The 126942-nt window shown below is 47.2% G+C and overlaps 2 protein-coding genes across 4 annotated transcripts; one reads left to right on the top strand and one right to left on the bottom strand.

The window, feature by feature from the left end:
- Positions 1-12369: 12369 nt before the first annotated feature.
- CDC42 (cell division cycle 42) lies at positions 12370-58453 on the top strand. Of its 3 annotated transcripts, none has more exons than XM_081224784.1 (6): positions 12370-12470; positions 38848-39002; positions 41436-41508; positions 51635-51744; positions 51867-52064; positions 55443-55627. In XM_081224784.1, the coding sequence occupies exons 2-6, from the start codon at positions 38898-38900 to the stop codon at positions 55530-55532; spliced, it is 576 nt and encodes a 191-aa protein (XP_081080910.1). In that variant the 5' UTR covers positions 12370-12470; positions 38848-38897; the 3' UTR covers positions 55533-55627. The 3 variants fall into 3 exon arrangements, with proteins under 3 accessions (XP_081080910.1, XP_081080908.1, XP_081080909.1); XM_081224782.1 differs by lacking the exon at positions 55443-55627 and adding an exon at positions 56933-58453 and having other exon boundaries at positions 12371-12470; XM_081224783.1 differs by lacking the exons at positions 12370-12470; positions 55443-55627 and adding exons at positions 13404-13427; positions 56933-58453.
- A 20963-nt stretch (positions 58454-79416) lies between these two features.
- On the bottom strand, positions 79417-105254 carry WNT4 (Wnt family member 4; the record flags this gene model as incomplete). Its single annotated transcript, XM_081224900.1, has 5 exons — positions 79417-79995; positions 80713-80855; positions 80952-81083; positions 90002-90237; positions 105178-105254. 5 exons carry the CDS (start codon positions 105252-105254, stop codon positions 79528-79530), a joined length of 1056 nt encoding a protein of 351 aa, XP_081081026.1. The 3' UTR covers positions 79417-79527.
- Between the last annotated feature and the right edge of the window lie 21688 nt (positions 105255-126942).

The following is a 126942-nucleotide window of genomic DNA, read 5'->3' as shown; positions in this document are numbered from 1 at the left end:
CTGGACAGAAGGTGCACCTTTTGCAAAGGCATGGGGATGTGAGGGTGTACAGTGTTTGGGGAATAGTGAACATACAGGTAGGTGAACTCACTGTGCCTTTCATTGACTGGGTTAAGCTCTCTAAATTCTAAGAGTAAAATTTAACATTGGCAAAGGAGGAACTCTAAGTGTTATATCTTCAGTACTCCAGTTTGTTCCAGACATTCTGAAGGTATTTCCTTTAGTCTGCAGGCATTAGGAACTCCTGGTGTTAAGGAATTTCCTGACCTGCTTTAGTTTCTCAGCTGCTTCGGTGGCCTAGAATTTAGCATGCAAGTAAAGGACCAGAGTTTACAGGTGGACCAAAAAGTTTTCACTTTGGGGGTTTTATTACAAAACAGCTGAGGTTTCCTGGATTGAGTGCACTTAGCACTGGTTTTTCTCAACCTTGGCACTTTGGGACCAGGTAATTCCCTTCTGTGGGGACTTGTCCTATGGATTATAGGATATTCAGCAGCATCTCTATCCTCTGCTCACTAATTAAAAGTAACACCCCCTAGATGTGACAGCCAAAATGTCTCCAAACGTTGCCAAATGTTCCTTGGGGGCAAGTTTGCCCCTGGTTGAAAACCACTGATTTTAAGGAGGAGAGTTCATCCAGACATGCCACAGATTACTCTCAGGTCCATGGCCTTTTTTTTTTTTTGGCGGTACGCGGGCCTCTCATGGTCGCGGCCTCTCCGGTTGCAGAGCACAGGCTCCGGACGCGCAGGCTCAGCGGCATGTGGGATCCTCCCGGACCGGGGCACAAACTCGTGTCCCCTGCATCGGCAGGCGGACTCTCAACCACTGCGCCACCAGGGAAGCCCCCATGGTCTCTTAAGGTTAATGTTGAATTGAGAAAGCTATTGGGAAAGTTGTATGAATTGGGCTTTATGGTTCCTTTTTTCTTTTTTTTTTTTTGCGGTACGCGGGCCTCTCACTGCTGTGGCCTCTCCCGTTGCGGAGCACAGGCTCCGGACGCGCAGGCTCAGCGGCCATGGCTCACGGGCCTAACCGTTCCGCGGCATGTGGGATCTTCCCAGACCAGGGCTCGAACCCGTGTCCCCTGTGTCGGCAGGCGGACTCTCAACTGCTGCGCCACCAGGGAAGCCCCTTTTTTCTTTTTTAATTAAAAAAAATTCTTATGCAATGTTTAAAGGTTATTTTACACTTACAGTTATTACAAAATATTGGCTATATTCCCCCTGTTGTACAATATGTTTCCTTTATGTGTTTGGGTAATGCCACTTACTCTGGCAAATCTTAAAAAGAGTTTTGGTAGGAAGATTAATACTATGCCTCCAACTTTGAGAATGTTTTATTGGGATGGTTGACTGTGTGCCAGGATCTAGACTAGATGCATTCTTGATTCATTTAATCCTAACTCATGTGAGGTTACCTATTTAGGTAAATACACCTGCTCTACAGATGAGAAAACTGAGAACCAGCAGTTAAGTATTTTGGCTCATAAGTGGTAGAGCTAGAATCTGAGCCTTGGATTTCTGTCCCCTTAGCCTTGGGCTTTTTCCATCATGTCTGCAATCTCCTGTGTGCAAGACGTTTCTTTGGCTTTTCTCATCTTTATGTTACCATTTAAAATAACATTTCTTAGATTCATTTCACACACAAAATATGAAAAAACCAAAAAGGGTCCAAATGGTAACTCCTGTTGACATTTTTTTTTTTTTTGCGGTACGCAGGCCTCTCACTGTTGTGGCCTCTCCCGTTGGGGAGCACAGGCTCCGGACGCGCAGGCCCAGCGGCCAAGGCTCATGGGCCCAGCCGCTCCACGGCATGTGGGATCTTGCTGGACCGGGGCATGAACTCGTGTCCCCTGCATCGGCATGTGGACCCTCAACCACTGCGCCACCAGGGAAGCCCTCCTGTTGACATTTTTTAAGGTTATAAAATACATTTGCGTGTGTATAGAAAAGTCCAATAGTATAGAAGGGTATAAATGGAAAATTTAAAGGATCTCTTCCCATTAAGTTTCTTATGCATCCTTCCAGAAAATATAAATTATGTAAGCAGATATACATGCATGTGCACACAAATATGTATATCCCCTCCCCCCTTTTTGTTTTTGGCCATGCCGTGTAGCATGTGGGGTCTTAGCTCCCCAACCAGGGATCAAACCCACGCCCCCTGCAGTGGAAGTCCAGAGTCTTAACCACTGGCCCGACATCCCCGTATATCCCTTTTTATTTACACAAAATATGTTATGCATGTTTAGTATGTATATTTTTCATGTCCAATAACCCTTAGCTGTCTTTTGCTGTCAACATACAGAGGTTTACCGCCTGCCAATGCAGGGGACACGGGTTTGAGCCCTGGTCCGGGAAGATCCCACATGCCTCAGAGCAACTCAGCCCGTGCGCCACAACTACTGATCCTGCAGCTACTGAGCCCGCGTACCTACAGCTGGTGCTCCGCAACAGGAGAAGCTACCACAATGAGAAGCCCGCGCACTACAACGAAGAGCAGCCCCCACTCACTGCAACCAGAGAAAGCCTGTGCGCAGTAACGAAGACCCACCTCAGCCAAAAATAAAATATTAAAAAAAAAAAAGCAAGGTAGAGGATTCAGGTATGGAGTCAAATCTCCAAAGCATAAGTGAGGTTTAGAGAGGTAAATTACAGAACCAGAACCTCAAACCAGAACTGGCACAATGCCCAGCGCTGTCTCCCAGCAACCCTGTGGTACCAACGCTTTCTCATGGAAGTGAACTTACAGATGCAAATCCTTACCCCAAACCAACCCAGTAAGAGGAGAAGCTTGAGTTCATCTCCATTTCGTCTGGCTCTAGTCCCAGGCCCTTGCCATGAGGTCACACTGCCTGGATACTAAGGAGTAAACCAACTTTAAGTGTTTCAGGAGCCCTGCGGGGATTTGGAGTACAGTCATTCCCTCTCTCTGTCTCCAAGATGATTCCTGTGCCTTCACCCAGCGGAGTAGTTATCACCAATGCCAGTTTCTGAGTCAATCTAGACCCCAGTTCTAAAGGACCTTAAACACTTTAAATTCTGTGAGTGACAGGGCAAGAGGAGGACAATGTAGAGGAGCTAGCGGGAAGCATTTCTAAAATGTCTCGTGTCTAATTTCCCCTTTGTGATTATATTGACTCCAGTTCCACAAGAGAATATTTGCCTCTAGTTATTGAAAAATGCTCCTGCCAGATGGCTACTGGTGAAAACCAGTGTTCTGACCACAAGGTAATATGAGATTCCTAGCAACTGGCTAGAGCCATGGAAAAATATGTCATCTGTTGGGCAGCTACTCCCTGAGCAGTGAGTGGGTGCCAGGCCCTGGCTGCTGGAAAGGAAGCCAACTCGGGGGGTGGGGTGTGGGGGCCATGAGGAGTGCATGAAAACGGTGGTGGCGGCTGGAGAATTCAAGTGTAACTGGCCTTCCTAGGAGCACCATGTGTGGTCAGTTTCCACAGGCAGCTCAGTACAATGCCCCTGACAATGAGTTGACTATTTTGCTAAGCATTTTCCACCCACCACCATGCATTTATTGGCCATTTTCCCTTGGCCCGAAATGCCCCATCTCTACGCCTCCCCTGGTCTTTGCCAGCCTACTCCTATTCATTCTTTGTGATGCAGATAGCCATGGTCACCTTCGTGAAGCCGCCTTTGATTTCTGCCTTGAATCAGCATTTGAATCCCTCTTGTGAGGTCCTATAACACCTTCCCTTTAAGTTTAAGTTCTAAGTCCCTGTTCATTCAGCGAATATGCATTGTGTACCCAATGTGCCATAATATGCATTGTGTACCCAATGTGCCATGCCCTGTTCTAAGTCTCACACTGTAATGCGGTGCCTAGTTTGTGTCCCCAAGCAGATTGTGAACCCCACGTAGAGGGAATCTCTGCTCTTGGCCTCCAACACAGGACCTGCACATGACTGATCTTCTAGGAATAGCTTAATTTTTGTAGGAGACACATGGTTGCTGCCTGACTTAAGGGGTTTCCTTCTAGTGGACACAAATAACTAGAATTCATGGGAAACAAGCATTTCATTGGGGGCGGGGGGAGGGAGATTATTAATTCCTGTTTAAAGCTGCAGATGATGATGAAAATAAGACCCCCCGAAAGAAGAAGGCTTCACTCAGGCTTCACTGGGGTGGCCGGCTTTCTTCTCTGTTCTGTACCTGACATTGCAGTGAGGTGAGGTTAACTGCCTTTGGCTGGCTCTGCTTGAAAGCTCCAGGGCCCCCTTGGTGCCTAGCAACAACCTGACTGCCCAGAATAGTGATTTTGAAGCTGGGTGTGTCTTCTGGGCAGGAAGCCACCACCACCACCAAAGCAGCCAGGGCCTCCCCTTCACTTCCTCTGAGCCAAAACTCCGCCTTCAATTGGGGCCAGTACTTAAGTGTTTTGGAGCCCTGTCTTAGGATCCAGCACAAATGGGATGTTTCTAGCAAAGGTAACTCCAGCACTTATGAGGTGTGTGATCTCAGACAAGTCATGTCACCTCTCTGAGCTCCAGTTCCCACACCTGTCTCGTTTCTGTCTCATTCCCAGCCCAGGTCACCCTAGCACAGTACTGAAAGCACAGAAATATTCAATAAATGTTATTGTATCTGAATCTGCTTGGCTAAGGGAAGATTCAGTGAGTGATTCCTTCTCAGCTGTCCCTTTGATCTTGTTCTTTCCTTCTGAGCCCCTCTCTCAAACAGCTCTGTCTTCTCATTTCTCCACATAAAATCCTGTTTTTTATCTTCCCATTCCTCCCCATCTCTCTCCTCATTGCTTACCTTATCCACAGGCATTAAACCTCATCATTGAAAAAATTCCACATTTCTTAAAAAAAATCCCAAGTGTTTTAGTTTTTAGGCCAATACTACTGATGTAGTAACCTTTAATTTTTAAGGTTTAAATGTAGCATGCATCCTGTAAAGTGCACATCTTAATGGTACAACTCAATGAATTTATCCAAAGTGGGCATACTCCTCTAACCACCTTCCAGATGAAGATACAGAATTTAAACAGCTCCCTAGAAGTCTCCCTCATGCCCTTTCCTAGTCATCAACCCCCCCAAAAAGTAACTGTTATGATTTCTATTGCTCTAGAGTAGTGTTGCCTGTTTCTGAACCGAGTGGAGTAATACAGTATATACCCTTTTGTGTCCGGCTTCTTATGTTCAACATTATGTCTGCACAATTCATCTGTCCCCTGAGCATCCTGCTTTTCCATGCCTGTGAACCTGACATGCCTGTTCTTTCTACCAGGGATCTTTCTGTTCTGTCAGCACACCCCACCCTGGCCTGACCAGTCTGTGCAAGTCGTCTAGACTCAGATTAAACCTCGCTCCTTTGGGAAATCTTTCTTGATCACCTCTGGGTTTGAATCCACCTACCGGCTGTATGACTTTGGCTACGTGTTACTAGCCTCTTCATTCCTCATTTTTTTTTTTTTTTTGCAGTATGCGGGCTTCTCACTGTTGTGGCTTCTCCCGTTGTGGAGCACAGGCTCCGGACACGCAGGCTCAGCGACCATGGCTATGGGCCCAGCCGCTCCGTGGTATGTGGGATCTTCCCGGACCGGGGCACGAACCCGTGTCCCCTGCATCGGCAGGCGGACTCTCAACCACAGCGCCACCAGGGACGCCCCCATTCCTCATTTTTGTTGGAGATCAGGGTTTCTATATTCCAGAGTTCTTGTGAATTCCAAATGAGATAATACATATTAAATACTTAGCACAATACCTGGAACTTAGGAAGTACTTAATAAATATTACATACAACTATTGTGAATATGCTTCTTATTCCCCCAGATCCTTGTACATACCTCATAGTAGCACTTATTTTGATTATTTGTCCCACTACATGATCTTAATTCTTTGAGCAGGGATTGTATCTTCTTCATTCATTGTATTTTTTTTCAACAGTCATTTATGAGTGTGCACTATATTCTAGCACTGAGGGTACAGTGGTGATGGAAGCCTTGAATTTACTTTTTAATGGGAAGAGACAGATAATAAGAAAAATAAAGAGGTGAGATCATTTTGGATAGTGATAAGCTCTAGGAAGGAAGTAAAGCCGTGTGGTGTGAGAGTGCGTTGGAGGTGCCACTGAAGCTGGGTGGGGAGGAGGTCTTCTTGAAGAGGTGATATTTGAGCAAAGACCTGTGGGTGGAAAGGAGCAGGTACGTGCGGAACAGGAGAGAGAACGGCAAGCACAAGGCTCTGGGGTAGGCACAGGAAGCTCAGATGTGTCTGGGCAATAAGAAAGAGGGCAACGTAGCTGGAGCCCAGTGAGTGAGTGAGTGGGTGGTCCAGAGGAGGTCGGAGAGATGGGCAGGAGCCAGGAGAAGCCACTGAAGGGGTTAAGCAGGGGGCTATTGTTCACCTTTGCCTCCAAGGTACCTAGTACATAATAGACACCTACTGACTGTTGAATATTGGTGACAACGTGCCCATGACCAGTTAGTCCACATGAGTGATTCTCAGGTCATTTTCAAGTTAAAACTTCATCATTGTGCCATTGTGCCTCTGGGTTCTTACCAAACCCTACCGGATGGGGAAGAAGTTGCTCAGTTGTTTCTAGATTTTTCTCTTCCCTATCTCATCTCATCCACCCTTCTTCAGTGACCCAGATTATCTCCACCAGAGATGTGTAACAGAGATGAAGGGAAGGAGGCAAGCCTGGGCGGTTAGAGAAAAGGCAAGTAGGAAACAGGTTCGGTCAGTTCCTCTCCTTTCTCTGACTCCAAGAAGGGTCCAGGTCCCTGGACAAGCATAATGATGTGGCACAAAGTGGAGGAGGAAGGCTGAGCGGCAGGAGGGGCTGCAGAAAGGGCAGGAGGTGAGGTTGAAGCCCTTGGAGTAGGCTGCAGCTGCAGCAGCTCTAGCCCCCTAAGGTGTGGCAGGCCAAAGCAGGAGTATATCTGGAGTCCTAGCAGCAAAATTGGAGCTGCTGGCAAGGCCTGGGCCGTGACCAGTCAGAGGAGGGAAAGACCAGCCAGTAAATCAGAATGGAAGGGAAGGCTTGCGTCTGAGTGATAGAAATTTACACAACAACATCAGCCTTCTAGTAACACCAGTGAGACTTTATTTTTGTTTTATTTAATTATTTCTAACCTTAATTTTTATGAAATGTTACACATGAGAAAAAAGCTGGTAAAACACATGTACAGTACAATGAATGCTTATAAAGCAAACATCCATGTAATCATCACCCAGGTCATGAAATAGAACACTGTCAACACCACCCCCCCAACCCTGCACTCCCCCATCCATTCCAGGTTACAACCTCCTTTACAGGCAGCCAGTAGCCGGATTTTTACAATAATCACTTCCTTGATTTTCTTGATAATTTTATTGCCTATGAATCGCACAGAAAGTTTTTTTTAAATAAATTTATTTATTTATTTGTTTATTTAAATATTTTTGGCTGCATTGGGTCTTTGTTGCTGCATGCGGGCTTTCTCTAGTTGTGGTGAATGGGGGCTACTCTTCGTCGCAGTGGATGTGCTTCTCATCGTGGTGGCTTCTCTTGTTGTGGAGCACAGGTTTGAGGCGCACGGGCTTCAGTAGTTGTGGAACACGGGCTCACTAGTTGTGGCTCGCGGGCTCACTGGTTGTGGCACACGGGCTCTAGAGCGCAGGCTCAGTGGTGGTGGCACACGCGGCATGGGGGATCTTCCCGGACTGGGGCTTCAACCCCTGTTCCCTGCATTGGCAGGCGGATTCTTAACCACTGCACCACCAAGGAAGTCCCCACATAGAAAGTCTTAAATTAGGATTTTCTCGTGTAAATCCTAAGACTGAAGGCCACAAAGGAGAGCCTCTTTAATATGGAGCCTCCTGTAGTAATCTTGGCAGGCTCTGCGGAGAAGGTAGAGGATTTGCGTTCTTTGGCATTTGGCAGAGAATGCAGTGTTGAGGCTTCTCTCATTCAGCCGCTGTTTAAGTGCTCACTACATTTAAGGCACCTGAAGAGCAGTCTTTTTTTTTTTTTTTTTGCCATACGTGGGCTTCTCACTGTTGTGGCCTCTCCCGTTGCGGAGCACAGGCTCCGGACGCGCAGGCTCAGCGGCCATGGCTTACGGGCCCAGCCGCTCCGCGGCATGTGGGATCTTCCCGGACCGGGGCACGAACCCGTGTCCCCTGCATCGGCAGGCGGACTCCCAACCACTGCACCACCAGGGAAGCCCGAAGAGCAGTCTTAGGGGTATGAAGATGCACCCCAAATTGAGCCTGCCGCTGGGAGCTTACAGTCAGGAAGAGAAAGCATGGGTAAACATCACAGAAGAGGGTGAGGCCCAAAGAAATCCTCAGATAAGTGCTATGGGAGTTTAGAAGAGGCAGAGATCACTTTTGGTGGCAAGAAGCAGAGCGGGCTTTGTGGAAGAGGAGGATGACTCTCATTCATTCATTATTTATCAAACATTTTTGAGGGCTGGCAGAGTGCCAGGAAATTAGGTAAAAGGAAACAACAATGAATAAGATAAGGCCCCTGCCTGCTCATGGCCTAATGGTTTAGTTAGCACAGATACAGACGATTCCAATATGTATGCTTTAAATACCAAGTGTAATGGGAATAATTGGTTCCTGGGGTTGTCAGCGAAGCTTTCAGAGCCGAGATCTAGGCTAGTCCTTGAAAAAAAGGAGTTTGGCAAACAGAGAAGGGAACCACTGAATCTGCAGAGTCACAGAGGTGGGAAGGGACACAAGGACAGTGTTGGCAAAAGGTACAGTTCGCGGTGGAAAGGAGAGTGGGACTTGACAGGTAGTTTGGATGATCAGGAAAGCTGTTCTTGGCAAGGGGAACAGCATGAGCAGGGGCACAGAGACCAGAAATCATGGTACCTGCATGCACAATACTAAGTAATTTAGTCTAGCTTCAGCATAAGGTGTGTTATGGAAGTTGTGATGATTTATTTTATTTTATTATTTTTTTAAAATTATTTTCTTTAAAAAAAATTTTTGGCTGCGTGTGTCTTTGTTGCTGCTTCCAGGCTTTCTCTAGTTGTGGCGAGCAGGGGCTACTCTTTGCTGCCATGCGCGGGCTTCTCATTGTAATGGCTTCTCTTGTTGCGGAGCACGGGCCCTAGGTGTGCGGGCTTCAGTAGTTGCAGCACATGGGCTCAGTAGTTGTGGCATGCATGCTCTAGGGTGCGTGGGCTTTAGTAGTTGTGGAGCGCGGGCTGAGTAGTTGTGGCCCACGGGCTCTGGAGCACAGGCTCAGTAGCTGCGGCACACAGGCTTAGTTGCTCCGCAGCACGTGGGATCTTCCCAGACCAGGGATCGAACCTGTGTCCCTTGCATTGGCAGGTGGATTCTTTCACCGCTGCTCTACCAGGGAAGTCCTGTGATGGTTAATTTTATATATCGACTTGACTGGGCCATGGGGTGCTGAGATATTTGGTCAAACATTATTTTGGATGTGTCTGGATGATATTAATATCTGAGTAGAGAAGATTGCACTCCCTAATGTGGTGGGCCTCGTCCAATCAGTTGAAGGCCTAAATAGAACAAAAAGCTGACCCACCCTTGAGTAAGGAAGAATTTTTCCTGGCTTTGGACTCAAACTGAAACATTGATTTTTCCTGGGTCTTAAGCCTGCTGGCCACTGGACTGCAACTGAAACATTGGCTCTTCTGGTTCTTAGGCTGTCGGACTTGGACTGGAACTATACCAGTTCCTGGGTCTCCAGCTTGCCAACTCACCCTGAAGATCTTGGGACTTATCAGCTTCCATAATTGTGTGATAAATTGTGTATAATAAATCTCTTCAGGTAGATAAATAGATATCTAAGGGGAAATATAGATAAATACTATAGATGTAGGTAGATGTAGATCTCTGTCTATCTATTTATCTATCTATCTATCTAATCTCCTATTGGTTCTGTTTCTCTGGAGAACTCTGACTAATACAGAAGGGAAAGGGAAATAACTTTGAAAAGACAAGTTGGTGCCAGATCATGGAGGACATAGAATACCTGGCTAAAGGGCTTTGAATTTTATTTTGAAGGCAAAGGAGAAAACATGGTTTCCTGAACTGGGAAGTGACCTAATAAGAATTGAGATCCAGGGAATTCCCTGGCAGTCCAGTGGTTAGGACTTTGGGCTTCCACTGCAGGCAGTAGAGGGAATTTATCGGCTAATATGACTGAAAATTGAAGCAAGACTGGATCTAAGGGCTCAAACAATGCTCCTAGGACTTGGTTTCACTGTCCTATCTCTCAGCTCTGTTTTGCCCTCCATCCTGGACTCATTCTCAGGTAGTCTCTCGCCTTACAGTGGGAAGATGGCTGCCAGCAGTGCCATGAGTACATCCTGCCCTCAGAAGATAGATTCATTCAACTGGACAGTGATGACCAAAGGCTCAGAATTGACCTAAGGCTCAGTGGTTCTCATTGTGTCATACGCCCATTGCTGAGATGCTGTGGCAAGAGAGTTCTCTAAAATGCTGATTGGCCAAGCATGGGTCACATGTCTATCCCTGCAGCTAGGGGTAGACATCTCCTATAGAGCCACAGGGATTGAGAACTGGGGGAAGGGTTGCCCCAGGAGAAGTGGAAGTGCTGTTACCAAAGGAAGAAGGAACAGACCCTGGGCTGGTAACCACAGGGGAAGGAGGCCTGGAGACCCACAGGCTGCGCCTTCTGCCAGTATGAAGCAGCTGCAGCCAGTGGTGCTGTGGGGAAGGGGCGCTAGGAGGTGGGGGTCCGGGCTGGCAGCAGGGGAAGGTGTAGACTGGGGTCAAATAGTAACGCTATTGCCTTGGGGGCTGTGAAAATGTTGGGGAGGGTCCTTCCGACAAAAACCTGACAACATGATAGACAAAGTGCTAAGTGAGTCCTTGTCTTCAGAATAAAGGCAGGAAAAGCCAAGTGGGTTGGGTGACACCTCACGAGATATTGCTGCTGATGGAAAGGGCAGACACTGTCTGGGGACACTGATGGAATTGTGAGATGGGATGGAGGAAAGGTCACTGCCAACTGGTCTTGCAGGGGGAGAAAACAACCAGTTTTCCCTCAAGTTTAAGAAATTAAGCTCATGCATTTTTACAAGAGTCAAAAATTTACAGTAGCCAAAAATAACCTAAATTCCAACAGTAGGAGATTGATTGAATAAACATTGTAATGCCCAAATAGTAGAATGCAGCCTTTAAAAATGATGCTTTATTTGACGTGGAAAGATGCTCTCAATGTAGTTTTGAGAGAGAAATGCAGAGTACAATCCGTCTTTGTGCAACAAATGTGTATACATGTATCTACATCTATGAATATGTGGAAAGGTGTACACCAAAATGTTAATAGTTGGCATCACTAGGGGTAGTACTACAGCTGAAGCTTATCTTCTGATTTCTTTGCAATACACCTGCTAGGTAGTATGTAGGTAAACTAGAGCCAGCCTCTTGGGTTCAAGACCTAGCTCTGCTACTGCCTGGCTCGGTGACATTGGGTAAGTCCCTTAACACCTTCATGCATCAATAAGTGGGGGTAATAGTTCTTAACTTATAGGGTGGTTATGAATTTTACATTACCCACTATTACATGCAAACCTGTTAGCACCATACCTATAGTAAACACTCAAAAAATGTAGCTATTCTTCTTGTGTAATTAAAAAGTCCAAAAGACTTTTAACTATATTGGAAATAGGTGTTTTTCTTGGCCAACTAACTGTGGTAGTCATCAATAAACGAACTATTATTAAGATAAGCTATTTCCCTCTAACACTGGGAAACATCTGAGAAAAGACAGAGAAGGTTCCTATTCTCCTGAAGTTTGCACACTAGCCGGAAAGACACATGATAAACAGGTGCTGTGTGGATAGGATGATCAGGAAGGCAGTGACATTTGAAGGCTGAAAGCCAAAGGAAGGGCTGAAGAGGAGGAAGCCAGGAGAAACGGTGAGTGCGAGGCCTTCCGGTGGGGAGGAAGTCTCTAAACCAAAAGACGACCTATATGGTTGGAGCGAGGGACAGTGGGTTGTTGGCAGAGATGAGAAGCTAGCCCTCAGCTCTCACGCCAAGGCGCAGTTATTACAGGCCTGGGGAGTCAGGAGGCCGTCCACTTGTAGTGTGATCTCGGGCAAGTCACTGCCCCTGTTTGAGTAGCCACTGTCTTCTCTGCAAAATCGGGATGATAAAACTTCGTAAGGTTGCAAGGATCAAATGACATGTTAGTGGAAGCGCTTCGCAAACGACAGTTTATAGCATTATTACAAATTCAGCGGAACCACTGGAGAGTTACGGACACCAGCCACCAACTAGCAAGCGGCGCTGGCTGGCGCGTGCGCGTTAGGCGGCCAGAACCCGGGCAGGGGAGGAGTTCAGGCCCCGCCCGGAACCGCTCTGCCTCTTTTCGCCTCCCGGTCCCTCCCTTTTCCGCGGGCACCCAACCGTGCGTGTCTTGCGTGCTGACGTCAGGCGCGTGCCCCTGTCCGGCAGCCGAGGAGACCCCGCGCACTGCTGCCAACGCCCCGGCGGAGGAGCTGAGGTGAGTGCGGGGCCCGAGGCTCCCCGCGGGAGCGGCCTCCCCACAGTCCGGTCCCCGCCGCGCCGCCCACGGCCTCTCGCCGTCCGGGGGGGACACCCCATCTCTGGGATCCCTGGAAGCCTGGGGTTGTGGGGCGCGCGCGGTGGGGGCGGGGTGCCGGGCGAGCGCGGCGCCGTCCGGGCGAGCGCGGGTCCGGGTTCTGTCGGGGGACGGAGCGGAGGGGGTCGCGGGGGGCAAGGCTTGGGGGGCACAGGTCAGGCAAGAGGTGTTTGGCCGGGACGCCGGAGCAGGGCCGAGGGCGCGGCCCGGGCCGGGCTGTCACCTGGCAGCGGCGGAAGGAAAGGGTCACACCCATCCCCACCACCCTGCTCCCCTCCCCCCGGCGCCGCGGACCCCTAGGGCGGGCGGCGGTCCGGGGCGCCATGAACTGGCGGGCGCCTGGGGTGCGCGGGGTGGCGGTGACTCGGACTTCCAGGCCGGGTCTGCCCCCCGCGCCCCGGCTTCGACTTCCTGCTTCGCCGGGCGCCGCCGCGGACATTTTGCGGCGAGCGGGGGGAGGGGAGCGGACTGCGAGCGCGGCGGGGAAGTGGCGGCCGGGCAGCGCGCGGCTCGCTGACGGCCCGGGGCTTTGCTTGCCGCGCGCCTCCCTCAGCGGTCCCGCAGCCCGACGCCTTGTCCCGCGGGGTGGGCCTGGTCACCGCTTCTCTGGTCTCCTTTATTCCTGCCTTAGGTCGAGTTCCTAATAGCATTTACATTTCCTTCTCCAACTCGCCATGCCTATTCAGCTGAAGCTTCCCTTTCAGGGAGTTACCTAACCACCTCCCGAAACTGTCGTTCTGCCGTTTGCCTAATTCCTCTCTTTAGGGGGAAATTTTCTTTGTTCGTTTTTTTTTTTGACCTCCCCTTTAAGTCCAAGAGAAATGCAGTGGGGAAGATTACGTCATCGCAATATAAGGGGTGAGAGTTTTTAACTCCTACAAGTCAGGGACTCACTAAATTAAGACAGCATTTTGTTGGCTCGGTTGGGTCACCCAGTGGCAGATCTGCCTGTTTCCCTGTTTCAGCGTATTCAGAGATAATCTTTTGAAATCCTGGCCGTCTCATATGCATCTAAAAGCCAGGAAGGTTTAAAATCTCAAGATGAGCTTGTGCCAGGAAGTAAAGAGTAAGACAACACTTGCGTAGGCAGTAACTTTAAAGATCCCTTTGAGTACTGGAATGAAGTTAATTTATTTGTGGAAGCATTTCTTTGGTTCAAAATGACATTCCCAGATTGTTTAAGTTCTCCCATATGACTTACTGATTCAGAGTATGTACCTAAGTCTACACTCGTGCATTTTTTGTGACAAGGGTGTGGTGAAAAGAGAATCAGTTCATTTTACACCTAATCTTTGCTTGCTAGTCACTTTAATTTTGTAATTAAAAACGGATTTGGTTTTTTTAACCAAAAAAACTTAAGTGAGTAACATTTTCGGACTTTGGGGATCACAGTATTTGTTCTCCAGAATGTTAGGTACATCCAGGGTACTGTAGCACAGAAAAATGTTAGCATTGTAAAACAAATGAGATCCAACTGTGTAATGCATTGTTATAAGGATAGTTCATGTTGAAACAAGTATTTTCTTATTGTTTCTCCTTATTTGTATAGAGAGAACAGATTGCTTGTTAAGAAACACTTAAAAGAAGTGGTAGGTTTAAATCAGCTTTCTGTAATGTGTAGGTGTTGGTAGACAAGACCCAGAAGGTGCCACAGCCTCTTAAAATTTTTGCACGTAATAACTGACACCTGTGCTCAGTTGAACTTAATTTTTTGGCAGTCTGAGGCAGGTGTTACAGCCTAGGGTAGTCAGGGGCTAAAATCAAATATTGGTGAGATTCTTTTAAAGTCCACCAAGCCCAAATCTTGACTCTTTTGTAAATTCAAGATTTGTTTTCTTTTATTCGGATACTTTTTCCGCTTATAATTTTGTGGTATATTATAGAAGCATTTCCAGTTATTTTAAAAATGGTTACACTAATAAAATGTTTTGATCCAAGAAGTGTTGCATTTGGAAAACTTTGAAGTACAATTTATTGTGCTGCCTGTCTGGGAGTATTACTTATAGCCATTCTTGGAAGTAAAAGTCAAATTGTACTTCATTTGTAGATATATTTTAAATACATTTATCATTTTAGGGTCTTTTTTGAGAGGACAAAGAATGCTTAATGAGGAGCACTTCAGGCTACAGAGCTTCCTCTGCTGGGGAAGGAGGGGTTAATATTTTGTTAACCTGTGTCCCGTAAATAGATCTGTATATTCTCCTATATTAAAGGGCTTCATTCTAGGCTTTCAATATTCAGTATTCTCTTCCAAGTCTATTAGTTTCTCCCAGTAGAATGTAAGTCTATGAAGGCAGGGCTTTTGACCTGGTATGGTCACCCCTGTATCCCTGGCACCTAGAATAGTGCCAGACTCATGATGTGTCTCAAGAAATGTTTGTCAAATGAATGAATGTGATGTCTGAGGGTTAATATTTTCACTTTCTGCATATTCTGTAGGCCTGTGTACTGTGTTTCCTGGGACCTCTTTTGTGCTTGGTCAGCCATATTCATATTTGGGCTCATTGAAGTGATGATTTCCTCATCTACTTTTGTTTGACCGTATCCATCTGTTTAGTCCTATATCTTCTGCAGCTGTACTGTCTGAACAGTTAACCATTGCTTAGAAAATCTTTTCTGATGACCAGTTCTTATTCTCCTAAAAATTATTCAGACTTTAATGTTTATTGCCTTCCTGTATTTCTTTGTTTGAAATAGCAATTTAGTTTTTCCATTTCTTCCCCTCAACTCAACAGTATCAAATTCCTGGTCATGTTATGCTTTGTCCCTTACGTTTCTACTTTTAGTTACTCATCCCTTCAGTCCAAAATATTTTTGCTAAAGCAATTTTCATTACTTGTCATTTCAGCTATGTCTGCCACTGCTGCTATTATAAGTCCTGGATGTCAGAACTCTTCGTTACTAGTCGCCCCTGGGACATTGGTCTCAAACTGCTTATTCCATGAAGTGAAACCCCATTTTTGCCACCGAAGTGGTCTCCCATTAAAAAAAAATAATAAAAAAATTTTTTTTTCAACTATTTAGCTATCATGCTGAAGTCCAGAACAATTTCTAATATAGCAAAATGCTACATATTGTTAAGTCATGGTGTTCACCAAGCCTCAGTTGTCAGTCACCTGAAGAGAACCTCTGTTGCTCACTCTGTTCTTTAACACTTTTACACTTTTAACACTTGCATCATTTTCTCTTAAGAGTAAGCCATTTGGATTTGCTTTTTTTTTTTTTTTTTTTTTGCGGTACGCGGGCCCCTCACTGTTGTGGCCTCTCCTGTTGCGGCCCACAGGCTCCGGACGCGCAGGCTCAGGGGCCATGGCTCACAGGCCCAGCCGCTCCGTGGCATGTGGGATCTTCCTGGACCGGGGCACGAACCCGTGTCCCCTGCATTGGCAGGTGGACTCTCAATCACTGCGCCACCTGGGAAGCCCTGGATTTGCTATTTTAATTCTGTTGTATGTTCTTGGGAGAGACACTGTTAGTATAGTGATTAAAAGTGTAGACTCTAGTACTAGACTGCTTGGATTTAAATCCTGGCTCTGGCATTTATTAGTTACATGCAATCTGAGTAAAGTCTTTGTCACTCAGTTTACCTTCTGTAGAATAGGTCTGGCAATAGTTTCTACCTCACAGTGTTAGGAGAATCAGTTAACCTAAGTGAAGTACTTAAGACATTTCAGTGGCATATAGTAAGTACTCTGTAGGTGTTTGCCCTTGTTATTATTACAACCTCTCTTAATGCCCCCACCTTTCAGAAGTTATCTGCGTTTTTCTCAAACATCAACAGTTTAATAACCATCCCCCCCAGATTAATCTCATGAAACCATAGAAATTAAATGAGGTGAGGATTGTTGTCTGCTTTAAATTTTTATCCATTATGTTAACCAGTGTCATGGAAGTAGGGGTGTAAGTTCTCAAGTATGCAGTATATAGTCTGTGGACCAGAAGCATAAGCATCAGCTTGGAGCTCCTTAGAAATATCAGGCTCCATCCCAGTCCTACTGAATCAGAATCTGAATTTTAACAAAATCCCCAAGTGATTTTTGTGCACATTGATGTTTGAAGCACCCTCTTTAAGACTGCTGGATTTCACAAAAAGTGTTGAGTGCTTTATTTTTGTTTTTCCCCCTACTTAAGTATAACCTGGTCTCTTTCAGGCAGCGTATCAGAATTTATTGCAAGGATTGTAATCAGGAAGTGAATGTGAAACCTATTTGGCTTTTAAAGGAATGAATTATAGTTTCTTGCCTGTTGTGTAGAGTCGCCTCATGTCTGTGCTCATTATCAGGAATTAATGTGTTGTTTAGTTACTAAAGAGTCATTACCCACTTAATAATAACTAAATAATCTTAAATTCTAGTTTTAGAACTGCTTGAACTTGAGTTCAGTTACATGTTTGAACACAGTAACTTTTTATGGAAAACTAATTGTTACGAAGAGCATATGATTAGGATCGTTCACATAATTGTTGGTTATGTAAACAGGTGAAATACAAAGTTGGCATTTAGCTGATCAAATGTAAAAAATGTTTTCTGCTTTTTTTTTTTTTTTTTTTTTTTTACTAAAATAAACCATATCTCGGGCTTCCCTGGTGGCGCAGTGGTTGAGAGTCAGCCTGCCGATGCAGGGGACACGGGTTCGTGCCCCGGTCCAGGAGGATCCCACATGCTGCGGAGCGGCTGGGTCCGTGAGCCATGGCTGCTGAGCCTGCGCGTCCGGAGCCTGTGCTCCGCAACGGGAGAGGCCACAGCAGTGAGAGGCCCACACACCGCAAAAAAAACAAAACAAAACCATATCTCCAATCTCAAGGGAAAATTTTTTTTTTTAATTTATTTACTTATTTATTTATTTTTGGCTGTGTTGGGTCTTCGTTGCTGCACACGGGCTTTCTCTAGTTGCAGCAAGAGGGGGCTACTCTTCATTGTGGTGCACGGGCTTCTCACTGTGGTTGCTTCTCTTGTTGTGGAGCATGGGCTCTAGGCCTGTGGGCTTCAGTAGTTGCGGCACAAGGGCTCAGTAGTTGTGGCTCGTGGGCTCTAGAGCACAGGCTCAGTAGTTGTGGCTCACGGGCCTAGCTGCTCCGCGGCATGTGGGATCTTCCCGGACCAGGGCACGAACCCGTGTCCCCTGCATCAGCATGCGGACTCTCAACCACTGTGCCACCAGGGAAGCCCAGGCAGGCGGATTCTTAACCACTGTACCACCAGGGAAGTCCCAAGGGAAAATGTTAATAACTAAAATCTAGTCTTAATATAGCCACCATCCTGAAAAAATTATTGTTATTTCTAACGGACTTGATTGAATTTTTCTTTAATTTTTCTTTTTTCTTACACTATTTGATGTAGCAGTGTATGCTCTAGAGCAGTGTTTCCTAACCCTTTTCAAATCAAGGGAGACAGAAAAATATTGTATGCGACACTGGAGTAAATGGATAAGACTATTCTTGGCTTGCTAGAGGTGTTGCAGCCCCAGGGGATCAGTGTCTCAGGCACACCTGTGTCCATTCTCTGTGTCCGAAATGGCAATATGAAGTTGTCTACTGTTGGTTATTAAGCCACAGCCATTGTTTTCAGCTAAAAAGATGATCACTTTTTGTTACTCCTTGTGTAAACAGAAGAGATTGAGAATAACAGATCAAATGAAACTAGAGGGAGAAATGGAGGTGGAATGAAAGAATACCATGTTAATTAGTGTTAAAGAGTATGAGATGATAATTTTTGTAGAAGAAATCATAAGATTTCAGGTACAATCCATTTGCTTTGTTGGTAGGCAATTTAAGGATATTTGTAATTTTTTTTTTTGGTTTGCTTTTAAATCTGTTTAAAAGCAGGTGAAGAGGAGTAGGAAGTGAAAGAATAAAGTTTCTTAACAAAGAATCATTGTTATGTGTGGATTCAAGGATTTTCATTCCTAATACAACTTCACTATAGTTACTAGTATTTGTTTCACCAGCTGAATGGTGTTTGAGAGGAGCTCAATTTTAGAATCTTCTGAAGTGGGATTAAACCATCTATATCACTTATTACTTTGCCAGAAAACTATATTTTCATTGTGAAGTTTAAGATTAACAGTAAGATTTAAAAATAAACTTAGATTTTAAAATGTAAATTTTCATTTATCAGATAACTAGGAACGAGTGGATAGTTCCTGTGAATATTTGAGTGCTGGGGTTTAAATCAATATCTAATACCTTCATTTGTTTCAGAAAGTGTACAAATAGTATACATACAACAAAATATAAGCTATGAAAATGTTTGAATTATTTTAGGTCATATGATTTATTTGTTCATAAGGCCAAAGGGAATGTTAGTTCATCCTAAGAGTTTATAATAATCAGTGGAGATGGGGTTAAGGGATAATTTAAATTTTAAGAATAATGCCGGTATTGTTTCTCTGGTGTGTTTCAGAATACCTGGAAGAGATTTCCATGGGGGTAGGTATCAAATAAATTGGAAACCCTACTTATTATATCCCCATCTTGGAAATTCATGATCTGTGTAAGTTTATTAAAGGTTCATAGAAGTTAGATCGTTAGAGAATCTGTTTAATTCAGTTTTTTTTTTTTTTTTTTTTTGGCTGCACCATGCGGCGTATGAGATCTTCCGTGACCAGGGATGGAATCTGCACCCCCTGCGTGGGAGTGCGGAGTCTTAACCCACTGGACTGCCAGGGAAGTCCTAATTCAGTGTTTCTTAAACTTGTTTGATGACAGCCCTGCCTCCCCCACCCATGGAACACCCTGTAAAGCTTTGAGAAAGTGGACTGGGAGATGCTGGTGTCTCGTGGCTTGTTAATCTCTATTAGGTTCAGGGGCTGTTGGTGTGGCTTTGTTATGGGTAGAAAATGGGAAAAATTTTCTCAAGTTAATGAGGCACGTGAAAGGTAAAGACTTCAGCAGAGGCCATAGATTATCTATTCTTGCTGTGGCCTAAACCCCACTCAAGAGCTATTGTAAAGAAATTGCTAATATTTAGTTCCTTGGGATGGAATTTAGCATTTTACATATAAAACCCATCTTTGGGGTGTCTTTGGGGGAGTAACTCCATCTCAACTTAAAAATGGGGCAAGGTATTGGAAGGGAAAAGCAGACCATTATTAGGGACTAGGGAAGTGATTGTCCAGTGGCTACAAAGGAAATTTCTGAAATGGAGTCACTGTCTCCAGTTTCCTTTGTTCTTGGATCAGTGATCCTAGTTTAGGTATTTATTGTTTTCCGGTATTCTGAAAAGCTTGCAGTAATTTCAAAGCCATTTTTTTAAAGCTCTGAAAGTCATATAATTTTAAACTATTTTATTTGCGATTCAAAGAATTTCTATGTTTAAAAAAATAATAATTGTTAATGTACACAAGAAGTTTTTTAGGAGTTTGTGGTAGTAATCTGTAAGTTTTTTGTATTTTATAATTTGACATATTTCCTTTTCTTTTTCTTGTCATACATACTGCCCAATCCAGTTCTCCCTCACAAGAACAAAAACCCACCCCAGATCCCATCTTTTAAATTAATTTTTTTTTCTGGTTGCATGTGTACATGGAAATGAAGATGTATTTGCCTTAAAACTTGTCCTTGGTTCTAGTTAAATCAGAGCCAGGAACAGAAAAATCATTTTACTTATTATTGGATAGTTATCTGAGAGAGGTGGGAGAGTGGGGAAAAGACATCATTTTGTGTATCAGGATTGGGGTTAAGGACTGAGGTTGGGCTGTCTTAGTTCTTTTTAAAAAATTATTGTTTTTTGGTAATTCAGTAATTTTTCTTCAGGAGCAAGATTAATTCATGTCTTGGATGTGACACATATGTTGAAGATACAAAAGTTTGTTTTCTGTTGGCACGTTCTTTACCTCTGCTACTTTCAGTTGGAGAAATTGGTATCATTTCTGCTCTTATAAAAAAATCTGTCTCTTGCACTCTGCCTCTCTTTTTTTTAAATATGAAGATGAGATGATTCTTTACAAATATTAAAACACTCTAAAAAAAGAAACCTAAGACATAGAAGCAGCTTTTAAAATAGAACTAATCAATGGCAAAGATTTTTTGAAGATGCAGATTCTGGAGATAACTTTTTGGCAATTATGTGATTCCTTAAATTCATTATACACTATTTTAATTGATTTAAATCTGAGTGAATTGTTCCAAAATTAGAAGCATGTTTTAATTATAAAATGACAATGTAAGATTGGTTACATTAACTATGTCACTCTGATACAGTTGCAAACACAATGTGATACACATACTTTGTGGGGATCCTGCTTCTTCTAGGAAAGTATCGTTTTTTTGCTAGTTTAAAAATTGGTAGGGCTTCCCTGGTGGCGCAGTGGTTGGGAGTCCGCCTGCCGATGCAGGGGATACGGGTTCCTGCCCCGGTCTGGGAGGATCCCATATACCGCGGAGCTGGGCCCGTGAGCCGTGGCCGCTGGGCCTGCGCGTCCGGAGCCTGTGCTCTGCAACGGGAGAGGCCACAACAGTGAGAGGCCCGCATACCGGGAAAAAAAAAAAAAAAAAAATTGGTAGAGGGATTTCCCTTGTGGCCAAGTGGTTAAGACTCTGTGCTTCCACTACAAGGGGTGAGGGTTCAATCCCTGGTCAGGGAAGTAAGATCCTGCATGCCATGAGGCCCCCCCCAAAAAAGTCTGTAGAATTGTGCATTACTAGAACAGAATAGAGAATAGAGTTGCTAGAGATGATACAAGGTATTTATTCCCAAAAATGATGCTGGGTGGCTATTAAACACTTACTGTTAACTACTTTAGCTAATTCAGACTGTGAAAGTGACTTAAGCTTTAGGAATAGAATCCTTCTGTCTCAGAGGGTATTAAATTTTGTTTTGTTTATCCAGATAGTAATAGATGAGGGTTTAGGAGATTAGAGGACCCACTAACGGGTATATTCTGAGTCCAAAGAACAAGTTTTTTTGACTTGCTGCATCTCTAACCCATACTATTTTATTAATTTGTGAATTCAACAACCCTTTGTGTGCAAAGTCACTGTTCTAGGTATTGGGGATATAGCAGTGAATACAGTAGACCAAAACAGATCTCTGTCCCCTCATGAAATTGACATACTAGTGTGTGAGTTGGAGATAAGTGTTTGGCTAAAAATGAAGAAGGAGAGGCAGGGTACAGTGGAGTGCTTCTGGGTTTGTAGAACTTGGGTTGCAATTTAAAATAAGGTAGAGGAGTTCTCAACTGCAGAATGACATTTGAGCAAAGATCTGTAGGGGATGTGACTGAATGAGTCATCCAGGGAAGAGCATTCTGGATAGAGGAAATTACTGTAGTCACTCTTAATCAGTGACAGATACTGTTTTGCTTAATTTTATATGAAGTCTTTAAAAATAGACATTAAACAAATGTATTCCATGATACATCTGGAATATCATTATAGGAACTTAGCTTCTCAAAATACGGTGTATGTATATAATTTCCATAGAAACAGTTGATAATCAGGGTAGAAGTTTGTGCTTTGATGGTGTTGTCTTTGGTTGCAAAGTGTGCTTTAAAAGGCAGATTTGTTGCCAATACATATTGGTTGTTTTTCAGTCTTTGCAACTCTTATCTTTGTTGTTTTTGTTTCTCTTGATCTCTTTTAGTGAATAGAACTATACTGTTACTCACTGCTATGCAGCCTGCAGTCATGCCAGCTGTACTGCATTGACATAGAATTTAGTGCAAATGTTATAGCATCTCTGATTCTTTGTCAAATTATTTCTTCAAGCACACAGTTGAAAGCTTCTGTAGAAGTTCACCCTGTTAACAGATTTTACATCAAAATTGGTAGACTGCTTTGATTCAGAATCTTGGTAATCTGGTTTAAAAATGGCTTGTAGTTTGTAAACTAGATTGTATGATGATCTGAATGTAGGTACATCTGCCTCATTAGATGTAACAAAGTCTAAATGATCATGGTTAGTTTTGTAGTTGGCATCTCACCTGGTAACCTGTTCAAAGAAAGGTTCTCAGTTTGTCACTCATTTTACTGTGTGTGTGTTGTCTAGGTAATATAGTAACTTTTTTTTTTTTCTGCAAATGTATGCTTGTATGTGGGATTTCTCATACAGACTGGCACGTGATTTCATCCTTGATAGACTTAGGACCAAATTATTGTGTTCTGATTCTGGAAAGGCTATTCTTTTGCATGTTTTCTCACAAGAGTGCTTTAAGAACATAACAGCTTGACCCTAAGATTTCTTTTTCCAACTTCTCCATTTATCTGTGGTACAAACCTATCCTGTAATTTCCCAAACTAAAAAAAAACTTCCTTCTTATTTTACTACCTTCTTAAACAAACCCATCCTCCACCCCCAAACTGGTCAACTGTTTCTTCTCTACTGCCATGCAATTACTACGCTAGTGCAGGTCCTTCATGTAAATCTTGGATTATTAAAGTAGTTTCTTAGCTGAGTTCCTGTACTTTATCTGGTTACCTTTGGCAGTTCATCGGAATACAGGTACAAGATTGATATTCCTAAAAAAAACTTGTTCATGGATCAGAAAGAAATGGTAGCCTCCTGTTCCCCACCCACGTTAAATGAAAGTTCCTCTGCTTAGCTAGCTTTCAGTCTGTATGACTTGAACTCATCCTGTGTGTGCATGTGTGTCTGTGTTTCTTTCACTTGGCAGGCTAGCACTACTTGTGCCCTTTCTCCTGGTATTCTATCTAACTGGAGATTTATTCTCGTTCTTCTAGACCACCCCCATATTTTATTAATTACTCTTGAAAATCTGTGGAACTTGTAGTTTATAGTGTAATTCTGTAGCAGACTACTACAATTGTGTTAATCTCTTCTGCTTATAGCCAGTAAAATATACAAGGTGATGTATGTCAAGCTATCTAGCATAGTGTTTGGCAGAGAGTAGGCATTCAGTAAATTAGTAAAATGTTTTGAAGACAGGGTTTCTGCCTTATCCAATGTAGTGCTATAATAGGTACTTAAATATTTTGCTGACTTTTATAGCACATAGGGTTGTTTCTTGGAAGAACAGAGGTCTGTTGTAACGTGTTTTAGATTCTAACTTGTGCCCTGACGCAGTGAAGATTGAATAAGATGCGTTACACACTTGTTTCTTGTTCTTTAACTGATACACACACACTCCAGCACAGCTGTTAACTCTTCTTGGGTTTGTTTTTTTACATTGTTTACTATGTTGGTAGTCTTCACAACTATTTTTAATACGTATAGCATTTCATCCTCTGGTGTATTGTTACTTAATCATTTTTTTCTGTTGTTATGGCATTTCATTGTTTCTTGATAAAGTATTTTCTTCATTTTGGATAAATTATCTGAAGTGGAATTATTTTTTTCAAAAATGGGAATAAAAATGTTTTAATTGTTGAAATACATTGGTAAATTGAGTGATTTACATTGCAGTACTAAGTGGATAAAATGGAATTATTGAGACAAATGATTGAATGTTTTTATGGCTCTTAGAATACAATACAGTGCAGGGCATTAAAAAAAAATGCTTACGCTCATGAAATAGATGAGAGATTTTGGTGAGTTTAGAACTTGATAACTTTTAGACCAGGTTTGCTTGTGGTGTTTTTCTTAATTGTTGAATGTGTTTTGGAGATCTTTTCATTTTAATTAATAGTTTTGTTTTTAAAATTAAAGAAAATATTACATGCATATGGTGAGAACTTCAGTACAAAAGAGAATATGATGAAAAATAAGTCTACCCATCCCATCCCAGACACACCCTTATGCTCCTCCCAGAAGCAGTCACTTTTGTCTAGCAGATGTGTTTTTGTCTCTGCACCTGTAAGTGTCTTTGTACATAGTCTCTGCACCTGTAAGTATATGTGTATCTCCTCTCCATAAAAAAATTCACATACATAAATCGGCATGTTATACACAACTCTTCTGCACTTTGCTTTTTAAAAATATATCTTGAAGATCTTGCACATTGGCTCTGTATTGGCACTGTTTGCTAGGGCTACTCTAACAAAGTACCATAGCCTGGGTGATTTAAACAACAGAAATTTATTTCCTTACAGTTCTAAAAGCTGGAAGTTTAAAATCAAGGTGTTGGCAGGGTTAGTTTCTTCTGAGGGCCTCTCTCCTTGGTTTATAGATGGTGGACTTTTAGTGTATTCACTTGGTCTTCCCTCTTTGTCTGTGTCCTAATTTCCTTATAAGGACACCAAGTTATATTAGATTAGGGCCCACCAATATGATCTCATTTTACCTTAATTACTTCTTTAAAAGCTCTATCTCTAAGTTATATTCTGAGTTACTGGTGTTTATCACTTCAACATATCAATTTGTAGCAGGGGGTGGGGGTGGGCACAGTTTAGTTCATAACAGGCACTGTAGCTTATTCTTTTTAAATAGTTGCATGATATTCCTTTGTATTATAACCTATTTTACCATTCCCCTGTTGGTGGACATGTCAGTAGTTCTGTCTTTTGCTCCTACAAGCAAGGCTCTGGTAAATATCCTTGTGTCTACCTCTTTGTGTACTTGGAGAAAGTCTTAGAAATGGAATTGCCAGATCAAAGAATGAATGTACATATTAAATTTTGGTAGGTACTGGCCTAAACATGGAAACCTTGTTTCTTATTGTTTCTGATAATTTTTGAAAGCAAAAATTTGCCTTGTATATTATGTCCTAATCTAAAACCACATTTTGTTTTCAGGGGTACATGATTGGCTTTCACTTTGCACTTGGACGGAGTATAAACACAACCCCCTACAGAAGATTGCTTATATAATCAGATTCTGAATTGACTGTTTATCTTGATCACTTCACAATGATTAAAAGAGCTTATATTTGAGTGTTAAGTGCTGTACAGAGGAGTAACTCAGTTAATTCTTACAACCTGTGATGGTAATACTATTTCTGGTTTACAAATGGAGAAACAGAGTGTTGGAAAGAGGTTAAGTAGCTTGGCCCAAGTCACACAAGAATGAGGATGTGAGATTAGGGCTACTTGAATTGAAAGATTTTGTGCTTGACTCCTACTCTATATTGTCTTCCTTTGGCATATTAGAGACTTGATAAATATTTGTTCTGTGATTGTTATTTTGTCTCTTCTTTAAGTGAAGGTGGGTTACAACCCTTTCTGTAACATTCCAAATCCTCTTGCTACAAATGTGACATTTAGTTTAAACTGTTATTTGAGATCAGATCCAGGGGATTTTAGAAAGGATTGATCAAGTTAGCAAATAACCCTGTCAAGTAGAAGCAAGGATTTTTCTTAGTTTCCTCTTATTTATAGTATTTAGATGCTTTCATTTAACAATAGTGGTTCTGATCTTTATCATAGGGCCTGGTGGTTTTTGCAAATTTTAATTGGGGATAAGAGTAAGGTGCCATATTAGGTGTTTACTCTGTGCCAGGTGATAATTAATAGTTTTATATACATTGCTTAGTTTCTCTCTGTAGCAGTTTTGTGAGTCAGATGTTATTGTAGAGAAAATTAAGGTATGGAAGTGAAGTAACTTGCTGGGATCACATACATTAAAAATTTTGATTTTTTCTTGCTCAGTACTATATTAAGTGCCTTGGGAAGGAGATGATAAAGTATAAGCCTAGTTTTTTCTCTGAGAGCTTAAAATCTTTTAGAATAAACACAAACTTATGTGAATAAAAACAACATGACTAAGTGCTCAGTTGTGTTTTACATTTGTTGAGAGAGTACCTACGGTGTCCAGTATTGATCTGTGTTCTGGGAATACATCAGAGTCCCTGCCTTCACAGAGATTTCCTTATTTTTTATCTGTCTTCCTTTACTGCAATATAACATAAACAAGATAATTATAGATTATGACCATACTGTAAAGGAAATAAACAGGGTAGTATGATGGAAGTAAGGGGGAAGGGGACTGGATAAGTAATCTGGATAGTGTGTTTAGGGGAGAATTTTCTGAGGAGATGACGATTTGAGTTGAGATCTGAAGGATGAGAAGCCAACAGCGTTATGAGCAGGGGAAGGCATATTTGGCATGTATAAAGACCTGCAGGCAGGACAGGGCTCGGCATGTTTGAGGAATATAATGAGACTTGTGTGGCTAGAGCATGGAGAGTGTTGGGGATAGGAGTATGAAATATGAGATTTAAGAGCTAAGAAGGGCCTTGCTATGGAAGTTCAGAGAATTGGGCTTTTTAAAAAAAAAAAATTTATTTATTTATTTGGCTGCACTGGGTCTTAGCTGCGGCACGTGGGAGCTTTTAGTTGCGGCATGTGGGATCTATTTCCCTGACCAGGGATCGAACGTGGGCCCCCTGCATTGGGAATGTGGAGTCTTTTCCCCTGGACCACCAGGGAAATCCCCATTTGGGCAGTTTTTAATAGCTGGAATAGTTAGGGAAGGTGTTTCAGTTACGGTGGGATTTGAGGGTGGTAACTTAGGATAGAAATAGGATGGGTTTAAGGCTAGACATCCAAGGTTTGGAGAGATGATATGATGTGGATAAAGGCATAGACATTGAAATAAGCACCAAACCATATTGGATAATTTAAATAGTGTCAGACAGTTGGCAATTGATTAGGTGGGCCAAGTAAGACGCATATTTAGTTGTGCAATTTCAGTCCTATTCCCCAGGTTGTCAAGACCTCAGAGCTGTGGCAGATTGAGACTTGAGATCTGGGATGTGTGAAATGCTCTATCTTTCGTTATCTGGTCTTTTGCAGGAAACTGAGGGGAGGTTTGAGTGTGTTTTAAAATCTCCTTGCCCTTTCTCTCTCTCTCTCTTTTTTTTTTTTTTTGCGGTACGTGGTCCTCTCACTGTTGTGGCTTCTCCTGTTGCGGAGCACAGGCTCCGGACATGCAGGCTCAGTGGCCATGGCTCACGGGCCTAGCCGCTTCGCAGCATGTGGGATCTTCCCGGACCAGGGCACGAACCCGTGTCCCTTGCATCGGCAGGTGGACTCTCAACCACTGCGCCACCAGGGAAGCCCTTGCCCTTTCTTAAGAGAACAGAATTATGTTGCCCTTAATTAAGAGACCAGAATGGGAAAATTGCATATAAGGTGTCAGTATGAGTAATACTATTAAGGAAGAATATGGGCGGGGGGTGATGCTTATTTGGTTACTGTCTGTATATGCCACTTTGGATTGTTGCCCCAAGAGGACATGAGCTTTGTTCCAGGCAGAGGGGGATATGGCTATGTATAGGACAATGCTTGGCACTTACTAGGTGCCTAATAAAGGCTTGTTGACTGAATGAATAAATCTACGAGTCTTGAATATTTTGAGGGAAAATCTTATTGTAATATCCATTCTCTTCTAATCAGATACTTAGTACTCATACATTATTGCATACTCTTCAGTTTTTCCAAATTGTTTTGAAATATTACATTCAAAAGTTATATAGCTTATGTAGATATTTACTCATTGGACTAAAATTTTTTTTGGTCACAAAGACAATATAAAATGATTACTTTGGCTAGCGTCCCTTAGTTTTTGCCAATTTGAAGAAGGAAAACTCAGCATGGTAGTAAAAATAAGGACTCACGTTCTTATTGGATCAGACATTTCGGAATGAAGTCATTTTCAGAAATGAAGCTGACACAGCAAACTTCTAGCCCTGCTGAAAACATCTTTTACCACATAGAATCATAACCTTTCATTTTATACGTGCTACTGTCAGCACTTTTTTCCCTGACAGTTGCTTCATTTTTGTCATCTCAAGGGCCCATAGAACCTTAATTTGACACCCGCTTCTCTACTCTTTCATGTAGGTTGTGGTTTCATAGTATTTATCAGTTTCTTTCACAAGTGGCAGAAAATGGAAGAATTGAATAATTGCTTTAATGAGTGCCTAATGTTTGCCTTTCATCACTTTGCATATGTTAATGTATTTAATTGGCAGCTGGAGATATTAGGAATTTTGCAACCATTTTGTGGGAGAGAGATACATGAAGAATTTGAGATGTTTTTGCCCAAAGATACTTTCGTTTGATGAAACATCTGGAAAGTACATTTAGGGGAGGGGAGAAAAACCCAGTATCTTTCCCAAAAAGCAAAGGCTGCAGTAGTGTTATCACTTACATTCTGCCCAAGTTTACTTCCCTGATTTCTTTGACTATATTTTGGTGAAATATCTACCAATTTTGCATATATTTGCCAGTCTCACGTTAAAAAATCAACAAAAAATCAGCAACAGGGCTCTTGGACATGTACCATGGAGACTTTGTCCTTTAACTTTCTATAATGACTTAATTCTAGAGGTGAGTAAGTGGAATTTGGGGGGAAAATAAGCTTACAGCTATTTAAGGATAGGAGAGAACAAAATAAGGTTTTGTTTTTGAAAAGTTAAAAATTTTATTAGCCTTATTTAAAGCAAAATTAGTGAATACTTAATTTCTTATTTTTATTTTACCACCTTTTTACCACCACCTTTTTAAAAAGTTAGTATTTTTGGCTGCATTGGGTCTTCGTTGCTGTGCGCAGGCTTTCTCTAGTTGTGGTGAGCGGGGGCTACTCTTTGTGGTGGTGTGCGGGCTTCTCACTGTGGTGGCTTCTCTTGTTGCGGAGCATGGGCTCTAGGTGCTCAGGCTTCAGTAGTTGTGGCACATAGGCTCAGTAGCTGTGGCGCACGAGCTTAGTTGCTCCTCGGCATGTGGGATATTCCCGGACCAGGGATCAAACCTGTGTCTCACTGGCAGGAGGATCCACTGTGCCACCAGGGAAGTCCCTACCACCTTTCTTGATGATAGGATTCTGGCCTTCACTAATTTCTTCCTGTTAGAACAGACACCTAGAAGATGGAACATAAACAATTGAAACAGCCAGTCAGCTCCTAGGGAACATGTGCTGGCTTGAGTGAGGAGGACAAGGCGCAAAAAAATGTTAATTATTTCAGGAGGATTTTCTATAAAGGAAACTTCTGGGTAATGAATGAAATATTTGAGACCTGGTGTTCTCACCTAGCCTCTACTCTAACTAATAATTATTCTAAGAAACCATCTAATTGCTCTATTATTTACTTATACAACTTAAATTGACAACAAAATCATTATGTCTCACAAAGCTCAGTCAATTAAGTAAACAGTGTTGGGGATTTTATTTTACTCTCCTTACAAGCTAATATGTTAGCCTGATATTGTTTTATGGCTGCTGGCAGAAGACATGAGACTCTAGGGTCAAGAGACAAAGAATTTAATTAAGCCACAGCCAGCAGCAGGAGATGAGTGTGTTGTGTGCTGCTTCCCCTTATCCCTAAGACTTCCATGTGGGAGATGCAGTGGGTTTGTGTAATAGCTGAGGAACACCGAGCTTGGGGAACCTACTATTTAATAGCACGCAGAAGGCAACCCTGCTCTTTGTCCCAGAGGGAGACATTACTGTATCCTTCAAGGTTGTTTGCTGCAAACACAACCCTATGCCATGGCCTGGATAGAGTGGTAAGGGCCTTGGCATTCTTAGCATACCTAGCAAGATGGGTAGGACCACAAGAGACCTATGGGGGACTGTCTCTTCCAACACAGGGTTGTCTACTTTTTAATAATTGAAAGTTATTTTATAGAATTCCAATTTTAACTTACTTATTTTTCCAATTGGAATGCATACATTTATTATTCAAAACGGAGGCAAACTACTTGATTATATTAAGCTTCTTTTGGATTTTTATTAGGGCAAATAAGTTTGAACAGTAGTTGAATTGCTTTGACTTTTTTTTAAAATAAATAAATTTATTTATTTATTTATTTTTGGCTGCGTTTGGTCTTCGTTGCTGCGTGTGGGCGTTCTCTAGTTGTGGTGAGCGGGGGCTGCTCTTTGTTGCAGTGTGCGGGCTTCTCATTGCGGTGGCTTCTCTTGTTGGGGAGCACGGGCTCTAGGTGCGCGGGCTTCAGTAGTTGTGGCATGCGGGCTTCAGTAGTTGTGGCTCGCGGACTCTAGAGCACAGGTTCAGTAGTTGTGGTGTACGGGCTTTGTTGCTCCGCGGCATGTGGGATCTTCCCAGACCAGGGAGCGAAGCCTTGTCCCCTGCATTGGCAGGCGGAATGAATGCCAAAGTTTTCTAAGATTATTTCCTATTTACTGAGGACTCTGAAAACAAATTATGAAGTTCAAAAAGAACTGTCTTTATGTAGCTTGTTCTGTATTTGCCTGAATTCTGAAGAGTTGGGAAAGAATGTCAGGATACATGAGTATTAACTATCGGGCATAGGGGCAAGTCCTTTGCATTTAGACCAGAATATCTGCAAAATGATGGGATTTAGTTAGTTCATTAAGGGATATTCCAATTCTGAAAAAAAAATCTTATTCTTTATTTTATATTTATTTATTTATTTATTTATTTTGCGGTACTTGGGCCTCTCACTGCTGTGGCCTCTCCCGTTGTGGAGCACAGGCTCCACGCATAGGTTCAGCGGCCATGGCTCACGGGCCCAGCCGCTCTGTGGCATGTGGGACCTTCCTGGACCGGGGCACGAACCCGTGTCCCCTGCATCGGCCGGCGGACTCTCAACCACTGCGCCACCAGGGAAGCCCCTCTCATAAATTTTTTTGAAGCTAAATGTTTATTTCAAGGTTTAAAAACATTCTTCTTACAGTGTATTGCTTGTTTTGGGGGAGAAAGGTAACTATGGTGGAGGTGTAATGACAGCAAAAGGTTATATAAACCATATTCACTAAAGTGACTGGATTTGATAGGAGAGCCAAGTGGTGCCGATTTTATTTATTCTGTTTAATCCTTTAACCAGACCAGCTGTTTCATTGGATAGCTAAGGAAGGCTTGTTATTCAGGGTTGTTACTCTCTTGATTCTCCATATCTCTTTCCTGTATCCTAAGTATGAAAATGGATTACTTCAGGGGGAAATGTGTTTCAAATGAAAAGAGCATTACTTTGAGTGTATTTTGTGTTGGTGTGAATGTAGTGTCTTTTTCCGACATCACTTCTGTCAATTCCATTGTAACACTAACTCTCAGAGTTAGTGTAGACCCCACAGCTTAAGGGCTCAGCCCCACAAAACTGCCTCCATTTCAGGCACCAGCTGCAGATGGGGTACCCAGGCTATCCACCCTTCTGCCTGGCTGATGGCAAATTTGGGGTATGGGGTACGTGTCCTCCCTAGGCAGGCACTCTCCAGCACGATGTGTTGACTAACTTGGAAGCTCTCTAAATCTTCTTGTTCACCAGTTTTCACAGAGCTCAATCTCCAGTGCTGCCCTCCCTGTCCTCTCTTCCTGAGGTTGGCAGGTAGGGCTGAAAGTTCTAACGCTCTCATCACTTGGTCTTTCTGGTGAGCAGTCCTATCCCAAGGCTATCCAGAGGCCCCATCCTAAGTCATTATTAGGAAGGGGCTCATTATGAATGACAAAAGGTACTTCCACCATTTAGGGGAATTCCAAGGGTTTTAGGAGCTCTGTGACAGGAATCCTGGACAAAGACCAAACACTTACTTTCACCACAGTGAATACCAAAAATTGGATGGGGCTTTTATTCACACTGTTTACTGTTAATATTTGACATCTTTTTATAAGGGATATAATAGTCTGAGAATATACATTTTTTGCAAACAAGCTTATTAGCAAATACCTAACCCCCAAATCTTTTCATATGCTCTTTGTGCCTTGTGCCTAGAATGAACTGTGGGGCATGGGAAGATAGGACATCTGTAGCTGGGAGCGTTTTCCTTTCCCCACATACAAATCCTTTTCCTCAGGGATTGCATTGTTCGGTGGAGTTTAGTTGGCATCCAGCCAATAATAATAATGATACTAAGAGTTCCATAGCCTCTTTAAATCCAGAGCTCAAGAACCCCAGAAAACTAAAGGGGCTTTAGTTTTGAGATTCTCAAAGGGTAATTTGGACCTCCAAAGCATTTAAGAACGTAGGAGATAACGGTTTTGGTGTGGCTGTCAGGAGGAGTGATAGGTATTGGGAAGGAATGTGGAAGATCCACCTTATTTCACAATTTATCTTCTTTATGATTGGCAGAATCATTTTTTATGCCTTAAGTTGCTCAACACCAACCAATTCCAAGTTCTGGTAGAAATGAACTTCATTGTTAAAAAGAAATAGTGCTTAGTTATTGGTGCAGAATAACTTTTCTAGCCACTTTGGATAGCAGAATGGTACATTGGTACTACACAGCCTCTTTGCTGTTATAGTGATTTGACGTTGTTTAAATAGGAAGTTAACATAAGGATTTACAAATATGTCTGGCTTAGTTTCCTCCATGTTGTTGAAGCTGGCATTGTATATATTGCAAGAACAGTCTCTCCCCTGGCCCCCTACTCCCTCCCCGTCTGTGGGTCATCTGGTGACATTTCAGTACATGAAATTATTAATAATACATGTCAAATGCTTTGCAGAATAATCCTAATTAAATTGGAACTTGACTCTGAAATGAACACCTTTGTAGTGATAGCTCTAAATTTGACTACATTTGTAGTAAAGACAATGAGTACTATAAGAATGCCTTTACTCATTTAAGAGTAGGTGCAAACATTTACTAAGCATTTACCAGAGGCCAGGCACTGTTTTGAACTCCTTACATATATTATCTTATTCAGTCAACTTACCCTATGAGAAAAGTATTACTATTTTCATTTTTGAGATAAGGGAAAAGTGAGCAGTTATATAGCTTGCCTAAGGTCACATAGCTAGAGTGGTAGAGCCAGTCTGACTCCTGAACCAGTGCTCTTAACTGGGGATCCACAACCAGTTTCTGATAGATTGCTGAACTGTCAGTTGAGGAAGCATAAGAAATGGAAGATTTGTGGGTATATAGATAGAAAGGGGAAGAGTGAACTCTATCTTAAAAATTCTCTCTTCTCGCTTCCCTTCTCCCCAATAAGATTGAGTGGTTGTCTGCAGGGTGAAGAAATAGGAAATGAACTTAACCCCTGTTTCTTCTTCCTCTGCCTTCCTCTTCCCAGTCTGGCAACTGTCATAGGTATATACTTGCCACTCCATTTGTAGTGATCATATTTGTTTTGATTAATGTCACTTCTTAGGAGAAAGTAGCATAGTATAGAGTTTTGGAGCAGAGCCTTGACAGACTGTTTGGGTTTAAATTCCAGTTCTGCCATTTATGGGCTCAGTAATCTTGGTCTAGTTGCTTAACTTCGCTGAGCCCTACTTTTCTTACCTGTGAAATGGGGACAGTATAGTACATATCTCAGAGTTGAGAGGACAAAATGTATGAATATGTGTAATATGTTTAGAACAGTATGTGGCGTATAGTAAGTGCTATATAAGTATTGCCACTGGCACTATTATTTGAGAACACTTGGGTTGAACCAGTTTTAAAGCACCTCTGAAGTATCTTGGTTCGTGATCTCTCAGTATACAACATGAGTTTTTCATTACTAAATATGTAAAGTGCCTGGTTGATACAGATAATTCACAGTGATAATTTGGATTCTACTTTTTTTTTTTTTTTTTTTTTTTTTTTTGCGGCACGCGGGCCTCTCACTGTTGTGGCCTCTCCCATTGCGGAACACAGGCTCCGGACACGCAGGCCCAGCGGCCATGGTTCACGGGCCGAGCCGCTCTGCGGCATGTGGGATCTTCCTGGACCGGGGCACGAACCCATGTCCCCTGCATCGGCAGGCGGACTCTCAACCACTGTGCCACCAGGGAAGCCCTGGATTCTACTTTTAAGAAACTCACTTCTAGGTGACCTTAATGTCAGTAGTGTTTATCTTAGTTTAGATTCTTTTGTTACTGGTATTTTTAATCGTGTTATCGTATAGGGCAGTAGTTCTCAAACTTCACTGTGCATTAGAATTTCATAGGAAGTGTTGCGCTCTGATCTATTAGATTTGGGGTGAGGGCCCAGGAATCTGAATGGTTAACAAACTCATTTCAGGTAATTCTGACTCTGGTTGTCCGAAGTGATAGTTTTGGAATTGCTGATCTAGAGGCTGAATTCAAGCCTAACAGGAAAAAGAGATTATAAAAAATATTATCAATAACAATGTGAACATTAATAAACAGAAACCTCATTTAAGATGGAGTCAGGTGACCAGAAGGGGGAGCTCTCACACCCTACCACTAGACTTCAGTTGTAGACCTGAGAAGCACCTTTGTATCTCCAGTAGGGAGAAGGTAAAATAACTGGCTGTTTTATTGTTTTAGGTTAACAACTGTCAGATTTTCATTAGTTTGCATGTAGGCAGTGATAATTAATAAACTAAAAAAGCATTTAATTTGGTGTTTAAAGATAGTGATAGGGTCTATTCCAATACCTAAATTATATTGTTAACACCTGTTAAGTAGCTTGGTTTTAGGGACTGCTCTGTAAATACAGGGAAATGCAGGAAATACAGGAAAAAATAATATGGGAGTCTTCAAGTGAAGAAGGAATATTTGGGTGGATTTCTTGTTTTTTGTGTCATTAGCTAAATAGCAGCAAATATATTCAGTTCATTTTAGCCTATGTTTTTGGTGCACCTGCTTTGTGCAAAGTGTGAGAAGTTTTGATTAGGTAATAGTCCACCAAAGAGAGAAGAAAGTGCAGTGCAAGTTTTGATCCTCTGGACAAAAATAGGTATGATGGGGTTGACTTAACTGGCACAGTTGGTAGAGGAATTCATGTATATTGAGTATGTGCTAAGAGCCAGGTCCTTTTATATTACTTAGTCTTTTTAACTTTGCAAGGTGTTGGTGTAAATTATAATTAGTTCTGTTTTACAAATGAGAAAATTGAGGCAAAAAGAGATTAAAAAACTTGCCTAGGTCACTAGTAAGTGCTGAGCAGAGGTTAAAACCCAGGGTTTTCCTGACTTCGGAGTTAGGAAAATTATTATTGTTATGCATTTTGTTTCTGTAGTTCGGAAATTCTTCCCAGCTTTACTAAGCAGGACATGCAAGAAGGGCCTGATTGGCTTGGGGGCTGTTTCTCCTGCTCGGAAAAGATCCAGACTTCTAAAAGTTCTCAAAGTAGTAATGTTAGTGATCTTGCCAAACTGTTTGCGGACCACATTTCTCTCACAAGAGTTCTAGTCACCCATTATCTTTCATTGGAAAAGCTTAAAGATCTTCCTCAGAAAGTTCGGCATTTAGTTTTTTAATTTTGCTCTTAAGAATGCAGAGATATTTTGGGACTTCCTTGGCGGTCCAGTGGTTAAGACTTCACCTTCCAATGCAAGGGGTGTAGATTTGATCCCTGGTCGGGGAGCTAAGATCCCACATGCCTCACGGCCAAAAACCCAAAACATAAAACAGAACAATATTGTAACATTCAATACAGCTTGTGATAGTTGTGACTTAACCATGTGACAGTCATATTCATGTCTTTAATCATGGAAACTTTTTGTTTTCAATTTCTTCTTCCTTATTTCCTAGAGAATTTTAATGAAACTTTAAGGAAATGGTAGCTCTTCCTTCACTAGAAGTTTCAAGTTTATAAATGGCCTGATGATTTTGTATTTGCTAGGTAGTATGGGTTACAAGTCTTAAAAGTGAATACCATAGGTAGACTGAAGATAAGGATCTTCATATTTAGGGATGACAATTGATTTTAACCACAGTTAAAATTTAATAATAGCATTTATTTTAGGTGTTTTTAAGACAAAGTCTCAAAAGTGGTCAAGTTTACTGTAAAGTTACTTGATAAATCCAAATATCATTATAATTTTATTGATTCTAAGACTTTTTCTCTTACATTTAACACGTCTAAATTTAGGATGTATTTTAAAAATTGTTGCCTTCTTAGCATCCGTGAAATATAGTAATTAGGATTCAGTTCTGCTGCTGTAATAGAGAAGTCCAAAATAATAGGGGCTTAATGAAAGAGAAGTTTCTTTCTCATGTAAAAGTCTTGGAAGGCAATACAGGGCTGGCCCTTCCTATTGTGTTACTCATCCCTAGCATGTAATTTCTGTCTTCTGGTTCAGTGTGACTGCTTCAGTTTCCATTATCATGTCTGCATTCCAGCCTAAAGGCCGGGATAAGAGAAACTATTCCCCTTGTTTTTAAGGCTAGTCTTGAAAATTGCATCCATCGCTTCCATTCCCATTTGCCAGAACTTGGTCACATCTAGCTGCAAAAGAATTTAGGAAATGTAGTCTTTACTAAGAGCCATTATGCTTCAGTAAAATTCTGTTACTAAAGAAGAGAGGAAGAATTGGCAGACCGCTAGCAGTGTCTGCCACAGTGATCAAACCTTACTTTCTGTCCAGTGTTTGTGATTAAACTCTTTGTAAAAAAAATTGCCCCATAATAATGGTCATGAGAAATACAAGATACAGGAACTGAACTTGAAACTGATTTTTAGGCACCTGGAAAATATTCTGTAGGATGATCAGAACTCTCTCTGCTTACTTTTCTTTTCTTCACTCTGAATTGGAAAGAAATTTTACAGAAGACCTTGTTTTTTTAGCAGAATGTTATCCTGTTTTTAAGAGGTGGACTGAGGAACCATGAGAAGACAGCTATTCCTGTTTTCTCTTCTTTTATTATTAAGTAAAAGATATTCTTCTAGAATAATTCTCTAGAATTAATTTAGTACTTGGTTTAGTGTGATTATTTTGATAGGTAATTTGATTTAGTTTAGGGATTAAGATCCTTAACCTAGTATGAGTGCTCCTCTAGTGCATTACAGGGAAAATGTAGTCAAGATGGTTTTGATGAGGAACAGGAGAATGTATATTTCCTGTAGGTTACTCACTTGTATATACAGAGATCTTTTTTTTCTTTTCTTTTCTTTTCTTTTTTTTTTTTTTTTGCGGTACACGGGCCTCTCACTGTTGTGGCCTCTCCCATTGCGGAGCACAGGCTCCGGACGCACAGGCACAGTGGCCATGGCTCACGGGCCCAGCTGCTCCGCGGCATGTAGGATCTTCCCAGACCAGGGCTTGAACCCATGTCCCCTGCGTTGGCAGGCGGATTCTTAACCACTCTTCCAGGGAAGCCCCGATACAGAGATGTTAACAGACTTATAAGTCATGATTAAGAGTTGTGAAGGTTACTGTACGAGCATATAGGCCTGGCATCCAATCCACAGTTAGATGGTTCTGTGACATTTTTATGTTTAATAAGCTGGCACCTTTAGCTAACAAGAAATTGTAATCCCTTCAGAATTATAATCGAGAAAGGATTTTATCTTAAAATGTAGGTATAGAGGGTGTGGTGTTTCTTCTTTATTCTTCCAGAAAAACTGTTATAATTTTTCATTGACTCTAAGATGTCATATATCCCAATTTCGTAGATGTCAAAATGTGGGGGGAAAGTGGCTGGTAACAAGGGTAAGGAACCTTCGGTAAAGATATGTTCTGATTTTAGAAATGTTTAAGTGTAAAAACAAGCATTCAGAATTAATGAAATGTAATAAATCCTTGGTGCATTTGTAATCAATAGCTTCTTAGAATGAAGGAGTACAGTAAAAGAAGCTAAAGTAATTGTATCTTTTTGTAAGTTAGAATGCTTGAGAGTGATCTGACTTTTTCATTATGAAAATCTAGGTTTTGACCTCTTCATGCCATGAATATTGAATTAGTAACTAGGCAACTTGGTGCTAAAAGAGCTACTGAGACCAGGGATCACCCTGATCTTTGTCCCGTCCCTCATGTTGCTCCTCTATTAGATGGGAGGTGGTGGTGCTCTGCTGCTTATTGGTTATAGCCTGAGTAACTGTAGCTCTGAGGTTGGGTAAATGGACCATTCTTTGAAGCAGTGGTCTTTGTATTGCAGTCTAGTACACATATACCTGTACACACACATGTGTGGGCATGTACAACTGAAGGAAAAGTTGCACAAAGTAACACTTGACATAGTACGTGGGATTCATTTTGAAATAGCCTCTTCTCTTTCATTATAAAAAGACATGCTGCTCTTTATGCTACTTTTGATTTTTTAAAAAACACTTAAGTCGAAAACAGCTGGGCTTCCCTGGTGGCGCAGTGGTTGAGAGTCTGCCTGCCAATGCAGGGGACACGGGTTCGAGCCCTGGTCTGGGAAGATCCCACATGCCACGGAGCATCTAGGCCCGTGAGCCACAACTACTGAGCCTGGGCGTCTGGAGCCTGTGCTCTGCAACAAGAGAAGCCGTGATAGTGAGAGGCCCGCACACCACGATGAAGAGTGGCCCCCGCTTGCCCCAACTGGAGAAAGCCCTCGCACAGAAACGAAGACCCAACACAGCCAAAAATAAATAAATAAATAAGTAAATTAATTAATAAAAAAAAAGAAAACAGGCAAGGATCAGAAACTTAGAAAATTGACTCTTATTTGCAAGTCACTATTTCTCTTTTTAGGTTCTTTTAGCCCTAGTAGTTGGGTTGCTGGTTCTGTTATTGCTCTGAATGAGAGAGCCTGTTGCTAATTGAAGGAAAAAAAACACACGTATAAGTACAAATAACAGAAATATCTTTAATCCTTTTGTAGGTCATCATCAAATTTGAAATATTTAAAGTGGATACAAAACTGTTTCAGCAATGCAGACAATTAAGTGCGTTGTTGTGGGCGATGGTGCCGTTGGTAAAACATGTCTCCTGATATCCTACACAACAAACAAATTTCCATCTGAGTATGTACCGACTGTAAGTATAAAGCTTCCATCTATTAGTGAAATATATTATAATTTGATATCCTTTTGAAAACTTTCTCTGTGTACTGAAATTGTTCTGTTGTCTGCCTTTGTTTCCTGTTTTTAAAGATCTTGACTTCTCATGGGTAAATTATATACACTTTAAAATTAAACAGCTGAAAAATCAGTGGAAAGTCAGAAGGGGTGATACAAGGGTTTGCAAGAAGTGCTGGGAGGCAAAACTCCAATAGACAAGATTCTAAAGAGTGGTGGTCTCAGTTTGGAGAAGTATGCCCTACATTTTGGAATGAGGTGATTTTTTTTTGATATCTTGGCCAATGATTAATCAGTGCTTGGAGGTCTTCTGGGATGATTTTGGGGGTCTTGTAACTTCAGGGAAAGTAGTATGTGTCTCCACTTATTCTCCTTAGGGAATAGAAGGAAAGCTTATGGAGCTGTTGTCCTAGTAGTAATGGAGCTCCAGACTGGTTTTTAGAGGCGCAGAAGACCTGTTTTTCTTATGAGTACATCAACAGAAGAAGCCTTTGGGGATGCTCTCCCACAAATGCTTTTTATCAGCTCCTTGGAAGAGTAGAGGGAAAATGGGAATAACAAAGATACTGAAGTGAGAGAGAGACAGAGACAGTTATTTAGAGCAACACTCATTGTGAATGTGTTTGGGGATCCAGTGTTTGTCCCAGGTTGGTTGACCAGTCCAGTCGTGTAATTATATTAAACATAGATGTCTGTTCTGTGGTGAGAGAGGAGCTAGGGTTGGCCTGGCCTGGCAGTAACCACCTCTGTGAAGTGAGCTCTTGTAGGGGTGGGTTATGAAGCACCTGTGTATGATTAATATGGGACTAGTATTGTTTGGAAGTAAAAAGGAAGAAAGTGTATCATTATTTTAAGTTAATCTTCAGAGATGAGAGCATTTTTAAGAGGGTGACAGGTTAAAGCCTTGGTGATGATGTTTAATTGTAATTGAAAGTCTATAATGTCCCAGGGCATATAAAGTGATTGAAGTAGGCCCAGGCTATTGGAAGAAAAATAAGGTTTCTTTGAGGGGGATAAATCATATTTTAAAATACAAAATCGTATTTTTGAGTTGGCCCATTTGGGGACATTCGTAAGTGAAAAGTTCTGAGGTTGAAAGGGACTTTTAGGGGACTTTTAGAGATACATCGATTTTGTGGATCTTGAGTGAGGGCAACTGTCAGATTGTTTGTGTTTCAGTCTCCATTTAAAGTTGTTTTCTTGTAAACATGGTTTCTGAGCCTAGGCATTCTATTTAAGGAGGGCTTATGGGTGCTTTATGTATGTGTTTGTATATGGATCTCTGGAAAAGGGTTAGGTATGACTTAAGAAAATAACCTGAATGGTTTGAGAGCTTAACCACATTCTTTACACTTCTTTGTTCTTGTTGTCAAGAACTGACTTTCCTTTAACTACCACCTCCCCCAAAGCCCTTGCTTCCAGTCCACTCTTGCTTACATTTAAACAAGCTCCCAACAACCCACTAAAACGTGAACCAGAAAATTAGTGTTAAACAGAGCTGATGTTAAAACGTAACATCCTTCTCCGGGTTGCAAAGCCTTGCTTTTCAATTGTAAATTAATTCAGAGGAGTCCATGAATTAGTGTTGTGTCTTTTTTCATTTAGCACTGTTAGCTCCCATTTTCACAAATAACTTAGTACAACCAATATTAGTATATACTAAGTTTGTTAATGGGTTTTACAGTCTGTTTACAAATAGTGTACCCTATTCACGATCCTTAAGTGTACATAAACACACACACACACCCCTACCTATATACTATCCTTAAGTATACCCAATTCAAAGAAGATACCTTAGGTCATGTGATTTGTACCCAATAACATGAGTTTTATTCATGAAGTCCCAACAAAAAATCTGCCAGCCGTTTCTTAGACACTTTCCTTGAGTACCTTGAGGGAACCTACATTTCTCTCTAATGGGAATGTTTGCAACAAGGCTGCTCCTGCCTTCAACCCTGAAAGGAAAAAGATTATCATGGATCTAGGAGATTTTAATACTAGATTAAAAGGAAATGGTCTATGAAGAAACAGCCTGTTAGAAATCAGGTTGAAAATTGAGGTAAACTTAAACTACTGTCTCAAAAGTTTCAAACTTGAGTAGGATCACTTTGTATAGCCAGGGGACTCTGCTCCTGTGACACCTCTGAGCCTTCTGTGGGTTTTTATCCAAGCTGCTGCGGTAGAGCAGACATCCCAGAATACATCTCCTGCCACTTTTTTCAAGAACTATTAGGTCATGCAAGGGCTTAGTTGGCAAGGTTGGTCATAAAAGAAAGATGCACTAAGAGGTGGTTGAGTCTTGGGAAGGAAACATTGTCTTAGCTTAAGAGTTGTCCTGTCCTGTTTTGACCATCCCCTTGCACACTAACTATGTCATATTTTTATGTTTTAGGTTTTTGACAACTATGCAGTCACAGTTATGATTGGTGGAGAGCCTTATACTCTTGGACTTTTTGATACTGCAGGTGAAAACTTGATGTCTTTTACAATGTTTTGGTCTGTAACTTTAACACCTGGTGGTTGTCTTTCTTTGGACATTTGGGAAACTAGAATATTAGCAAACCATTTGCCTTTTGTTAATAGCAGGATTGAATATTATGATGGTCGATCCTTGACGGAGAAGCGGTCCCAGACCTGGAATAGCAAATAGGCATTTGGGGTACCCTGGATGGATGGTGTGGAAGGAGATAAAATAGGATGAGAGCAGAGTACCTTAGACAGGCTGTACTATCACTCTGACATTTGAAGGCTTACCTAATATATGTGTCTGCATATTATATGTACAGATAGCTTCTTATATTATCATACTATAGCTTGTTATTTTATACTACATTTGAAAATATTTTGAGGGCAAACCAATATCTAGCTCACAGTATTGACATTTGTGGTCAACTTTTTAGATTTAAGGAACAAATTTCTTTCTTCCTTAAGTATTCCCAATTTCTCAGTGTTTTTTCCTTGTTTTAACAGTAGCTGCACATCTTCATTTCTGACTTTTCTCTGTTGTTTCTGTTGTCATCAGCTCAGTTAGGCAAAGGAAAAATTCAGAAAGGTATCCTTTTGGTATGTAGGAATCTTAACTTTTTCACTTTTTATGAGTTACCCTCTTACTGTCTTGTCAGCTGACATATTGCTCTTATGGAGTGTATCATGCTGCCCACTTTAAGGAGCTGTCTAGATTCAATTGGGAGGGTGAAATGGAGAGACAATAGTAAACAGTTAAGAGACCAGTGGCTTTTTTTTTTTTAATAAAGTTATTTATTTTTTATTTATTTTTATTTTGGGCTGCGTTGGATCTTTGTTGCTGCGTGCGGGCTTTCTCTAGTTGCGGCGAGCAAAGGCTACTCTTCGTTGCAGTGCACAGGCTTCTCATTGCGGTGGCTTCTCTTGTTGTGGAGCATGGGCTCTAGGCATGCGGGCTCAGTAGTTGTGGCGCACAGGCTTAGTTGCTCCGCGGCATGTGGGATCTTCCCGGGCCAGGGCTCGAACCTGTGTCCCCTGCATTGGCAGGCAGATTCTTAACCACTCTGCCACCAGGGAAGCCCCAGAGATCAGTGGCTTTCTAATGGTGTTTTAGGCCTTTAAAGTTTTTATGAATTAAAAATTATGAGTAATGGTATATTAGAGGAAACTTGGAAGATAGACAAAATGAGATAATGACCTACATTTCGTGGTAGTTGAGGGATTTTTTTGTGTTTCTGTGTGCCCTCGGAGGCAATCTATATACAGAGAGAAGACAATTTATGGCTACTTGGGGTTGAAAATTAATTTTAAATTTTATTTTCAAATTTCAAAGCTTATTTTTATAAACCTTTATGTTTTAATGTGTTTATTTTTTTAGCTTTATTGAAGTATAATACAATAGAATTCACTCATTTTAAGTGTTCAGTTTGATTATTTTTGCTGACCATATAGTTGTGTAACCTCCACCATAATCAAGATACATCATCCTAAAGAGTTTCCTTTTGCCCTTTATAGTCAGTCCCTTCCCTTGACCTGGCCCTAGGCAACCACAGATCTGCTTTCTGTCACTATGATTTTGCTTTTCTAGAATTTCATATCAGTGGAACCATACAGTCTGTAGCCTTTTGTGTTTTACTTCTTGCACTTAGCATAATTTGTTTGAGATTCATCTATGTTATGTGTATCAGTAGTTTGTTTCTTTTTATTGTTGAGTTGTATTCCAGTCTATGAATATAGCACAATTTGTTTTATCCATTTACGAGTTAGTTGCTGGTTGTTCGGGTTCTAATTTTAAGCTATGATGGATAATGGTGCTATGAACATTTGTATGCAGGTCTTTGTATAGTCTTAGTTTGGGAGTGGGTAAGCCTTTAAATTTAGTTGCACACTTACTAAATCTTTTATTAAAACGGTCAGTTTTGATAGATTGTTCTCAAGGTGGCTTAGGGTCCTTTGATTAATATTGGTTTACTTAACTTGGATTGGTCAGACTTTAATCCCAGTCAGCCTCATTTACAACTGTTAAATTTCTTCTAGCACTTCAGATTGCATTTATAAACTTAATGTATTTACTTTTCTGTTTTAAGCAGTTCAGTTTGCTTGACCTGACAGGTGAAACATTTCCAAGTTTTTACATGTGTAACTTTAATAAACCTGATAATTTATGATTTTCTGTATTTGTTTTAATTTATCTTAAACAGTATTATTTACAACTTTCATAAAATTCTTAACATTTTCAACAAAAAACCCTCAAGATCAGTTACTCAATTACACAGTTTAAATTGGAATCAGAAAACTAATCTGTCATGTTCTTTAACATGGTGATAGTTTTTTTTTAAATTTATTTATTTATTTATTTATTTTTGGCTGCGTTGGGTCTTTGTTGCAGCGTGCAGGCTCTCTCTAGTTGCGGCGAGTGGGGGCTACTCTTCGTTGCGGTGCGCGGGCTTCTCATTGCAGTGGCTTCTCTTATTGTGGAGCATGGGCTCTAGGCACGCAGGCTTCAGTAGTTATGGCACGCGGGCTCAGTAGTTGTGGCTCATGGGCTCTAGAGCACAGGCTTAGTAGTTGTGACGCACGGCCTTAGTTGCTCCACGACATGTGGAATCTTCCTGTACCAGGGCTCAAACCCATGTCCCTTACATTGGCAGGCAGATTCTTAACCATTGTGCCACCAGCAAAGTCCCATGGTGATTGTTTTAAATATTATAGACACTGAGTATTAAATAAGAATAGGTTATTCCTAACTGTAACTGAAAATTAACAATAATAATGTTGATTTATTTCATCTCTATATTAGATTCTGAATCTTTCTAGGGATTAAAGGACATTCACTAAGGAAATTATTTTACTATACCAGGCAAATTGGGGAGCTTTCACCTCAACTGGTTAAGGTCGCTATAAGCCAGAGATCTTTTTTGACAGGCACTGGAGACCTGGGACTGTAGGCATCCAGATTGAGTCTCCTGTCTTTGACATACCTACAGGGAGACTGTGTGTCCTTCTCCAAAGGCCTTAATCTCAGAGTCCTGGTTCAAGTCATGCCATTAACTCAATTTTCTTTCTGCTAAAGCTTTCATCCCCACTGAGATAGCCTCTGACTTTAACTGTTTGGTTACTTTTAACCTGTTGATGGTGTTATTTTATTTTGAATTCTTTAATTTATTTATTCTTTTTTAAAACCTTTTAAAAATTGAAGTATAATTAATTTACAGTGTTGTGTTAATATTAGGTGTACTGCAAAGTGATTCAGTTTTATATATATATATATTTTTTTTTTCTTTCTCAGATTCTTTTCCATTATAGGTTATTACAAGATATTGAATATAGTCGTTTAGAATTCTTTTTATACTATTCCTGTCTTTGGCTGAAACTCTTATAGATATATTAAAATAACATCGCTTAAGACCAGAGATAGGACTCTCCCTCTGTTTCATAGCTTTATTTCTGCCCCTGTGGTCACAACACCAAATTCTTTTTTTTAATATTTTTAAATTTATTTGGCTGCGCTGGGTCTTAGTTGTGACTCGCGGGGTCTTTTTAGTTGAGGCATGCGAACTCTTAGTTGCAGCATGTGGGATCTAGTTCCCTGACCAGGGATCAAACCCGGGCCCCCTGCATTGGGAGCGCAGAGTCTTAGCCTCTGGACCACAAGGGAAGTCCCCCAAATTCTTGTTTAATGAGTTTCCACAGTTATTTATTTATTTTTTTGCACATGTTTTACTATTGTGTATATAGTTCTATACTTAGCTTTTTTCACAATATGTTTATCATAGGCTCTTTTTCATATTGAATAATTCCAATTCCACCACCAATTCCTTTCTCTGTCAAAATTTATTCTTTATTATAGAGATCACAGGTTTTGCTTATTACAGGAAAATCAAAATATAGATAAGCAAAAGGAGAAAATGAAAAAGCATCTGTATATCCAGAGACAATCATATCTTAGTGTGTGTCCTAAACAGAGCTCTTCCTATACATTCATTGTATTTATACATAGGAAAAAAAAGGATATTCTTCTCTCTGTACCTGACTTTATCTCTCAAAAGAAAAGCATGGTGATACCTCTCAGTGTTGTACTTGTGTGTCATAGTCTTCATGGTTACACAGTAGTCCATTGTGTGGCAGTTCACACCACAATTTGTTTAACTTCTTTTGTTATTAATATAGGGGTCTGTTTGCAATTTTCTTTCATATTATGATCTTTACTACCGAAACATTTTAGTATTTGGACACACATTCTTTTTTGTCACTTTTTGTCTTGATTTAACTTCAGGCTTACAGAAAAGTTGCTAATACAAAGAACTCCTTACCAGGTTCACCAATTCTTAACCTTTTGTGACATTCTCCAGCTCTATATGCATATTGTTTTTATTTCTACGCCATTAGAGAGTTAGGTTGCATACATCATGCCCTTTTGTTTCTTAATGCTTCACTGTATACTTCTTAAGAGCAAGGATATTCTCTTACAGTGCACTTATCAAATTTAGGAAATTTGACATTATATATAACATTTTAAACTTTAACCTGTAGTCAACTCTCTAATTTTGTCAGTTGTCCTAATATTGTCCCTTAGAGCAATTTTTCTTGTATAGGTTCTGACCTAGGATCACACACTGCATGTAGTTGTCACTCTCTTTGGTTAGTATCCTTTAGTATGGAACCTCAGCCTTTTATGGTATTGACATTTTTTTAAGGAAACAGGCCACTTATTTTACAGAATGTTTCTCAGTTTGAGGTTGTCCATTTCCTCATGAGTAGATTCAGGATATTGCATATTTGGTTAGAATACCAGATCAGTAATGTTACGTCCATCTCAGAGTATCACCTTTTGGTAAAAGTAATTTTGATCACTTGATTAAGGTGTTGTCCAGTTTTCCTACTATATGTTTAGAATTTTTCCTTTTATAATTAATAATTAATTTGTGAGGACATACATTAAAATGGTGTAAATATTTTGTTGTCATTAAATAGCACCCCCTCTAGATTTAATAACCATTGACAATTCTTGCCTGAATCAGTTTTTCCTACAGTTGTTGCAAAATGGGAATCTAGGTGCTAGATATGCTCATTGCTACAGAGGTGTGGACAGAGATAAGACAGCAAAACAGTTGTAACATGCTAGTGACTTGTTCTGCACCACAGTGACTTGTCCTGAATATCATTCATTCAACTAGGGAAGAAAATATTAACACGTTTATTCTGGATAATGAGTTTTTGTTGATACCTCCAATTTAGTCCAACTCAGGCAGTCTTCTTTGCCCTCACCAATTCCATATTTTTCATCTCCATTTCTTATATATAGTTAGAAGCTAGTTTCCCCAAAAGATGTACCTGTTTTCAGTCCTGCAATACACACAAAATAGTTTCAGAATTGCAATACCATACCACTGTGAAAAACAAATATGTAAGAAGAGTTCAAGATTTGTTTGCAGTAATTTTTTTCTTTGGTCTAATCGCATACAAAGTTCCTTGTTCAAAAGTTACTTGGACTTGTTATCCCCCACCCCCCAAAGTGTGGCTGTGTTATTTGGAATACAGTTGGGTTCATTTATGTTTACATTAAATTTGTTTTTCCCCATTCTCATTTATTTTATTTATATATAGTCTTAATTGTTTTCTTAGGTTCAATTTTCAAAAGCTAGCTTCATTTTTACATTTTAATCATTGTCACAGTCAATCATTCTGGACTTACCGTGGTAATAAATAAGAGAAAGGTTGGACTTTGATGCTAGATAGAGCAGTTAGCTAGATAGTTGACGAGTTGCTTAACTGTGTGGGGCTTAATTACCTTGATATATAAAATGTTTAAAATATTTTCCTTTGAGAGGTGTTGTGAAGATTCAGTGATAGTTTAATAAAGTGTATACGTATGTAAAAACTCAGGAGCTGTGTATTTATGATTCACACACTTCACTATTAAAAAAACCCCAGCACAGGGACTGGAATGTGTTTGGTGTACAGCTAATATCATTCTCTTCCTTAGCAGAAGAAGAATATTCAGAACAAGTCGTAGTGGTGCACTTTGACCTGGTTTAGCTGATTCTGTTTTTTGTTTGTTTTGTTTTTGAAAAATAAACTCCTTTCATTGAGGTGTTTTCTAGTATCTGGCAACCTTCTGCAGTTACTGATCAATTACATTATCAGGAATGACAGCGCTCTCCATAGAGATATTTATAGCTGCTTTGGTCTCTAGTTTAGTGCTACTGTAGAACCTTCCAAAGGCGGTACGACTAAGATTTGAATTTCAGTAAATTCTGCATTAACATGCAATAGTATAGATTTTTACAGATGTTATACATATAATGGTAGGAATCTCAGGTTCCAGAGTGTCCCCATTTATTTTTGGATTTTTTTCTTTTTCTTTTATGATATAAAAGGTATGGAATTATTTAGGAGTAAGTTCCGTAGCACAGAGGAAGCAGGGATCACTAAGTGCCATTAAATTTTGAGTACTTGGTTGTAGAAAAAATGTTTAGGTTTTAATTTGTAGTGGTAAATTCTGTGAAATGTTTAATTTGTCTTCTTGGGTTTATAATGTCCTACTGGAATTCTCTGAAAGTGTTGTTTTTTAGCAGTATTCTTACTTTTCATACCATGAGACCATTTCAGATTTTTCATATGGACCAGAGCCCTCAGTTCAAACTGACTTAGTTCCTCTTGAATTCAAATTCTGAATATGAGATTGTGAGGAAGGAAAAAAACCAGCAACTCATGAGATGTATCATTGCTTTTTGTCAAGTATTAGAAGTTAAGTGATGAGCTGGTGTACTGTTAGAGTAGATATAATTTAAGACTTGTAGTCAAAACCTGTCGTACACAGTAGAGTGAAGTTTTCTTGATCATGTTGTGTACCTTAAAGTATGTTAAATGATAGTGCCGCCTCATACTTAGAGGATAGATTTTAGCTGGATAAATTATGCTTGGATATTGAAGAATCTTGCTCATGTAAGGGATCGTACTCATTCTGTTTTCTTAAATGTGGCACTTATAGCAGATGGAGATGTAAGGTAGCCTACTTTTTGTTTATTGAACAATTTTAGTTTTTTTCTCCTTGGGAAAGGAAAAGATGTATAGCTTTGAGGCCTTGTTCATTGCAAGTATATGGACAGACCAGTACTGCTTTGGATCTAGTGTTAAAAAAGAATGGCTGTATTTGTTTTCTGTCACCAGTCCATCTGAATAGAAGGTTGGTTGCATGTAAAACATTGGGCATTTATTTAGATGCCCCTAGTGGTGCTCAGGAATACAGACTTGGATCTGTTTTTGATGCAGGGGCTGAATGACTAAAAATGAAGCCTTTTCTAGTATGCCAGACTTAATTTTTGTGAAATATATTCCATTTGAATAGGGTCTAGGGCTAAGAAAAGGTGTGTGAACGTCTGTACTTTTCACACAGCTTGGTTAACTGTTTTGTTGTCTTATTTTCTACATTTACTTTTTGTTTTGTTGTTTTATGGGAGCTTTGGTTGTGATGCCTCAAAGCTCCAGCTCGTGTTAGAGCTCAGGCAGTTTGAGACAATTGTTAGAGTTTGGCTGATTTTGTTTTCCCCATTCTTTCCTTTCCAAATCCCTTCTATGTCTACAGTTGTACATTATATTAATAATTTAAGAAGTGAGAGTTACACATCTTAGTGCGTACCTTTGAATTCCTTTGATTCTAACCCTAGCATATTGCTATAGTAAGTATTCAGTAAATGCTAGAGCTACTGATGGTAGTTTTATTGTTTTGTAATATCTGCTATTTTGACTTCTCCTTCAACCTTTATTCACTTTCCATAGAGTATTATCCTGACAATACCTTTATTGTCTACTTATGATGTGTTATTTAAGTGGCAGTAAGAGTGACATCTTTAATCATGTTTTGATAGCTACCCTGAATTCTTGTATTCTCTCTCAGTGCTGGCAAAAACAAAACAAAACCAAAAAATCACTGGCATACAAAATATTTAACCTTCCTTTTTTCCCCTTAAAGTTATTTTTTATTGTGGTAAAATAATGTAACACAAAATTTACCATTTTAACCATTTTTAGCATACGGTTCAGTGTCATTAAGTACTTACCTATTCTTGTATTTGTTTGTTTTTTGTTTTTGTTTTTTGTTTTTTTTTGGCTGTGCGGCATGCGGGATCCTAGTTCCCTTACCAGGGATTGAACCTGTTCCCTCTGCAGTGAAAGTGCAGAGTCCCAACCACTGGACCACCAGGGAATTCCCTTTTTCTTTTTTTCTGTTTGTTTGTTTGTTTTTTAGGGCTATTCTTTTAATACATAGGATTGTTGTAGCTCAGTTTTGAAATTGGACTGATAAATCCTTCCTCTGTGACTCTTCCCTTCCCTTCACAGTTTTGGAAATGTGTATGGATATTTTAAAACACTTTTTATCTGGAAATAATTTCAAACCTACAGAACGGTTGCAAAAATAGTATCAGGAGCCCACATACATCCTTTAACCAAATTTACCAGTTGTTAATTTTTTTCCTTATTTGCTGTATTTTTTTCTTTCAACATATTTATACATAATTTTTCCCCCGAACTATTTGAGAGTAAGTTGCCATTTAGCCTTGAATAAGTATGTATTTCCTAAGAACAGAGACATTTTTGTATAATGGTAATCAACTTAAGGTAATTTAGCATTGATACCATACTCTAATCTAACATCTATATTCCAGTTTTATCAGTTGATCCAAGTCCAGTTTTTTCTGCTTTTAGTATAGGACCATGTACTGCATTTAATTGTCATGTCTCTTTAGTTTCTTGTAATTTGGATCAGTTCTTCAGCCCTCCTGCCCCCCCCCCTTTTTTTTTTGGTCTTTCATGATGTTTTTATTGAATACTGGCCCAGGAATCCTCTCTCCCTCCTCCCCTTATAAAAATGTTCTTCATTTTGGGTTTGGTCTCTTTCCTCATGATTAGATACAAGTTATGCTATTTCGGTTGGAATACTACCTTAGTGATGTCTTTCTCAAGATATAAATGTAGAGGCATATGATACTCATCTGCCACTCATTGGTGATGACAATCTTGATCACTCAGTCAAGGTGATGTTGTTTCTTCACAATGTAGTTATGTTCTTCCCCTTGTGGTTTATTAATAATCTTTAAGACCATACAAATATTCTCCTTTTCACCAGAGTTTCCTCCATATTGATTTAGCATCCATTGATTCTTGTTGAATTTTTTTCTATGTGTTTTCAGTTTCAGGTACTGGTCTTACATGTACACATTAACTAAACATGTGAACCTGCTTTGGTAGTCATGGGCAGTGGATTTTGTCAGCTGGGTTTCATTGAGATTTTTCTTCCCTTAGATAGTTTCACTGTGATTGGTTCTTTTCTTTTCTTTTTTTTTTTTTTGCAGTACACAGGCCTCTCACTGCTGTGGCCTCTCCCGCTGCGGAGCACAGGCTCCCGACGCGCAGGCCCAGCGGCCATGGCTCACAGGCCCAGCTGCTCCGTGGCACATGGGATCCTCCCGGGGCACGAACCCATGTCCCCTGCATCGGCAGGCGGACCCCCAACCACTGTGCCACCAGGGAAGCCCAACTGTGATTGTTTCTTAATCAGATCTGAGTAGATTTGATTATTAATTATTTCTGTAGCAACAGTTTATTTTTGTTACATTATCGTTTGGTTGCTAGTAGACACAAAGATTGAAAACTACAAATCAGTAACAAAGCAAATAATTAATACATAACAAATTCATTGCTGTTCTAAGGACCTGAAATTTTTTTTTGGTTTTTGGTTTTGTTTTTCTTTACTGATGTGTAGTTGACTTACAATATGATATTAGTTACAGGTGTATAACATAGTTATTTGATATTTTTATATATTACACATCATACAAAGTTATTGTAATATTATTGACTGTATTTCCTGTGCTGTACATTACATCCCTGTGACTTATTTATTTTATAACTGATAGTTTGTACCTCTTAACTAGAATTAGCTGAGTGAGAATATTGCTCAAATATTCTGTTACAAAGCCATATATTTTGTTAAATAAGTTGCCTTCTTATTAATGATAAGTGTGCTGTTAGCTGCATGCTTAATCTGTTGACTGATTTGTGATTTTAATGCTATGAGGGCACCCAGATTCGGTTGCTGATTTCTCCAGTTTTTTTTCCCCTTAGGGCAAGAGGATTATGACAGATTACGACCGCTGAGTTATCCACAAACAGATGTATTTCTAGTCTGTTTTTCAGTGGTCTCTCCATCCTCATTCGAAAATGTGAAAGAAAAGGTGAGTTAATCAGATATTCTTGCCCTGAAAAAAAGGTTGTCATAGAACTTCTGTTGATTGTAAGTAGCTTTGGAGGCTTGTGGATTAATGCAGGTGTATTTTTAAAAATATCTTTTCTCTAGTGGGTGCCTGAGATAACTCACCACTGTCCAAAGACTCCTTTCTTGCTTGTTGGGACCCAGATTGATCTCAGAGATGACCCCTCTACTATTGAGAAACTTGCCAAGAATAAACAGAAGCCTATCACCCCAGAGACTGCTGAAAAACTGGCCCGTGACCTGAAGGCTGTCAAGTATGTGGAGTGTTCTGCACTTACACAGGTGAGGACTGTGTGGAACCCCACGTTTATTTACAGTGGAGTGGTTTTGAGCAGCATTAGGGTTCAGGGCTTATTTCTGACAGCGGTCTGCAGTGCTCAAGAAAGCTGCCCAGGAAGACTGTGACCAGCTTCACAGTATATATTCTTTTGTTAGAGGTCTCTGTTTTTATGGAGAAAATTATTAGTCTCTAAATAAAGCTCTTGTGTTGGTGAGCTCCCACATTTTACTGAATCATTTGTAGTGGTCAGGGATTGTGTTAAAAACAAAAATTAACGGAAAGGTCCAGATTAGCACAAATTTACAAGAGTCTGTGAATGATTCCCCTCCCTCCCCCCCAACTTAAAATTTCATCTAAATAAATCTGATTTTTTTTATCAGTACTGATAATTGATGCTATACTGTTTCTGGGGTAATTCAACTGGGATAGGGAATTGGTTGTAATCTTTGAGACTTTCATGTCAGAGAAAGCTACCTAAGCCATTTCTCAAGCATGCCTTTATATAGTGTCTCTATTCTTATGTTTTTGGAGATGTTCCTTCTTTATGCAGTCCTCTCTTCTTTCTGAACGATTTAATTGGAACTCTTCTCATAGTTTGATGGGAAACTTCAGATTCTGAGGACAGGGAGCAGTGTTAGGGTATTTAGAGTGAGAGTTATAACTGACCTGTGTGATTTCATTTTCTCTACCTTCATGGTATCGCCAACCAGTTCTCCCCTCTGAGTACTGTTTTGGGGACCAAAGGAAAATATTATGTAAATGATTAGCACAGAACTCTTTTATTCTACATTGACATTTGAACAATGAGCAAACACGCCTAATTAAAATAAGGCAAGACTGAAGGGTGGAGATTTCTTACAATTACATGAAATTCACATTTCTCATGCTACTTTTTCAGGTAATTTTTCTTTTTTATTAAGTTTGAAAAAAAACACTTGGGTTCTTTTTTTTTTGCGTTATGCGGGCCTCTCACTGTTGTGGCCTCTCCCCTTGCGGAGCGCAGGCTCCGGACGTGCAGGCTCAGCGGCCATGGCTCACGGGCCTAGCCGCTCCGCGGCATGTGGGATCCTCCCAGACCGGGGCACGAACCCGTGTCCCCCGCATCTGCAGGCGGACTCTCAACCACTGCGCCACCAGGGAAGCCCCAACACTTGGGTTCTTGATGATATGTATACTAAGGTAAATAGCATATATAGTTACATATTATACATGTACTAGGTATTTAGTATGTAGTGTGTAGACATAATTTAATAATCTCCAGTTTAGCCCTGGGTTGGATGTGTAAAGATAAAATTTTTGTTCTTAGCTGGATATTTCACAGCATGACTTAACGGCCTAATTTCTTCTCCCAAACCCAGTTTTCCATGGCAGTTTTAGTTCTGTTGTATTGCTATTTCAGATATCTAAAAGTTGAGAAGATTTTACATCTTCTCACATGTAGCACTAACTGAGATTTTTTTAAATGCCTGATGCTTTTGTGTTTTGATACCATCCCCAGAAAAGTGTGTGTGTGTGTGTGTGTGTGTGTGTGTATTGAAGAAGGATGTGTGTGGAACATTTGAGTCAGATAACTGTTGCATATCCCCATTCTCTAAATATGGGTTGCTTTTGGGGGAAATGGAGGCAAGTAGGCCATGTGGACCCAATTTTAGGCCTGTAGTGAAGCTTATTTTAGAGAATTGGATGCTTCCATATAAAGTTTTTTACAGTATGAACAGGTTTATATAGTCACTTTCCAGAGAACAGAAATTTGAAAAGGTCTTAGCAACTACATTTTTCTTACCAGATTTGGAAGTTCGGAGAAATCAAAAGAGAAGATAGAAAATGGGGTCCCTGGGTACTGTTTGGGAGCTAGAATTTTTTAGGATTCCAGATTCTGTTTGTTGGCTCCTTTAAAATTGAGCTCTTAATATAATCAGATAGTGTGATTAAAGCAGGGGTTAGTTTTGTATTGTAGGGGATTAATTGATCTTTGTCAATAAGCAAGAAAGTATTTGCTTCTTATTAAGGCATGCCCTAGTTTCTGATTGTCATCCTCCTCTTTTTTCCCTTATAAAATTTATTTCTCATTCTATCTTCCCTCCTTCCTTTTATGTTTGACAGCCGGAGTTTGCACCTAGATGTGTAGAAAGAATTTCAGAGGAACTTTAACTTTCATCATTTCTACTTTGTAACAGACACAGACGGAAGGAAACTTTTTAACCTCTTTGCCTCTTTCCAAGTGCTTACTGTTATTTCTCATTTATTTTGTCCCTAGTGGAATGTGTGAATGCCAGTTCTCGAGGCTTCTGTGGTGGGGGGAGGGCAAGGTGGGGGTGGCTGGGGTAGTCTGGGCCTGGCTCTCGTTATCGCAGCCGTGCTCTGGGGCTTTGGGGGAAGGTTTTACTTGGGATCCAACTGACCTAAAGAACGTGTGGAACTTTTTGGGGAGGTAAATCTGTGGCTTCAGATTTAGGTGAGTTTAGGTGAGTCTGTAGACCTGGTACCAGTACTACTGAGTCGCACTGTCATGCTGGAGTTCTGGCTGAGGTGTAAGTGTATTTCTGCATCTTAATCCCTATAGATCTGAGAATATTCTTTGTTTTTCACTCCATGCTTTATGCTCTGATACCCATGCGGACATCTAAAAGCACTGGACTGCTTGCTAAAACTCAATTCTAGGACCCCGTTCTTTGTTTTCCTATTGGGTGGTGGTTACTTGCTCTAATAACATTACTGAATAACTGAGGTGTATGCTGTTTCTAGAGTCTGTTGTTTAAATTTCTCCCAGTTGGTACTGCTGAACAATTAACACTTTTTCTAAGTGTCTGAACCTTTTGTTCTGGGAAACTGGTTTACTCTGAAATCCTGATTAATCCCATCCAGATATGTCATTGAATCTAGAAACATGTAGCATGCCTGTTAGCCTGCTATTTGTGTCCTTCAGTTATTCAGGGGATGGATTCACAGAAGCCTGAAATTGTAATAGGTGCAGTTCCAAAATATGTGTGCCATTCTTATCATTGGAAGTACTAGGGAAGTAAGGCCTAATTATTCGCTGCATGTATCTTGTGCTTTCATATCCATCCCTCTCCTCTGGCATTAGTTTCATTAAAATGTTGTAATTTAGATTTCAAAGTGTGATTGTTATAGAAGTCAACATATGGCATTTTCACAAAAATTGTTTTCTTGCTCAGTTAACCTGTTTTGAGGTAAGAAGTTTGTTCTGTTATTTACTGTCTTGATAACAGGCTTAAGATCTAGCTTTCTGGCAGTTATTTTTCTTAACGCACACTGCTTCTGTGAATTCAGCCCATTTAATCCAGACTGCTGTTGTATCTGCTGGTCTTTCTAATCCTCTAACCTGGCTGCTATTCTCTCTCCTCCCCTCTGTCTTGTAGAGAGGTCTGAAGAATGTGTTTGATGAGGCTATCCTAGCTGCCCTCGAGCCTCCGGAAACTCAACCCAAAAGGAAGTGCTGTATATTCTAAACTGTTTTCTCCTTCCCCTCTTTGCTGCTGCTTCCTGTCCCACTACTGTAGAAAGATCGTTTAAAAACAAAGGAATAAAACCATCCTGTTTGAAAGCCTCTGCGTCTTTTTACTCACCACCTTAGAGCCACCTCTGTATTAGTTTTTGATTAAGAATGCAATATCTTATAGAATATTTTTTGTGATCAGTAGTCAAGTTGGACTTGTTTAACTTTCTGCTGCTTGAGTTGCCTGATGCTCAGAGCTGTTTGGTTTGGATTACTATTGCAAAAGGGAACTTGGTCTGACATTAAGAATGTCCTCTTGGAGAAAATAAGAAGAGTTTAACACTTCTAGATCTTAGTTCTAGATGGAGAAAATAACACAAACATCATTTTACTCTTAACGATCAATTGTTAACTGTAATTGCATGACAAAATTTATGGAAAAAGGGTGACCTCCTAGTACAGTGTAATGGGGAAGGGAGGATTCTTTTCTGGTTTTCCTTTGTGTAGTGAAACTTTGTGTTGCTGTTGCTTTGGCTGTCTGTGCTGTAGTGGAGTATTTGTCAGTCTGGGTGGGAAAGATAATTGATGTACCTGCTACTGCTTTATCAGATCATTTGTTACATTATCTTTTAAGAGTAGCATCCATTTTAACAGTTGACTGAAGGTTTGTTAATGTTGAGATGTAAAGCTGCCATCTTTATATTTTCCTGCTTCTGATTTTATTGTTGTGAGGGAAACATACAATTATGGTTACCTTCAAATTTTGAAATTAAAAATATACAATTGTTTGTATAAATGCCTGATGAAACTTTATTCCTGTTGCACTGACTGGCTCTAGTTTTACATATGTATCAGGTACCCACATTTTTGCTTCCTTGAATCCCCTTGGCTCTCATGGATGGGATAAAGGGAGTTTAGAGTGACTATCTTTGATGCAGCTACTGTAATCGCTCTCTCCATCTTTGCCTGTGCCTTCCATATAATAAGGATGCCACTGCCCGGTGCCCAACCTCTCAGTCCTGTTCCATATCCAGCTGTTTCATTTGAATGCAGAGCTGCTTACTTGTTTTTATGTAAAATGTTTCAGCAGCATATTACAAAACTCATACTGAATGAGCAAATGACATGTGCTTGTTGGCTTCTTGTGACATACATTGGTCTGCAAACAGCTTTCTCGAAGGACCACTGTCTCACTCACGAGTATCTGCTCCTCTCCTCCTGAACTGCTGGATCCGTCCAGTGCCCTGCCTGGACAGAACTTGGTGAAGTGAGATGATTGTGTTGAGATTCAGGGTTGTTTTTAACGTTTCATTATTTGCCAACTCCTGAGGCTTTGAATGTTTTAAATTTGATCTTCAACTGTATTATACTGAATATCAGACTGCCCATTTTTTTCTTTCTACCCCTTTTCAGAAAGGCCTAAAGAATGTATTTGACGAAGCAATATTGGCTGCCCTGGAGCCTCCAGAACCGAAGAAGAGCCGCAGGTGTGTGCTGCTATGAACGTCTCTCCAGAGCCCTTTCTGCACAGCTGGTGTCGGCATCATACTAAAAGCAATGTTTAAATCAAACTAAAGATTAAAAATTAAAATTCGTTTTTGCAATAATGACAAATGCCCTGCACCTACCCACATGCACTCATGTGAGACAAGGCCCATAGGTATGGCCCCCTTCCCCCTCTCAGTACTAGTTAATTTTGAGTAATTGTGTATTGTCAGAAAAGTGATCAGTACTAGTTTTTGTTTTGTTGTTCCAAAAAAATTATTATTTTTTTTTTTGTTTAAAAGCAAGGCATGCTTGTGATGACTCTGTAACAGACTAATTTGGTTGTTGAAGCTGTTTCCGGGTTCCACTCTGGCGAGTAATCTGGGATATCTAGTTATTTTTTTTTCTTTTCTTTTTTTTGGGGGGCGGGAGAGTGTGTGTGGGATTTGTTTTTATTTAGTCATGTTTTTTTTAATTCATTAACCATTGGACAGCCCTTAAGGGGAGGAGGATAGATTGATTCCACATTCCACTTCCTAGATCTAGTTTAGAAAATGTGTTCCCCACCTGGTGCTCTTAGGAAGGAGTATAGTAAACGCCTCATTTAATAATATACTCCTTTTTGAAAGTTGCCTTTTCTCTCCACCCTTGAGTAGGTCCAGTATTTGATGAAACTCATGAAAGTGGGTGGAACCTGTCTTGCCCCTCCTCTTTTCTAGGATGCACTATATATGTGACTGTGACTCTCAAGGAAATTTGTTTGCCATTTGCTGATTTTTTTTGAAGTTAATTTCTAACTTCTTTCACTGATAAATGAAAAAAAGTATTGCACCTTTTGAAATACACCAAATGGAGTACGTAATTAAAAAACATGTTTTTTCCCTGTCAGTCATTGTCTTAATATGCTTAGCATAGATGTGCAGCTTAATAGTGTATGATACAGTGTTCCTAGAACACAGCTGGAGAGCTGGTATATAGAGGAAATCCGAGGGGTGGTGCTAGAAGACAGATGTCTATGGGATGATTCACATCCTCTTTCAAGTTATGAGGATGGAGACCTGCTTCATTAAGAAGCTGGGGGTGGGGTGGGGTAGGGTGGGGGTGGGGAGAACATTTAACAACATGGGGACCAGTCAGGGGAATCCCCTTATTTCTGTTTTGCATATGAGGAACCCTAGAGCAGCCAGGTGAGGCTCTCTAGTTTAATAAAAATCCTGGGGAGAGTCTTATGAAGACTCTTCATAAGTGTTAATAGGGATTTTATCAGCTTATTTTGGTTGCAGTTTCCAAGTCTTAAAAATGTTAGGTAATCTTCCCCACTTTCCCCAAATCCTACTTCTTGTAGATTTCATTAGTGTTGAACCAATGCTTTCTCATGTCTGAATTCTTTGTATATGCATTCTTTTCAGATGTATTAAACAAACAAACAAAAAAACCCATTACAAGTCAGCCTGGGGGTTGTTATTTTCCCTCCGCCTCTTAATTTTTAGATATTTAGGAATGGGAACTTGACTCTTAATGACATCAATTTCTAACAGATTTCAAGATAAGGATTTAGAGCATAAAGATTTAATGTACTTTGTTTTGTGGAATTCAGTTTGAGATTTTTTTCCCCCTCACATTCAGGTTTGTGCCTTCTCCCCTAAGTTTGGCAGGTAACCTACAGACTCCTCTTTAATACCAAGTGGGTTTATAACAGTTCTTAGTGAAGAAGTGTTCTGGAAGCTCACTGCTCATGTATTTGGAAGGAAATGGCAGCATACTTCCAAATCCATCCATCAGTTGGAAAGCAGCCATTTTTCTCCAAGTTTTCTGTATCAGTGGTTTTCAAACTTTGCTGCTTTAGTAGAGTGGAGCTTGAGCAGTGGGTTATTTAAAAGCTTTCCAGGTATTTACATTATGCAGCCAAGTTTGAGAACCACTGCTCCTAGGTTGTTAACCTCAAACTGCTTCTATAAGATTCCAGATTCTGTGCTTTGAATCTGAATATGGGACACATTTCCTGTAGGTGACAAGAATGATTCATTTCCCTTAAGGGCATTATACTGATCTGTATGAGAGTCTTAGAAACTAAGGACTGTTAATTCAGTTAATAAGGTTGATACAGTGTATAGCCTCATTTTGATAGTTTTCTATATGGAGTCATGTTTGACTTGATTCCATACTGTGCTAGAAGTAAGCTGGGCTGGTAGGGAATGGGTTAGAAAAAGGCAAATCTAACCTTTGCTGTTTTAACCAGTGTATCTTATTCCTTGTTGACCATACCAGGGAGAGACACCTGGATCATGTTATGAGACTGAGGGGAGCAGAAACTGTGTATGTGTATCCCTAGTTCTTAGTACAGTGGCATATAGGTCCATCCTGATTATTGCTGTAGCCCTGGCCTAGAGCAGTGTTTGACACATAAGAAATGGCTCTAAAAATAGTCATTGGGGGCTTCCCTGATGGCGCAGTGGTTGGGGGCCCGCCTGCCGATGCAGGGGACACGGGTTCGTGCCCCGGTCCGGGAGGATCCCACATGCCGCTCAGCGGCTGGGCCTGTGAGCCATGGCCGCTGAGCCTGCGCGTCCGGAGCCTGTGCTCTGCAGCGGGAGAGGCCACAACAGTGAGAGGCCCACGTACCGCAAAAAAAAAAAAAAGTCATTGGATGGGTACATGTTTTCAAGAATGAATAAATGAAATAAAGCAGGTTACATGGTTGTGTTGATGAATTATCCACACGTCAGAAGAACAATGGTGACAAGAGGATTGATTGAAGCTAACGTTTTCTAATTAAATATTTCAATTTGACTTACACATATCAGATGAACATGGGTGGCAAATGGATGAAGCTAACACATATCAGATGAACATGGGTGGCAAATGGATGAAGCTAACATTGTTTTCTGTTTAAATATTGTTTTCTATTTGATTTAACAAACTTGTCTGTTATCTTTGGCTTAGTGAGTGATACTGCCCAGGGAGTGTGATCTAGAGATTGGAAAAGTGCTATTTTGAAACAGGCCTTAGCAGAGACTTAGCTTATGGCAAAATTTACAGTATCTAGGCTAATACAACACCAGTACATCACTGTTTGTTTTACTGAAGGTCTTAGAAATAGGCATCCTTTGAGCTGGATTTTCTTTTTTTTTCTTTTTGGCTGCGCCATGTGGCTTGTGGGATCTTAGTTCCCCGACCAGGGATCAAACCCAAGCCCCCAACAGTGAAAGAGCCAGGCTCTAACCACTGGACTGCCAGGGAATTCCCTTTCAGTTGGATTTTATGCCAGTAGAGGGAATATATTCTAAGTGGAAGAGAGGATTGATTGTGGAATCTAAGAAATGATTGCAATATTTCCTTTATTCTGAGGTGAATTTTTCCTTTTTTGGGGGGCTCATTTTCATAGTATAATCAGAATACCTCTTAAAATTTGTGTATACATTTAATGTAGTGGTGCTTTTTTTTTTTTTTGGTTCCGAAAAGCTGTTGTTAAATCATTGGTGTCTTATTGGTATCTTCATAATACCTTCATAGAATGGATAAAATAATACTTTTTCTTCATTATTAGGTTTGGACTATTTTCTTTTTTTCCTTCTCGCATTTTGATGTTGTTAGTGGTTATTGGGGTGCTGAGTGCTAAGAAACTGGTATACAAGGACCCTGCTTCTTGAGGTTTGGAACTTAGCCTCCATTGGGTACAGCTAACATACACTGCAAATTTGGTATATAACAGTCTGGGGAAGGGATGGTATTTCACCAAGAAGTAGCAACTCCATTATCTTTCAGAAAGGGCTGAGCTCTTCATGGTTAGTGTATCTGAATAATATGTGAGGGGAGCATCTTTAAATCACATTCCTAATTTAGCTCTCGGTGTTTTCTGTAAGACTTACCCAGGTTCCCCGAACTTCAGAGCATGGTGATTTAACTACATAGCTCAACAGAAGACCTCATCTTAATATTTTCTTTCCAAGGCTGTTACAATACTTTATGTATTACTTTGAGTTTTTTCTGAAGAGCCCCTCCTCTTTTTTTAAAAACCATTTTATTAGCTATTGCTACAGTAATGTCGCATTACAAACCACCCTAACACTCAAGCGGCTTACTCCAAGCATTTATTTTTCTCGCTGAGGGGTCAGTTGGGCTTTGCCTCCAGGCTTCAGATTAGGCTCAGGTTGGCTTCATGTTTCTCATTCTGGAGCCTGGCTCCAGAGAGCAGTGCCTTCCTGAGAGGACTTCATGTGGTGAGCCAAAGGGGGTACAAGGTCAAGCACATTTGAAATTTCTCACGTTCCATTGCCCAGAGGATTCAACATAGCCAAGCCCAAAGTCTGCCACTCATACATTCATTCCCTCATATTTAGTAAATTCAAAAATAGGTTTGAGCTCATTTAAAAAAAGGAAAATAATGGAGATAGGGTCTGGGCATCACAATTTTTTTCAAAGTATTCTTTGTAGGAGCATCACTTCTTTTTTTTTTTTTTTTGCGTTACTTGGGCCTCTCACTGTTGTGGCCTCTCCCGTTGCGGAGCACAGGCTCCGGACGCGCAGGCTCAGCGGCCGTGGCTCACGGGCCTAGCCGCTCTGCGGCATGTGGGATCTTCCCGGACCGGGGCACGAACCCGCGTCCCCTGCATCGGCAGGCGGACTCCCAACCACTGCGCCACCAGGGAAGCCCAGAGCATCACTTCTTTAAAGCTCATCAGATATTTTAATATACCCCCAGGTTTGAAAACTGTGGCACTACATGATCTCTTAAGGTTTCATTTATGTCTGACATGAATTTTAGAGTAATTTTGGGCTCCAAATCTTTACAGCATTTTTCCTTTGAGGACGAGGTTTTCCAAACCAGCGTTCAGTTCTTACCCTTAATCAGAAAGAGGGTTTACAAAATTCATAGTCATATAGTCTTATTGGACTGGCACTGAGATAGTTTGGGCAGTCACCTAAGTAATTAAATTACTTAGGCAGCAATTTGAGAAGGGGACAGGTATTTGAGTTGTAGAGTTCAGCTAAGGTTTTCTAAGTCAAAGCTAGAATGTAGAGGAAGGCTGTATTTCCCTGGTAACTTCAAGACAAGTGTACTATACAGATTTCACTGGAGATGGATATCCTTTTCACTCGTCCAAATATTCTAATTCATCTGCAGGGAGTACACAGGTCCAAATTCCAAAGTGTAAGTTAGTGCTAGAAATGAGTATGAAATTGAAGTTATTCCAGCAGACTAAATTGGACTTCTAGGAGATGAAATCTCTTGCTAAGTTAAAAACAAGGTCACTTTGTTTCTCTGCTGCAGATCCCCAACGCCACACACACCCTGGTTATTTGTCAGACCTTTGGGCAGGGTGTGAGCCAGTGTTATGTGGCTTTATTTCCTCCTCTTTCTTGTCAGTGAGTATAGTTCCAGGTGGATTGATATTTTTTTTTTTGAAGTCTGACTGATTAAACAGATAGTTGCTTCGTTGTATTAGCCCCATACTGATGTATTAATATTTGATTGGATAGGGTCTTAGTTTCTGTGTCTTGGTTTGTGGTTTAGCTGTAGTTGATGCAGTCATGTGACCAGTCTTCTCAGAGGCAGGAACTGGAGCAGAGTACCTGTGTGGTTTTGCAAATGTTCAGTGCTTTTGAGCCATAAGCTCTGAACTGCAAATTCTTAACTCCCTGATAGTGGGCTATTGGGTATTGGGGCATACCCTCACAAAAGTGGGGAAACTTGTGCCCGTATCGAGCTATCTGTTTCTTCTTTTAGACAATTTATTGAGCTACTTTAAAAAAAAATTTTCTATATTTTATTATTTATTTTTGGCTGCGTTGGGTCTTCGTTGCTGCGCACGGCCTTTCTCAAGTTGTGGCGAGCGGGGGCTACTCTTCGTTACTGTGCATGGGCTTCTCATTTCGGTGGCTTCTCGTTGCAGAGCACGGGCTCTAGGCGTGCAGGGTTCAGTAGTTGTGGCATGCGGGCTCAGCAGTTGTGGCTCGCGGGCTCTAGAGCACAGTATTGAGCTAGTTTGAAATCTGGCCCCACTGTTCTCTCTTTCCCAACGAGCTAGCCCATGAACTTCTTGGATTGTTGAGATTACCTCCACCTAGTGGTGAATCTAAGTTAAAACGGGCAGTTGATTCTGGGGTGCTCTTTATCTAATATCTGAACACCACTCTTTATGTGGGTGTTTTGTTTGTTTTATTTATTTGTTGTGGTTTTTTTTTTTTTTTTTTGGCCGCACTGTGCGGCATGGGGGATCTTAGTTCCCTGACCAGGGATCGAACCCATGCCCCCTGCAGTGGAAGCGTGAAGCCCTAACCACTGGACCGCCAGGGGATTCCCTATGTGGGGTCTTGATGGCAGAGGGTAGGGAGAAGGTGGTGAGGCAGAAAGGAATATTGGCTGAGCAAATTCACTTGTGGACTAGGGGGATTTCTGAATTATCTAGGAGAGGTTAAGAGTCAGAATTTGTAGTCAGTCAAAATATAAAAATCCAATGTGCTGTAGGGAAATAATTGCCTCAAGTTATAACTCTGGCCTTATTAGCTGTGTGATCTTGGATAAGTCAGTGAATGTCCCTAAGCTCCATTTGCTTCATCTGTAAATAGGAATACTAATTTCTACATCTCGGGGGTGAGTGTGAGGATTAAATGATATTATATATGTGAACATGTTTTGTAAACAAGTGCAATGCAAATACTAACAGCTACTAGATTTGCTTTGCAGTGGGAAGAATTTAGGTTTGTGTGAGGAAGTATTTACTAATATTGTGTCATGCTACTGGGTGTATTTGGAGATTTTGTGTTTTAGTAATTATAGGAGTACAGATTCACTATTTATAGAGCTAGGATGGTAGAGCTCAAGGTACTTCAGAGCTTTCTTTAAGAAGAACCTAAGACCCAGAGATGGGGTTTCTCCCAAGCTTTTTAATTTCATAGAAGTACTTCATGTGCATAGTACGTTGTATCCAAAGAGCTTTAGATGCTTCATCTCTGAAATTGCTTTCTTTCTAGAACCCCTGGGAGGCAGGGAAACAAAACAAACCTCTGAAGATCAGGTCAGCTGTGCAGTTTCCCCTGTGTCCCAGAATTATCAGGACTGTTGTCTCAGGTTGGCCAAATCCCTGAAGCTAGCATGAGGATCTTGCTGGTCTGAGCCAGTTTGTGAACATCAAGGGATAAGAGCTGTTCAGAAAACATTATTATGTTAAGAACCACAAATCTCTCCACTGCTTTTGTTTTGTGCAGTGTCAATTTTACATGTTTATTTAGTACTCAGAGGCCCTCTGTTAGATAGCAAGGTGGGTGAGAGTGGTTCTAATAAGAATGAAAGTGAGGGAGGGTAACAGAACATACCAGGAAGAAAAGTCACATTTAGCTGTGTGTGTATGTTGTTGGTGAGAGGAAGGGAGGGTGGTGAAAGTAAATCAGGAAAGGCCTCTTGAAAAAGGTGAAAGGTGGGTCTGATTTAGACATGCGGAGATATATAGGGGTGGAGGTGGGGTCAGGTGGATGAGTATGGATTTCTGGGTGAATGGAAACTGAACAAAGATGAGAGATACCTGGCATGTTCGGGGAGTAGTCAGGAGCCCTGTTTAGGGATAGGTGTAGTATGAAGAAAGATAGCTCTTAGGGGCCCCCATAAACAAATGAGTGAGTTAAAGGGGGAACGTTAGTCACACTCAGGGAGGGCTCAGCTCTAATTACTGAGGTTCATGAAAGAAAGGAGCATATTCTTTGGTAAAAGAATGACTATGTGTATTGAGTACTTTCTGTGTGCTTTGCACTGTGTTGAACCCACAGTATTATCACATTTAGTACTCAAAACAGCCCTGTGAGATTTTTGCTACAAGTAACTTTGTTTTATAGATAAGGACTCTGAGACTTCATGATTGCTTAATATCTCCAACCAGAATTGGAACTCAGGTCTGATTCTGGAACCTGTGTGCTTATCCATATGTATCTTGTTGTGAAAGTAAAATGTATGTGACTAATTACAAAGCTGAAAATTATAGTTTAAGCATGGTATTATGCCAAGGGCAAGCATAGCTTTATAAAAACCTTCATCTACACTGGCAGGTTAATTGGGTAGGACCTTTTTGGGGAAGGTGACTTTAGGAACAGTTGTAGCATGAGAGAATGATACCCTTTTCCTTTGCGTAGATTTAGAGGACCTTGAGGTGCTTTTGAATCTGGATAGTCTGCCTGTAGTCTCTGCTCAACTGTAGAGACTCTTTTTTTCATCATAGCATCCCTGTGGGCTGGCACAGCAGGTTTTGTTGATGAGAAAGCTGGACCTTAGTGAGTATCCAAGGCCGGGGGAGGGGGGGTGATGGGAGTGCCAGTTCTGAAACCTGGTACCCTTCCTCTTTTCTCTTGACCAACTCACAGAATGGCCTTTAGAATAGCACCATTGAAAGCCAGGGGGATAATCAGTGCGGTGGGGCTGTCATGTAGGAATTCTCAGAGGGTAGAGTGTTTGAGCCAAGGCTTACAGGAGAGGATGTTCCTGATGTCTTGTACAGTGTACATGGCTTATGGAATGATATCCTCAAGTGATATACATGCTACTTCCATAACAGTAGTGGGAGCTAATATTCAGAACCATCTGACAGAAAATTTAGGCTCAGAGTAGCTAAGTAAGTTGCCCAAGATGAAGCTTCAAAATAGTGAAACCATGATTCAGCTTCAGAGCTATCTGATCCAAAGCCAGTATGTTTCCTACAAAACATGCTTGCCCCCTCCAAGTGTGAATGAACATTCTCAGAAAGGTTGAGCTCAAACTGGACCCACACCTTTGGAGGACCTCTGTAAAAAGAGAAAGGACCAGAGCTTGAGGTGGGCCGCATCTGCCCTGTTTTTCTTTCCTAGAGTCAGTGAGTGTGTAGATGTCTATGGTTTGGGTTCCTTAAGGTAGGAAGAGAAGGCATCCACCTTTTGGAGGCAGAGGCTGCTCAGGGCTTGGGAGGAGGGCATGAAGCAAAGTTATTGTGGTGGCCTTTGGTGGGACTGGTGGTAATACCAGGTTGCATCTGTTAAGGCCAAGTAATCAGTGCTGGACTGACAGTGATAGATGATTCTGTCCCCTAAATGACAACTGGAAAGGCCTTTAGAGGTTATTTAGACCAGCCCTCTTACTCTGGGAGGGGTGGTGGTGTTGGTGCAACAATTGAGATATAATTCACATACTATACAATTTACTTATTTAAGGGGTACAGTTCAGTGTTTTTGTTCTTCCGGTTTTGAGATATAATTGACATACAGCACTGTATAAATTCAAGGTGTACAGTTAATGATTTGACTTACATGCAACATGAAATGATTATCACAATAAGTTTAGTGAACATCTCATGTAGATATTAAATAGAAAAAAATTTCTCCCTTGTGATGTACTCTCAGCAACTTTCATATATACCATACAGCAGTGTTAATTATATTTATCATGTACATTACATCCCTAGTACTTATTTACCTTATAACTGGAAGTTTCAATGGTTTTTTTTTTTTTTTGCTGTACACGGGCCTCTCACTGTTGTGGCCTCTCCCATTGTGGGGCACAGGCTCCAGACGCGCAGGCTCAGCGGCCATGGCTCATGGGCCCAGCTTCTCCGCGGCATGTGGGATCTTCCCGGACCGGGGCACGAACCCGTGTCCCCTGCATCGGCAGGCGGACTCTCAACCACCGCGCCACCAGGGAAGCCCTTTTTTTTTTTTTTTTTTTTTTTTGCTCAGTGGTTTTTATATATTCACTCAGTTGTGCAACTGTGACCATGATACATTTTAGAACATTTTCTTTTTTTTTTTTTCGGCTGTGCTGCATGGCATGTGGGATCTTAGTTCCCTGACCAGGGATCAAATCCACGCCGCCTGCCATGGAAGTATGGAGTTTTAACCACTGGACTGCTGGGGGAGTCCCTAAAACATTTTCTTTACCTCAGAAAGGAACCCCGTACCCTTTAGCTATCACCTCCTAAACTCTCCTCCCCCCACCCCCAGTTCCTCCATCCCTAAGCAACCACTAATACTACTTTCTGTTCCTATAGATTTGCCTATTCTGGACGTTTCATATAAATGGAACCATACGATGTTGTGGTCTTTTATGATTGGTATCTTTCACTTAACAATGTTTTCAAGGTTCATCCATATTTTAGCATGTATCAGAAATTCATTCCCTTTTGTGGCTAATATTCCATTGTATGGATAACATTTTGTCTAATTAATTCATCCATCACTTGATGGACTCCTGAGTTGTTTCTGCCTTTTGGCTATTATGTGTCACGATCCTGTGAGCATTTGTGTAGAAGTTTTTGTGTGGCCTCTCAGTTTGCAGACAGAGAGATTAAGTGGGGTGATTTGCTCAATTCCCAGTGCTGTGCCCCGTGTATCCTGGGGCTGGAGGAGGCTGTGGTACCATCTACTTGACCAGGATGGTAACTAACTCTGAGGAACTTGGAGCATGTAGGGATTTATGGAAGAACTGAGATTATTTTTAGTTCTGGGGCCTTCTCTTCCTCCAGGTGGGTTGGAGGCATGAGGACGGCCATCATATTTTCCACTGACTCTTAGTGTAACCCTGGACAAGTGACTTGACTTCTGTAAGTTTTCCTGTTTGAAAAGTGGAATCAATACCCACCTTGCAGTGTTATGAAGATCAGCAGTAATGTAGATACAGCATCAGTATAATGCCTGGCTGTCTAAGTGGTACCATTATTTAGGAAGATATTGAAGGGGCTGAGGAAAATGGCCACAAGGTGGACCTGTAGTGCTCCAGAGGAGCCACTAGATGGCAGAGAAACAGCAAGAAAAATCTGGCTGGTTGTGCACCTGAGACTTAGCAAGGTTTCTTGAGTTGCTGCCTTTCTCATTGCCCCTGGGAAGAGAGTACAAATTCTCAAACTGCTGGGAAAAGAGCCCACTGCCCACAGTGTCTTGTCACCCATACCTGCAGCCTGTACTCCAATTACTACCCTCCAGAGCCAATGATCTTGCTTCTCATTTCTCAAATAACTGAATATCTTTCAATTAACCTTCAGCCAAGCATCAGTCTTCATTCTCCCTAAGTTTTTTTCCTTAAATTGGATCATGAACCAAGCCTTTGTGCAGGCTCTGTCTTTGGGGACCTCGCAGACATGTATAGATAGACACGTTCTGTATAGACAGATATGTTCTGTCCCTGCAAGCAGCAGCATCGAATTTGGGCTGCCAGAGAAGAGTGAAACATCTGTGTGTGGCATGGGAGTCGGAGGGAATTGGTTTATTTCAGGGCTGTTGGGCTTGGTTGGAATGTGTGTAAGCAGAGAACTCCTTAAGGGTGTACACTGGGACCATCAGATGAGATGACCTCCATATCCTCTTAAGAGTTCTGAGCCTAGATGGCCAAAATGGGTGGGTAAGGGGGATTTTCAGCTTTTCCCTGGGGGCATTCAGAAAGGTTTCCTACTGCTTGGTTTTGCCTAGTGCCCTTTTGCTCCCAAGGAGGGAAGTTTATATCTAATAGAGTTGAGGCTCTTTAATTTGGTAAGGCCCACGAATAGAGGATGGAAAAATCAAGGACTTAGTGGCAGATTGGTGGGATCCTGGGGCTGGAAGTATCCTTGAAAGACCATGTCTGTATCCTTGCCTATGGGCAGATGAATGTCTGAATTAGGGGAAAGCTAAACTTTTAGTCCTAGGGCCCCACAGCCAGGCTGAGAGGGCCTTGGGCAGGCCTGAGGCTTAACAAGACCCTGGCCATTCCTCAGCGGGCCTGGCTCTTCAGTTTGTTGGGAGCCAGTTGGCTGTGGTCTCACACTGTCTGATCTTATGTGTCTGTCATCTTTTCTTACCCTGTGTGTGAGCCTCTCCTTGTATCCAGCATGGTGTTAAGCACATAGTGAGTTCAGATGTTTGAACAGAAGAAAGGCAGCGAGAAGAGTGGGGAGCCAGGAATGCAAAAGAAACCAACAGGGGAAGAAACCACGCATGGGTCGTAATACCATCTATTTGTAAAGCTGTTGATAAAATGCTTTTGTGTCCATCTTCAGAAAAGCCTGTGAGGCAAGTAGGACAGGTGTTTATTTTACAAATGGGAAAACTGGCTTAGAGTTGAGCTTCTGTAAGATTCACAGATCGAATCTCAGAGTCTTTTGGTTCTGCGTCCAGTGCTCCCTCTCCTTGAGCCCACCCTTCCATGTGGATGATGCCCCCTTTCCACTCAGTGGGTCCTGTGGTTAGGAAAGCTAGGACTGGCGTTCCACTAATTCACAAAATGGCTGGGGCTCATCCTCAGCACCTCTCACGTCTATATTTTCCCTTGTGAAGCCACCCTCCCTTGGGATAGGTGGTGGTTGTCACTTGGTCAGATTGAGGTAGAAATGACTCGGGGAAACCAGGCTGGCAACTGCTGTTTTGGCTTCTAGATTCAGGAGTCTGGGTTTTGCTTCCTTCATGAATTTTTCCCTTCAGATGTTAAAGGGTAAACCTTCTTGCTTTGGAATTGAGAAATTGGACATTAGGGAAGAAAGAGCATTAAAAAGAAGTCTGGGGTTGTGGAGGAGTTTTAGAGTTAACACGGACGTTGCAGGCTTTGGAGTAAAACAGATCTAGGTTTGAAACCATCTACTTTCGAATACCTGTGACTTTGGACAAGTGCATTAACCCCTCTCAGCTTCAGTTTCTTCATCCCTAAAATTGAAGAGTTCCTCTGTTGTAGGGCTGGTGAAGATTGAGACGTATATGCACCGAGAATGGCCTATTCCCCAAACGAGTGTTCTACAGTCCACTTAGTTGTGTGCTGCCACGGGATGGACCCTGGATTGTCTTCTGCTCTGGTGAGCTGAGAGCAGGAATCCCAGGCCTGGTTCTTGGGAAGCTCACCCCAGGGGCTATAGAATCTGATGCATTTGTACTTTCCCAGGAGAAGGGGGTGGATGTCTTTAAACTTCTTGCTGGCTGCTGGGCCCTGGGACAAAGGGGAGACAAGCCCCAGGGCTGAGACAATCATGTCTTTATTATCTCAGATGTCTCAGGCCTGTCCCTCGCCTGGAGATATATGGTCGGGAAGGCTAGCTCCATGGCCTCGGCGCGATTCCAGGTCCTAGGAATGTCTGGCTGTTTTATAGCAAACAGGATCACGCACAACAGCCCAGCATCCAGGCATCTCCGCCCCAGCAAGTTCTTTCTCTCTGCCAGCTTGTAAAACAGTGGGACCTACAGCAATGTGACACAGACCCCATGCCTCTTGGGGTCCCAGCAGCCTGGCACAGGGCAGCAGTCCTGGGCAGTGGTGAACCCATCCAAGGATCTGGGCACAAGGCCACCAGTGCAGGCCTGGCTATACCAAGGGGCCATCTTTCAGACCAGGCCCCGCCTGGCTCAGTTCTCACTTGTAAGCCTTGGGCCGCCCTGATTCTAGCCTGCTTCTCTCCCTTTTGACTCCTGGTGAGCAGCTGCAGGGAGCCACTGAGAAGGCTTGTTTACAGATGTGTTTGGCTCGAGATGGGGAGACCAGCAGCGATGAGTCCTTGAGTTCCAACTTCCAGCTGCTCCCAGGTGCTGGGGAGCCTTCCACTCTGGGCCCTGAAGAAAAGAGTCCTCACTGTTGTCTTTGGCTGAGGCTTTAGGAACTTGGAGATGGGGAGACCAGGAGGCAGTGGGTCAGATGGCTGTCAGGGCATCATTTATAACAAAGCCATGTGAGCTGGCTCTCCAGGGGTCCTTGCACAGGGACCAGGGCTTGTGGGCTCAGGCCAGGCTTTTCTCCAGGGCCTTGAAAGGATGGTGGGGTCCTGTAATCCAGGGGTAGTAGTGGGTGGAGATAGTTTACTCTCCTGACTCCTTTGTTCTAGAGAAGGAATCTAGAGTAACAGCCATAGAGCTGTAGTGTTTCGGGCTTTCAAGGGTTCGAGCCCCCTCCTCTGCTGGCCTTTATCAGTCCAGTAGCTCGCCTTGTGCCATCTAGTGCTTGGCAGATGGCTGCGTTGCCTTCTTTCCTAGAGTGCATGCCTCAGGTCATTTGACATTTATTCAGTGCTTCCTGACACTCCCCTGCCCCCTGCCATGTAAAACAGAAGATGCAGATCCCACCCTGAAGGAGCTCACAGTCTGAGGAGGAGGATGTGAACGTTAGAAGCAACAGTGTGTGTGGCACAGTGGGACAGGTACTTCAGGGGAGCACGGGTCTGTAAAAGGGGCGCCCACCCATTTTTCTGTGCAGTGTATCTTCTGCCAGCTGAAGTCGGGAGCGCACCCTGACGCATTTGGCTCAGCAACGGGAGCCTTCTCTGCTGTTAACAGTAGTGATAGCTAATGGCTGAGCACCAGCTGTGTGACTGGCAACGTGCTAAGTGCTTTATGTGCTTTATGTTCACAGTAGCTCTATTTATAACTGAGGAAACAGGTTAAATGACTTACCCAAGGTACACAGCTAGGACATGGTAGAGCTGGGATTATTTGACTCCAGAGCTTTTGACCACTAGACTTCCCTCGAGGGGAAGTATTATCAACAGAAGAGCCAGGGGACAAATGGTGTATGTAATTTGAAGTGCTCGTTTTAGTCACAAGATTTATTTTGAAATGTCGCATAGAACTAACAAAGCAAGGGTTTTGTTGCTCAAAGGCAGGGGGGCATAGGTTAAAGGTTGAGAACCCCTTTCTTGCTAATGAGCTGAAGCCTCTGCTGGGTGAACTGGATGGAGCTCTTACCCTTGAGGGCAAGTTGGAGGGGGAAAACCTGCCTTTCTCCTCACCGAGCTGGGGGCCTCCTATCTAACTGAAGCCTGTGGGGCTTGCAGACGGGAGCCTGAGCAGCATTGGGCCTAGGAATCATATGACACGTTGAGCTTCCCCTGGTGCTGAGAGGAGAGGGCTGGGGTATGCGTGGGTGGTGGCTTTGGTACCTGGCTAGGTGGGAAGGGAGAAGGGGGGAACACGTGTCCCAGGTCGAAGTGAAGGGACTGGGACAGAGAACTTTTTACTGGACACCCACCTACATTATAGTCCAGTTCCCACAGTAGCCTCTGAGATGGCATAGATGGGGAAGCTGAGACTCACAGGGGTTAACATATCCGAGGTCACCCTGCTAGCGAGAGGCCTAGAAGAGGTTCAGTCCCGGATCTGTGCGACTTCAGCTCAGGCTTCTTCCAGCACCCCGCGTGCCTGTTCTTTTGAAGAATGATTCCAGAGTCCCGTTTCCTTATCCCCTTACGATTTGAATGAGCTCTCTGCCTCTCTCTCTCTGGACTGAAGCAGTCTGAATTCATAGCAGCAGCCCTGCATCCTCTTGGTCACTTCTCTGGATCCACTCCAGCTCTGTGATGAATCAGAGGGGCAGCAACTCGCCCTGTCCTGGCTGTGATAACCATCAGCTATTTCTGAAGTTTCCCAGGTGGCTCCAGCCGCAGTCCAAGAAGGGGATGAGGAGGAGGCCCAGGCTGCCTGAGGTGCTGAAAGGAGGGAGAAGGAGGGATGGGAAGACTCCCAGGAGAAGAGAGACCCCGCAAATTCTTGTGTCATCTAAACCTGATGGGGATGGGAACCTACAATGCCATCCCCACACCCCCAGAGAGCGCTTTCCCTCATTCTTAAAGAGCCAGGGTGCTGGCTGATGACGACCATCAGTGTCCTTTACAGCCCTTCCCAGTCCACAAAGCACTTCCCCATTCAGTGTTTTGTGTGGTCCTCTGAAAGCCATAGTGGTGGGGGCAGGGTGGGGAGGCTGTACAGAATAGAAGCTTTGGAGTCAGAAGTGAGCTCAGTACTGGCTCTGTCGTTATCTTCATCTCTCTTTTACCGATGAGATTTAGAGTTTACTAACTTGCTCCACAGGCTGCCAGCAGTGGAGCTAGAATGACACCCCCCCACCCCGTGTCCTGGTGTCTAGAAGGAGGCTTCATGAGGAGAGAAGGGAGAAGTGGTGTCCACAGGGCTCTGGTTAGGTGCTGGCTAAAGTCCTGCTTAGGAATCTGCTTGTTTCTGTGTATTTATAATCTATTTGTTTTCCTTCAATTTCCTAGTAAAAGATCTTTTTGAAAAATACCTCCCCTTTTGGCTGAACTGAAGGGGAAAAGGACTCATCTATTCATCTATACCTTGGTCCAAGGCTAGATGCTCTAGAGCCAGGTATGGGAGCAGCCCAAAGAGAGTTCAGGATTGTCAGCCCTTTCCTGTGGTGGGCAGGATCCTGACAGCCTGTCTGCCGGGCTTGGAACCAGACCTAGTCTTCTGCCACACCAGCCAGGGCAGGGGGTAGTAGGCAGGGCCGCTGTTTCCAGATGTGGCTTTGTCCACCAAAGCGGAGTGACTCCAGCCTTCCTCACCCTCTGCCCTAGAGAAAGCTGTCTACATAGCCATGTGTAGGTTCCCAGCAGAGTGGCAGAGTTGAGCTTAGCCCAGCCAGAGACAGATAATGCTATTTTTGTGGGGAGGGGTAGGCTCAAGACTCTTGAGGCTTTTTGACCCGGGAGGGTCTAGGCCAGGGTGGGGTGAAGAAAAAGGAAGGGGCTTGTGGGTGGAGCCTGGTGACACACTACATCCTGACCAGGAGCCTGGAGGTCTGGGCTCTGGCTGTAGGCAAGTCTTCCCTTCTGTGGGCCTCAGTGTCCTTATTTGTAAAGTGGGGGTAAATCGTGCACCTGCCTCCCAGCTGATTTATCCGACAGGAAGTATTCCTGTTCCATTATTCGCTTGTGACCATGACACGGGATAGTGCTGGTAGGCAGTGTTGGTGTGGGTCTGACCCCACAGCCAGTAGATGCTCAGTAAACGGTGATGGTGTTGGCTATTGATGATCAGCACAGTGTCCCAAGGGGCCTGGCCAGGCAGGAGGCCATGTCAGTTTCCCAAGTAGACCCTTCAAAGGGGCTGTGGCTCCTGATGTTGCTGCAAAGTCCATACATACCTGTGGGGGTGAGGAACCAAACTGAGGATAGAGGGTTTGGCTCAGAACAGAGATGCTCCCAGGCCACGGGCTGATGAAGGTGGAATTGGGCTGGAATCGAGAAGCGGGGATGCAGAGCAGGGCCTTGTCTCAGGGCTCGCCCAGTGGTTGCTGGCTTGAACCGGGACCAGTCTGTGCCAAAGTTGGTTCTGGATCCCTCCTGTCTCCCCATTTATCAATTTCTGGGCCTCAGTTTGTTTCTTCTGGGTCCGCCTTTGCCTTCTCCGTTGTGGGAGTTCTGCCATGGCGTTTCCAAGTTGGGGAAGTGGCCAGTGCGGCTAGAGACTGGCCCTGCTGCAGGGTCCTACGCAGTCTGTTCTCGCTAGACTGTGAGCCCCTGAGGGCAGGGTCCAGGTCTGAATTGCCTCTGGGTTCCCATGTCCAGCGTGGAGCATGTAATCCTCGAGTCCTGCCTAGAGGGCCCGGCCCCTCCTGGCCTCAGTTGTCGGGCTGGCTGAGGCAGCACAAGCCTGGGCTGGCCCTTCTCGCTCACAGGTGGCAGGGGTGGGGGTGGGGGTGGGCACTGAATCAGAGTATATGGCTCCTTGTGTCCAGCTTCCTCTTCCTGGCTGGCCAACGGCTTGGGAACAGTGGCTGCCTTTCTGGGGCAGCCAGGGCACCTGGCCAGAGTATGCTCTGTCAGGCACTGTCAGCTCTTCAGCAAGCCCTGCTCCTCCTCTTTAACCTCGAGAAGGCCCCAGGTTATTGGTGTTGTTCTTGGCAGACCACCGGGCCCCTCAGCAAACAGGGAGGCAAGTGTGTACCCGGCCTGGGCCTGTTTGTGTTGGCCTTGCCAGGCGGGGGATTAGCTCAGCTGGGCTGCTAATTGCCTCCAAAGTGCCGGCCGGGATGCTGACAAGGGCTGGGCCTCTAGGCCCCTCCTCCCCAGCAGGCACTATGCCAGGCTTGGGGACCTGGCCCAGAAGGGCCCCTTCTCTCCCCTGTCAGCGCCTGCTTGGCCTAGACCCTTGAGATGCGGGCAGGGGGTCAGCAGGGCTGGCGGCTCAGGAAGGAATGGGGGGAGATGCCTATGAGGTCATCGCCTGAGCCAGGCCGGGCCAGGCCGCACTCTGCCCCCTCCCCCCATCCCTTAGACCTTCTCGAGTCAGACGCCTTCTCCTGAAGCTCAGCGTTTTCTCCTCTTACTAGGAAGCTGCTGGGCTCCTCTGCCTGGATGCCTTCTGGTCCCTCAGCACCTTCCTCTCTTCCTTCTGGTGTCTTTGTGTTTCTGTGTCTGCCCTCCCACCCGCTGCCTTTTCCTCACTCAGCCTTTCTTAGCCCCTGTCAGTTGCCCAGAACCCTCCCTATACTTCCTTCTACCCTTCACTTTCCTGTGTTCTCTGGCCCTTTCTTGGCCCAAGATCCACTTTAAACCCTGCCTCTGGTCTCCCCAAGACTTCCTTGGAGTACCGGCTGTCAAGAAGGAGCTGAGAAGGAGGTCCACTTTATTATCACACGGTTTCACAACCTTCTTAGAAACCTCCAGGCCTGAGTCTGAGGGCATTGTCAAGGATGGATCTGGACACAGCCTCTCTGCGAGCAGACCTGGCCTGGGAGCCCTGGAAACCTTCCACCCTCACAGGTGGAGCCCCTGGGCCCCACTGCATAAGCTTCCCACAGCTCCGACACACCCACCTCTACTTCTGACTATAGCCTCCTTCACCCCCACTCCCTGTCCTAGTCCTGCCTCTCACCCACATTGGAGCCTTGATTCAACCTCTCCTGTTGCTGCCTAGGGGCAGCCTTGCCATTGCTTTGCTCCCTGGGTACCCCGATCCCTTGGATTCTCGGTTTCCTGCCTGGAGATCTCTGCCCTGAGACAGCCGCCTGCTTCTGATCTCTGGGATGGGGCCAAAGTAGGACCGCAGTCTTGGGGCACACCTGCCTTCAGCCCCTAACCTATCCCACACTGTCCGCTTTCCTCCTCGTCTCATCTTCCCTCGGATCCCCTCAATCTTAGAGCTCCCTTAACTGCCCACTGCATTCCTGAAAAGGGAATACTAATATTTATAGTAATAGCTGCCATTTGTTGAGCTTCACATGTTTTATTTAACATCCCCAAGAAATAGGTTCTATTATTATTTAACCCCAAATTATGAATGAAGTTGGGGCAGGGGGAGCAGCCCCATATTACAAATGAAGAAAATGAGTTCCAGAGAGGGACAAAGAGTTGTTCAAGGTTCCATATAGTGAAGAAGTGGCAGTGCTGGGATTCCAACCCAGGTCGGTTTGATTGCAAAGCCTGGGTCCTTTTCCCAGTTCTGGAAGGTGGTTGGGCACGGACATCCCCACCTCTTTGCTCTACCATCTTGGACCCTCTATATCACCAGTCTCTTTCTCTCTGCGTTTGACCCTGATTTGCGGATGTGTCCTTTTCTATCCACCCGTACTCTAGACCCCATCCCCTCCACAATGCTTCACAAATTTGTGTGTACCACTGCTATCCTGAAAGCACTTTGCTTTGGCCCTTTTTTACCCCATTAAATTTTTGGAAAGCCAAGCACATAGTAGCCTAACTGTTCCCAGCCTGGTGTGGGTTTACTGCAGTAGGGGCAGGGTGTGGGTGTGGGACCATGGACCCCTTGGTAAGGCTGAGGACTTCATTCCACTAAACTGAGGTTCCTGAGAAGCCACTTTGGGTCTCCCCAGCAGCTGTGACTTGAGTTATATGGAGTTTTCCATTATATGGAGTTTTCCATCCAGACTCCTCATTCTGATTGGGCTCCAATCTTGGAGTTTACTTTTAGCCACAGGCCTTGAATCCTTGTGTCCTCGGGCAGGAACTAAATTCTTTTCCATTTGTCCCCCACCTCCTCAATCGACATCCACTTTACCACACCCTCCTCTGTCATAGTATCTGTGCCTCCTTTCCAAATCAATGCCCAAGAAGGGTTCTGAGACCTTGGATTAGGCCAAGGTTTGAACAGCTGATCATGGCTCAGTGAAATGCGGATACAGCCTCTGGGTGTTAAAGGTGATATTCAGAAGGAGAGGGGGCAAAGAGTGTCCCCATATCTAGAATTTGATAATGTTTATCTGCTTTTCCCATGTCATTCCCCAAGTCTCTCTTCTCCCTCTTCTGCAAAAAAGTCACTGCCACAATTGCAAGATAAAGAAATAATCATTTTATCGTGCACCAGACTATTTCCTGGGGATGTCACAAAGGCAAGGAGCCTAGTATAAAAATCGGGACGAGGTGGGGGCAGCAGAGGGGGTAGCAGCATCCAGAGCTGGGGCTTGTCCAGCCCTAGGCCTCCGAGGGCACCTTTGCCTTGCGGTAAGACTAGTGGAGAGGGTTTCAGGCGGGGCTTGAACCCTCTGGCCAGCTTCCAGGATGGGTGGCTATGTCAGTCCTGTGCTGGTTCCTCTTTAAACTGTTCTGCTGGACAGTTTAGAGCTGGGTGTGTCCAAGGAAGCTCCATTTTCCTGCAGCTGTGGATCCCTTTGGCCTTTGGGGTGCTGGTGGCAGTGGTGGTAGGGCTGGGCAGAGGTTCCTAGACTCTAGTCTGCTTCACCGAGGCTACACCCTTCAGAACGCCGGGAGGATCAGCTTTGAGGAGCCCCCTCGTAGCTGGAAAGGTGAGGCCTATGAATAAGCGCAGATCCTTTCTCTTCTCCCTGGGGCAGTGCCCAGCATACCAGCATCCAACCTGAATCTACTAGTCCCCTGGCTCTGGGGACAGGACTTAGGGGTGGGGGAGGGGTCTCCACTGCTTCCTTTGTGTGGGTCGGGCCTCTGCCAGTGAGGGATAGTATTTTGCCTGGCTCTGAGCAGACAGCTGAACAGAGCCCGCCAGAGGAGCAGTGAGCCCAGCTGGGCAGCTGTGGGGACACAGTCGGCTCAGCTTTCATCCACATCAGAGCCTGCCTGCCCCAAGATTATCCCCACATTTGAATGTGGGTCCAGCATCTCACTTGGTTTTGGCCCTCTTGGATGGACACTGAGCAGAGAGCTTGGCTGGGGGCCGAGGGTGTTGACCCTGTCTTCGTGAGGGAGCCAACACCAGGAGGCACAAACCGCAAGGCCTGGAGGAGAGCGTCTACAGGCTGGAGCCCGTATTCTGGATCTGGGACCTTGAATTCAGATGCTGAACCCTGGAGCCAAGAACTTAGAGTCTGAGAACCTGGAGCCTGGAGCTTCAGACCTCAAACCAGGAGCCGAAAGCCCCAGTGTTGGTGCAGCTTGGAGAGAGGGCTGAGAGTGAGGTCCTCTGGCCCACCTGAGAAGCAGCTGGGTCAGGCCAGGGCTTGCTGTGTGCAGGTCCTACTCACAGAAGTTTGGGCTGGGCTCCTGATGGTTTGGCTGGTGCACAGGGCCAGGCCCGGGCTGCTGGTGCTGGCTCTGGGGGCTCTGCTTCAGTACCCACGGTACCCTCTGCTGCTGAGACCTTACTTCGTCGGCCTTCCCCCTGTCCACCTCTTCCCTCAGAGCCTGCTCTGCCCTCCCTTGGGAACCAAGTGGGCTCTGGCTCAGCCTGTGGTCTGTGGCTCCTGCTGCTTCCCAGCCCCTTCTCCTCCAGCCAGAGCCCCATCCCTGAGGCTCAGACCCAGGGGGACCTACGGTTTCTGGGCCTTTGGGTACAGGAGTCCAGGAGGAGCCTTGGCTGGGGGCTCTTCTGGCTCTGCCTCTGCCTCTACTGGCTCTGGGACCCAGCTGAGCCTTGCCCTTTTCTCCTGTAAAATGGGCACAAGCATGCATCCCTGTCTTGTTGGCCTCCCAGGATTGCTGTGGTCATCCAGTGAGATGGCCCAGTACAGGGCCCAGAACAGTATTTGCTCAATAGATTCAGTTAAGGGAGTGAAATAAAAGTTGGGAGATGGCTTTTTCACGTGGCCCTCTCCTGTGTGCGTGTGGCATTTCCATTCTTAGTTTCATGGAGGAGCAGCACCGTGGAGCGACGCTCACGGCGTCACCGTGAAGGCCCAGCTGGGGTCTCTGATCCAGGACGCAGCCGTATTCCTGCCTGGGAGGGACCAGGGAGTGAGGGTCTCCCTCCGTGAGGGGACTCCTGGCGGCTGGGCTAGGGGTGGGGGCACTGCAGCCTTCACTGGCTCTCGCCTCATCTGCTGTTCTTGCCTGGAGGGTCCCACAGAGATTGAACCTCCGGCTGCTCATGGAGGCCTGAAATTAACCCTCTGCCCTGGACCTGGTGTCTGCCCATTCCTTTTCCACGGGGCTTGAGAGACAAAGCTACCAGGCTGAAGCTGCCCGGGGTCCGTATGTAAGTGTGGGGTGCAACTGCCGTCAAGATGGCACCATTCCCCTGCCATAGGGCTGCCCCTTTCCCTAGATGGCAGGGTCGGTAGGCATGTGGCTGCAACACTTCGTTACCCACCTTAAGTCTGCAAGTGGAAAAACAGGTACAGATAACGAGTGGTCAGCAGTAGCCACATGTGGGCAGCCAGAGGCATGAGCAAAGTCCCTTTGGTCAGTGGCAGCCACAAAGGCCCAGGCTTCAGGGAGGCCCCAGTTGGTGCCCTTGGGGTCGCCTGCCTGGTTCCGGCAATAAATAACATGAAGACCCAAAAACCAAACCAAAACAAAAAATACAACCAGTATCTTTTGGGGTGGGTGGTGCGGGACTGTTTAAATTATCGGCCTTCCCTGGGCCACTAGGTGGTTGCTGGGCACAGGGCTGGGCGGCGGTCACCGGCACGTGTGCAGCTCCACGAGCCGCTGGCACTGCCGGCACTTGACGAAGCAGCACCAGTGGAATTTGCAGCTGCAGCGCTCAGCCAGCTCTACCTGTGCTGTGTGGAAGCCGCGGCCGCAGCACAGCAGCTCACAGCCGTCGATGGCCTTGGACGTCTTGTTGCACGTGCGGCCCCTCGTGCCCAGCACGCCGCTGCGCATGTCCTGCTCGCAGAAGTCCGGGCTGGGCTCCAAGTACACCAGGTCCTCATCTGTGTGCGGCTTGAACTGCGCATTGCGTGGCACCAGCGCCCTGGAGGAGCCCACACGGCGTGGCTCCACCTCCGTGGCGCCGTCAAACTTCTCCTTCAGCGCGTGGCCCACCTGGCGGAAGGGCGGCACGGCTCGCCAGCACGTCTTTACCTCGCAGGAGCCCGACACCCCGTGGCACTTGCACTCCACCCGCATGTGAGTCAGGATAGCCTGCGGGGGGCGGGGAGGGGAGAGGGGCCATCAGGAGATGTCAGGGGAGGCCGGGGAGGGGCTGCTGGGGGGCGGACGAGCGGGGGCAGGGACGGGGGCATGGCGCAGAATTGGAGAAAGATGTACGGTCATGCTTCCTCTGTATTAAGCTCCTGCTGTATGCCACGGTGGGCTGGTAAGCTGTGTTGGGAACAAAGATACTGTCCTTGCCCTTGGGGCACTCGGAGTTGATGGAGGAGAGACATGTTAAAGGGCAGTGTCATACGAAACAGTGAAAAGTGATGTGTTGGGGAAGAACATGGCTGCATTGAACCTGCACAGGAACCTTGAAGAGTAGGTATTGAGATAGCAGATGGCGTTGTAGTTAAGCACACGGTCTTCGCAGTGACACGGAGAAATCCTAACCCTGCTACTTATTGGTGGGGGGGGGGTGTGCGTGACAAAGAGGGATGGAGACACACCTGTGTGCACATATATGTGTGGGTGGGGGCGTGTTGGGGGACGTGTGTGCTACACTGGGGGCCGCTCACACTGTTCTGTGACGCCTGCTTACCTGTCCGCTCCCTCCCCGTGCCCCCCGCCCCCAGGGGTTGCCTGGTACCGGCCAGAGCCCAAGTGTTTTCTGAGGGGCAGGTGGGCGGGGGAGAGCGTCTGGGGACCTTGCCGAGCCCGCCCTTTCCCTGCTGGCCGTGAGGGTGCTGGGGCCGCATGCACTACCTTCCTGCCGGCCTCGTTGTTGTGGAGGTTCATGAGGGCCCGGCTGGACGAGGCCCCCTTGCTCCTCTCCCGCACGTCCACAAATGACTGTGAGAAGGCCACGCCGTAGGCGATGTTGTCCGAGCATCCCGACCACTGGAAGCCTGGGTGGGGTGGGCATGCGGGGTCCACGTGTGAGTGAGGGCCCGGGCCCCGGCTCCTGCCTTGCCACGCATGCCCTCCCCACCGCCCGCACTTACCCTGTGGGCTGACCCCGTGTACCGTCCGGTCACAGCCGCACTTTTCCAGTTCCCCACTGCTGCACGCCCGCGTCACCGCAAAGGCCACACCTGCCGAAGAGATGGCGTACACGAAGGCCGCCTCCCGAGTCCCTGTGGGAGGGAGGCAGAGGGAGGGCAGGGCTGGGTCCTAGTGCTCCTCCCCGCACCCTCCTTTTTAGAGGAGAGGCGTAGATGGGACTCCTGAACGACGGAGGCCGAGGGAGAAAGCAAGGCGGGCTGACTCCCGTGGGGCAAGAGTCACGCCGCGCTGGCGCTTATTCTTACCCACCAATGGCCAACATACTCACACACGCCGGACACTGCCCTGCGGTCTTCACGTGTGCTGGCCATTTATCCTCCCCACACCCGTCGGGTGAGTACAATTATTACTCCCGCTTTCAGAGGGATTAGCCAACTCGTCCCAGGCCACACCGCACGTGGTTGAGCAGCCAGATGGTCCAGCTTCAGCACTCTGCGCACCCTCAGTTACTGTTCTCACAGCCTCTCCGGGAGGTTACTGATGTTAACGGCATTTTATGAGAGACAAGACAGGCGTGGGAGAGCTGAATTAACTTAGCAGGACTACAGAAGTAGCAGGCTGGCCTGCCAACCCAGCTCTTTTTGTGCCTATTCCCCAGATGGCCCCTCTAGGCTCTGATGGGGTCCCCCGCCCGAGGAACCTGCCCCAGCCCTTCCTGCTGAGGCTGGGCCCATTTCTGAGACCACCTTGCTTCCTTATACCTCTAAGAGTAAACCGTAAGGACAACGGCCCCACCGCTTACCAGGATCACTGCTGAAGAGGGGATGCCCTCTACCATTGGAAGCTTTATCTGTGCCCATTTCACAGATGGCACAGTGCAGGTTTGGGGAGGGGAAGTGGGTCGCAGTCGTCCAGTCAGGAGGTGATAGAACCAGGACTCAAACTCCGGTCTGTCCGCCTCTGCTGCCTGTCTTTCCCTTCCGCCCCATGACTTCTTGGTGGTTCTATTTTGGTGCCTGCCCTGTCTCTTGCCTGAATGGGTGTTTTTATCCTCCTAGGAACTGTGCCTCAGGGGGTGTAGCTGCTATGTAGCCCCTTTCTGGGGGTGTGGGTGGTGGGAGGGAGTGTCTTTGTGTGTGTTGTGTGTGTGTGTGTGGTGCGTGTGCACACGGCTGGCTGGGTGTGTGACCAGACGGGCCCTGCTCCTCTCTGGGCCCTGTGAGGGCCTCTGTGTGCCCGTGACTGTCCTTCTGTCTCTTGCTGGAGTGTCTGTGTCCACAGGAGCAAAGCGGGGAGGCTTTGGCCTCGTGGTTGGCAATTACCTCTGTGACACCCAGGCCGGTGCTCTCGGCTGCCCTGGGGAGCAGTCGCCGTGGTCAGACAGAAACAATCACCTCCTCTGTGCCCGTGTCTGTGGACAGGCAGTGGAGTCCGAGCGCTGGGGTTGGGGGCAGCTCAGGCCCCCATGGCCCAGGACGCCCTGTTCTCGGTTCGGCCCTTGAGCTGGGGATACTGCCCGCCACCCACTTTCTACGGCCCACCCTCTGCCCTGGCCTGGACACTTTGGGCCGGCATGAGGGGGCCTGGCTGGAGCCACGGGGGCCTTGACAGCCTGAGATGGAATCCTCTCCAAGTTAATCGAGGTTAATAGCAGGATCATGTTGGTTGGTTTTGTGCTGTGGCCGCCCAAAGAGAGCCGACTTTAGTTTCTGGTATTTCTGGTATTTCCAGGCCTGAACCAGCACAAATCTTTGCCCCAAAGACCAAGGGGGAAGGGAAAGCAGGAGATAGTAGGGTGGATTAGGGTGGATGGGACTGGCAGGGTGGCCCCAGCTCCTGGCCTGGCATGTTCCTCTCTCCTCTGCTTCTCTGGGCCCTCAGGCAGCCCCTGGCCTGCCCCAAGCCCTGGGCCCACCTCCTCCCCTAAGCGCTAGTAGCCTTGGGTGCAGGGCTCCCTGTGAGGTGGCTCAGGGAGACCCCTGCCTCATCCCCAACCAAGACTCATCTGCCAGGACTACAGGCCCCCTTGTCCTGGCCTCGGGAGCAAGGGCGCTATAGTTCTCTCCACTCGGGCCTGAAGGAAGAGGTTCTGGAAGGAAGATAATAACACGAGCTAAAGCTTAGAGAGAGCTCACTCTGTGCTGGGCACTGTCTGAGCACTTGACATAATTTATATACTCTTCACAACAACCCTGCGAAGTAGACACTCTTACTCCCCATTTTACAGATAAGGAAACTGAGGCACTGAGCCATGAAGCACCTGTCCAAGGACACCCAGCCAGGAAGTGGTGGAGCCAGAATTTGGACTCAGGCAGCCTAGCTCCAGAGTTTCCACCTTGACATGATCCTGCCGCCCAGAGCCCAGAGCCTGGAGCCCTCAGGAATATACAGCCCATCTCTTCCCACCTCCATGTGTGAAGCCACGAGCTGTGGGACATGTCCAGTTCCTTTTGTGGGTTCTTCACTGGGGGATGGTGAGCAGTGGGCCTGTGCTCAGCACAGGAGGCCCCAGAAGGCCTGAAGAATGTGGCTGAGCCACTGTGTCCCGAGACCCGATGGCAGCGGCTCCTCCAGCCTTTTATGGCTGGCCCTGGGTCCCGATCCCTTGACTCCAGGGCTGTGGCCCCTCCTGGCTCATCCCCTCTGCCCGGCTGGAGCCTTGCTCACCAGTGGGGTGCCTGGCAGAGACCGCTGAGACACAGAAAAAGGATTGTGCTGTGGCTGTGAGGGTGGCAGAGGGGAGTTCCCCGGCGACCTGATCGATAACTGCTCCCTGGTCTGGGGGTTTGCCTGTTCCAGCTGCAGGGGGAGGACAGTCCTGACTTTGTCCTCCTGGGACAGCAGAGCCGGCCGAGGGACAGGCAGAGCTCTCGAAGGTGCTAGCAGCTGCCCTACAGCCTTCTGCCTTTTCCATAATGCCATTTGCCCCATTCCACACCCAACTCCTTTCTTCCTGCTCTTTCTTCTTCCCTGGCTCCACTGGTCTAAATCCTGAGCGTCCTCCAGGTCCCGCATCACTGCCATCTTTTCCAAGGTGCTAAGGCTGCCTGGGGCTGGGAATTCAGAGTTGTCCTGGGGATCCAGTGATAACTACCCTTTCTGAGGGCCTACGATGTGCCAGGGCCTTTCCATGAGCTCATGGCGACCTGAGCAACCAGCTCTCTCCAGCTCTGCTCTGTGGAGGAAAAAGTGAGGCTCGGGGGCTTGTCTGGGGTCCCTCAGCCAGTCGGTGGCCAAGAGGGAATTGGAACCGCAGCCTGCCTCACTCGAGGACAGTGCTCTTCTGAGCACATCACATGCGCTGTCTCTCCCCAGATGCTGGATGGAAGGACATTTGAGCAGGAAGGAGTGGTTGGAGGAGAAACAGATGAGGCTGAGTTGGGCTAGAAAGGAAGCCACAGGCGTGGGGATCCCCGGGGCATCAGGCAGGTGTCCTGATGGCAGTGTCATTCCGAGCATAACTTACATGTTTCCAAAGCAGACCCAGCGGGAGTCCTCGGGAGGTGGGGCAGGAAAGGCGCGGCCCTCTGAGAAAGTCACTGGCCTTGTCCTCTCCCCATCCCTGCCCCCAGCCTGCCTTTCCAATTTCCTTTGCTCTCTTGTCTGCAAAGGCTCACCTTTTCTTGAAACCACCTCCAGGAAGCCTCTTTGGATTTAAGAGACAATGTAGGGCAGGAGAAAGAGTAAAGGCTTTGGACAAAGCCGTGTTAAGACTCTTATTAGTGTAGTGACCTTTCCCGGTTCTAACATGGGGAAAGTAACGCTGGCCCAGCAGGCCAGGCCCTGGCACTTCTGCACATCCCTACCACCATCATGGAACCCTGGGACCCCGGGTGCTCTGGCTGGCCTGGCCTGCCCTCCCCACGCAGTCAGAGTTGCACTCGGACTGTTTCATCTTCTAAGTGTCTTGTGTGCTTGTCTGCAGCCAGACTGGAAGCTGCAGGGGCCACGCTGTCCCTCACCACCTCCTCTGCCCCAGCTCGAGCCCAGTACAGAGCTGGCAAGAACAGGCCTTTCCCAGCTCCCTGGAGACAGAGGTGGGTATTGGGAGGAGCATGGATGCTCAGCCTGGCAGGCCTGAGATCTAGTTCTGGTTCTGCCACTTCCTAAATGTGTGATTTCAGTTGTTATGTCCATAGAATGGGGCTGACAATAGTTCTGACCTCTTCAGGTGGGTATGGAAATCTAATGACGTAAAACATGGGAAGTGCTTAGCCACTGGCCTGGAGTAGGAGCTTGAGACATAGTAGCTACTGTGAATGTTATTGTTGGGTGATTAATGCCATTTTATTCATTTGCTAACAAATATCGGTAGGGCACTTACCCCCTGAGGGCCACTTGTCCACATATTTGCCATTGGGCTAAAAGCTTCCTTAGCACAGAGACACCTCCTCCCTCACCAGATGTTTATTAGCCACCTGCTGTGGGCCAGGCCCTATGCCAGCACGAGGGAGACGGAGGTGAGCCTGTCCTCAAGGAACCCCCAGTGCAAAGTGTCTCTGGGGTAACCCCTCCCCAGACCTCCTGTGATGTATCTGATGGCACCAAAAGCTGGCCTGAGAGGTCCCCAGAAGAAAGACATGTTGTCACCTTCATTGGGTCCAAAGTGATGCCAACACTGAGGACAAAGGTGAGAGCACAAGTGTTAGGGAGTCACAGCCCAGGACTGAAAAGCATCTACTTCTTAGATCCAGCCTGAAGTCACCATCAGTCAGGTGCCCTGAGGTTAGACACGCGGGGACTGGAACCACAGCCTGGGCTGAATCCTCACTTGGCTACGACCAGTGCACCACATCACCTCCCGACACGGCAGCCAGAGCCCAAAGGGGCCTCAGGGCTCATGGAGTCCCCTCTCTCAGGACAGGGACACGATCAAGCTTGCAGAGCGAGGTGTGAGAAGGCAGGGGAAGGCTCAGCGTTGTCTACAGATAGAGGGAAGCAGGCGCAGAGGAGACTGTACTGCCTTCCGTGCCTCTCCCCGTGCTGCTCGGGCCGGCCCACCCTGAGACCCCAGCACCTCCTGCTCACGGCCACACTGAACTTGCGCCAGGCTCCCTGGCCTCTCCCTCCCACCCTCAAACCCTCCACGAATACTTATCAGTTACCTACCTTGTGCAGGTGCTGCCCCAGGCACAGGGATTAAGCAGTGACCAAACCGCACAGAGGCCATCCCACACCTGGCCCTGCACGCCTGCTCAGCCAAGAACCACCGGCTGCCCCATTCCTGGCTGCCCCCGATGCCAACTTCACCAAATTTCTGGCAGATTCTCAGCCTAGAGCACAGTTTGGCCCTGACTTACACACTGTCCTCACCAGTCACCGTTATGTCACCGTCTGTCTTGCCTCTGTAGGCCAGGAGCAGGGGGTCTCCACTGCCCGGGAGGGGAGGGGGTGTGGGTTGGAGCTGTACGGCCTCGGGCAGTGCCGGCCATAAGAGAGCTGCTCCCACCCCCAGGTGCCCTGGGAGTCAGGCAGGCCTTTGGAGACATCATCTTTGAATCTTGATGGGAAGTCCAGGAGCTGGGGCCTGGGGTTGCCCCCCTCCAATCCAGGGAGGAGGACTCTGAGGCTAGGACAGGGGATGGACCTTGCCCGGGGACTCATGCCAAGAGCCGGCAGGTCCCGGATCTAGGTGCATCACACCCTCTGTTTGCTGGGCCTCCTATCTCAGCTGTAATGTGGGAACAATACTACATGCTCGGACTTGTCGTGAGGGTGGTTGGATGCAAGGCAGCACCGAGGAGGCCCTCAACAAATGGGGCTCCTTTTCTCCTCCAAGTATGGCCTGGCTCCTGGAGGGATCTGTGAGCTATTACCTTTCCAGGTCTGAGGTCAGGACCCCAGCCAGGCAGCCCATGAATGCGGGCACTGGCCTAGCCCCCCAACCCCTAAACCTGGGGGCTGTGAGAGAGGCCTGCCCAGCCGGCTGCTGCCCCAAATCACAGCAGCTGGTGAGGACGGATGGCTTTTCTGGGGTCAAGGTCCACCCTAAATGGTGATGCCCCTATGAGGTAAGCACACGTGCAGGTCCCACTGACAGGTGAGGATACTGAGGCTCGGAGGAGTGAGGTCCCTCCCCCAAGGTCCTGCTGCCCGTGCTCTCCCGACACGGCCTCATCAACCCCAGACCCTCCAAGAGCAGCACTGTGGCCTCGGGAGGGACAAGTCCTGTCTCTTGCTCAGTGGAGATAAATTGAGACTTTTCCAGGAGGAATTTTACTAGGGAAGAAAGTGGAAAATGCAAAAGTGAGGGGATGGACGAATGGGAAGAGTTCAGACTCCTCCAAACACGACTGCCCTTGCCTGGCATGTGGCTGGCTTGGCGAGTGCATGCCCTGACTCAGCCCCGAGGAGACTGGATGCTTGACCAAGTCACTTGGACTTTAGTCCACAGCAGGCTCCAGCCAAGCCTGGTAGGATTCTCAGCATCTCCCTGAACTTGATGAGCCGGGGCTGGGCCCCCTCCCTGGTTCCTGGTGCAAACACAGGTGAGGAAAGCACTTCTCGACGGGGTCCCTCACCTGCATCAGGCCGCACTGACCCATGCCTCCCCTCTTCTGCCCCTTGAGTCCTTGCCCCGACTTGCTCTCTGCCACTGGATGACATCCCTTGACTGTCTCCTCCATGCCAGGCTCTGCCACGCACTGGGAAACTGGTAAATGAGACATTACCCTTGCCTTGGAAGAGTTCAAGGTTTAGGCATGGGGGAGGGGGTGGGGGAGACAGGCATCACAGTTCAGTGTGAAAGGTGTAATGAAAGCCACGTGGACACAAATGGTTTAGACAGAAGTGTGTGTGTGTGTGTGTGTACATGTGTGTGTGTATTAAGGGAGAGAGAGAGTGAGAGAGAGGAGAGAGAGAGAGAAATTGATAAGTCAAATGGGTTAAAATGTAAACAGCTGGTGAATCTAGGTAAAGAGTATAAGGCAATTCTTCACAGGAAAAACTGAACTCATATATTCAGAGAACAAACTGGTGGTGCCAGAGGCAAAAGCAGGGATGGGGGGTGGGCAAAATGGGTGAAGGGGTCAACAAGTACTAACTTCCAGTTATAAAATAAATACGTTATGAGGATGTGATGTACAGCGTAGTGACCATAGTTAATAATACTGTATTGCATATTTGAAAGTTGCTAAGAAAGTAGATCTTGAAAGTTCTCACCACAAGAAAAAAATGTTTGCAACTGTGTGGTGATGGATGTTAATGAGACTTACTGAATCGTTACATTGTACACCTGAAACTAATATAATATGTCAGTTATACCTCATTTTAAAAAGAAGAAAATGAGAGTAGCTGACTGAATAAACCCATCACATAGAGATTTTTTAAAAAAAAGAGTATATGGGAATTCCTTGTACTATTTTTGCAACTTTTCTGTAAGTTTGAAATTATATCAAAACAATTACCAAAAAAAAAAAGGGAAAAACCCCCAGCATGAACAAAGAGCTTTGGAGCCCAGTGGAAAAAGCAACCATCTGCTTGCAGGAGCTGGGCAGACTGGAGGAGGGAGCTGCTGAGCTGGTGGAGAAAGAGGGCTGGGTGTTTGGGAGTGGAGGAAATAGCATGTGCAAAAAGGCACGGGGTGTATGAAGGGCCTGGCACATGTAACCCTGCCAGTCTATGCATTAGTCCACCTAAAACATGGAACACCTACTGTGTGCCAGGGGCTTCCTGTGCCCAGGGTCTGCTGTTTGAGCCTAGTGTCTGGGCCTCAACAGACAGCACTGGGTCCTTGGCAAAGGCACCGTGGTCCCGGGCGGGCCTCCGCTCCCAGGCCACTCACTGGGCCTTTGCTTCTTCTCCGAAGCAGCAATGTTCAGTCATGCCAAGCATAATCGTGCCTTTTTGGCCCCTGCCAACTCCCAGGAGAATGGCTTCCAAATTTCTATCCCAGTTGGTTTCCAACAACATCCAAATGGTTTTGCCACAAGCCCAGCAGCCCTCGCTGTCCAGGACCACAGGTGCCAAGACAAAGGTTGGCCCAGGAACGCTTTCCTGCTGCCTGAGCAAGTCAAGGGGTCTGTGGACTAGTGTCAGTTTCACACTCAGGAAGTAGAAAAAGAGGCAGCTGGTTTAGAGCGCTCCCTCGAGGGCAGCGGCTTGACCTGGTGACCTCTTAAGGAGACTTCCAGTTGCATGGAACGTTCTCTATGCCCTGGCCCATCTTCCTCTGGCTTGATGCCTTCTCATATTTCTGGTGTCAGCCGAGGACCCACTCCTTGGGAAAGCTTTCCCTGAGCACCCGCCCTGGCTGGGGCAGGGGTCCACCCTTGTGCCCCCGAGGGTCCTGTGTCCCCTCTTATCCTGGGTAAGAGCAAGACCCTGGAGCTGGACTGCATGGGCTCAAGTCCTGGCTTGGCCACTTTTTGGTTCTGTGACCTTGGGCGAGTTACCTAACCTCTGTGTGCAATACGGAAGCCCATCTCAAAGGGCCAGATGAGTTCATATCACTTAAAGCACTTAAACAGTGTCTGGTCCCTAGCTGGTGCTACAGGTGTGAGAGCCACTGCCCCTACTGAGGTGTCATCGTTGCCTCCACTGTGAGCTCAGGAGGACAGGATCTGGGTGCTGCTCTTCCCGGGGTCTCAGGGCTGGGCAAGTGAGCCTCAACATGGTTCGTCAAAGGTGCAGACGAACGAGATGCGCTTGCATAGGTGAGGCCAGTGCTAAGGTAAAAATAGCACGGGGCTGGGGGGCTGGAAGCCCGGGTCTGAATTCTTTCCTGCTGTTCACCCTCTGAGGAGCCCCGGGCAGCTCCGTCCCTTCCCCTGCCCGAGCCTCAGTTTCTGACTCTAAAACGGGATGGTGGCTCCAGGACTGAAAACACGGCACACCGTATTGTGCTGCACAGCCAGAGAACAGCGTCCTCCTCCCTCGGCCCTCCCGCAGGGGACTGCCGCCTGCTGGGTCCTGCCCACTCCCATGCCTCCATCTGCATCCTGTGATGAGTGACGGACCCGTCAGGCCACTCATGAGCACATGAGTCCCCACCCCAGGAAACAGTGGTCCCTTCCGGGGTCCCCAGCACCCCCGCGAGCCCCTCCCTCACCTTGCGTCACCACCTTGCCGAAAACAGGCAGCGAGTCGAGCGTGGAGCAGTTCCAGCGCCGGTTCCGGAACTGGTACTGGCACTCCTCGATGGCGAGCTGGGCGCCGCGGCGCACCGAGTCCATCACCTCCAGGTTCCGCTTGCACATCTGCACCTGCCTCTGGATCAGGCCCTTGAGCTTCTCGCACGTCTCCTCCTCTGAAATGCTCCCCACTGAGGACAGCTTGGCCAAGTACCTGGGGAGAGGGGGGTTGGGGATGGGGGTAGGACGTGATGCTGAGCCCCCTCCCTCCTCCTTCCACGCCCCGGCTGAGGCCACGCCCTGCCCAGGTCTCTGGGAGCCAGTTCTACCAGGGACGGGTCCTGGAGGTCGGCTTCTCTCTGGATCCAGTGACAGCCCTCCTGCCTGGTTGCCCGGGCCAGAAGCGGGGGAAGTGCTGTCTTGCACAAGGCCTCCATCTCAAGTTAGCCAAAGCAGGGAGAGCACTGGGAGGGCGGCTGACAGACCCCCGTGGGATCCCTCCCTGCCTGGGTGGCCCCTGCACTGGCATCTGTGCCCCGATGTTACCCTAGACCTCGCCCATGGGCTCCGAGCCCTTCATGTCGAAATGCCCTCTAGATGGGAGGCTGGAGCCGCTCTCTGCCCTGGTGTGTCTCTTTCCCCTCCCAAGGCAGAGACCCCAGTGACCTAAGCCCACCTCTGGCTACAAGGTCACGATCTTCACTGCCAGCCATATCCCAGGGCCACCAGGCAGGGACCAGTGTCACTGCTGTAGCACTTAGGACAATAAGGGCAGTGAGGGCTGGGGGGCTGGGGATAGTGCTGGGGGAGGGGGCTTTGAAAACAAAGTGTGCCATGCTCTCCCCTCAGCCCCTGGAGTCTTTATAGCCAGAGAATGGGGCACCAATGCTTGCCCCACCTCACAGGGTTATAGCGAGGATATACAATCCAGATGAGATAGCTTATGTCCAAGGCACTCTGGGGCCAGGCATATGTGGGAAGGGGCTTTACTGCATCCCTTTCAGCAGAGGACAGAGAGCACTACTGTTGATTGGACACCTACCATGTGCTGTGCACGGCGGCAGGCACTTCTTCCTGTTGCCAGCTCACCCCAAATCTATGAGGTGACAATTATTACGACCATCTTATGGATTCCAAAATAAAGGCTAAGAGGGTAACATGCCCAAGGTGACCCAGGTAGCAAGTGTCAGAGCCAAGCTTCAAACCCCTCCAAACCCCATGGGCCTTTCCCCTGCCGACCCCCTCCATGAGGGCCCTGGAAGGCTCTGCCCTGTCTAATGACGGCCACTTTGTTTCTTTTATTTTTGGCCGTGCTGCGTGGCATGTGGGATCTTAGTTCCCCGATCAGGGTTCGAACCCGCGCCCCCTGCGTTGGAAGCATGGCGTCTTAACCACTAGACCACCAGGGAAGTCCCTAATGACGGCCACTTTGCAATCTGGACCAGGAGGCAAGGGGGCCAGGAGTAAGATACAAAAATACTCACCGGGGTGGGAGCAGAGCTAGGGGAAGACCCTGTGAGGAAGAAACTGGTGTTTCCCTTGAGGGAAGGGTGTGCATTAACACAATACCTACTAAGTGCCAGGCATGTTTCAGAGCAGTGAGATGACCATCAAGGTCACCCAACTTGTAGGGCAGACCTGGATTGGAGCCCGGGTCTGGATGACCCTGAGGCTTGTGCTGCAACCACTGCCCCTCAAGCTGTCCCCTCACCCCATCCCAGCGTCCCTGGCCAGGGCCCAGTGCACATAGTAGGCACACAAGTAGCAGCCTAATGGTGGAAGGAGAGCTGAGTGGTGTCTCTGGAAGGCCCCCTCTCCCTCCCCTGCCTCCCTTTCCCCCCTCTTCAGTGGGAGATGCACCTGCCACCTCCCAGGGCAGGCAGGGCTGCCTGGAGCTGCCTTCCAGATTCTTGGAGGAGCAGCAGGGTGCACGGAATCAGCCTTAAGGAATGTTCCCTGACAGGTGGTCTGGTCCAGACTCCTTATTTTACAGGTAAGCTCAGAGAAGGAAAGGGGCCTTCCCACCACCTCCCAGCAGGAGACTCAGACCCTGGCTCTACCCTCAGCCTCAGCCCCACAGATCAGGGGCTCTGAACAAAAGCAGAGCAAGTGTCCCACTGCCCCAGGGACCACAGTGAACCAGTGCAGCAGCCCAGGTCTGCTTGATGGGGGGGGGACAGGCAATGGCTCTCTGGGTGGTAGAGGTGAAGATGCCAGTGCATCTTTACTAGGGAAGCTGCACAGATTTCTTGTCTGAAGGACAAAGGCCACTGCTCTTTGGGACTCAGTTTTTCCACCTGTAATGTGAGGGGGAGACCACCGATTGTGGCCAAGTCAGGGAAGTGTTGTCAGGCGCTAAAGGGATCCTGTATGTGAAAGATGGTCTTACGTGGGGCCTCAGGCAATGGGGCAGGAACTCGACATCTGTTTACTTAGTGAAGGAATGAATAAATGCATGGTACCCAGATAGAAAAGCACACAGAAAGCCTAGTAAGATATGGGAGATTTTTATGACAATGACAATAAGAATAGGTAACTTGTATGGCCCTTAATCAGTAAAGCCTAAGACTTTACTTACATGATTGCATTTAATCCTCCCAGCAAGCCAATGAACCCCCATTTATAGAGGAGGAAACTGAGGCACAGACAAGTTAAGTACTTTGCTTTGTGGGCAAGGTCAGACAGCTAGTAAAGGCAGAGCCAGGACTTGAACCTGGTTTTGCCTGACTTCAAAACCTTTGGTAGAGACAATATTCTTTTATGTGGCTCAAGGACTTGAACGTCACCCGTGGGCAGAGGCTGGTGGGAGCTGGGTTCATCTGACCTAAGGATGCGGGTCAGGGTGCAGTTGGTGGGCTGCCTGTGGGTTGCTGAGCTCTCCACCCCCGGGGGTGTACAATCAGCAGCTGGATTCTATGTGTCAGGCACGTGGACTGGACCAGAGTGATGATTCTCATATCTGGCTGCGCATCGAAACATTTGTGGGGTTTGCTGAAAGTGCAGGTGTCTGGGCCCCACTCCAGGCAGGGCTTGGTGGGCATCTGGGCTTTTCACACGTTCCCAGCAGCAGCTGTGAAGCCAGGCTGGCAATGGCCTGGAGGGCACTTTAGGGGAAGTCTGTGAGTAACCACTGGGGATGTTTCTTTCTAAGTCCCAAGGAATCTGATTCTGGGACCCTCTCTCCTCCTCAAAGCTGCGGGGCCTCTCTGCATCTGGCTTTCTTGATCTGGCAATCCCACAGGCTGCTGTGAGAAATTAACGTGATTTGACGTGGCTGGTGCATCTGGCTCTCGGCCGGCACATCTTGGGTGCGCCGTAGTTGTGAAGACCTCGTCCTTCCCTGGCAGCTCAGGCTGGTGGGAGGTGGGTGGTCTTGGGCTGAGGCAGTCCCACCTCCCCTCACTTTTCCTGAATTCCTTGCCTCCCGGGAGCCTCACAGCCTTCTCTACCAGGTCCTGCCCAGAGAATGCACAGAGGCTGGTAGTGTCCCGAAGAGGCCTGGGCAGAAGCCTGAGCTTCTCAGAAGGGAGACAAGGGTGGGAAGGTGGCTGGGGGTCCGGGGAGGGTGTATCTGCAAGGGGAGGGGGCTGACGGCTCCTCTGCCCTACCTAGGTGCATCCCCCGCCTCTGCCAGCTACGGAGCTAGTCCCACCTGGTGCTCTTGGCCTGCAGGGGGCACCAAGAGCTCGACTACTGGCCGTGGGCCAGGTACACGTTTGGGAAGCCACGGGTGAGGGGACTAGCAACTGGGCCTAAAGCTAGATCCTTTCCTGCTCAGATGCCAGGATTGGTCTCTAGGAGAAGGTGGGGCCCCCTATTCCCTCTGTGACATGGGGGCACAGAGCTGACCTGTCCCCATCTCAGCCTCTGCTCCCTCTGTGTCCTGCCAAGGGGCCAGGTGGGGCTGTGCTGGGCCCTGGCTTCTGTGTTCAAGGCAGGGGTTCTCTGGGCAGGAGGAACAAGCTGGGGAGGCCTGGCTGAGCCACCAACGCACTGTGGGACGTTGGGCAATTGCCCGCCCCACTCGGAGTCTGTCTCCGCACGGTACCATAAATGAGTGGGTCTGTGTCAGAGTCCGCTGGGACGGGGGGTGGGTTCAAGCCTCAAAGTCCCCCTGGCCCCATGCCAGGCAGATAGACCGAGCCCCTGCCATTGAAGAGGCGTGAAAGGGACCTGAGGGGCCACCCACCCCCGCCTCCTGTAAGCTCAGGACTCAACGAGGGACACGGGCTGAAATAACAGTAACAGGGATTTAGGGGTGAGCTGCTGGCCTGCCATGGGTGTGAGTCACTGGGACAGCTTCCAGGAAGAGGCTGAGAACCCTCTTCCGCTGAGGAGTGTCCCTGCCCCCAAGGTTGGCACCAATGCCCACCACCCCCAGCCCCTGCCTTCATCTGGCTCTACAGCTGTCCCCTGCCATGCCACAGGAGGCATGGCCCCAACTCACTCTGGTTCTCTCAGATCCCAGGGTCTTGCCTGGGAAGGGCTGGGTATCAGAACTGGAAATGGAACTGGGAATGGAGTGGGGAGAGTTAGGACCCCAGGCATCACACGCCCTTGCCCACACTGCTTGCTTGTTCTGGTATCTGGTTAGGGTGCCTGGCCTCATTTTACAGATGAGCAAACTGAGGCCCAGAGAGGTGGAGTGACTCCCCAAAGTCACACAGCTAGTGAGTGGCAAAGCTGGAATGCAAACCCAGCTCAAACTGGGACCTCTCTTTCCCCTGTACCCTGGCTGTGGATCTGCCTTGACAGCTGCAGGGGGCTAACGCCACCCTCGGTGTCATGTCCAGTCCGTGGCCTCCTCGATGCCTAGCAGAGGGTGTGGCACCTAGAAGGTGCTCAATACATGCTTGCAGCATAAATGGATGGCTCTGTCTTGACTAGGTCCCCTCTGCCCCCGTCCTGGCAGAGTGCTCAGGATTGGGGGCGGGGCGGTGAGGGGAGAAAGTGGAGGCTCTGTGGCTTTTTGGTCTGCTGAGGACTTGGAGACCCTTAGGGGCAAGGCCCAGCTGGTTCCAGGGGCCTCAGGAATCCCCTCTCTGCACCCTCAGGTGGCTCAACCTTTCCTCCAGAGACACGCGTGCCACTTGCTGACCTGGAGCCGGGCCGGCTCAAATGTCAACTGCACAAGCCATTCCTGGAGGAGACCAAGAGCCTGGGTGTGTGCGGGGGGGCGCTGACTGCGTCGGGCTGGGCCGGCCTGTGGAGGGCCTCGGCCATCCCTGCTTCTTCTCTCATTCTGGTTGCATCGCCCCGATTTGGCTTCTTCCTGCCACTGCTGAGCACAGGCTTAGCCATTTGCTACCGGCTGCCCCGGCCACGCAGGACTCCAGCCACAGCCGTGCCATCGATCAGGTTACCCCCCAACCCCGGGCCGACCCGCTGCCAGGCAGCTCGTGCCCCGTCTTCTCCAGCAGGGGCTCCGGTCCTTCAGGCTCCTCCCAGGAGGCCCTCCCCACGCCCGGCCCGTGCCTGCAGCCTGCGAGGCTGGAGGGCCCTGGCCCTGCCAGGGAGATCAGATCCTCTCGGCCACCTGCTGTTTTCATTAGAAACTAAAATTAGCTGGGCTTGTCCCAAGCTTTTCCAGGTTTGCTTGCTTTTTAAAAAAAATATACAAATTCCTAGAGGAAAATCCGCACCTCTTCGCGACTCCTGCCCAGCTCTTGCTCTGCGCGTCAAGAGGACAGGGGACGGGAAATAGCTGGAGCGTTTGGGAGGCCAAGCAGATGAGCGTCGTGGGTCCTGGCCCCATGGTCTCCAGGTGGGGGCTGGGACGCCAGCCCAGGCCTCTCTACCCCCTCCCTCTGGCCTCCCCACCCGGCCGGGCCACATTTAGAGCCTCCTCAGGAGCGGTCGTGCCTGCCGGCGACACCAGGGAGGAAGGAGGCCAAGCGGCAGGAGGAGGAGCCGGAAGGAAATGAGCCCCCGATGAGCCGAGAGCCGCCCGGGGAGGCGTGGTCTGGGGAGGCGTGGCCGGGTGAGGGCGAGAGGGACCCAGACCCATCCCGGACTGTGCGCTCGAGGCAGGTGGGGAGCACCTCGTTCCCCAGGAGCCGTCCACACCCCCAGTTGTCCTCAGACCTTTGAGGGTTTCTGTACCCGTGGTCTTAGTCTCCTGCTGTCCTCTTCCCTACAGTGTCCCGACCCTGGAGACTCTTATCCCTTTGCGTGGCAGGCAGCGTGGTGCACTGTGCAGGAGAGATGGACCGTCTGGGTCAGCGTCCCATCTCTGTGTTACTGAGGCAAGAGAGGGAACATCTTTGAGCCTCAGTGTCTTCACCTCTAGAATGGGGAGAAGAATAGTTCTGATCTCAGGAGGCTTAAGTGAATTAAATAGTCACAGAGTAGGCACTCTTCCCCTGTTGGCAACAGTATTACGTAATCATCATTAAGATGTTTATCATCATTGTCATCATCGTCATCATCACTGCCCTCTCAAAGCCTTGTCATAGTCCATTGAGCTGGACCCTCTTCTGGACCCCAGACAGTTCTGCTCATTTGTCTTCTTTGGCTTGGTTCCATCAGCTCTCTTCCACCTGGGTTCCCAGCCTGTTTTTCAGCTGAGCACTCCAGAGGGCAGGGCACACACTCATGGGGCACAGTGGATCACTTCAGCCTCGATCCCAACTGTCGATTTTTTTTTTTTTTTTTTTTTGGCCACGCAGCATTTGGGATCCTAGTTCCCTGACCAGGGATCAAACCCGTGCCCCCTGCAGTGGGAGTGAGGACTCTTAACCACTGGACCACCAGGGAAGTCCCCCCAACTGTAGATTCTTGATAGTCTCCGGACGGAGTATGCAGAGTTAGTGAACATGTTTCCGGTGATTCTGGCTCATCAGATGTATCCTCCAAAGACTGGGAGTATGAGGGATGGGATGGGGGGGGATGGTCCTGTTAGGAGATTAGGAGCTGGGGACACTGGGGTGGGGAGGGCAGGGACAGTGGGGATGTAGGACTAGCTCAGGTGTGCCCAGGGGACTTGGAAACCGTTCATGGGACTAGATGACTAGAAGAAAAGGACCTCATATCCCTTGTCATTTGTGCTCTTCAAACAGCAGCCACATGCTTTGCTATATCCTTATATGGATATATATCCATATATCCATGCAGGGTTGTCCAGGTGGGTATCATCCCCTCCATTTTTTTTTAATAAACATTTATTTTACTTATTTATTTTTGGCTGTGTTGGGTCTTTGTTGCTGCGCACAGACCTTCTCTAGTTGCGGTGAGCAGGGGCTACTCTTTGTTGTGGTATGCGGTCTTCTCACTGCGGTGGCTTCTCTTGTTGTGGAGCACGAGCTCCAGGCGTGTGGGCTTCAGTAGTTGTGGCTCACGGGCTCTAGAGCGCAGGCTCAGTAGTTGTGGCGCACGGGCTTAGTTGCTCCGCGGCAGGTGGGATCTTCCCGGACCAGGGCTCGAACCCGTGTCCCCTGCATTGGCAGGCGGATTCTTAACCACTGCGCCACCAAGGAAGCCCCATCCCCTCCATTTTACAGATGAGGAAACTGAGGTTCAGAGAGGCATGTGTTCAAGGCCGTGTCAGTGGTGGTCAGGATTTGAAAACAGGTCATACTGGCTCCTAAGCCTGGGCTGGCTGATCAGGCTCCAGAGATAGCCCAGGGCATCGAGGGCATGATGGTTAGGCATCAGTGGACAATGGTTTGAGGAAGGTGGTCTTCTTCTTCGATTGATGAGTCTTTCTAGAGCCCCATGTCTCTTCTGAACTATGGTGAAGGCATCTTTCAGGGCTGCTTTCAGGAGTGAGGGGTGCTGGGGAGGGCAATGTCTCAGGGGTTATGTGGCTGCCTGGACAGCATCTGGGCTGGTGGTCTCTGCAGCTACTCAGGCCATGGAAGGAGTTGCTGTCACTGGCCTGAACCCCCTGGAGGGGCAGCCAGCGAGGAGGGGCTGGCCTTGAAGACATTCCCAGTGGTGGCGGGGTGGCGGGTGCTGCCTTCACGCCACCTTCTTCCCAGACGTAGCGTAACTCTAGAGTTCTCAATGCCCAGGTCACATTCTCTTTGTCCCCAGTGCATTTCCCCAGCTGGGGGGAAATGACAGCCTCCTCTGAGCAACAAGGGAGGAACCAAGGTCTTCCCATCTGCCCTGTTGGGGTGGGCGTGCAGGCGTGGAGCCCAAGGCCCCACTCCTGTACCTTAGGGTGCTAATTCCCCCTCTACCTGTCTCCTGGGATCCCTAGCTCCCTTTACTCCCAGAAGCCTCAGCACCCATATTTTCCGTCTCTTGACATCCCAGTTTCCATTATCTTCAGCTCCCTGTATGTCTTCCCTGTCCCCCACCTCTTATGTGGGAGCCCCCCCCTTTCCCATCTCACAGTATTTGTTCCCAGGGGTGCTGGTGGCTGACTCAGCGCCAGGAAGTAGTCACTCAGACCTGAACTTGGATGGTTCCAGAGCTGTGCCAGAGGTGAGAATTTTTCTTCTCTCTCTGGGGCAGGTGTGCTTGTGGGGTGAGTGGGTGTCGAATGTAAGGCACTTCCTCACCTTGCCTTGCCCCCCTAATTTACCAGCAGAGAGCTTCTCCCTTGCAAAGACCCATCCAACCCTCGTCCCCAGGGTGCCTTTCTTGACCTTGGAGCCATCGAACCATTGAACTGTCCTCCCTAGCTCGGCTGAGGGAGCCCTGGGGATGAGGACCAGGGAGGGATGGGGAAGCTGCATGAGCTGTCCAGGGCCAGCACTGGCTTCCTGGACTGAGGCTCATGCTCTGGTGGCTTCAGGTTTCTAGCGAGTGCCTTGGCCTTGGTGCACCCCTTCTAAAGGCCCAGTCCTGGGAGAGCCTGTGGCTGAGCCTGCACGCCCACCCCAACAGGGCAGATGGGAAAACCTTGGTTCCTCCCTTGTTGCTCACCACCTCCAGCAGAGATGACTGGCTAGGTGTATGGGCTGCAGCTCTGCTTTCACCTGCTGTAGGGAAAGTTCTGGGAAGACAGTCAGGAGACCTGGGGTCGAGTTCCAGCTCTACCACTAATATGCTCTGTGACCCCAAGTGCCTAGCACAGTGCCTGAGGGAGCGTAGGTCTGGACAAGTAAGTGCTTGACATGACTGAATAGGGCTTACCAGGCACTCACTCTCCTGCTTGGAGGCTCTGTGTCCCGGGAGGGGGCTAAGCTGCTCACTTCTGAGAACCCCCCTGACTCTGATGGCTGTGATTCTGCCCTCTATGCCTGGGGTGCCAGGACAGCTGGGCATCACTGACTCAAGAGGAATACCCTGCTGTCTCCAGTCCTCGGCAAAGAGTTCCTGGGACCCAACCTTGCGATGATATGACGTGTGTGTGAACAGAGTGAGAAACAGGGTCTGAAAGCACCCTCCGGGGTCACAGCAGGGAAGAGGCCCCTCTAGTTTCATCAGCAATTTCATGCTGCTTCCAATGGGCCGCTCCAAAGTTCCCCTGTGAACTTCGAGCTGTCAGGGGGTTCCTTCCCTCCCAGGACACATCCCTCCCTCCTTCCACCCTCCCCGCCCAGCCTCTCTTCTCAGACCAGGTTCCCTCTGCTGCGGGGGTTCTGACTTGGCCAGGGAACTTTAAAAACAGAGTTTGGTTTCAAGTTTGCCAGGAGATGGGGGAGGTGGAGAGGGGTTTGGAACGGGGAAGGGGGAGCTGGGGGGGGTGTCACGGCAGGGAGCATGCCTTCTCCTGGGTTTGGCTGAATCACAGAAGACGCAGTTCAGGACTCAGAGATAAAACCTGGCAACTCCTGTAGAAATCTGGACAGCAACCATGGGGTCGCAGCTTCGCCTCCCAGCTGAGTTTGCCGAGCAGCTCTTGCAAGCTCGTTTGGAGCGGGGGGGGTGACTGGGGTGGGGGCAGCTGTGACGCGACCCCCACCCCCATCAGCGGCTCCCCGGCCAACTCGGTGCCCAGTTGGCTCAGGCCAAGCCCTTCGTCCCAGAGGGAGGAACAGGAGGAGGAGCCGTGGTACAACTGCTCAGCTTTCCAAATGCACCCACAGGGCCCGAGTTGGGCGAGTTTCAACAGGTTTGGGGAGCACTGTCTTGTCAGATGCTGAGTTGCTCAATTCCTAATCCAGGGTTGAAGGAAGAAAGTCAAGCCACAGCAGACAGCTGGGTCGTGACTGCTGCCTGAGCAAACCCCTCGGGCAGAGCCTGGTCCCGGGGCCCTGGGAGTAGGGTGAGGGGAGCGAGCGCTTAGCCTGGCTCTGAGCGGGTGGCCTGGCCGGGAGCTGCGGGCCAGGGCAGTGCGTCTGCCGGGTGGCAGCCACACGTCCTGACACCCACTTTGGCACATCTTAGCGTCACCTGAGGCTCAAGGCAGTAGAGCAGAGCCTCCCTCCCACTCGAGGTCTTTGAACGTGGGGCACGATGCACCAGCAACGTACTACACTCTGGAGAGAGCAGGCCTGTCCTTCGTTTGTGTATCAAATGTTGACTGAGCACCTACGACATGCCAGACATATGCCAGGCACTGAGGCTGCTGAGCGGGGTCGATGCCACAGCCTCGGCCTCCAGAGGTCTCTAACCTTGTAGAAGGAGCCACATTATTAGACTATAGTTATATACAATACGAGACAGTTCTACAGGCAGGGGATAAAACCCATGAGATCTGGACATGTGAGAGCAAGTCAAGTTCAAGTCCTGCTTCTGACGTGCAGAATGTCCTTGGGGAAGTCACTGCACCTCTGGGCCTCTGAAGTGGGGCGGAAGAGAATACAGACTCCCTCCTCTGAAGGGGGAGGGAGAGAGGTTATGTGGTTCTCATAGGGAAATGGCTGTGAAAATGCTTTGTCAGCCACCGATTCTCAACCAGGGGTGATTTTGCCCTCCAGGGGACATTTGGCAATGTCTGGGGACATTTTTGGTGGTCACCTAGTTGGGCGGGTGCTACTGGTGTCTAGCGGGTAGAGAGGCCAGGGATGCTGGTAAACATCCTACAGTGCACAGGACAGGCCCCAAATATCAATGGTGGATTTGAGAAGTCCTGGTGTAGGCTGTAAACAGCTGTGGGTGTGTAGTGATTATGATTCAATGCCCAGAGCCATGGGAGGTGATCCAAGGGGGTGGGTTTTTGCTATTTAGAAGGGAGCGAGGGATCCCTTATAGCTGGAGACTAGGCTGACACTTCTCGGGGGAGACAGACCACACCTTTACCTGTGGGGCTGGCACTGCACATCTTGGCTGGCTCTGCCCACACCTGGGCCAGCAAGTTGCACCCAGAGTGCCAGCCCTCACTCTGCCCACGGGCAGGGCAGTGACACACCTCTGCTGCGTGAGCAGGCACATGGGAGCCTGGCCCGGAGACGGAGGCGCACACCTGTGGGCAGTCAGATCCAGTGCGCAGGGAGATGCCTCCCCCAGGGGCACCGAAGGGCACTCCCAGCAGCAACCCCTCTGTCTGGCAGGATTTGCCCGGGAGCCCGGCTGGTCTCCCTGGCTCGGTGAGGCTCTTGCAGGGGCCCTGGCTGAAGAGCAGGGAGGCGGCAGCCTCGGATCCTACCTGTGTGACCTGTGTAAGATCACAGGGTCTGGACAGCACCGTTTTGGGTAGGTGGCGCTCAGGGGCAGCAGCCTGAAGGTCCGTTCCCTCCATCATCTCTGTAAGCAGGGGCACAGCTCCCCCAGTTCAGTGACAGCTGCCCTCCACGTCCTGCAGCAGCCATGGCTGCAGTTTCTATCGCTGTGCCTGGCACTGTTCTCAGCATGCCACATGCACGGGCTCTCTCTGGCCTCGTCACCCTCAAGCATGGGTACCAGTTTACAGATGAGGAACCCGAGGCTCAGAGAGGTTGAGTAACATGTCCAAGGTCACTACTCTTGTCAGTGGCAGACCTGGGATGGAACTGCATACAATCTGTCCTAGCCACTCTGCGGGACTACCTTTGAGTGTAGCACAGGCCCCCTGCCCTCGCCTACTGGGCCTCCGCTGGGGCCCCAGCATAGCGCATCACTGCCTTTCTTCAGGAAACCCACAATGATAAAACTTTAGTTTATCTATTCTCTAACTCTTCCATTTGGGGTTCAGAACAATCTGCTGAGGATTGTGGCCCAGAGGGAAAAAGAGGCCCATCCAAGGCCGCCCAGCACTGGGGACCAAGCTGGGACTGGAACCCTGGTCTCCCGACTTCCAGCATAGCCCCAGTGCCGGGGGGAACATTCAGAGACATTTATGAGCCCAGGTCTGTGGCAGAGCCCAGGCCTTCCACCGATGGACTGTTTTTATCCCTCCATCCCTCCCTCAGTGGGAGCTGCCACAAGCTGTCAACTCGCTCCTGGTGCCAGACACAAGTCTAATCAACAGCTTCCAGCTTCTCTGGGCTTGCCCAGGCCTCAGGCTGCACAGCCCTCCCATCTCCAAGCTCCATCCTGCCCAACAGCTGCACACAGCGGGACACCTGGCCTCCCCTCCAGGCCACCCGCCCTTCGGAGACAACAGATAGCACTGGCTCTTGCAACCGGCCAGCCAGCCGACCTTGGACGGAAGCCTGACTCCAGGTATTAGAAGGGGAGTGGACACCCAGGCCTTGCCCCTCTGAGAGCGCTGCCAGCCATCCTCTTGCGGCCAGACCTCCAGCGTGGCTCACACTTGAAAAGACACAGTGCCAGCTACCATGCCTGGATGGACATCTGCCCGCCAGAAGCTTTTCCTTCTAGAGGTAGCTTTTGGGTCAGATGCCTCTGTCATTTACTAGCTAGGTGACTTGGGGCAATTACCTCTGTGAGCCCCAATTTTCTCATATGTAAAATGGGATTCAGATGTTGTCAGGATTTAGCTAGTACAGGGGGAGCTACTATAATCATTACTGTCATGATTCTACAACCTCCAGGCCAAGTCCCCTCCATGACCGCTCCAGCTCACACTCAACTCTTTCCTCTGACAGCAACAGCATGTCCATGGTCTCATCCATTCGTGCTCTGCTTTTATCTTGTCTTCCTCTTGGAGACCAGGCTGTGACATCTATTTCCCCCAGAGCTGGACCAGTCCCTGGCCTGGGGATGGACCCTGTCTTGGAATGTGCCCAGAGATCTCTTCTCCATCGTAGCCTCTCTGGTTTGGCAGCGTCCTGGGAAGCCCCTTGTTCTCCCTGCCTTGGGCTGAGCAGAGAGACCCTTGGCTCGAAGCCCAGGGTGGAGCAGGAGTGAGCTGGGTCATCCGGAGACCTGCTTCGTGGCAACCTGAACCATCGCGGCTGCAGAGAACAGGTTTGCCAACCTCTCTTCTCTTGAGAAGGCCGCCCCTCCTCACCCCACCCCCCTCATGGCGCAGCACGAGAACTGAGCTGTTGGAATTCCCCATGGTTTGCGTGACCCAAAGCTGGGGCTGCCTCCCTGGCTGGGATTTTGGGCTGGGATGTGGCTGAGGGTGGGTGGTGACACCACCTGGGCCACACTGGCTCAACCTTGGGATGGCTTCAGGGAAGGGCGTGTGTCACTGGCTGGGAATCAGAGCACCTGGGTTCAGTTCTCAGCTCTGAGTTTGAGCAAGTAGCTTCCCCTTCTGGGGCCTCAGTTTCCTCATCTGTAAAATGAGCCAAAACGCTAGATGCTCTTGAAGGACTTTCCACTGTGGATGTCGCGCTCTTTCCCGACGGCCTGGGTCAGACCCTTGGACCACCGCTTCCTCCTCTGCCTTTTAGTAGCCTTCAGCCCTGGGCTGGTCATACCCAGTTCTTGCTCACGCTCGCTCTGGAGACCCCGGCTCTGAACCTATGCTTTCCAGAGTCAGCTCCAGGGACCCCGGACTTCCCCAAGTCCAAATCAGCTCCCCTCCTCGGCTCTGCGACCCAGGCCCCTCTCAGGGGGATGGCCTACTGTGGGTAGTGGGAGGGAGGTGGTGGTGCCCTGGTTTCTGTACACTTTGCCACTGCCCCTGAAGTGTTAATCGAATTCAGTCTCCAAGAAAAACAAAAGCTCCGCAGCCACTTCAGCCTGCCTTGGAGTCGCTCACTCTTGCTCTCAGAACAGCTGGGAGAATTCCACATCACCTCCGTCCCCCAAGCCCTGGGTGGCTCTGACCCCAACGAACACACTCCTTCCAGCCTGCGGGGCCCTGGCGGCTGCAATGACCTCATAGCAACAGCCATTGGACACTCGGGGCAATTTCATGGGAGATATTTGTTCTTTGGTCTTGATGCAGAGAGAATTTTTTTTCCTCTCCTGCTGTCTCCATGGAAACCCCAGCTACGCTGTTGGCGATCCCCCTTCCCACCTCATGCTTTTCAGATCAATATTGGAGCTGGGCTCCCCACTGGCTGCCCACAGCCGATGGGGGCAGAGCTCTGGGCAGAAGGAATTGGGACCAGGGTTAAGCCTGGGACTGGGGGAATGGTGACTGAGGGAGATGAAGAAGGGGTCCAGGGTCCTCCTGCTTCCCTGTTCACCCACTCATGGAAGCTCATCCTTTAGAATCCCCCCACCCCCCGAGCCAATCTTCCCAGGGAGTCCCCTGAGCCAGGCCCAGTCAAGGAGAAACAGACAGGTCATCAGCGGTCACTACCCCTCCCTCCTTAGGTGAGACTGAGGGAGGTGGAGGGCTGCTGTGCTCTTTAAGGTCTGGACGGAGTTTCTTCCTGCCCCAGGGAGAACCAAGGCCGTCCAGCGTCCGCTGCGGTCTCTCGGATGCCGGGCGTCCCGTCCCTTCCCTCCTTCTCTCCCGGCTCCCGCCCCCCAAGCAGAAACAGGTCTCTGCACGCCTCCAGCCCAGCCCGCAGCGCCGCGCGGGGCAGGTCGGCGCGGGGAACTCGCCCCTGGACTTCTGGGGATTAACCTGTTATTAGGAGCCAGGGTTCTTCCCCGTAATGGGCTTCCTCGGCGACCTGTCAGCCCAGCCCGGTCTGCGCCCCGCGCCCGGCACCCCACGCCGGCCGCGGTCTCGCTCTCGTACCCCTTGCGCTCTCGGGCTCCCGAGGCCGCCTAGGGGTGCGGAAGCCGCCGCCACCCTTGCAGCCTCTGGGCTGGGACGCGGGCAGAGGGGTGTCCGGAGGGAGGCCCGGGCGGTGTCGGCGGCAGTGCAGAGGGCGAACGAGGCTCGCGTCCCGCGGCCGAGACACCTGCCGGGCGCCCCCGCGCCCGTTGCCCCGCGCTGCCTGGCACCGACCGCTGCCCCCGGGGCCAGCGCCGCCCCGCCCCGCCCGGCCCCCGCCCGGCCCAGCCGGGTCCCGGCCCGACTTACAGCCAGTTGCTCGCGGCGGCCGAGAAGACGGCGAAGACCAGGAGGCGCAGCGAACGCAGGCACGAGCGGGGACTCATGGTGCCGCCGCGGGCGCCCGGCCCCAGGCAGCGGCTGCGGCCGCTGGGGGCCTCCCGTCGGGGCGGCAGGTGGGCGCCCCGCGGGCGGGCTGGGGCGCGGCGCCGGGCGCGGGCCGGGGCGCGCGCGCGGCGGGGCTCTGCCTCCGTGCCTGCCGGCAGCCCTGCCCGCTGCTGCGCCCGCTGCCCGGCGCGGACCAGACTGTCAGCGCCGCCCCAGAGCCGGGATGCAGCGACGGCGGCGGAGGGAGGCGGGCGGCCGGGGGGGGCGGGCCGGGGGCGGGCCGAGGATGGGGTTACCTGGGCGGGCCCAGCGGCCCGGGACACCCCCCGGGGGCGGGCCGGAGCGGCGGCGGCCGCGGCCGCCCTGGCCCGCGGGACTGGCTTCTCCGGGGGCCTCCCCGGCCGGGCGCCCGAGAGGACTTGGGGCCGGAGCCCGCTCCAGGCACGCCTGGCTGCGCGTCGCCTAGCTCGGCCGGGCTAGAGGCGCGGCGACCCAGCTGCCCGGTCCCCGGCCGAGCCTGGGGGACAGGCGGGCACAGCTCCCCCAGCCCGCCACTGCGGGCACTGCAGCGCCGCCCTCTCCGCCCCGCCTCGCCCCCCGCCGGCGCCTCGGAACCCGACCCCGGCCCGACCGTGGCGGACTGGCCCGAGCGCGGCTGCCGCTCGCGCGCACCCAGCCGCTTGCGCTCCGGGCGCCAGGAGCTGCGCACCCGGGCTGCGCACCAGGGAGTTCGGTGCCGCCCGGCCGCCCCCCGCCAGGCCCCTCCCTGCCTCCCGGCCGGCGCGTCCTCTTGGCCCAGCCCCTCCCTGGCGCTCACCTCCCTCCAGCCTTCCGGGAGCTGGACGGGGCCTCCCCAGCTTCGGGCAGCTTGGGACAGTGGCCGGAGACTGCCGGAATCCGAAACCTCGCTTCTGGCTGGCTACAAGATCTGGGCGCGCCCTAAGCAGCAGGGTCTTGACCGAGCCCCTTACCTCTCCAGTCCTCCGTTTTCTCCTCCAAGAAATGGACATAAGACCTGGGGGTTGTGAGGGTGGAAGGAGATTAGGGAAGGTCTCTTTTTAGCACACTCGCCAAGTCTTGCTTTGCGTTTGTGTTTTCTGTGTGCCTGTTTTATTTATCCTTCCAGATCCGGCAGATCAGCCCCTAGCTGGCACAGAGTGGGTGGCTGTAGTGTTTGTGGAATGAATGAATGAAATGAAATGGGCTGCAGCCTGTGCCTCCCTAGTGCGAAGTGCTCAGTTCCATACCTTACTGACCGGTGAGAGCTATTTGCCCGTCCCCAGGTCACGCCCTCTCCAGGTCCCTGATCTAATTGAGTCCTTCCTCACCCTACCTTAGCCTGGGTACCAGAGCCTCTCAGGGCTGGAGAGATCTCTGGTCTAAATGGGGGAAACTAAGGCCCAGAGAGGGGCAGGGAGCTGCCCACCTCACTCGGGTTGGGGCAGAGCCGTAGACCAGGCTCACACCCTCACCCCTGCCACTGTGCTCTTCACTGTTTTAGGGGCAAGAGGTTTGCTCCCACGTAGATGGTCACGTTTGGGTGCCAGGAGGGTTCCCTTCACTCCGTGGAGTCCCCTGGGCTCAGCACAGAGGAGGGACTCAGTAACCACTCGGTGTTGAGGGTGGGCAGGAGGTGGCAGGGATTTGTGGGGCTGAGCAAGAGTACAGGTGGAGGTTCACATACCATATGTCTAAATATTTGCAAGTTATAAATCAAGCCAACAAAATGTGAAATAAAATATGTTCTATTCTCCTACCTTGACAAGCACACTTTCATAACAACCTGGAAGGCTAGCTCTGAATGTAGAATTCTCAGACTCCCCAGAGCCTGCACTGGAGCATGGTGGTGCAGGGGCCCTGTGCACACACGTGTGAACATCTCAGCCTGCACACAGAAGCTTGGACCACCCCACCCCACCTCCAAGAGAGCTGCCCCTGGCCACCCCTTGGCCACAGGGCAGGGCATATCAGCAGTGCCATCTGACCTCAGGGGTTGATCTGCAGAAGAGACCCATCCAGGTCTTGGAATTGGGCTTAGGGTCATCTGGGCAGGGAATCTCAGGGCCCTGGGCACCCAGAGTGTGACCCAGAGGGGGCACAGTCTCCAGATGACACGTCCCTTTGGCCCCATGGTCTCTTCTCCCTGTGGTGGACCAGAGTTTGGGGTCCCCAGGGCAGGGACCACTTTCACCTAAGAGCAGTACTGAATTACAGAACTCCTTTGAGCCAACATATTTACTCTTAGAGTCTCAGCGTGGTATGGTGGAAAATAATAATAATAATAATAACAATTTAAACAGCAACGGGCAATTATTTTAGGGTGGCCATATAATTTTCTTCCAAACCAGGACATTTTTGAGAGTGACTGGTGACTCTAACTGGAAGATTTGCTGGGGTATCAGGCATAAAGTAGGACTGTGCCAGGCAAACTAGGATGTCTTGTTTTGCTAAAATATTGAGCCCTCGTATGCCAGGCGTTGTTCTAAATGCTTTACATGCTGTCACTCATTCAATCCTCACAAGAAATCGAGGAAGAAGGTATTGTTCTTTTCTCAGTCTTACAGATGAGGAAATGAGGGTTAGAGAAGTGACTTGCCCAAGGAAAGTGGTGTACCCAGTGCTGCCTGGTGCCAGGGGCTCTGGTGTTTGGGTCCCTGTCCCTCAGCACATGCCCCTGACATTTGGGGAGCTGCTGGACCTCCAGTGTCTGTACCATCAGGTGGGGACAACGTTACCTGACTCACCTTCTCCTGGGGCTGCTGGGAGACACACGTGAAGCAGTGGGTGTGAGTCCTGTGAGCTGGAAAGAGATGAGCCCAGGAGGGAGGGAGGGAGGGAGGGAGGGAGGGAACTGAGGCCCCCGGCCAGAAAGGCACACCCTGATCGTGATAAGGGAGAGGAGAGTCCTTTGGTCTGAGTCAGTGGAAAGTCTTAATGTGAAAGTCTCTTTGAGAAAACGCTCTTCTAACTTTCAAGAGCGACTCAATTGTGAAGATATAAATAAAATTAATAACAAGTTCAATCATCAATAGCTCTGTCATATGATAATAGCAACCGTGTATCTAGTGCTTTCTGTGTGCCAGCCACTGTTCCAGATGATTTGCTCATGTTAACTCATTTCATCCTGGCCACAGCCCTAGGAAGTAGGTGCTGTTATTATTCCCATTTACATGTGGTGAAACCCAGGTGCTGCTCTAAAGTGCTTTAAGTTATATCAGTGACCCTCTGACATCGGCACTATTGTTGTTACTCCCATTTTACATATGGAGAAACTGAGGCACAGAGGGGTAAAATGGCTTGCTTATAGTAAGTGGCACAGCCAAGGTGTTCTGGGTGCTGAATGACCCACTACATTGTTTAGTAGACAAGAGTCTTCCACATATAAGGATTAATGTCTGGGTGCAGAAGGGGAAAGTCACGGGGTTTCTCTAGGCTCCTCCTGGCACTTTCTGTAAATCCTCTAGGACTGAGGTGGGGTCTCCCCGTCTGTAGCTCTTCTCTGTGTCCAGTGTGTTGAGTGCCCCACACAAATGGAATCTGAACGTGTATTGGTTGTTTCCTGTTCCTTGGTTGAAGGAAACGATTCCTTAACTTTTGGAGTGTCTTCTTTTTTTTTTTTTTTTTAATTGGCGTATTGTTGATTTACAATGTGACGAGTTATACATATATATACATATTCTTTTCCATTATGGTTTATTACAGGATATTGAATATAGTTCCCTGTGCTATACAGTAGGACCTGTTGTTTATCTATTTTACATATAGCAGTTTGTATCTGCTAAACCCAAACTCCTAACTTATCCCTCCTGATCTTCCCCTTTGGTAACCATAAGTTTGTTTTCTATGTCTGTGATTCTGCTTCTGTTTCGTAAATAAGTTCCTTTGTGTCATATTTTAGATTCCACATATAAGTGATCTCATATGGTATTTGTCTTCCTCTTTCTGACTTACTTCACTTAGTATGATAATCTCTAGGTCCATCCATGTTGCTGCAAATGGTATGATTTCATTCTTTTTTATGGCTGAGTATTATTCCATTGTAGATATATACCACATCTTCATCCATTCATCTGTTGATGGACATTTAGGTTGCTTCCAAGTCTTGGCTATTGTCAATAGTGCTGCTATGGACATTGGGGTGCATGTTTCTTTTAGAATTACAGTTTTCTCCAGATATATACCAAGGAGTGGGATTGCTGGATCACATAGCAACTCTATTTTTAGTTTTTTTAGGAACTTCCATACTGTTTTCCATAGTGGCTGCATCAGTTTACATTCCCACCAACAGTGTAGGAGGGTTCCATTTTCTCCTGGAGTGGCCCTTTTTTGGGGGGAATTCTCCTTCTTTATTGGTAAAACTATGAAAATTCATCAAGGACAGGAAACCTGGCCAAGTTTTTAATCAGAAAGAATCACATACTGCATGTCTAAATTATTGCCAGCTCTGGGTGAGTTAGTCCAAAGCAGGGTGGTTGGCTGTGTCTCCAGCCCAGTCTTAGAAGCACTGAGGAGTGGAGCAGCTGATGACTGGGATTTCCTGTGCAACTTCCCAGGTTTTTGAGATGGAGAAACCAAGGGCCTAGGCTTGTGCTCTAGAGTCTTCTTCTTCTTTTTTTTTTTTTTTTTTAGAGCATTCTTAAACCTATACATACATTGCTCAAGGAGATAAAAAGTAGAGGGTGCCTTTCCTGCACCATCTCAGGCTTGGCTGGCTGGATCTACACTGTCACCTTTTCTAGAGCTGTCCGCCCTGAGGCCCCGTTCCAGAAGAGCACAGGAAACCTGGTCAGTCTCAGCCAGCCAGGTGTGTCTGTGTGTCCCTGGGCAGTTCCCTGCCCCTCTCTGGGCCTGGCATTTGCTTCCTAAAGACCCTTCTAGAAATCTAGAGAGGTGGTAAAGTGGAACTTCGAGTTCTCAGGAAGACCTATATTTGTTTCCAGCCCTGCCAGAACTCTTCACCAAGCTGAACCTCAGTTTCCTCATCTGTACACTGGGGATCATAAGGGATATTGTGAGGAATCAGTGTGATTCTGTGTGTAAAGCCTTCTACGCCTGGGGCCCAGCTTCAGTGAAGGTTAGCTCTTCATCTTGTTCTATGGTTTAAATCAGAAGTCACATTCCAGTGGTCTGCAGGTGTGTTTTGCTTGGCCTGCCCAAGGTTTTTAAATATATGAATTTGTTGACAACATTTCAAGATTGGGAGATTTCACATAAGAAGCAGGATCCCCAGCTTCTCTTGAAAAATGGGGAGATTTGGCAACGGGACACTGACATTCTCTGATGAAGAAAGTGACCTCTGCACATCGTTAACGGCTCACGCGTGTCCCTGCAGCACCCCAGCAGAGCCCTAGGGGAAGGAAGGAAGCCAGTGTTTCCTGAGCATCCTACTGTGTGTCAGGGATCATGTCAGGAGTTGTGCCTACGAATTGCAATTTAATTCTCACCATAGGCTACTCATACCCTTATTTTGCCAACGAGGAAATAGGGGCTCAGAGAGTTGGGTTAAGTTGCCCACTCTGTCAGCAGACGGTACAACCCAGGACTTCCAATCAGGCCCTGTGTTACTTTTCTCTTTTGGGGGCTCTCCTTCCACCCTCAGCCTAGCACAGGGTCCATGGAGACATCTTGCTTATTACCTGTTGATGGATTGATAGATGGATTTAGGCATGTGATGTCAATGCCTGTGGTTCCCATTCTTTATCTTCAGATCCCTGGGGGGCTGTGGAGTTAGGGTAGGAGTCCAGGAATAAGTGTGCATATCTAGAAGTCTTGGAATAAAGTTCTCTCGCCTATATATAAGATGATTGTAGTTTTAAATGTCTTATTATGATAACGTTCAAATATACGCAAAAGAAGAAAATTGTAGTATAACGAACTCCCATGTATGCATCACCCAGATTCAGCCACTATCAATATTTTGTTCCATTTGCTTCATCTACTCTTTTGTTGTTGTTGTTTGTTTCTCTTTTTCTTTAGGGCATTATTTCAAAACACATTCCAGATACCTTGTCACGTCTCCTGCACATACTTTAGTGTAGATCTCTAAAACCAGTGGAGTGTTGGAGCCAGCTGGTTCTGGCTGCTGAAGGCTGATTGTGTGGTCTCTTCTCAACTTGGCGTTCAGTGATGTCATGTTGGTAGCTTGAAATCATCTGTGGTGGGAGTATTTACACCATGGAAATTGACAAAAGCTACAAACCAGGGCTCCCTCCACACCCCCACCCCCTGAGAGCCGGTTGTTAAACATTTACCAGTACACCACTGTCAAAAATACACGAACATTTTCTTACATAACCACCATGCTATTATCTCCCCTAATGAAATTAATGCTCACATCCCAATCAAATGTCCCCAATAGTTCCAAAAATATCTGTTTACAGATTATTCATCTAATTAGGGCTCAGACAAGGTCAAATATCTAGCTATGATATTCAGTTGTTACATTTCTTAATTTTTCTTAATCCAGGGCATGCCCCTTTATCCCCTCCCCCCCACCCCATGTTTATTTTTCTGGCCATGATCGTTGGAGACATCAGGTTGGTTGATCTGTAGAGGGTCCCCATTCTGCTTTGGCTGGATGTTCTGTAAGTTAATGTGCTCCTCCATCCCTGTATATCCGCTCTTGAAAGGCTGAATAGATTCAGCTTTTTTTTTTTTTCCATTTGTCTGTGTTTTTTGGAGGAGTGGGGACAGAAGACTTCATAGATGGTGCTGGGCTGTACAATTCATTGTTTGATGCTTGTAGATGATTTTGTGATGAACAAAATGCAAAGTCATAGACAAGCATTAAAACATTTATGGTAGCTTTTTGCTATTTCACCATCACCGTAGACAACAAATACACCCACTATGGAATCTTTTGCTCTGCAGGAGGGGTCGTCAGATTCAGGAAAGCTGGGCCTCTCTGATTCGGCCTCACCAGTCTGGGCAGGTCTTTCTACATTCCGCTCTCAGGGATGAAGAACTGCCGTTGGGAGTTCATTCCAGGATGCTGTCGCTGGGATGGTCAGCTCTTCCTATCTCATGTCTAACTGCAGTCTTTCCTGCTTTAGGTCAAGCCCATTTTCTCTACCTGGAACCCTGGAATTTCTTTTGTTTTGTTTCGTTTTGAATTTTATTTTTTTTATACAGCAGATTTTTTATTTTTTTATATATTTATTTATTTTTTATACAGCAGATTCTTATTAGTTATTCCTTTTTTTTTTTTTTTTTTTTTGCCGTACGCGGGCCTCTCACTGTTGTGGCCTCTCCCGTTGCGGAGCACAGGCTCCAGCTGCGCAGGCCCAGCGGCCACGGCTCACGGGCCCAGCCGCTCAGCGGCACGCGGGATCCTCCCAGACCGGGGCACGAACCTGCGTCCCCAGCATCGGCAGGCGGACTCTCAACCACTGCGCCACCAGGGAAGCCCCTAGTTATTCCTTTTATACATATCAGTGTATATATGTCAATCCCAATCTCCCAATTCATCCCCCCGCCCCATTTTCCCCGCTTGGTGTCCGTACTTTTGTTCTCTACATCTGTGTCTCTATTTCTGCCCTGCAAACCGGTTCATCTGTACCATTTTTCTAGATTCTACATATATACATTAATATATGATATTTGTTTTTTTCTTTCTGACTTGCTTCACTCTCTGTGACAGTCTCTAGGTCCCTCCATATCTCCACAGTTGGCCCAATTTCGTTCTTTTTTATGGCTGAGTAATATTCCATTGTACATATGTACCACATCTTCTTTATCCATTCGTCTGTCGATGGACATTTAGGTTGCTTCTATGACCTGGCTATTGTAAATAGTGCTGCAATGAACATTGGGGTGCATGTGTCTTTTTGAATTATGATTTTCTCTGGGTATATGCCCAGTAGTGGGATTGCTGGGTCATATGGTAATTCTATGTTTAGTTTTCTAAGGAACCTCCATACAGTCCTCCATAGTGAAATCCTGGAATTTCTTAATGTCTCCATTCTCCAGTCTCTTCTAGAGCTGAGAAGAAAAACAAACCAAAATACCCTGTGATTCCAGAAATCTAAATCCTATACTTGAAGTGGTAGTCATTTCTCCCCAGAGTGGTTCTAACTTTGCTGTGCCCTCAGCTCCTGCCCAGGAGAAGTTGTGCATACCTTCTCCACCCACCTGCAGGATAGTGGTCCTTACAGATCAGGGCAGAGGGCATTCTCCTTTACTTATCATCCTGGGGTCCCCCTGCATTCCCTGGCTGGCAGGCCTGGGGTCTTGTACACAGATCCAGCCTTAAGTTGTGCTTCTGGTCCCCCACAGCGTTCTTGTCCTGGTTACTCTTCCCACCTGGACCAAATCCTGGAAGCTGATTCCTCTCTGCCTTCATCCTCCGGTCTGCTCCTTTGGGCCCCAACCCCATCTTACTGAGTCAGCTGGGAGCTTCCTCTTTCTTCCCAGAAACAGGGCTGGGGTGAAAACACTTCTTGAGGCTGAGCCTTCTGCTTGACTCTTGAAAATGGCTTGAGCTAGAAGTGATGCTGGTACCTTCGGGAAGCCAAGTGGCATCTGGGGAACGTGGAAGCTTCATTAGCGTGCTGCCTTGTGCCAGAAGTTTGAATCTGAGTTTGTGTTGAAGCTGCTCTTAGGACCCAACCCAGGAAGCAAACTCTTCAGGGGTGGGAAGGCCCCGTGGGACCCCTCCCTTGCACATTGTGGAACTGTAAAGCAGCTCATTGGCCTGAAGGGAACTTGGGGGTGGGCAGTATGAACTTCACTTTTTCTCAATTCACATTACCTACAAGTCCTTGGATACCTGTAATCCTGGAGTCTCAGAAAAAAGGTCTGATTTGTAGAGAACTATCCAAGGTAAGTTAGAAGAGACATTCTGTTAAGGTCATGGTAACAGGGAATGTAACTGACAGCTAAGGATTTCTGCATGTGGTGCCTAGTTGCTCTGGAATGTTTATTTTCTTGACTTGTTTTTATTAGGGCTTAAAAAAATGGGTGGCTAAGATGTCTTCATAGAGGACTTAATTTTCTCAAACATTCTCTAGCAGAATAAGTGATACTAATCTCTGTGTCATGGTCACATCTGAAATCCAACTTTCTGGACAAGGAGGCAGTAAAGGAGGCAGTTCCCATGCTGTTTTCCTTCAGCATCAATCTGCCCTCATGTTGGGGAGGCATGAACAAAGGCCCTGGGGTCAGCTAGCCTTGGGATCTGACTTAGGCTTGTCCCTTACTGGCTGTGTGGCTTTCAGCAAACCGTCTATTTTGTCCCTCCTTCTCCCCTCCAGGCCTTTGCATGTGCTGTTTCCCCTGTTGGAATGCTCCTCAACTTGCATTTTTTATTTTTTATTTTTTTTTGGTACGCAGGCCTCTCACTGCTGTGGCCTCTCCTGTTGCGGAGCACAGGCTCCGGACGCTCAGGCTCAGCGGCCATGGCTTACGGGCCCAGCCACTCCGCACCATGTGGGATCTTCCCGGACCAGGGCACGAACCTGTGTCCCCTGCATCGGCAGGCAGACTCTCAACCACTGCACCACCAGGGAAGCTCTCAACTTGCCTTTTACTGGGCTCATTCTTTTCAGGTCTTGGCGTACACATCATGTCTGAGAAGGCTTCCTTGGTCTCCTGGTTACATATATTCTCTCAACCCCCTGGACTTTTCCTTTGAAGCCCTATCAGCCTAATCACAATGGTTATTAAATAGTTCTACGTAATATTATCTGTGTAATGTGTCTGTTCCAGTGGATTATGATTTCCAAGAGGGTGGGGATCATGCCTGTCTTGCTCACTGCTGTGTTCCTAGTGCCACTGTGTGCCTGGCACGTGGTGAGAGCTCAGCTAATAAGTGCTGAATGAATAAATGAAGTGCAATTCCCTAAGGCTCAGTTTCTTCATCCAAAAAATGGGCTTATGAGTATCTTTCTTTTGAATGGGAATAGATATACCTCACAGACATTAGTTCCTTTCCTATCCTCACGCCTTGCAAAAAACTCAGAAGAAATAAATGGTCTTTTGAATTGTTCACCTGAAAAACCCACCTGAAAAGGAGTTTCATAAAGTTGGAATTGTAATTCTGGAATGACTGAGGTATCCCTGGTTTCTGCCACAGGGGGATGGACTAAATGACTCTCTCAGATCCTGAGGGGAAGGAGCATTTTCTCCTGGGGATGAGAGAGCTGGTTTGCCTGTGTGTGCTCCCCTCTGCTGGTCAGGGGAGACCTCCTGGCTGAGGCTATATCTAAGTTCAGGCCTGAAGGGGTAGTAAGGTTAGTGTAGCAAAGGGTGAGAGGAAAAGTATTGTAGGCTAAGGGAATAGCAGATGCAAAGGTCTGGAGGTGAGATGGCATGATGTGTCGGAGGAATGAAACGAGTTCAGAGTGGTGGGTGGGCAGGGAGGCAGGAGTGGGTGGGTCCTGTGATGAAGCTGGAAGAGGTCAGCAGGGGTCAGGGCAAGGATAGAGAAGGAGGAGGCCACCAACACGTGAGGGATGCCCTGGAGGAGACTGCAGCTTGCAGGACACCGTATGCATGTGTGAGCGTGTGCACGTGTGTACACGTGTGTGTGTGTACATGTGAGTTTATGAGGGGGCAGTTTTGGGGGCAAGGGCAGCACCCTTGGCCTCCAGCCAGGAACCACGCACACAGATGCCCAGCTGGCATCCCCACAGATGCAGACACCCCGGCCCTGGAGTGTCAGAAACCCGCCAGGGCAGAAGCAGCTGCTTCTAAATCAAGGCCAAAGGCAGCCGAGGGGCCGGGTTGGGTTTGGTGGCTCTGCCCTGTGGGCTGATGTGAAGGCTGGGGCTGCAGGGGGCTCTCCGTTAGGGGCTCTGGGCCAGAATGAGCCCGGCTGGTTTGGGGAAGTTTATTTTGGAAGCTGGGATGATGCAAAATTAAGTGGGGAGGAAAAAATAGATGAGGCGGCGGTGAGGGTCTGTCTGTGGCTGGCGGGGCTGAAAGCGTCCAGCTAGAAGAGCGTTGTTGGGTAAACAGATGGGGGTGGCAGCTTTTCTGCATGTCCGCTATAAATACCCGGCAGCTCGGCCGCCCTGCTGGGGTTTCCTGGCATCGTGGGTGTGGAGATCAAGGTGCAGAGGCAGGGCACTTCTGGGAGCAGCAGAGGGTGGCCAGGGCACTGCTCAGATCCTAGTCTCTTGAGGGTTGGAGGTCTGAGGCTGAGGCCCTGGGCAGGGGCAGGAAGTGCTCCTTTGTTACTAACTGGCTGTGGACCACAGGCAAGCCCATTACCTCTGCGAGTCTGAGTTTCCTCATCTGTAAGATGGGGTGATAAAATAGGGCAAAGGAAGTGTCTCTCCTGGCAGTGACAGGTCCACTGCACACACTCAGGAAATGCTCTCTCCCAGGGTCAAACCTCTCAGGTGCTCTGTGACCTGGGTGAATTCTCTCATCAATCTGACCCTCAGTTTCCTCATTTAAAAGATGAGAAGAACCATGGTCTGGGAGGCTGAAATGGACTTGTGGGTGTGGCAGTGGACTGCAGCGTGAGTGGGATTTCAGGGCTAGCTGTGGGCGGGGCTGGAGCTCTCCCCCAGCTCTCTGAGCCCCGGAGAGATCTCTCCCATCACTGCAATATTATAGCACTTAGTAATAATGATAACAATGATGACAACAGCCATGCCCACTGCAGGCTTGTGATGGTCCAGGAACTTTGCAGACTAAGTTATCTAAGTCCTTTGTTTTCTGAGTTTATTTTCCCGACCTCCCACCTTACAGATAAGGAACCTGAGGCTCAAGAGGAGGCACTGCCAGGAAGAACAGATCTGGGATCCGCAAGATCCTCTATCTAGTCAATAAATACTCAGAGAAGATAAGCCACGTGTCAGGTGCTGGGGAATTACAGGGTCCCTGTGTCCATGGAGCTCATAGCCTTGTGGGGGAGATGGGCTATAAATCAGTGAGCAAGTGATACACAGACCAGCATCCAGTATCTGGCATGACCTGGGACCTCCTGTTCCCCTTGCATCTTTAGCGGATGTGTTTGGATTTCTCCTAGGACAGAGGAACTTTGTCATCTAGTCACCCACAGTGCTGGCCCTGGAGTTGGCAGGCACCTGCTGAAATGAAATCAAGAATAAATCAATTCAGGGACTTCACTGTTGGTCCAGTGGTTGAGAATCCGCCTTCCCATGCAGGCAGGGCTGAGGGGCTGAGGGGCTGAGGAGTGAAGATGTCCAGGGAGATGGGGCCAGGGCCTTTGTTCTCTGTTTCCCCCCGCCCCACCTGGTCTCCATCCCACTGACCCTGGGGACAGTGATCCTAGGCAGCTGGAGTGGGGCACAGCATGTGTGGTGGCCTTAGAGCTGTTGACAAATATCCAGGTTGACCTCTTTCCGGATCCGCGGTAGGAATGCACTGTCCCTTCCCTTACAGTTAGGGATGATGTTGTGACAGGCTTTGGCCAATGAAATGTGACAGCAACCAGAGACTAACAGGATGGTGGCGGCTTGGTTCCTGAGTGAGGGCAAGACGGGGCAGAGACCCCACCACCCCACAAGCACGTAGTGTGAACAGGAACTAAACCTGTGCTGTTTGGAGCCATTGAGGTTTTGGAGTTGTCTGTTACTGTGACATAACCTGTGTATCCTGATTGCTGGGTTCCGGGGTGGGGGAGCTATGGGACAGCGAGCGAGACTGCAGCCTTGGAATGAACTAACGGATCCTTTTTCCTTCCTTCTTTTGTTTATCTAGCCATTCATCTGTCTGTCTGTCCATCCGTCCGTCTGTCCATCCGTCTACCCATTCATTCTCCCACCCATCCATCCTCCCGTCTGTCCATCCATCTGTCTGTCCCTCCATCCATCCATTTGTACATCCATCCATCCACCCATCCATCCGTCCATCTAAGGATTCGCACCCAGGTCTGCCTGGCCATGAAGCAGACCTCCTTCGTGCCAGGATGCCTCTTAGGAGAAGACACGTCCTTCTCTCTACCTGCCCCAAACCTCTCTGTCCACCACGACCTGCTCAACCCTCCCTCCTTCAAGAAGACTTCCCTGACCTTGCTCCCAGGCTCGGCGAGGGTGTCCAGGGGGCCGGAGAGACCACAGAGCCCTAATCACCGTGACGGGCCCGCACATGTGTCAACTGAGTCACAACCTGTAAGCACAACTGCACTTTCCCAGAGAGAGCTGAGGCATCATGGGAATTTGGCTGCAGTGACCCTGGGACCCTGATTGCCAGAATGGCCCCAAAGGCACATATGTGGGGACCTTGTCCTCGGCAGACCTCACAGGTCCATTTTGGGTTTGGCAAATGTGATCATTCTAGAAATGTGCTCCCACCACCACAGCTCCATTCTTGACCCCTCCAGGGTTCAGAGCAGCTCTGGGGTCCACCTTGAAACACAGGTCTTACTTTGAAAAAAAGGAGGAGGAGCCCCTGATGGAGGGAAATTGAGTTTTTAGTGAAATTATCACTTGCTGAATGGTTAGGGGAGCCACTCAAGCCTTGCTATTTCCTCTGGGGTCTCCCTAGCAGCCCTTGCCGCAGTACTGAGAGAGGAGGCTTCCTTCAGCCTCGGAGGCAGTGTAGCCTAGTGGTAAATGCATGGGCTTTACAGGCAGACGGTGGGGCTTGAGTTCCTTTTCACCTCCTTGTGGTCCCTGAGCAGAAACTTCACATCTCTGAGCCTCAGTTTTCACATCTGTAAAATGGGGTTTTCCTCAGCTTGAAGGGTTGTTATGGGAATGTGTTGGGATAGTGACAGAAGTGCCCGGCACATAGTAGGTGTGCAATAATGGTAGTCACTATCAATGGTGGTAACACTGTGCACTGGACAGGACCTCACTTGGGAACAAATGTGCAGAGATTTGGTAGCAAGAATGAGGGTGATGGTGGTGATTTGTTTTTGAACTAAGTTCAGTTCCTCCTGTGGAGGGAGCTTAGTCCCTGGGGTTAAATGTTAGGAACCGGGATCGAGGGCACAGTTCAACTTACATTTATAAGAGGAAGGGAAGTTTTCTTTTCTAAAACTCCTACTGTGTGCCACGTGCCAAGGTTAGCAGAGTAGGTGCATAATTTCTTGGGAGCTTCGCATGGGCTTTAAGGGGGATCATTAACCCCACTCTACAGATGGTGCAACTGAGGCTTAGAGGCCAAGGGTCTGGTCAAGGCCACAGAGTGAATAAAAGATGGAGTGAAGACTCCAGCCCAGGTCCCAGCGGCCCCAACTCCTGTGCTCTTTCTTGCACAAACAGTACTCAGGCCTCTGTGCTGGTCGCTCTCTTCACTGCCAGTCAAGGCCATGTGACGGCCCAGGCAGCTTTGCCAAAGCCTCTCCTCGTGCCCACAGGAGGCCACCTCGCCCTGGGGCTTGCCTTTGGCTGCTACCCTGGCTGGAGTGTGGGCTCAGGTCTGCTCTGGGTCAAGCTCCCTGGGCGCCCGAGGACAGGAAGGGGGCAGGAAGCGGGCCGCTGGGCAGCAGGTGGCAATGGCACTGGGGAGTCAGCGTGTTGCTTCCCGACACCTCATTCTTACTCCCAGGGTCCTTCCCCTACTCAGGACCACCACCACCACCTTCATTCTGGAGCCCTCTTCCCTCCCTCTTGTCAGGGAAGAGGATCAGCCTGGGGCTCCTGCGCTTGATTTAGGCCACGGTCCCCACCGTAAGGAAACTGAGGCCCAGGGACAGGAAGGGAGACTAGCCCAAATGGCAGAGCCAGAACTGAGAACCTGGGCTCCAGATGCCCTGCCCAGGGCCCCTTCTCCTATGGAACTCCCAGGATGATCCTACTTCCTAACAGGTCACTAGCTAGTTCCCATGGGACATGGGAACAAATGATCTGACATCAGAACGGTCAAGGAAAATTCGAGACACAGTCAGCACAACTAAACCCCACAGAGTCCCTCCTCTTGCACCCCCCGTCTCAGCGGCTAAATGCATCGCTTCTTCTGGGAGTGAGGATGCAGGTCAATGCTTAACCCAAATCCCCAGTTCTCACGGTGATATTTCAGGCATGGTGGCACCTGGGCAGGGCAGAGATTTGGGGACTTGGGAAGGAACATTTCTAGCTTCCCTCTTTCCTAATCCATGCGGCCTTTGGGAAGGCTGACCAGAGCCCTTGCACCAGGCGGGGCCTCCTCAGAAGACTTTTTCTGTGCCTTCCTGTTGCGGTTTTGACTTTGGGGAAATGCTCTGGCCTTGAACTCATCGAGGGTCGGCCCCATGTGAAGCTCGAAGTTTGTTCAGCCGTTTTGGGCTCCTGGTGGCAGGGAGCTCGGCCTAAAGCAAAGTCCAAACTGACCGCAGTCTTCCAGGGTGACTCTGGAGCGGTCGGGCCTATTTATATGTGGTGGGCATCATATCACCACTTCCCTCCACGCTGAGTTTGTGAAGGTTTTTCTCTAGGGGTGGAGCGTGCTCTTCTTTCCACCATCGTCCTTGCTTTTCCTGGCTTCTCAGAGTTGCGGGGCTGACCAGCCAAGGGAGACAGTGCTGCAAAGTGGTTAAGGTGTGGACGCAGACAGATCTGGCTTTGAGTCCTTCAGGTCTCAGGTCAAATGTCACCTCCTCCAGGAGGCCTTCCCTGTCTGCTCTGCCCCTGTTTTATTGTCTTCACAGTATTTACCACTGCCTGGATGATCTCATCATATATTGATTTATCTTACTGTCTCCCCCACCTGGATGTCAGCTCCAAGGTCAGGGGCTGTGTCTGTTCACAGATGTATCTTCAGTACCTAGCACAGTGTCAGGCCTACAGTAGGTGCTCAATCAAAGGATGCTGAATAAATGCACAAATGGGGTGTGTTCCCTCCAACAGTGGTTCTCAAATTTCAAGGAGCATCAGAGCCCCAGGGTGCTTGTTAACTATACAGACTTGAGTCCTGCCCCAGAGACTCTGATTCTGTGGGCCTGGGGTGAGCAGGAATCTGCAGCAGGTCTGGAGGCCATCCCTCGGGAAACACAGGCCCGGGGATCCTGGTCTGCAGAAGGGCCCCGAGCACAGCAGGACTGGTGCTGAGCTGCGGGTGTGGCTCCCCTACGTCTTGGGAGGGTCTATGAGGGTCTTGGGAAGGGGCTGTGCAGCAGGAGGGGCCTTAGGCCCTCAGTGAGGGTAGCAGAGGGTGTACCCCCTACTCCCCACAAGTGAAGCCAGGCTCTGTCTCTTTTCAGGGATCCGTATCAGGGTCCCGCTTTCATATAATTCCTTGCTTAACGTCTATTTTCTCTGCTAGACTCTAAGTGTCCCAAGGGCAGGGATCAAGTCAGTTCTTAACTGCCCTTACACGTAGGCAAGTGAGGTCCTGACCTTGCTCCTGGACCCTGATCTGGTCCTCTGTTGCCTGCACTGCATCCCACAGAGTGAGGCACCAACGGGATGTGCCCACCCAGAGCTCATACTGTTGATACATCCCCCTGTAGACCACCCTCCGGATGCTGGAACCCCTGCCGTGCTTGAAGAGGCCTGAGCCTGCTTCCAGGGTCTGTGTGGGCCCCTTCCCCAGGCCTATTCCCCCGAGGGTGGACTGCACTGTGGGTGTGAGCCCTGCTAGGCTGAGGTGGCCATGGGGTGGCAGATGTCTGGGGGGCATGGGACAGAGTTTGGACATGCGGGCTGAGGTCCACACACTGAAACCAGGGTGGGAAGAGAAGGGGCCAGGCCATGACTGGAAAGTTGCAAAGCTTCGTCTTGTGCTCACTCATATTCCAGGGCCACTCAGCGCATGGCAGCGGCCTCACCTTCTTCTTACTTCACCCCCGGCTTCTCTGCTTTAAGCCTGCCCCCTCCTTAGACAGCAAGCAAGGGAAGGGTGGGGGGATGCCAATATGTGTCATTTCCTTGCCACGTATGTTCTTCATTTACATAGGGCCTGCCATGTCCAGAGCTTCCTTAAGTTTCCATGTTTAATCCTCACAGTGTCCAGGGAGTTAGGTAATGTTTTCCCCATCCCATGGTGCTCAGAGAGGCCAGGTGACTTGTCCAAGGCCACACAGCCAGTAGAACATCCTCACTTGCTGACTCTGAAGCTAGTGTTCACAGGCTGGGGAACAGATTTTTTAGGAAAGAGTAGCCCTCTGGGGATATTGGGTGGGTGCATGTGCTGTGTTTCTGGAGTGGTGACAGGGTGACGGGGAAGGAGGTGGGTATGGCTCTGAAGATCCTCAAGAGGGCAAGGGGCGGGGCGGGTCCCTGTCACACAGGAGGAATGGGGCCACCAGGGCGTCAGCAGTGTCCAGGGACAACTTGGGAGCTCTTCAGACCCCCAAACCACCGTCGGACATCCCAGAGCCTCCCCGCAAATAAACACAAGTCAAGTTAATACAGGGTGCTGGCTACACAAATGAGGCACCAGCTCAAACCCGCTGGTTGTCTTCCAGCCAGGTGGCCGCCCCTAAAACAGGACTTGCCACGGGGTGAGGCAGGACTCTCCCAGCGCAGCATCCTCCCGCAAAGGGCTGAGCCCTCACTGTCCCCCAGGAGAGGGCTGAGCCCCTGGAACAGAGCCCCTCCAGTCAGTCAGTGTTTAGTCACATGCCAGGCACTAAGCCAATTTCATTGTCACAGCAGCCCAAAGGGGTGGTTACATTTATTATCCTCATGCTACACAGGGAGAAATGGAGGCTCAGAGAGATGAAGCACCTGGCTTGAGGTCACAAGGTAGCAGGTGGACAGGGGGATTTGGACCCAGGGCTCTGTGACTCCAGAGCCCAAGGGCTTGACCTCCTCTGTCTGCCGGGCGTTTGCCTTGCCGATGCCTTGGGCCGTGTGGCTGGAGGAACAGGAAGAGGTGAGTTCTGACTCTCACTCCCCTCGGCTCCCAGACAGACCAGAAGGTGAGTGTGTGGTACCCTGGGGCTGCGGGGAGCCAGGGCGGACAGGAGCAGTAGGGTGTGTGGATGGGTAGGAAACCCAGCCTGGCAGTGCCAGCCCCAGCAGGAAACACCTTTGCTTGTTCGGCCAGGCTGTGGGCAGAGGGCAGCTGTGTTGGGTGCCTACTGCCACAAGCCAGAGATGGTTTCTAAAGGCAGAGGGTAAACAGTTGCCTTGGCTACTTGGGTGTGCACCTGGGTGATAGGTCAGCTCTGGCGTATTCTGGTAAGTGAAGGAGGGAAACCAGAGGCCTCGTGCTCTGAGAGTGAGGTGGAGGGCATCAAAGGGAGGGCCCAAGATGAGTCTTCTGTCACAGAAGCTGGCCCTGGCTGGGCTGGCTTGGGGGCTGCTATTGTCTGCTCCCCAGGGAGGAGGGTCCTGGAGTCGGGACATCAGGGAGGCTCTGCTCTGGTCAACCTGGCAGCATCTGTGTGACAGGAGAGAAAGAGGACATCACCTTTCTTTATTTTTTCCTTTTTAAATTTTATTGAAGTATAGTTGATTTACAGCACAGTGATTCAGTTACACACACACACACACATTTTCTTTTTCAGATTCTTTTCCCTTATAGGTTATTACAAAATATTGAGTATAGTTTCCTGTGTTATAGTCCTTGTTGGTTATCTGTGTACATCTCCTTTCTTTCTTTTTTTTTTTTTTTTTTTTACAGTAAGCAGCCATTCAATGCTGATTCATTCTGTTTTTTTTTATTTAAAAAAAAACTTTTTACTATAGAATGTAAAAACGACACCAAAGTAGAGACAATTGCTGTTTCCATTTCCCTCCTTCAACAGTCATCAATACGTGACCAGCCTTGTTTCATCTGTACTCTGACCCACTCTCCACTCTTCACAGATTGCTTTGAATCAAACCTTAGACATCAAATATTTCATCTGTAAATATGTATATCACCTTTCTTAATCATCACTACTCCCTTCTGTCCCACACTATGGGCTGTCTACTTGCTATTTCATTTCTCATCCAACAAACGGTAATCAAGCAGGTTCTGAGCTTGGGGTACAGCCCCGAAGTTGCCAAACTCACAGTCTTCACCTCCATGGAGCTTCAGTCTAAAAAGCTCCATATATTGGCTTCCTCTCATCTGTTATTTGCAAGGTGAAACCAGCTCAAGCAAAGCAAAACAAAACAAAACACAGCGGGGGAGGGCATCCTGTGATCAGGAAGACTTTCCCATGCTGCTGGCTCTAGGGCAAAAGAACATTTCAGGCTCAACTGCTCTGTCTCCATCTCTTGCTTGTACCTTCTCTGCCTGGGGCTTCATTCACCCTGAGCATTCCTTTTTTTTTTTTTAAATAAATTTATTTATTTATTTATTTTTGGCTATGTTGGGTCTTTGTTGCTGCATGTGGGCTTTCTCTAGTTGCAGCAAGCCGGGGCTACTCTTCGTTTCGGTGCATGGGCTTCTCACTGTGGCAGCTTCTCTTGTTGCGGAGCATGGGCTCTAGGCATGCGGGCTTCAGTAGTTGCAGCACGTGGACTCAGTAGTTGTGGCTCGTGGGCTCAGTAGTTGTGGCGCATGGGCTTAGTTGCTCCACGGAATCTGGGATCTTCCAGGACCAGGGATCGAACGTATGTCCCCTGCATTGGCAGGCGGATTCTTAACCACTGTGCCACCAGGGAAGCCCCTCACCCGAGCATTCTTGATGGGGCCCTGAAGGTGCCTGCCCCAACCAGGATCCCTACAGCTTCCCTCCTCTAGCAACACCCACATAGCCAATCTAATTTCGGACCCACTTCTGAGAAAACTGGTGGGGGGTGTTCTCTTGAGCAAGAGGCAAAAATAATGTGTCCGTGACTGAGAAGACAGATATTCAAGGACCAGTGTAACCAATACTTATGTCATTGTAATTGTGATTGGTGTCACAAAGAAGTACAGGGTGAGATCAGTAAATGAGGGAATCTGATCTGGCCTGAGAAATCAAGGAAGACTTCCTGGAGGAATTAGCCTTTGAATAGGGGTTTGACACAGAAGCGGGAATTAACTGGCATAGAATGGGGAAGAGTGTTTGAGACAGAAGGAGCAGAACAGCTGTGAGGTTGGGTGCAGAGAGCCCTGGGGAGAGAGCAAGAGATGAATGAGTATGTTAGCAGTCAGCCCATGCGGGCCTCTCTGTGGAGGCAACAGTAGGAATTTTGGCGTTTCCTTGAGAGCCATGGGAAGCCCTTGGAGAGTTGTAACTCGGGGTGGCATCACAGAATATATGTTCTATAAAGATCTCTTTGGCTACACTATGGAGAATGGACTGAAGGGGGCAAGTAGGCACTGAGAGACAGTTGGCTACAGCAGTCATCCAGGCAGGAGGCGATGGTGGCTTAAGTGAAGGAAGTGACATAGGAAACAGGATGAATTTGAAATACATTTTGGAGCTAAAATTAATAGAGTTGGGGACCTGATTGAATGGTGGAGGGGTGGGAAGAGATAAACATTTGAAGGATGGCTTCTAGGCTCCTGGCTTACACGGAAACCTATGGAGTGGGGATTATCGGCTCTCATTTAACTGGCTCTGAAAACTGAGGCTCAGAGACAGGAAATGACTTGCTCGAGGTCACACAGCACGTGAGTGGCCGAGCCTGGATTCCGACTCAAGTCTGCCTGTCTTCAAAACCCGTGTTCTTCTTCTCCATGTTTTTTTCTCTGCAATTATCTCTTCCATGATGGCTTTGAGAAATGAGTGGCAGGTTTAGAGAGGTCTGGGGAACCCAGCTCCCTGTTGAGGGAACATCTGCAACGAGGTGCCTGAAGCTTCTAGAATGTCCATAGCTAGGAGCCCAAGCCAGAGGGCTGGACAGAGAGAAGCCTACAGGAGGGTGACTCAGGATGAACACAGCCTCCTCCGCCCCTGACGGCCAGGATATGTACAGCCTGAGGAACTTCAGCATCTCAGGACGAGCAAGGACCCTGAAGCCAGGTCTGGGGGTGTATTCTGGCCCCATGACTTCTGACCTCTGTCTCTAGGACTCAATTTTCTTTGCCTGTAAAATGATGTCTACATTCCTACCTTGCAGGATGATCATAAGACAGGTGAAGCCTTGGCACCGAGAAGGGGTGTAAATTGTAGCTATTAAAATTCTCTTATGCTAACCTTGGGGTTTGAGCAATATTGAGAGAGTCAAGCAGGTTTGAGATTCTGGGATGGGAATTCCCAGAGGTGGGAATATTGCAAAAACAAATCCCCAGAGCATGCGGGGGAAGTGGTCGGCACCAGTGCCAGCCTGGGTACCTTGAATTTGTACCCTTACTTTCCATGCTCAGAAAAATGTGTTCCTCTCCAGCCCATCCCAATCCACAGCACATCTCCCCTCCTCCAGGCCATGAATTCTCAGTGAACTTGTACCTGTCATGGCTGTCTTTTTGCTGATCTGACCTTTGTGAGTGACCCCTCAGCTTCCAGAAAGTGAGACCAGGTAGAGTTGCCCAGGCAACTGAGTGACCTGGAGTGACTTAACCTTACTGTCCCCCTGCTAACTCAGGAATCCAGAAGTGATAAGACCATCTTCTCCAGAGTGTATTTAAGGATTCAATGAGATAATGTATGTGAAATGCCCACCATAGCAAGAAATAGTGCTTCCCATTGGGTTGTCATTATAGGTTTGTGCCTGTCTCTTTCTAGGCCATGAACCTCACAGAAAGTAGAGATCATACCTCTCTGACCTCTGAGTACTCAGAGGCTGGCAGGATGCCTGACACATAATAGGTGCTCAGTTAAGCCCTGTTAAATAAGTGTGCTCCCTTTTTGGAGTCCCCAGCAGTGACTTCCACATTATTAAGAGGAAGATGGGGTACAGGTTAGGAGAATGGATTGGGGGATCAGATAGATTTGGGGTTCATATCTTGTCTCTGACTCATACCAGCTACGATGCTTCAAGTCAC

Source organism: Mesoplodon bidens, assembly GCF_964165515.1.
Source record: "Mesoplodon bidens genome assembly, chromosome: 2".
Classification (NCBI taxonomy): domain Eukaryota; kingdom Metazoa; phylum Chordata; class Mammalia; order Artiodactyla; family Ziphiidae; genus Mesoplodon; species Mesoplodon bidens.
The sequence above is the reverse complement of the archived record's forward strand: the minus strand, read 5'-3'. Positions and strand labels throughout refer to the sequence as shown.

What these genes read in the sequence shown, in the direction of transcription:
- CDC42 (XM_081224782.1), top strand. Translation starts at nt 38,898, where the DNA reads ATGCAGACAATTAAGTGCGTTGTTGTGGGCGATGGTGCCGTTGGTAAA. An exon ending in TGGACTTTTTGATACTGCAG is followed by an intron (nt 41,509 to 51,634) that starts GTGAAAACTTGA and finishes TTTTCCCCTTAG; the next exon opens with GGCAAGAGGATTATGACAGA. An exon ending in TCGAAAATGTGAAAGAAAAG is followed by an intron (nt 51,745 to 51,866) that starts GTGAGTTAATCA and finishes TCTTTTCTCTAG; the next exon opens with TGGGTGCCTGAGATAACTCA.